The sequence below is a fragment of the Convolutriloba macropyga genome, chromosome 1 (assembly GCF_964194025.1).
Source record: "Convolutriloba macropyga chromosome 1, txConMacr16.3, whole genome shotgun sequence".
NCBI classification, from domain to species: domain Eukaryota; kingdom Metazoa; phylum Xenacoelomorpha; order Acoela; family Convolutidae; genus Convolutriloba; species Convolutriloba macropyga.
In genome coordinates this window covers 54,522,543-54,666,721 of record NC_134468.1, presented here as the reverse complement: position 1 = coordinate 54,666,721, position 144,179 = coordinate 54,522,543, and the positions used below count along the sequence as shown (strand labels likewise).

Here is a 144,179-nt window from a genome sequence, read left to right as displayed (position 1 = left end):
GTAAGTCCCTAATTGCATCCCTTACCAGCAAAGACGCTGTCTTAAAAGAAGTACGTGACCGTATACTCACGAACAACGCAAGTCGCCTAAAAGAACTCGACCTATACATACATTTCTATTGGAGAGACCTCCATGTCCGTTCCGGCTGCGAGTGTATTGATGAAAAGGTGGCTATACCAAACGTTCTCCAAGAAGCGTTAATCGATGACATCCACGCAAGCCACCCAGGTACCTGGGGAATGATTTGCATGGCCACACACTGCTGGCGGTCACATGAATCGCGAGCTCATAGTTAAAGCGACGGAGTGCAAACCGTGTAGAGTAACCGGTAAGAATCTTAAGTCTGTAATTCCTGCTAAACAATTTCTACCCCATGTATCGTGTGGTGAATCAAATCAAAAAATTCAAATTGATTTTGGAGGTCCAAGTTTTGATGAAAAGGGTAACGAGATATATTTTTTAGCCGCTATTGGTCGTTTTTCTAAATACCCCACTGCATGTATTTATGACAAAGCTAATGGAACGACGTTTTAAAGTTTTTGGACATGTACATTGAAAATCGCGGAATTCCCGGATCTATTCGTCTGGATCAAGCAAAATGTTTGAATGGCAATCAAGCAAAGAATTTCTGCAATAAAAATAAAACTGAAATTATTGAAGCTCCAGTAAACGATCATCGTGCTATTGGCTTGGAAGAAAGACTAATTAAAACAATAAAAAGTAGACTTGCATTTATCAAAGTGGAAAAATCGGCTAATAACGCATTTCATTTAAAGTATGCATTAAAGATTATCATTCACCAATTGCGGATATGTAAGGAGAAAACAACAAAAATCTCGCCCTTCGAAGCACACTTTGGCCGAAAATCTAATACCCCGCTGAGCGCAATCTCCACTAAGCCTAAGTTATCTAATCTCACATATGAAAATATTGTGAACCACTATTTAGATGAAGACACAGTCAACACAGAGAAAATTCTACCGGACGAGAAGTGGATAAATGGCAACAAAAGAGAAATCGAGGTAGAATCTGGAATGAATCGGGCTACGCAGGAAGCCCGTGAAAGAGAAAGAGAGCACGGACGTCGAGTCTCGCTTCCTTCAATCCGGTGCATGCCGGCCAAACCCACTGAAAAAACGAGCTGTTCAGCTCAAATTTGCCAGGAAAATCCACGGCAAGCGGAGCTCAAAGAAAAATTTAGAGGGCTTATACGAGGTTCTGCTCCCGGCTAAAACATTTTGAAAGTGAGCCCTACAACATCAACAATAAAAAAAACCTGGAAAACCTATCGTCACGGTACGAAACAGTGACATAGTAAAGTTTGGCACTTTGCAAGAAAAACAGACTCCATTGAAAGTCTGCGCGGACCGACGGGGACCACGAATCGAAGAAAAGTTGGTGGAGGAGCACATCCAAAGCCATACTAAACAATACACCCGGAAAATCAAGGGTGATAAAAAGAAGAAACACCCCAGGCACGAATCGGGCACTGGAGTTTCATCCTCAAGATCTAATAATTCGCGCGCGATGCGAGGGCGAATACCAAAAATACCAAACTTTCTTGCCCTCCGAAATCAAAGTTAGGAAGAGAGTGCCGCTTCAAACAGCGAGATGACACTTCTTCCCCAGCCTGCATCCTCTTCCGCTCCAGCAAATTCAACTACAGAGGCTTAAAGATTCTCCGATAGAAACCGCCGTAGCCATTCATACTACGTCTTCGATAATTCATCTTTGGATTCAACAATTGCTGCCCACATGAACGCCCACACCGAGCGTGAGACGTTCAGAACTTTCAACCCCCAACTGCATTGGTTGTCGAAACTGTACAAAATATTGCCATCCAACAGCCTGAAGAAACCAACATTTCTCCAATTATCGGAGAAGTCTCAACACCAGCACCGCAAGCTCTCTCAATTCTCGAACAAGATACTCCGACATTGGTGAAATCAATGACGGTTTTCGAAGTAGAAAATCAATAATTGTCAGACTAAATTCATTACGCAACCAAAACTGCATAAACTATAAACTTATAACTTAGTATTATTCTATTTTTAGCTATGATAACCAGTGCATATATTGGTATTACTTATTTAACCGGGGACCAAGTATTATTTTGTAAATGTTGTTATTATTATCATTAAGAAAAATTGCCAATGTCACAATTTTTATTTTTCGCACCAGGGGGTATGTGATACTCGTGGATATCTTATGTTCATTCCATTTATTTGGTGCAGAAAAATTTATATGATGTATTTATTTAGTTCATTTCAATTTGCCCTTTATTTCATGTTTTGATTATTGTTCAAATTTCCTGTCACGAGTTGCGCTTTGTTCATTTACCTTTTGTTTCCCGCCTCGTGATCAGACATGTCTGATCACACGTTCATGCTTTGTTGATAAGCACTTGAGTTATAACTTCATTTGCTTCATTCAAATTCAGTTCTCTCTCTCTCTCTCTCTCTCTCTCTCTCTCTTTGTATCTCGCACTGCAAGTAATCGAAAAGAATTTGAGTTTGGATTTCGCTTCACGAATCGCATTTTGAAAGAAGTAAGCCAACGCGCAGTGCAAGTGACTTTCGAATTCTAAAGTTGTATGACAAGCCGCACAGGAATGGAGCGAAGTGATCCTTTAGGACCTCCTATTTGCATTACTTCTTTACCCATTCATTAATTAATCAAAGAAAAGGTGCCAAAACTGCAGCAAAATGCAAGGGATATCGATGAAGGCATGGTAGCTGGGACAAAAATGAATCAAATATAACGCTGCAAATACTATGTAGGTCAGGCCCAGAAATAGGTCTAATTTACCAGAAGGTCAAATGTGACGTTTGCTCACTCTCGGAACTCCTAGAAGTGGATAAATCAATCCAGGAAAACAAACCGCAGGAACGTGAAGTACTTGGTTGTTGGCACAAGCGAACATGCAAAAAAGTCATCAAAACATACAGCACTGTTGAAACTCTTCGATTGCATTGAGGATGCTCAGTCCATTTAAGAATCCTCAAAACAAATTCAACAAAAATAGCTCGGTTGAAACGCTTCGATCGCATTGAGGATGCTCAGTCGCATTAAGGATCCTCAAAAAATCAACAAAAATAGCACTGTTGAAACGCTTCGATCGCTTTAAGGATTCTCAAAGTGAGGATCGCCCTCCATTAGGGATTATGCGACATTATCTTGGTCATGTCCTTCCCTAATGTGCTGTACTCCTTTCAAAAAAAGTTTTGGAGGTCTTCAGATCCTTTCATAACCTGAAAATTGATATCTTTGAAAAAACACCTTAGGTGCATCATTATCAGACGACGCATGGCTTCAGTCTTCAATGAGGCTTGACTAACAGGCAGTCGGTACAAGGTGTATAGAAATCTATGGATCGAGTAAACGTTGGATAGATTGGCTGTATATCATCAGTTTCGTCTATAGTTTCTCAAAGTACAGATGTCCAATTGCTAGAGGAGCAAATTCACATCGATCTAATTTCAATCATTTCGCATCTCGGAACTAGAAAATACACACACTATAAAATCCAAGAACCGCACTATGAAAACAAAACTCATGGATGTCCTACATTTGCAACCTAATGAAAATCGAATAAAATTAAAATACCGCCTAGTCAATCCGTTTTCTAGTGAAGGCGAGAAGACGTAATCACAAGACACGATCGAATCAAAAACCATCTTGTTGCAGCCTTCTCGTCTGCAAATCTTTCACCAGTCGTAGAGAAAAATTTGATTCCTGAGAGCAAAGCCAGACCAGGTGAAAATTTCATTCCATCCTAGATAGCCGGCAAACTAGCTGCATCTGACATTTGCGTGACTTCACTGGTGCAGTCAAACAAAAATTTTCAATGCAACAGAGAAGGCAGGTCCGGTCGATAGTCATAATCAAGGGGCCTCCCTCAATGATTCTGGCTGGCTCAATTTGACCAAATCTAACTTACGAGTTCATAATTAGGTGTCCAAATTAGTCCTTTTGTGATTTACAATTGAATTGCTTGCAGAAAACGGGAGCTTTTTGAATGTGGTGACTTCTTTTCAGTAGTTTTTAAATCATTCACTCAATATGAAGGGAATTGGAAAATTGCTGTCGTGTTGTGTTAGAGAAGAAAGGTCAAAACTTTTGATTCGACAAAGATCTTAATTTGAAAGCGACAACAAAAAATTGAAGAGCGATTTCTAATAACATCGCAAATAAAGATAATTTACTCAGTAGATATTTAAAAAATGCAATAAAATGATTTAAAAACGTTTTGCAATTTATAGTAAATTTTCCAGTTTGTTTCCATTCTGCATAGAGGCTCAAACAGTTGCAATTAGGATTTTCACTGCACTTAAAAGCGAATCAAAAAGTGTTTTTGAGTGAAAAACTTTAAAGAAAATCACCAATTACTGCGAACTTTCATTTGAAATCCTTCAGATGTCCAATTGCTAGAGGAGCAAATTCACATCGATCTAATTTTAAGCATTTCGCATCTCGGAATTAAAAAAATACACACACCATAAAATTCAAGAATCGCACTATGAAAAAAACTCATCAAAATCCTACGTTTGCAACCTAATGAAATCGAATAAGTTTAAAATACCGCCTAGTCAATCCGTTTTATAGTGAAGGCGAGAAGACGTAATCACAAGACACGATCGAATGAAAAATCATCTTGTTGCAGCCTTCTCGTCTGCAAATCTTTCACCAGTCGTAGAGAAAAATTTGATTCCTGAAAGCAAAGCCAGACCAGGTGACAATTTCATTCCATCCTAGATAGCCGGCAAACTAGCTGCCTCTGACATTTGCGTGACTTTACTGGTGCAGTCAAACAAAAATTTTCAATGCGACAAACAAGGCAGGTCCAGTCGATAGTCATAATCAGGGGGCCTGCCTCAATGATTCTGGCTGGCTCAAATTGACCCAATCGAACTTACGAGTTCATAATTAGGTGTCCAAATTAGTCCTTTTGTGATTTACAATTGAATTGCTTGCAGAAAACGGGAGCTTTTTGAATGTGGTGACATCTTTTCAGTAGTTTTTAAATCATTCACTCAATATGAAGGGAATTGGAAAATTGCTGTCGTGTTGTGTTAGAGAGGAAAGATTAAAACTTTTAACTCGACAAAGATCTTAATTTGAATACGGCAACAGAAAAAAGGAGAGCGATTTCTAATAACATCGCAAAAAAGATAATTTACTCAGTAGATATTTAAAAAATGCAGTAAAATGATTTAAAAACGTTTTGCAATTTATAGTAAATTTTGCTGTTTGTTTCCATTCTGCATAGAGGCTCAAACAGTTGCAATTAGGATTTTCACTGCACTTAAAAGCGAATCAAAGTGTTACTAAGTGAAAAACTTTGAAGAAAATCACCAATTACTGCGAACTTTCATTTGGAATCCTTCAGATGTCCAATTGCTAGAGGAGCAAATTCACATCGATCTAATTTTAAGCATTTCGCATCTCGGAATTAGAAAAATACACACACTATAAAATCCAAGAATCGCACTATGAAAAAAAAACTCATCAAAATCCTACGTTTGCAACCTAATGAAAATCGAATAAGTTTAAAATACCGCCTAGTCAATCCGTTTTATAGTGTAGGCCAGAAGACGTAATCACAAGACACGATCGAATCAAAAACCATCTTGTTGCAGCCTTCTCGTCTGCAAATCTTTCACCAGTCGTAGAGAAAAATCTGATTCCTGAAAGCAAAGCCAGACCAGGTGACAATTTCATTCCATCCTAGATAGCCGGCAATCTAGCTGCCTCTGACATTTGCGTTACTTTACTGGTGCAGTCAAACAATAATTTTCAATGCGACAGAGAAGGCAGGTCCGGTCGATAGTCATAATCAAGGGGCCTGCCTCAATGATTCTGGCTGGCTCAAATTGAACAAATGTAACTAACGAGTTCATAATTAGGTGTCCAAATTGGTCCTTTTGTGATTTACAATTGAATTGCGTGCAGAAAACGGGAGCTTTTTGAATATGGTGACTTCTTTTCAGTAGTTTTTAAATCATTCACTCAATATGAAGAGAATTGGAAAATTGCTGTCGTGTTGTGTTAGAGAGGAGAGATTAAAACTTTTAATTCGACAAAGACCTTAATTTGAAAACGGCAACAAAAAAATGGAGAGCGATTTCTAATAACATCGCAAAAAAGATAATTTACTCAGTAGATATTTAAAAAATGCAATAAAATGATTTAAAAACGTCTAGTCAATCCGTTTTATAGTGAAGACAAGAAGACGTAATCACAAGACACGATCGAATCAAAAACCATCTTATTGCAGCCTTCTCGTCTGCAAATCTTTTACCAGTTGTAGAGAAAAATTTGATTCCTGAAAGCAAAGCCAGACCAGGTCACAATTTCTTTCCATCCTAGATAGCCGGCAAACTAGCTGCCTCTGATATTTGCGTGACTTCACAGGTGCAGTCAAACAATAATTTTCAATGCGACAGAGAAGGCAGGTCCGGTCGATAGTCTTAATCAGGAGGCCTGCCTCAATGATTCTGGCTGGCTCAATTGGACCATATCTAACTTACGAGTTCATAATTAGGTGTCCAAATTGGTCCTTTTGTGATTTACAATTGAATTGCGTGCAGAAAACGGGAGCTTTTTGAATGTGGTGACTTCTTTTCAGTAGTTTTTAAATCATTCACTCAATATGAAGAGAATTGGAAAACTGCTGTCGTGTTGTGTTAGAGAGGAAAGATAAAAACTTTTAACTCGACAAAGATCTTAATTTGAAAACGGCAACAGAAAAAAGGAGAGCGATTTCTAATAACATCGCAAAAAAAGATAATTTACTCAGTAGATATTTAAAAAATGCAATAAAATGATTTAAAAACGTTTTGCAATTTATAGTAAATTTTCCAGTTTGTTTCCATTCTGCATAGAGGCTCAAACAGTTGCAATTAGGATTTTCACTGCACTTAAAAGCAAATCGAAAAGTGTTATTGAGTAAAAAACTTTAAAGAAAATCACCAATTACTGCGAACTTTCATTCGGAATCCTTCAGATGTCCAATTGCTAGAGGAGGAAATTCACATCGATCTAATTTCAAGCATTTTGCATCTCGGAATTAGAAAATACACACACTATAAAATCCAAGAACCGCACTATGAAAAAAAAACTCATCAAAGTCCTACATTTGCAACCTAATGAAAATCCAATAAGTTTAAAATACCGCCTAGTCAATCTATTTTATTGTGAAGGCGAGAAGACGTAATCACAAGACACGATGCAATCAAAAACCATCTTGTTGCAGCCTTCTCGTCTGCAAATCTTTCATCAGTCGTAGAGAAAAATTTGATTCCTGAAAGCAAAGCCAGACCAGGTGACAATTTCATTCCATTCTAGATATCCGGCAAACTAGATGCCTCTGACATTTGCGTGACTTCACTGGTGCAGTCAAACAAAAATTTTCAATGCGACAGAGAAGGCAGGTCCGGTCGATAGTAATAATCAAGGGGCCTGCCTCAATGATTCTGGCTGGCTCAATTTGACCAAATCTAACTTAGGAGTTCAAAATTAGGTGTCCAAACTGGTCCTTTTGTGATTTACAATTGAATTGCGTGCAGAAAACGGGAGCTTTTTGAATGTGGTGACTTCTTTTCAGTAGTTTTTAAATCATTCATTCAATGTGAAGGGAATTGGAAAAATGCTGTCGTGTTGTGTTAGAGAGGAAAGATTAAAAGTTTTGATTCGACAAAGATCTTAATTTGAAAACGGCAACAAAAAATTGAAGAGCGATTTCTAATAACATCGCAAATAAAGATAATTTACTCAGCAGATATTTAAAAAATGCAGTAAAAGGATTTAAACACGTTTTGCAATTTATAGTAAATTTTCCTGTTTGTTTCCATTCTGCACAGAGGCTCAAACAGTTGCAATTAGGATTTTCACTGCACTTAAAAGCAAATCGAAAAGTGTTATTGAGTGAAAAACTTTACAGAAAATCACCAATTACTGCGAACTTTCATTCGGAATCCTTCAGATGTCCAATTGCTAGAGGAGCAAATTCACATCGATCTAATTTCAAGCATTTCGCATCTCGGAATTAGAAAATACACACACTATAAAATCCAAGAACCGCACTCCGAAAAAAAAACTCATCAAAGTCTTACATTTGCAACCTAATGAAAATCCAATAAGTTTAAAATACCGCCTAGTCAATCTATTTTATTGTGAAGGCGAGAAGACGTAATCACAAGACACGATCCAATCAAAAACCATCTTGTTGCAGCCTTCTCGTCTGCAAATCTTTCACCAGTCGTAGAGAAAAATTTTATTCTTGAAAGCAAAGCCAGACCAGGTGACAATTTCATTCCATTCTAGATAGCCGGCAAACTAGCTGCCTCTGACATTTGCGTGACTTCACTGGTGCAGTCAAACAAAAATTTTCAATGCGACAGAGAAGGCAGGTCCGGTCGATAGTCATAATCAAGGGGCCTGCCTCAATGATTCTGGCTGGCTCAATTTGACCATATCTAACTTACGAGTTCATAATTAGGTGTCCAAATTGGTCCTTTTGTGATTTACAATTGAATTGCGTGCAGAAAACGGGAGCTTTTTGAATGTGGTGACTTCTTTTCAGTAGTTTTTAAATCATTCACTCAATATGAAGAGAATTGGAAAATTGCTGTCGTGTTGTGTTAGAGGAAAGATAAAAACTTTTAACTCGACAAAGATCTTAATTTGAAAACGGCAACAGAAAAAAGGAGAGCGATTTCTAATAACATCGCAAAAAAGATAATTTACTCAGTAGATATTTAAAAAATGCAATAAAATGATTTAAAAACGTTTTGCAATTTATAGTAAATTTTCCAGTTTGTTTCCATTCTGCATAGAGGCTCAAACAGTTGCAATTAGGATTTTCACTGCACTTAAAAGCAAATCGAAAAGTGTTATTGAGTGAAAAACTTTAAAGAAAATCACCAATTACTGCGAACTTTCATTCGGAATCCTTCAGATGTCCAATTGCTAGAGGAGGAAATTCACATCGATCTAATTTCAAGCATTTTGCATCTCGGAATTAGAAAATACACACACTATAAAATCCAAGAACCGCACTATGAAAAAAAAACTCATCAAAGTCCTACATTTGCAACCTAATGAAAATCCAATAAGTTTAAAATACCGCCTAGTCAATCTATTTTATTGTGAAGGCGAGAAGACGTAATCACAAGACACGATCCAATCAAAAACCATCTGGTTGCAGCCTTCTCGTCTGCAAATCTTTTACCAGTTGTAGAGAAAAATTTGATTCCTGAAAGCAAAGCCAGACCAGGTCACAATTTCTTTCCATCCTAGATAGCCGGCAAACTAGCTGCCTCTGACATTTGCGTGACTTCACAGGTGCAGTCAAACAATAATTTTCAATGCGACAGAGAAGGCAGGTCCTGTCGATAGTCTTAATCAGGAGGCCTGCCTCAATGATTCTGGCTGGCTCAATTGGACCATATCTAACTTACGAGTTCATAATTAGGTGTCCAAATTGGTCCTTTTGTGATTTACAATTGAATTGCGTGCAGAAAACGGGAGCTTTTTGAATGTGGTGACTTCTTTTCAGTAGTTTTTAAATCATTCATTCAATGTGAAGGGAATTGGAAAAATGCTGTCGTGTTGTGTTAGAGAGGAAAGATTAAAAGTTTTGATTCGACAAAGATCTTAATTTGAAAACGGCAACAAAAAATTGAAGAGCGATTTCTAATAACATCGCAAATAAAGATAATTTACTCAGCAGATATTTAAAAAATGCAGTAAAAGGATTTAAACACGTTTTGCAATTTATAGTAAATTTTCCTGTTTGTTTCCATTCTGCACAGAGGCTCAAACAGTTGCAATTAGGATTTTCACTGCACTTAAAAGCAAATCGAAAAGTGTTATTGAGTGAAAAACTTTACAGAAAATCACCAATTACTGCGAACTTTCATTCGGAATCCCTCAGATGTCCAATTGCTAGAGGAGCAAATTCACATCGATCTAATTTCAAGCATTTCGCATCTCGGAATTAGAAAATACACACACTATAAATTCCAAGAACCGCACTCCGAAAAAAAAACTCATCAAAGTCTTACATTTGCAACCTAATGAAAATCCAATAAGTTTAAAATACCGCCTAGTCAATCTATTTTATTGTGAAGGCGAGAAGACGTAATCACAAGACACGATCCAATCAAAAACCATCTTGTTGCAGCCTTCTCGTCTGCAAATCTTTCACCAGTCGTAGAGAAAAATTTTATTCTTGAAAGCAAAGCCAGACCAGGTGACAATTTCATTCCATTCTAGATAGCCGGCAAACTAGCTGCCTCTGACATTTGCGTGACTTCACTGGTGCAGTCAAACAAAAATTTTCAATGCGACAGAGAAGGCAGGTCCGGTCGATAGTCATAATCAAGGGGCCTGCCTCAATGATTCTGGCTGGCTCAATTTGACCATATCTAACTTACGAGTTCATAATTAGGTGTCCAAATTGGTCCTTTTGTGATTTACAATTGAATTGCGTGCAGAAAACGGGAGCTTTTTGAATGTGGTGACTTCTTTTCAGTAGTTTTTAAATCATTCACTCAATATGAAGAGAATTGGAAAATTGCTGTCGTGTTGTGTTAGAGGAAAGATAAAAACTTTTAACTCGACAAAGATCTTAATTTGAAAACGGCAACAGAAAAAAGGAGAGCGATTTCTAATAACATCGCAAAAAAGATAATTTACTCAGTAGATATTTAAAAAATGCAATAAAATGATTTAAAAACGTTTTGCAATTTATAGTAAATTTTCCAGTTTGTTTCCATTCTGCATAGAGGCTCAAACAGTTGCAATTAGGATTTTCACTGCACTTAAAAGCAAATCGAAAAGTGTTATTGAGTGAAAAACTTTAAAGAAAATCACCAATTACTGCGAACTTTCATTCGGAATCCTTCAGATGTCCAATTGCTAGAGGAGGAAATTCACATCGATCTAATTTCAAGCATTTTGCATCTCGGAATTAGAAAATACACACACTATAAAATCCAAGAACCGCACTATGAAAAAAAAACTCATCAAAGTCCTACATTTGCAACCTAATGAAAATCCAATAAGTTTAAAATACCGCCTAGTCAATCTATTTTATTGTGAAGGCGAGAAGACGTAATCACAAGACACGATCCAATCAAAAACCATCTGGTTGCAGCCTTCTCGTCTGCAAATCTTTTACCAGTTGTAGAGAAAAATTTGATTCCTGAAAGCAAAGCCAGACCAGGTCACAATTTCTTTCCATCCTAGATAGCCGGCAAACTAGCTGCCTCTGACATTTGCGTGACTTCACAGGTGCAGTCAAACAATAATTTTCAATGCGACAGAGAAGGCAGGTCCTGTCGATAGTCTTAATCAGGAGGCCTGCCTCAATGATTCTGGCTGGCTCAATTGGACCATATCTAACTTACGAGTTCATAATTAGGTGTCCAAATTGGTCCTTTTGTGATTTACAATTGAATTGCGTGCAGAAAACGGGAGCTTTTTGAATGTGGTGACTTCTTTTCAGTAGTTTTTAAATCATTCACTCAATATGAAGAGAATTGGAAAATTGCTGTCGTGTTGTGTTAGAGGAAAGATAAAAACTTTTAACTCGACAAAGATCTTAATTTGAAAACGGCAACAGAAAAAAGGAGAGCGATTTCTAATAACATCGCAAAAAAGATAATTTACTCAGTAGATATTTAAAAATGCAATAAAATGATTTAAAAACGTTTTGCAATTTATAGTAAATTTTCCAGTTTGTTTCCATTCTGCATAGAGGCTCAGACAGTTGCAATTAGGATTTTCACTGCACTTAAAAGCAAATCGAAAAGTGTTATTGAGTGAAAAACTTTAAAGAAAATCACCAATTACTGCGAACTTTCATTTGGAATCCTTCAGAAGACTTGTTACCACTCAATCTTCCCTGAGCGAAAACAAAATGGCAAAAACATTGCTTTGCTTCATTTCATTTTTTACTGAGTTTTTTCTGTCGTTGCTGACTTTGACCATATTGCAAACTTCAATTACAAACCTGATTTGGAAAAACTCGTTTGTTGTTGCTAATCTACTTGGAAGCCGCGATCAAAAAATTTGCTTTTCCTGTCGTTTTGAGCTCCATTGAGTTCAGAGTTAATTTCACGTTTTCGATTAGACTAAAGTTATATACTGTCGTCAATTTGTTGTTAAATTTTCAAATGTTATTCAATTTGTTCGGTCTAGGAAATAAACCCCCACGGAAAAATCCTCATTTGAAAAATTACTTTCGTTAGTTATATTGTGTGGGGTTGCGATAGCTTGATATCAATTCCTACGGTGCCGCTAAGGCATGGCCATGGCGAAACGCACTAAATGCGAAGCTCTTTAATAGTCAATTGGGAGGTTTCATTTCCCTGAAGGATTATTTCCTATCCAAAATAAAGTTGTTCTCTTTTCCCAAGAGGATTTTTCCGAAACCTCAATTTGATAATTCCACTATCCCAGTTCTTTATTTGTGAAAAAGACATCGCAAAATATTTTCACGTCAAAATTTTTAGGTCAACAAGACGGCTCATGGCAGACTGAAGGTAGCTCAGAACGCTTCAAAATACGTCTGTTTTGTGACAATTGAAGCGCTTCTATGGAGCAATTTTGACTACAACTTTCTTTAATATGAAAATTGAGAAAACTCGTAAGCCCGATTTCAATATGGATTCAAGATAATAAATCACATGAAGTGTAAATTATTTTGCAATCTTATATTAAAGCAGCTCTTCGCAAAATTGAAGTTAGGCAAGAGTAATTAGTCGCAGTAACAAACGTAGACAGTAATTTGCAAAATTATGAAGCGATCAGTTTACGGGCCAGCAGTAGCTACCGAAAACAACTATTTTTTTTCTCATTTGAACTTTGTCTCAATCAATATATGCCCCACTGATGAAATATCAACAAGAAAATTGAACAAGATATTGTTTGCTTCTCGAAAAATAACCCCGAATATCAAAAAAGCATGAATAATTACTTGGTGATTATGTCGCGTGGTCTTTTTTGTAAAAATATATTCGTTTTCTGTTCAATATTTAGGGGACAAATTGAAGAATTGATGAACTAAAAATCTTTTTCGCACAATTTTTCGTTCTGAAATCCTGATGCTTTTTTGTATATTAATTATATCTAGTGGTTTCTGCTTTTTGCTGAATTGGCTTTAATTCAGCTGCAGAAATAACCTTTTGAGATCAACCAAGCATAAGTTTAGTGGGCGATTGAAATGTTGCCAAAGATGTTCTTTGTACCTCAAATATTTATTTTTCTGTTTTTGTTGCAAATTCTCCATATATGCTCTGTTTGGTTAACCATATATAGAAACCTTATTCAACTGTTGGACTCCATTTTGTCCGGTAAGTTGCAACAACTTACCTCAATAAAAATCTTGTTTTCATTATTTGAAGTCACCATTTAAAGTCCTCTTGTAAAATCCCATTCAAAACCATTTGAGCAGCCGACATCTGAATCAATTTATGTCGTAAGTAAGGAGTCAAGCAGACAAAATAAAAACACTTTTTTTTGCTCGTTCCACAAATGTTTGCTTTCCTGTTGTTGAGGTTTTCAATTTTCGCTAAAACACCAAATCTATTGTCATCAACATTGATGCCCAGTTGATTATTTGCCATATGTGCACTATTTACCATCTGTGCCCGATACTGAATCGACATGGTTAAGAAAACCATGCAAGTTTTCAGCCATAACAACATCAGAAATCATGAAGAACAGTCAATTTAAAAAAAACTCGAAACTGAAAACTGATTAATTTATACTAAACCATTGTAATCCGTTAATAATTCAATAATCAAATCAATCTAACAAAGTTTCTAAGGCGGCCAATGTAACATCTGTTATTTTAAGTAAAAGTAAAACAATAAAAATGAGGCGTTAAAATGTGTAAGAATTACTATGTTTATCATCAATGCTTTGAAATTTTGGTTTTCTGCTCTCCAAAATTTTCAAGAAAAATTTGATTTTCTGCTCCTCAAAATTTTCCTAATTTGAGTTTTTTGTTTATTTAAATCTCTTCTTTTGTCGCATTTTGTTGTCCGAAATTGGTGAACGCCAAGTAAGTGTTCAAATTGGGAAGTAACCTGATGCATCAGGAGCAATTAAGAGAACTTGAATTTGAAAAAAGAACAAATTATTCTTCTTTCTCTTGGCATTGTTTTCTGATGTCCTGCAAATCTCATGTTTGGTTAATTTTGTGACACTACAATTAAATCAAGTTCCAAATGAAATGTGGGCGGGAAGTTTTAGGTTTTACCTTAGGCTGCCACAAAAATCAAAATTAAATTAAATTCGCAAAAATTTCTGATCTTTCTTTTCTTTAATTAAAAAATGTTTTGTTTCTATATTTTTTTACCGCTTAATCAACAAGTATGTGTTTAAGAGGACCTAAATTTCACGCAGTTTGTTTAAGGGGCCAGAGAAATTGCCAAAGAGATGACTAAATTTTTATCCGAAGAGCTAGAACAACCAGATTTTTTGTTAGGTTTTTCCTTGTTCTTTGCAAAAACAGTTTTCTGTAAGTTTCGTGTGCATAAGGAAGATTGCTGTTGTTTTTTTGGAGATCATAGAAACTATCTATTAAGGCAAAAAAACTTCTAAAGTTCGATAATGGTTTCAAAGAAAAAGGGAATTAAATGATTTTTTTTTCTAGTGAATTTATCATCTGCTTGACTTTTCAATTTGAATGTACTAAACTTTTTCTGTTTTGTTTAAATCAAATCGAAGCGGTTGTGAAATACAATAAAGAAAAGTAAAAAATCTTGTCTTTTTTTCAGTTCATTGTTTGAATGCCCCATTTTTCTGAGGAAGTTTAAAATTTTTTCTTTACGTTGTTTTGAAAATTTACAGAAAACATTCTATTATATCGTTTTATGGTACTTTTTAGCAATTGTTTTGATAGAATTTAATAATTTGACATCCTAAACAATCCTCAACCCCAAAACCTTTTCCTTTAAATATTTTAAAGGGATCCACCTTTTCAACCAGCAATGAAATTAGTCGTTTTTGTATCAACTATCCTCTATGAGCAACAAACTGGTGTTTCCTCTAGTAAACAAAAAGAGAAACAATGATTGTAGGAAAAAAGCCGGCCATATATTATATATATATATATATATATATATATATATATATATACATATACATACATATTTTATATAATATATATATATATATATATATATATATATATATATATATACATACATATATACATATACATACATATTTTATATAATATATATATATATATATATATATATATATACATACATATTTTATATATATATATATATATATATATATATATATATATATATATATATATATATATATATATAAAAATGTTGCAAAAATATTTTATGTCGAAAAACATATTTAGAACAAACGCATGCCCGCGAGTTTACTTAATCTGGCTTTTTATTCGTCTCCTATTGGAGAATAAAAATTTGAGGCTGAATTTTGGAATATGAAATTTATTTATAACTCTTTAGTTGGATGTACTTCTCTAATAACAATAATAGCCTTTTTGTCGATAAATGAAGATAAAGATGTAAAAACCATTCAACGATATTAATGGCAAAAATTATTATTTAATAGAAAGAACATAAACCAGCTTACGTCGCACCAATTGCTCTTGAGCGACAGGCGAGGCAAACTAATTCATGCAACTCGAACCCGCGACCTCCGGAGTCTTCAACAGCAGCATTGAACACTCGGTTATCAGTCCCTTGTAATTTACTGCACTACAATCGCTTTTACATTAGTAACAAACTTTACTTGGGAGTGAGAGCAATTGCGACAACTGAAAAATGTAGAAAAGCATGAAGAAATCACTTAAGTAAAAAATGTTCGAACAAAAACGCAAAAATATTCAAGCAAAAATTTTGCATAAAGACACACACTTTTACAATAATTGCTTCAAACTTCATTCGAGAGCAATTAAACATTTATCCTTAAATTCAATCCTTAAATGTAATGTATTACTCAATGCATAGCTATCTTATATCATATAGTCTTTAGTGGAAGCGTTGCTTAACGTTACGGCTAAGACTACCTGTACTGCACTGACACTCATTTCTCATTTTGAAGATAAATAAGTGGTATGCTTGTAATAAAATGGGCTCGTAGATTATCAACACTCCCGCCATTCAAAATCAGCAACACTTTTAAAAAGTATTGCTATTGGGTTATTGGATGTTAAGCGCAACCCTGCGAGAAAACTCAGCTATAGCTGCACCATTATCTCTTCCTGGATCGCCTCAACAATAGTCTTTCAGAAGTCATTTTGCAAAAAAATTGACGTTCATAAAACGTGTACTTCAACTAAACAATGCAACTAAAATGGGCTATCAACTATCCAATTTCATTCAGTTTAAATTATACAACTTACAGAATTAAAGTGTTGGGGAAAACAGGTTTGAAGATTTGACAACATTTTGACCTCAATCGTCATATTCGGTTGACAGACATTTTGTATCATGATCCAAGCTATAATGCAATTGCGGCTTGACAATAAGATATGGAAAATTGTGGGAATTGAACTTTTCGACAAATCAAGGACTCTTTTCCAACATGACTGTGAAGGTTGCACTTTCAAAACGCATTGCAAGGCAATGTGTTTTGAGTTATTTATCAACTGAACTATTGATAATTTTTATATTAACCAAGATCATTTAAAGAGACATCCAACGAACGAAAGGAATGTCTCAAGAAATTACAGCGTCAATGGCTTATTTAGGGAGCTTGTGTTGTTAAGGCCGCATTCTATTTACTTATGGAGCTTACAAACTATCATGGGAGGGAGTATATGGAGAAGAGCCTAATCAATCACTTTAAAAACCTGCTGTGAGTCTGTGTAATAATTAAAGAGTATTCATTTTCTCGGGCGATCAACTTCTTAAACCTGCCAGTCGTTCCTGTAGCTCTTGTGCGTCATCCTCTTCGCTCTCTTCTCTTGTCTCGTCTACTGATGCCTGTGCTGGTAACGAAGCGGTCGGAATTTTGTTCAGCTCACCAGAGATCAACTCATCCAGAACTTTACTGACCTCTTCGTCTGTCTCCTGCTCCAGATCTTCATCACCAAGCACATCATCCATTGCATCGTTCATCATTTCTTCAATCACGCCACTTTTCAACATTTCACGCTGCAGTTCCTGCATAGTTTTCATTACTTCAGGTGTCTTAACAAGTCTCTGCATTGCTTTCATAACTTGAGTCGACTTCTCGAAGGCACCGCTGACTTTAGCCATGGCCATTTGCTGTTTCATGTTTAGTTGTACTGAGTTAATATTTGCTTTTGTCGCATGCAGTCGGTTCACTGCTTTGCGACCTTGAATAACTTGCTTGGCCAGAATTTTAGCGGCGTCCAGCTGATTCTTTTTGGCTAACTTTTTGCATTCCAGCTCTATTTTTTGAACTTGGCGTTTCGTTTGCGCTATTTCTCTATCAATCTTTCGTTGTTCTCTGTTTAGTGACTTGTCCCATTCTCGAATAATTTCTTCGGGCTTTCGTCTGTTGAATAGACTCATGATGACTCAGGTGACAAGATATTTGTCTTTCTTAACAATTCAGAAGAAGCAATAAATTTTTACTGTGTTTCAATTCATAACTCTGAAAATATACCTATCACTATAGCAAAATCAAAAGTAGCAGATGCGCTACTGCCAGAAACAATAGCAGGTTTGGTCAATACAATTAAAGAACAGGTGACACAGCCTCAGTTCATTCTATAGAATATTGCAGGTAGACTACCGAAATATACTAGCGGGCCGTAGAATATAGATATAGATACAGAACTGAATTGACTGAGTTGCTGTATAAATTTCAAAATTGAGAAAAAACAGCCGGAAGAATTCCAGAAACGACTCGAAGCGTCTGCATGGTACTTTCCTGTACAAAATTACCAAGGATTATTGAACAAGACATAATTAAATTAATAGCTAAATTCATTAGTTGTAATACTGTTTCAGAAAAAAGAGCAAGTGCGAAATTAACGGAAAGCAAACAGAACACCTATAAGGCGTGTTCTTGTACCCGACAAATTTTTTTGACCTCGTATATAGCAGACAACCATCAGAGAAAAATACAGAATCATATCCAAAATATAAAGTCAGCCTTATCATCACTTGAATAACCAAAAAATCTGCAGAAGGAAACTCATTACAAAGCCTCCAAAAATTCCGGGTAGCAAACTGGCAGTTTTCAATTTAAATCCTCATAATTTTGTAAGGAATAACAATGTTCGTTTTTACTTTTTACTCCACCTATTTTCCAGAAAATGAAAATTCGTCATAGATCTCACGCATATCCAAGCCAAACTGAGCAACGACTTTAGACTAAGAAAAATTGAGAATGAGCAATTTAACAACAAAAATATCAAATTACCATCCAAGCTGCTCAGCTCCTGAGAACATTAATTTGCACGAACTAGTTATACAGAAAAAAAAACATAGCTCTCACATTGCCAGAAAATAGCTGCGATAGATTCGTAGACCTGTAATCTCAAAATGCCATTATAAAATAACGCCGAAAAATAGAACTTCGGTCTTTTAATTAAATGCAGGGATGTCACAACTGAAGTCAAACATATTATATAACATGTTTTAATATTTAACTGCCCTCAAATAAGAGAGGAGAGGACCACGGAACTCATGCAAGACCAACGAATTAATCACGCGAATGAACAAAAAAAAACGCGCTCCAATAAGAGTGAGAAAAGACGTCAAACACAGTTCTGCTGAAACGTCATGAACGAAGGAACAAAAAAGCAGATCTGAAATGACTGTACGAATTAAAAAAAGCCAAGGCCCATAAAACTCCTCTCCGCTATCTCAATAGTAGCTACTAGCATAGAACGTCTTAGCGACAGAAAAAGTAGAGGAACCTATACTACCTATCTTAGTATTAAGCGGATGAAAGAAGAGGTGGTGCAATTTGAATTCAACTTTTCGGTCGGATAATCATGATGCTATTTTCAAAAAGCCATAAGACATAATTTAGGCAAAATAAGGTAAAAAAACAGTCACTGAGAAATTTGCAAATGAAAAATTGAAATTATGGAAGACTTAAAGTCTAAGCCAAAAAATTTACCCCTGGTCGTTTAACAGTCTCATTCCAGTTCTTTTGAAAATAAACACTTACCAGAATTTCTTCCTTAAATCGCATTAATCAACAACGGTAGCTCAGGCCTTATTCTTTTATATAACCAAATAAAACAAACAGAAAAAAATAGTGAAGTCGAAAAGGTGAATATCCAATTTTAGGAAAATTTGACCGTGTAAAACTCAAGTTCCAACCTTAAAGGAATGTCCTTTCCGTAAGAATTGATTACACAAAAGTTCTCACTCAGATACAATAACACCGCAAAAATCATTCTTGGCCTAAATGTCTGCAAATGAAGTAGAATTGGGAAAACTTTATCTAGAACAGCGTAATGGACTGTCAAGGATACTTGAAGGATTCTAAAATACGGACAAACATGTATACCAAACAAAAATGCGATTTGATTCCTAACTCTATCCACAAAAAAAGAACTGTCTAATGATGTAAATAATAACATTTTTAGAGTAACAGCAGCCTTTGATTGTCAAAGCAAATTACCCTCTTTACCTGGAGATAAACAAATCAGAAAAATCTTTAAAAAACACATTTTCTCCGACACTTCGTCTTTTCTTTAAATGATGAAATAGGATCGCAAAATGTTGCTGCAATGCACAATCAGCGCTCTCACAACATATACAGCAACATTGTAAAGGCACAAATTGACAAAAACAGCAACGAAACTGCTGATAACAGCAGCGAAACTGATCACTGCAAAACTAACCACTACAAAATTAACCATATATCAAAACCTTTCAACCATACATTCCTAAAAAGCAGCTAACATTGTCTTTTATCTCCAATAGGCGAAGAAGAACAACAATGGAAATTAAAAACAAAACGAAGGATTCACAAATTAACAAAAATTTCGACAATAAATTTTCGCGTAGTAAATTGCATTGGCCATCAACTGAAAACACTGGGCAATCAGCACAAAGCCACAAACAAGCGCCATCAAGATCTTTTCACCAGAAATTAGTTTATTGAGAAAACAAAAAGCTAGCAATTACTGAAGAACTCCAAAATTCGATACTTTTCAAAAAGAATTATAGAGGTCAAAAAACCATGAGACTAAATTCAAAACTACCTGATAGGTTAACTTATTTTTTGATAGTAAGCAAGAAAAGGCTTTTCAAATTAGAAAGAAAACGTAGCCACATAAGTTATTTTTTATTGAATGAGGTAATTCTTATATGCTCAAAAAACCTCATCGCATTTACCAAAAATCCTGATAAAGAAATGTAACAAATAACCCTAATGTACAACAATTTAGCTGCTGCATGGTAGATATCACCCCAAAAAGTGCTTCTTTAATTTTGATGCCGAGAGCTCAGATAGTAGTATTAAGCGTTGCCAGACAATGGTATAAAATAATTGTCTGACAGGCTCTCAATTACAACCAAAAAATCTAGAATTATTGATTGATTGAAAAAAATTGAAAATAAAAAACGTTGAAGGCGGACAAATCTTATGACCTTATATACTCGATAAACAAAAAGGGGATGAAAAATCTAAATTTCCTTTTTTTCAAAAACTGTTATTGCTAATCTCGTCAAAACAAATCATGGTGACGAAGTTCACAATACGAGTCACCACCAAAACAGCAAACAAGCTTAGTAGAATAACAAAGCGAAGCACAGTAATAAAACCAAATAAAAAAGATATTGTTTACAACAAAAAACTTTTGGAAATCATCGGCATCAACTTAGAACGCGAAATCATATATTAAACTATTAGGCATTTCATAACAATTATTGTTAGACAGCAGTGATTACCAGAAAACCGCAAAAAGAACTGTAACAGATAACCTAATGCACAACAATTTAGCTGCTGCGTGGTAGATATCACCCCGAAAAGCGCTTCTTTGATTTCATGCCGAGTGCTCAGATTGTAGTATTAAGCGTTGTCAGATGATGGTATAAAACAATTGTTTGACAGGCCCTCAATTACAGCCCAAAAACCTAGAATTAGTGGTTCAAAAAATGAAAGAACATTAAAAAAAACGTTGATTACAAACAAAGCTTATGACCCTATATACTCGATAAACAAAAAAGGGATGAAAAATCCAAACTTCTTTTTTTCCAAAAACTCTTATTGTTAAGCTCATCAAAACAAATCAGGTGGACGAAGTTCACAATACGAGTCACCACCAAAACAGCAAACAAGTTTAGTAGAACAACAAAGCAAAGCACAGTAACAAAACCAGTTAAAAAAGACATTTGTCACAACAAAGTCACAACAAAACAAAGAAATCATTGGCATCAACTTAGAACACGAAATCATATATTAACCTATTAGGCATTTCATAACAAAGAATGTTAGACAGCAGTGATTAGTACAACACTAAAGGACAAAATGACACAACAACATCAAGGCAAGGTCAAAACATTACAAAGGATTTTGGAACATAAAGACCTGTCAGTCTAGGCATGAACCTCTCAAAACTAGGCATGAACTGAAAACTGTTGAAAAATTTATAATGTCACATCATTGGGCAGATGAGATTTGCTATGATTGAGATTTAAACCTGTTTATTGAGACAACAAAAACCAATCAGCAAAATTAATGATTTTTCAATATAACATTCAACTGCACTCCTTGCATGGGTTAATTATTGATTCTTTAGAAAACCAAGGAGACCTGTAACCAATGAGAGCTAAAACCAAAATCACAAAAATAAACAACAGGCGAAGCCAGAATACACATATCGCCTCAAAGAAGTAAAAATCATCAGCCATAAATGTGTTCTCATAGGCAAAAATAGTTCATTTAAGTTTCAGCTGGACCTGCCAATTAGGAAACTATATGATAAGATAAGAAAGCCAACCAAACATCAATAGAATCCCCTTGAAGGATTACAACAACAGCATATAGGCACTATTAGAAATTTATCAGTTGTGGCATTCGCCAGCAGATCAACAGAAAACATGCCACACGTGCAAAATATCTCTGAACACCAAAAATTTGTTCAAAGACCATTCTCTTGATGATTCTGAAAAACTTGAATAAAATAGGCTTCAGAACTACTGATTTTGTCGCTCCATTTACAGTTCCATCAAGATTAAAATCCCTAACCAAACTTACCCTCGGATTGACATCAAAGTTATAAAAAAACAACTTTTAAAAACAGCACCTATAATAATTTAAAATTTTACGATTGCACACAACCAGTATAAAACCAATAACACCCTTTGGCATTGCAGTTATAATTATGTCATCGTTCCAAAATTTAAAAATTATTAAATAGATCAAAAATAACCAAAAAATAAAGGACTAACGTTGGTCGAATTGCTCTGAAACGACCGGCAAGCGGCTGGCTTCGGTAGTAGCCGGCTGGGGCTTAGGGATGCTAATATTAGGGGGTGTGAGCAGAGTGTGGTGAGGAGGGTGGACGGGGTGTCGAGTGTTGCTAAGGGGGGTCAAACTTTCAAGCCTAAGAACCACCCTTCACACCCCGAAATTGTCTCCTCAAAACAATTTCGGTGAATCGCATACTTAGAGACTAGTAAACCAAAAAAATCTAAGAAATTCTTGGCCAATTAATGCCTACCTGTTTATCCCACTTTTCCAACGCAAAAAAAACTGCAGGACTAATATAATTGCTGCAAATATCATTTGAGGGCAATGAAAAACATAAAACCGATTAAAATAGGCAAAATTTCTAAACTGCTGTTCCAAATTGTCTTGCTAGATAGTATAGGTTTAACGAGCATTAGTTTGAGAAGATGGAGATCCTAACAGGTTTCAGGACAGCGAGCGCTCTTGAGAGTTAATAGCAATTTTAGCTAAAATATTGTCTCCCAGCTAGTTTTTAGGGAAAAAGGAAAACTATCACAAAAATATCAAATGAAAAGATTCAGCAACCCTGTCTCATCGTAAAAAATGTTTGAATCATGATTCTGATGAAGCACAATTTATTTTAGTTCAGCAAAATAAAACAGTTTGGGTCAAGAGTTTCAAAAAAGTGAACAAAAATAGTGCAAATCGCCCAATAGTCACCAAAGCTAAAAACGCCGATGGCTTCTTGAAAAAACTTTACAATTACACATTATGTGCTTTACATACTTTCTAATACCCACTCAAAACTCTAGTCAATTTCGATATATTTATTGTAGAGTTTTGAGTGGGTATTAGAAAGTATGTAAAGCACATAATGCGTAATTGTAAAGTTTTTTCAAGAAGCCATCGGCGTTTTCAGCTTTAGTGACTATCGAAATTGACTAAACAAAAAACAACCAGTTGAGCATATAGTCCCCCCACTAAGTGTGAGGAACAAAAGAGGATGTTTTAAGAAGACTGACTCCGTTTGATAAAATCATCGGTTCCACAAAAAATACTTGCATACTCGTTTATAATAATTCTTCCTTATAACATGGAAGTGGACCGATAAAAGCGGGACATTTTCAAAAGCTGAACTCAAAATATTTCTAAAAGATAAATGATATGAATAAAAATCAAAACATATATCTCCCTCGCAAACTGAAAAACAGCTGGTACCACCTATTCGATTAACTTTTGGTTATATTAGCTTTCAATAATATGATTAGGATCTAAATTTATTTATCTAATATGATTAGGATCTAAATTTAAATATCTAAATTTAGGGCAAGCCACCTTTAAAATGAACAATAAGTTAAAAAGATCCATCACTTTAAAATTCTAGTGACTCTAGTTTAGATGAAAAATGAATTAGTTGTACACCAGCACTGTGGGGATGAAAAACCTTCGACTGACCCTGACCAATTGTTTACATTGAACTACTTTGATTTTGAGTTCTCGGGGGTAGGTGGGCACCAGGCGCGCTTTAGACAAGTACGTAAAGATGACTAACTGGATTAACGATACATATGATACAGCTATTGAATGCGTGCCACAGGTTCAGCCCTTAACTCAAATAGTGGCCTAAGCAATTTCACAAACCTATCAACCAAAACCGTCAAAATTATCTAAATTGTGAGAGCTCTCGGTTTGAAATCTTTGTCATGTATGACAAAAGATATTACGTTTGAGTAAAAAGTCGAACTCGAATTTTTAAATTCAAATAATTACGCGATCCTAAAACTATATTATTTCACTAAAATATTTACAAGCCGTGACTAGAAAGAGACAAGGAAAACTGGCACTCATGTTTAATTAGTGTCACTCACAGATTCAAGAATCTTTTATGACACCAGTTGCCTCTCTTGCTCACGGAACTAAGAATGAGGTTGTAATATATCAATTACTAATCTTGTTTATCCAACTCTGATTATTAATAGTTAGTTAGCGAGACTGTTCCTTTTGCTTGAATGATAGCCGTAGAATGCTCTAGTCTTCCGATTACGAATCGCTGCTGAAGATGGCGCTTGCACTTTTCCTGTTAATCGCTTTGTTTGTTAACAGACTACGACTAGTATCCCCAGTTCAGACAATCAGCAACTGAGCTGGTCTGAGAAAGTGACGAATTTCTTGAGGAACCCCGTCTGAGCAGCAGACATTTTTAGTGACGTTTACTATACAAAGGAATAATTAAGTAATTCATTAACTGTTGTAACACCTCTTTATGAACATTACGGACGAATTGCTCTTGAACAACAGACGAGGAGTTGGCTTTGATTGAAGTTAGCTCAAATTTAGGTAGGCTGGTTTCAGTAGGAGACTCAAAATCGTCCCTCATATCATGAATTTCTGCCTCGAGTTTTCCTAAGCAGCTTCATAGATTCGTAAACTTAGAGTCTCCAAAGGCTCTTGGGAGCTGCTCTCAAAGTTGGAAACCTCGCTCTTCACCAGTTTCTTTTGAAAAAACTCAAATCACTCAAGCGAGCAAAAAACATTCTAGAACAAAACCGTTCTGCCAAAATTTGCAAAAATGACATACGACTCCACTAATTTTTCAAATTTCGTTTGAAAGCAATTTAACAAACAAAGAGACAAATTTCAAGTTTCTTCCTTCTACAAACGGCAAGCAGACTTGACATAAAAGCTGCAAAAAGAGATTATTGAGATCCATAGTCAGCTGAGACCACTGAAAACAAACACTTTTTCCCCTAAAATTTGAAAAAGCTTTGAAAACATATCCTTACTTTCAAATCAGTATCAAACAATTGTCTTTCAATTGACAGAGACCTATGAGATTCTAGTTTAGGTGATCTCTTGTGAAAGTCTATTCCACATAATATTTTCAATTTAAATTTAATAAGTACGCGTGCACAACTCATTTATTAGTGATTTATAATAAGAGACACGCAATTGATTTAAGGAAACATATACAAAAGAGAACAATAAATGACGTCATATACACAAATCTACAAATGAAGTCCTATTGGACTTACGACAACCCGAATACAAGTACTGAATGCACACTTCTATCAGACGAATTGGTCTCGGACAAAAATACAGGCGAGAGGCTGGCTTTGAAGGTAGCTAGCTAAGGATTAAGGAGGCAATCTACAATAGTCCAGGTAAAAAAGGGTCCCGAATCAACAAAAATTAAAACTGCAAGGGTGTTTTGCCTCCTCAACAGCTTCGGCGAAACGTACACTTAAAGAACTAAACAGCAATCCAACGCCCTTGGGCTTTCCCTGTTTATCTCATTTCTAAACAAAGCCGAAAGACTGCCGGAACAGCTGCGAAGTAGACTTGCGTGTCGTATAATACCGATAGAAACAGATAGATACAAGTTGAAAAAACTATCGACGTCGATCAAAAAACTATGTAAAAAACGTTCAGCAATAAATTAATCAGGCTTTTCGCTCCGCAGAAGCATTTTTATTACCTTTGTTCCTTTGACATTACATAACTCAATTTAAACTTAAGTTTTAGTGTAAAAATCATTTTATTACTTGAGGTAAGTCACCTATGGTCAAAATCTAATTACGCAGATGACCTAAAAGATGTTGCTACGGTGAGTGAAAAATAACCTCATGCGCAAATATCCGCGTTAGTGAGATGAGGTCATTGACTTAAGCTTTGTGGCGTAAACAAATGTTAAACGAAAAAAGAGCGTCAGACGACAAAACAAAAAACATATTAGGACAAGTCCTGCAATACAATCTAAGGAATTCAATGAAAGACTTAAACCTATTGTATCTAACCAGAGGATCAATTGAACCATGCCAGAGAGATAGTTGAGTTTCAAAAGTTGGGAAACTAGAAAAATCAAAACAAACAAAAACCTAATTATGGCTAATACTCACAGGCTTTTACACTGAAGGCCAAATTTGATCTATTTAAATATACTCATTAACCCACGCACGAGTCTGGGTTTATTGGCCACAACTACTCGACAAAAATGAAAAATTGCAAAATTTATTGACAGTTTCTGAATTTCGCAATAATTATGTTCAATACCATTTTTGGCTCTCAAATATGTCCAGTAACCCAACTGCAAGACATCAAAAAGTTCCATTGGCCGTTTAAGATCGATAAGAACAGAAAATTTTCACAAAATTGAAAACAAAGGCAAATTTAATTGAAATGTTGCAGAAATTCGTTAAAGTAATATCTTCGGAATCTTTTCATTATCCCCAGAACCATCGGTAACCAAATTTCAAACCCGAAAGCGTTCACTGGCCCACATCGATAAACTCGGAACAAGATAATAAATCCAGAAAACTTAAAAATTTCAAAATTCGTGATAAGAATATCTTCAGATCCATTTCGTTGTCTCTAGAAACCATCTTTACCCAATTACAAACCTACAAAGTTTCAGTCGCCCAAAAAGATTGATAAAATTAGAACATGCTAATAATTTTCAGAAAATTTGAAAAAATTTAAAACTTTAAAAAAAATAGCAAAACTTCACAATGTTAAAACGTTGAAAACCATTCCATTATGCCAGCAACTATGCAGTAACCTATTATCAAATCCTCGAGGCTCCAAAGTCTGGAAAAAGTCAAAAAGGGCCAAAACATTTCAAAAAGCTTGAAAAATGTGAAAGTCACCTATGGTTCAAAAAGCTTGAAAAATGTGAAAGATTTTGCGTGTTTATGTTTGCAGTACCAAAACATATAGCTCATGAGATGGTCATAAAAAATAATTATGTCTAACAAAAGACCTTTGTTAGACAACTTTGACAAACGTCAATTTAAGACCGATCAAACAATAAAGTCCACAAAAGACGATAAAAAGTGAAAATGAAAGCTCCTAAAAATGGCCTTTTAACCTTGATCAAGGCCTCCCCAGCAGCTACACCACTCTAAGCAATCTAAAGCCAGCTGAGGTCTTCTATTTCAACTTAAAGCACGCCGAGCTTTACGACTGTTTATACCGTTTCAAAAGCTCGAAGTCATAGAAAAAGGAGCGAAAACATCTTACAAAAAAGACAGGACCGATACAAATCAAATTCTTTGGATTGAAATAACCAAGAGCACCGCAATATAGATCCACTCAGTTTACAGCTTTGTAGCTATAACTTAAACGAGCGAAAGAATAGTCTAGAGCAAAAACTTTCCAGCGAAAACTTTGCACTGAAAGAAGAGACACGACCAAATTAATTGCTTAAACTTATTCGAAAGCAATCAGGAAGTCTTACTGCAGCACTCGAACAGGCAATCGGATAATAGGCGAAAGGTCGATTAAGCGAACGGAATGTTCGTCGACTTTAGATTAAAAAATTTAACTTTAACAGTCAATTCGTGGCGAACAGTACTTCATAAGCTTAAGGGGCACTCTTTAGAAAACATAACCGGCTAACGTCGGCTTGCTCTCGGACGACTATTGGGAGCTCAAAAATATTAGAGCTATTTCAGTCGGGTGAGGGGGGGTAACTAAATTCACAAAAGGGAGGCTTCAAATGACGCCATTAGAGGTTTTTACATATCACTATATACACTAAAAATTATAGCAAAAAATTACACCAATTTCGGCGAACTGTTCATTTGACTTTTAGTAGCGAACTGCCGCCACTTGAGTTCAGATGCTGATGCTTGTGAATGAGAGAAAAATTTAGATCACGTAAAACGAAAAAATCAAGGGCGCAAAAGTCACTAGAAAAATCACAACGGTCAAGCAAAAATTGAGCATAAAGAATCGAGCATAAACTTCGTTCGAGAGCAATTAAAAGTGTTCTTTGACTTTTTCATTCTTTCATTCTCCATTTCAATGTATCCCAGCACTGCATCCTGAGTTCCTACTATTCTTTACCCCAATTTTTTGTCAAAGTTTAGCTGGGGTCCGAGTTATCCCAGGGGCGGGGTCTAATTTGATTCAAATTTTGAAAAATTGAACTTCACATAGTAATAGCTGACACCTTTATAAATACCATACCTCTTTTAAGTGTGTTTTTGAACACCACTTTATTTTGGTGGCAGCCTAAGATTCACATAGTTCAAAATATAAATTTCAAAATTCGTTTGCCTAATATCCTATGCCTCATCGGGACAATAACCTCTCTCGAAAATTCAAACTGTGTTCTAAAAGAAGTCTAAAAAATTCAACTACTCGGTTTTCTACTGCCTTTACTGGATCAACATGAACACCAAAGTCTCCACTCAACTCACTTCACCGAACAGATGAAACAGCTCCAAACACCACAAATGAGTTCTTTTACTCCAAGTACATGTCCCAATTTCAAATGAAGTCTCATTACCATAGACTATTTCTTCGCTAGAGCTGCAGAATCCAGGAATAAATTCATCAATTCAAATTCTACTCGACAAATTCGAAGCTATCAAGAAAATGATCAACAGCCAATTTTATAAGAAGTTTCATCTTATGGAAGCCTATCATGGATACGTTTTTTGACATTTTAAACGTCTAAAATTGTTACTATTTAATGATCTTCAATACATTTAAAATTATGTGTCATTGAAATTGTTCGAACTTTGATTTTACGCTCTTATTGACATACATGGTAACTGATAACTGCTACTAAAAATCAAATGTTTTCTTTTGTGAAGAAACCACGATGAAATCAATAATAGCCTATCGTTTCATGAGCTTGACAGCAAATAGCCGGATAATAGCCGCCGTGATCCGCTTGACACATATCGGGATTGAAACAGAAAAGGAAAAAAGAGTTAAAAATTGGCGGAATTTTACTAAGCATCAACAAGTGTTGTAATTAGATGTAAACTTTTAATTATATTCTAAAACCTCACTTGATTCAGCTTCTAATATGAAGGTCTATAAAGTTTATTACTTATACCAGCTAACAACTGCTCTAATTAATTTGATAACCTAATACAATATGACTCGAAAACAGTGTTTTAACGGTTTATCACACTTTTGATTTTGCTCTTTTTAATCTTGGCCACGTCAAGACATTGCTTTATTCAATTAGTGAAAGAATTTAAAATCCATTCAGATGAAACTATTAACGAGAAAAGTCAGGAATCAAACGTGAAAAGCGTAACTTATGTAGAACGAAAAACGTGATCAAAAGGTAAAGCGAGTTTCAAAGAAAATGCCAGGACAAGTCCTGACATACAATCCCAAAAATTTTTCATTGAATAAACAAAAAATAGACCTCGGCTTGACCTCGAAATAGGTAAACCATCTAGAAAACAATGCGATAAAAAACCAAACAAACAGTAAAACCTATGTCAAAAAACCGCATGTAAAAAAAGCGAGAAAGCCAGCTAATGTTGAAACACTATCCTCTCTTACTTTTAAATTAGCGCAAAAAATATTTCCCCCACAAAACCACTCCCTTTTTTGCTCCATTTTACTTTAGGTGTGACTAAGATCATGGCTTCAATTTGACCTCCAAAATCATGAAAACGTGTCAACAGATCTAAAAAAAAGCGTAGCCGGAAGAATTACGGAAACACCCCGAAGAGTCCTCTCCATCAAAAGCAAACTTTAGAAATAGCTAACATCCACTAGAAAGCTCAAAAATTAAGAAAAACATTCGGAAGTCAAATAACAGTTGAAAATTAGCCCAAAACATTTACACTAAAAAATATAATTGCGAGCAGTTGAGGTCTATGAAATTCCCAGTAAAAAGGAAAGCACACCATAATGGATAAGAGCCCAAAAACCCGCAAAACAACTGAAAAAGCTGCGATTCAGCATAAAACGCACTTTAATCGTCACAATTTTTTAAAACGCTATGAAAACGAGCTGCATACTACTGCAGCCCCTACTTCAACCTATTTAGCAAAAAGCGGGCTAAAATCAAAGAAAAACTGCTTGAAATAGCCACACGTGAACAACGTGCTTGAAAAAGCCACACGCTGGCTTAGAAATTCTTCACACTTGAATTTCGCACTGCCTCCCAAACAGGGAAATGAAAGAAAGGGGTATCGGATATTAGCCGAGAACTCATTAGACAAACAATTTTGTATCCGTTTGGCAAACATTTTAATCGCAAGTTTTGTGGGCATTGGGCGAATACCAATTGAAACACTCAAAAGCGGTACTTCAAAATCCACGTGATGCTATAAAACACTCAAGTGTCCCTAACAAATGGTGCGCACGATAATAGCAAACGAAAACGGTCTTCATTTTTTTAAACATTGAGCATTTCTGTACGTTTATCCTAAATTTATGGCAACATTTTTCTCGCCTTTCGCAATATAGCTGAAAGATGGCCAGAAAATAGCCGCAATAGCTTCATAGACCTGCAGTCTCAAAAAGATAGTAAAAGAAACAGACCAAAGGAAAATTTATTCAATTTAGAGATAAACTTATTACTGCTTCTATTAGCTGTTCTCAACAACATTAGTTTAGAGTGAGACACACTCAATTGACTTATCTATTTGAATTAAGCTAAAGAAAAGTCAATTTCAAAGTGAGCACGTCCTTTTAAAGAGTGAGGTAAGTCAAGTGTGACCAAAATCTTAATCACGCGAATGAAAAAAAAATCGCACCACTAACAGTAAAAAGTGACGTCAAGGACGCAATTCAGTTAAAATTGCATGAACGAATGAAAGATACGGAGTGTGAACGATCTGGAGTGTGACGTCATAGGGACATAAAAAAAATCTTGGACAAGGAAATAAAAAAAACATAGCAGAACAAGTCCTGACGTATAATTCCAGAGAATTTTCATTGACTACACAAAAACTAGACCTAGAACGGACTATGAGTAAATTGGGAAAACAATTTCCAAAAAAAATCAGATAAAAAATAAACATACCCGGCAGATCGCCAGAAAATAGCCGCCGTTGCTTCCAATAAGCATGATTGGGAATAAAAGAAAAGAAGATATTGAAAAAAAAAAGATTTTTGTAAACATTTTTTAAGTCAGATTTATTTTGATGGCATTTCGTAGTTGAACATACTTCTGTTTCTTAGAGAGAGGCTACAGGGGCTATTATCAGTACAAATAAGCATTAGAGATTGTAACTAAGACTTATAGGAACGACGTTCAAATAGCGGGCATCTAAAATTGGGCTTTATGGGTTTATCCCGTTTCTATTTCTGACTTCAATTTTTTATACTGACTCTGTTCATTTTGAATTACTTTGCTGAGCAAATGATGTTCAAAATCACTTTTAGCAGAATGGGAGAAGAGAAAAACTAGCCTAGAGAAGTCAAAAAGATTTCACGCAAAATGTTGAAAAAGCGGCGAAATGATGTAAAGCGAAACATTTTTTTGGTCGACGAAGTAAAAAAAATTAGGAGCGCTATAATAGCCGGCTGAGGAGATAAGGTCGGCTATTATAAAAACAAAAAATCAAGTTCAAAATGCCGCGTGTGATTAAAAAAGTCACTAGCGAGAAATGAAAATTTGGTTGAAACAAAAAAAAACTAGGCCTAGAATGAACTTTGAATGGATTGGGAAAACAAGTAAGAAAACATAGCCGGCAGATTGCCGGAAACTAGCCGCGATAGACGCTTGTGGCCTTCCATGAATTGAAACAACTAAAGAAATAAGATAGACAGATCAACCAACAGTCCTTTAAAAGACAACTACACTTTTTGGGTTAGATTCGGACTGTCAATTTTTTGACATATACAGTCTATAGGGAAAAAGCGCTCAGAGAGCTTTTTCAAAATTGATATTCGAAATCAAAAGCTCAAGACTAATACTCAAGAACTAGGGCATATAAGTTTGGCACTACTTAGATGCACACTATTTTATAATCATAAAATTTAAAGTTCCATAAGTGAGTTCAGAAGTCATTTTTGTGAGTGAGGTAAGTCACGCAATTGACCTAAAAGCAGAAATGACGTCCGACACACACATTTTAACTGCAATGCAATAGAAGTCACTGAAGTCAATTCCAAGAAGTCAATTCCAAGAAGTCAGGTCGTAAGAATCATCGATGGAGACGACGAATTAAAAAAAAAGAACCACGATGTCCCCAATAATAGCCGCTATCGCTTCGCGGCTATTAAAAAATACGATCCAAAAAATCGAAAGCAGAAAAAAAATAAACCGACAAATGTCGGAAGAATTGATCTTGAACGACAGGCGAAATTTAATTCAGGGGCTGTAGCCTAGATGAATTTTTCTTCATGGGTGCAAAAAAACTTTCCCCGCCGGGATTCCAACAACTGACCTCCCGAACCGTGACCCCAAGCACTTCCAACTGCGCCGTCAAAAACTTATGCTTGACGTGCTGCAACCAATTTATGTTAGCAACAAGCTTTACTTCGGACTGAGAGCAATAGAGATTACTCAAAAAAGAAGAACGAAAGCGTAAAAAAGTTACTTGAGAATCAAAGAATGTTCTAGCAGAAAAGCGCAAAATTGTCAAGCAAAAAATTTGCATAAGAAAAGACACACGTTTACAATAATTGCTATGAACTTCGTTCAAGAGGAATTAATCACAAAGAAATTGCCGCATGTGAGCAAAAAATCGTAAGCGGGAAAGCGAATTTTGTTCAAACACCGTTTTCTCACTCTACTTTAAAATTAGAGCGAAAAAATTTCACGCCGCAAAATCACTCGCTTTTTGGCTGTACTTCCTGTTTCGGCGTGACCAAAATCACTACTCCAATTTGACTTCAAAAGTCATGAAAATGTGTGAACAGATCTTAAAAGACAGCGCCCCAATGCAATTGAATTATTTTTGAATTGTAAAAAACAAGAGAAGGCCATTAATAGCCCCAGCTATAGCTTTACGGCTATTAATAACGCATTATCTATAACAGGAGAAAGCAATGATTTTTTAATCATGAAGAAGTGAAGCTTGAAAGAGTCACTTGAGAAGTCCGAGACTCTTCTAGAACAAAAGCGCAAAATTGGTCAAGCGAAAATTTTGCATAAAAAGGCCAACACTTTTACAATAATTGCTTCAAAGTTAATTCGAGAGCAATTGAAAAAGACACTTTTCCAATACTCCTCTTTGAGTCCCAAAAAAGACAGTGCCACAATACAATTCAAATTCTTTTAATTGTAAAAAAAAAAGGAGAACGCCTAAATAATAGTCGTTGACAGGCTGACGGCGGCTATTAATAACTAATTCTATAGCGGATCTGCTCAATCAAAAACTTTATCCTTTGCCCTTGCAACCCTCTCAGGTCATAAAACAATGTCGAAAATTCAGGATAATGGGTTGCAGGTGTTCTGTGCCCACTAAACTTCAAAGACTTAGAAAAAATGGCTGCCTGCTGATTGTTTTGATTGGGCTCGTCATATCTGTCGGCCATTGTCTGTTGTCTGGTTCCGAACTTGGTTTCGGACTCAAGTGTTTCAGTCTCTCTTGCTGTTGGAAACGTGTGTTCAAGTCGACCTTCTGAGCAATGGATGACTCCATTTGACTTTGATATCCATTCCAGTCGCTCCTTCTCATCTGAGGTTGAAGAGAGGCGGCCAAGGTCTCCATTCGCTGTTTGTGCTCTGAATCCCTCAAATTGCACCTGGAGAGTGACGTCACCAGACAATAGTGCGGGTCCTTCATACATCGCGGCTTCATTAGTAAAATTGAATTATATCATTTTGATTTTGGAAAGAAACAACCCGGGTCGAGGTTTTTTGGGTAAATTTTCGTAAGAAATGCGGTGAATGCGGTGAATTTTCGTAAGAAATGCGGTGATTGCGGTGAATGCGGTGAAAAAAAATAATTCACCGCTTTTCACCGCATTTCTTACAAAAATTCACCACCAAATTCACCGCATTTCTTACAAAAATTCACCGAATAGACTATTATGGCAAAATAATGTAAGAAATGCGGTGAATGCGGTGAAAAAAAATAATTCACCGCTTTCTCTCAAGCGGTGAATTATTTTTTCTCACCGCTAGATGCGGTGAAAAAAAATAATTCACCACATTTCACCGCATTTCTTACAAAAATTCACCGCATATGGTTTTCAAAGTTTACTCAATCTGATTTAAATTCACAAGAATTAACAAACAAGTAAGTGACAGTTGGCGCAGTGGAATAAGCATTGGAAGGCATCCAGGAGGTCAGAGGTTCGAACCCGTGTAGGGACAATTCTTTTTTGTAAGAATACTGAGAACGAGGTGAAAAAAAATAATTCACCGCGATTCACCGCATTCACCGCAAAAAGATGTAAGAAATACGCGGTGAAAATTATTTTTTTTTCACCGCATTTCTTACGAAAATTCACCACCAAACCTCGACCCGGGAACTCTAGTTGTGCGTGGACTTGAATGGGACGGGCATTCGGTTCATATACTCACTCATTCCATTCATCTTACCAGAATTTTACTTGATTTTGTTCATTTCAAAACTATCGCTTGGTTATAAACCTGTTTTGCACACTAACCCTCATGACCACTTCACTCAAAACAGTTTTCCACCCAAGCGATAGTTTTGAAATAAACATTAAATCAATTAATTTAGAAAATCTGAGTTTCAGAAATAAAGGACAGATCATTGCGATACCATTGTCCTTAAAACGACCATAAACGCGAAGATGTAAGTAATGGATGCATTGATAATGAAGCGCAATCTATCTTGAGATCGATCTTCTCCCAAATCCCTTTGCCAATTGTCAAGTGGAATTCGCTTTGAACATCTATCCATCACACCACCTGCAGTCCTCTGTACTATTGGAACTTTGACCTCCCTTCGACGTTCAGCTGCTTCAATCTTTGCTCTCAAGTTTGCCACCTTTGATTCTCCTCTGGACGAGTTCGTAGAAGCGGCTGCTGCTTTTTCTAGTGCTTCACTTGCGAGTAGATCAAACATGTTGGCTCGAAAGGATGTTACTTCGTTGTTGTCTCCCGAGGAGTCGCATGTTGTGTCTGCAACTCGGAATGAGACATTAGAGTTGGAAGAATTCAATCTAAACGTACTAACCTGAAGCAAAGTATTCATTTAAGCAAATGGAAACAGAAACACGAACCAATGCGAATAGACATACTTCAGTAGCGTGAATAATATTTGTTGAACAATCATTTCATCATAGGCGTTTCTTCATTGTATCCTAGGCGAAATTGTTTCATTGAGATTTTCAAAGAGCAGAGCCCAAGGATAATATAGCGATTGAGGACAAAAGAGCTGTTGCTATTCAATATGTCCTCAATTTCAACAAAAAGGAAAAACATAAGACCACTCCACATAAAACTGGGGTCAACAATTGCAATAATTGGGTCATAAAAAACATTTGATTGCAGCGACATTGGGTTTCCTGTGATGCAGAAACAAAAATGCAAGCTAATTAAAACATTGCTGGACGATTAAACGACAAAAGCGGCAAAACAAGAGAACAGATCAAATAACATTCCATTTAAAATCACCAAAATCCAAGAAAAATTTTCGAGTGGAACCTATTCAATGGAATACAGTAAACTTTTGCAATAGTTTTGATTTCCTTGTTCATTTCATTTCAATTTTAACGCCCTGTCTCAAAGTCGGCAATGGGACCTTAAAACGGTTGGTGAGACAGGTCACAAGTTGATCATGCAAATTCAGTTGACCATAAACGAAGGGCAACGGGAAATTAAAAAAAGTAACAAGAAGATTGGTCTCAGACAAAAATTATTTGTCTCAGACAAAGATTGGTCTCAAACAAAAATTAAAAAACATTTACCTAAGAAATTTGATATTATAAAAACTTAACAAAGTAAGATACCTTCACAAAACATAGCCAGCAAGTTGCCGGAAAATAGGACGAGTTCGTAGATCCGGATTAAAACAGAAAAAAAATGAGAGAGGAATTGACAGAAGTTATACTTAATTCAGCTCTAAACTGAAGGCAATTAAACTTAATACAAATGCCAGCTAGCAACCACACTAATGAAGCTTGATACCCTACTGCGCTGTGACTTAATGACCGGGCTTTATCCCATTTCTTTTGATTTTGCTCTTATGACCCTGGCGGTACTCATTATATTTTTTGATCAAAAGAATGAAAGAAACCGAAATTCATTTAGATGAAACAGTGAGAGAGGTAGGTCACGAGACAAACATAAAAGTAGTGCCTTATGTAAAACGAAAAACGTGATCTAAAGGTAAGCAAATCAGGAAAAAACACAGGAAAAGCACTGACCTAAAATTCAAAAAATTTTTATAGACTAAATAAAAAACTAGACCTAGATTGAACCATGAACGGATCGAGAAAGCCCTTTCGGAAAAAAAAACCGATCAAAAATTCAGAAAAAAAACAGAAAATCAATTTCAAATTGACGCATGTAAACATAAAAGCCTAGCATGAAAGCGGACAAAAAAAAATTAAAAACAAAATTCTCTTTTATGATTTAAAAAGTCAATAATTAAAATGACAAAACTAATTTGAGTTTAAAATGACAGCATATGAGTTCAACCAACGCATTTATACACAAAAACAGACAATGGGCGGCATGAAAATGTGAAAAGCAGTTTTTTGCGGCTTGAAAAATTTTAAGCAGAAATAAGCATTTACGACGCAACAGATTGCAGGGCAGTAGCCACCACTTATTCCCGTTTGAAAGACCCAAAAATGCTTAAGAATTGATTATATTTACAAAAATTTTTCTAAAACTGTTCTATTTTGAGAATGGATTTTGTAAACATAACCAACTAACATCGGGCGAACTTATCTTAAACAACCCGCAAGTGGTTGGCTTGGGTAGTATCCAGCTGGGGCTTAGAGATTAAAGCCTTGGATGGTCGAGCAGAGTGGGGGTAGCGGAGTGCAGGTGTCAAGCGACTGGGGTAGGGTTAGACGAAAGACGGATCCAAAACAGCCAGGTGGAGGAGGATGGACTGGGGCTGCGTTAAGGGAGGGGGTGAGTGCGGGAGGGGGCGGGATGAGTTGGAGTAGGGTGACTTATATCAAGATTAATAACCGCCCTTCACACCATGAAACTGTCTCCTCAAAACAGTTTGGTTTTATTGCAGACTGGTGAGGCATAAGGCGTCGTGTTATTGCAGACTGGTGAGGCATAAGGCTCTAAGAGAACTTAATACCCTATAGTGGTTACCTGTTATCCGGTTTTTGAGGACGAAAAGTAGAATGCGTCAGATGAAAATCGGTCAGGCGAAAAATCGCGTAAAAAACAACGGAATAACGTCGGGCGAATTGCTCTCAAACGACTAGCGAGCGGTTGGCTTCGTTAGTAGCTAGCTACAGTTTAGGGAAGCTAGCTTTAGCTTAATTCCGGGGGTGAACTGACGGGGGTGAAGGGGGTCAAACACTAAGAACCACCCTTCACACCATGTCTCAGCTGAATTGCATACTTAGCGATTAGTAAGCCGAAAGGCTCTAAGAGAACTTAATGCTAGACGTTACCTGTTCATCACGTTTTTTCAGGACAAAAAGCTAAATGCGGACGTTGAAACAAAGACTAATTAGAACAATGTTCAAATACCGGGCATCTAAAATTAGGGTTTATGAGTTCATCCCCTTTCTATTTGAATTTGGTTTTGCGATCCTAACCTTGTTCATTTTAGATTGCTTTGCTGAGCAACTGTTGTGTAAAGGCACTGTGAGCAGAATAAGAAAAGAGTGAAACAAGCCCAGAGACATAAACATAAACCGACAAATGTCGGAAGAATTGCTCTTGAACGACAGGCGAGGCAATTTAATTCAGGGGGTGTAGCCTAGATGAATTTTTCTTCATGGGTGCAAAAAACCTTTCCCCCGCCGGGATTCGACCCACTAACCTCCCGAACGGTGACCCTAAGCACTTCCAACTGCGCCATCAGACCCTTATTCTCGACGTGCTGCAACCAATTTATATTAGCAACAAGCTTTACTTCGTGTGAGAGCAATAGAGATTACTCAAAAATGAAGAACCAAAGCGTGAAAAAGTCACTTGAGAAGTCAAAGAATGATCTAGAAGAAAAGCGCAAAACTGTCAAGCGAACAATTTGCATAACATAGCGGGCAGATTACCAGAAAATAGCCGCAATAGATTCGTAGATCGGTAGTCCAAAAAAAACAGTAAAAAAGACAGACCAAAAAAATTCGTCTTTTCATTGAAGGCTGATCTGTTATATTTTGATTAAAAATCTGTATAAGTTATTGCTGCCTCTATTAGCTGATCCCAAATAAACTTCATTTAGAGTGACACACTCATTTGACTTGATCTCTTTGAATTAAAGTAAATAAAAGTCAATTTCAAAGTGAGGAAGTCATTTTTGAGAGCGAGGTAGGTCGTGTGACCAAAAAATTAATCACGCACATGAATAAAAAAACTCACTCCACTAAGAGCAAAAAAAGACGTCACACATGCAATTCGGTTGAAATTGCATGAACGGATGAACAAAAAGTTGCTGTGACGTCATATGGTCGTAACAAAAATCATGACGCAAAATAAAAAAAACATAGCAGGACAAGTCCTGACGTACAATTCAAGGAATTTTCATTGACTAAACAGAAAACTAGACCTAAAACGGACTATGAATGGATTGGTAATACCATTTAGAAAAAAATCCGATCCAAAAAAAACGAAAAAACGTAAAAATCAGAGTCAAATTGCCGCATGTGAACAAAAAACCACTAGCGAGAAAGCGAATTTTTGTTTAAACACCGTTTTCTCACTCTACTTTACATTTGGAGCAAAAATTCACGCCGCAAAACCACTCGCTTTTTCGTTTCACTTCCTGTTTCGGCGTGACCAAATTCACTACTCCAATTTGACTTCAAAAATCATGAGAATGTGTGAAATCTTAAAAACATAGCCGGAAGAATTCCGGAAACGACTCGAAGTGAAAATCTATTTAAACGCCATCCAACTACTCATCAAACAAAACGTGCCTTCACTAATTTATGATTATCTTGCAACAAAGTCATGAAACAAAGTAAAAAAAATCAAATCTGTTAAAGTATGTAAAAAATCTGATCAAAATTTATTATAAATTGAGATCCCGAAAAAACAATCTGTCAAAATAACTTCATGAAAACAACTAGTAATTACTAAAACCACTGAGGTGAATTTTGAAAAAAAATACTTTAGGCTAAATTATGAAAAGAAAGCTCATAAAAAAACAACTTTCACTGAAAAACTGGAAAAAGTTATCAAATTCTTTAAAATTTCAAAAGCATATAAATCCAAAGAAAAATTCCCATCAGCCAATAGGGTATCCAGATGCTCGCAAAACAATAAGCAGTTCATAATAGGCTAAGAAACTTAGCTGAAAACAGAGAAAAAAAAATGAAAAACGGCAAAAACTTAGTTCGAAAAATAGTTCCAATTTTCGCCATTTTTTGTCATATTTCTCAACAAAAAATGATTCTTACCCACAAAACTGTAACCAATTGTTATCATAAATTTGCTCAAATAGAAGGGGTGTCCTCAATACCCATTTGAGCCAAAAAATAATCGTCAAAAAAAACGCAAAAATTAGCCCGAAAATCAGCAAATACAAAAAACCTCCGAATTATCAAAAAATTCACATGAATTTCCAAAAACCTTCAAAACACTACCGAAACCAGCCTGAAATTAAAACAAAATCATAACCAAACCTCTTAACCAACATAAATGAGAAAAAAACTGCTTTAAAATGCCGCACGTGAACAAAAAAATTTCGCTCGCTTAGAGAAAATTTTTTCACACATCAATTTCTCGCTCTCTCAAAAACAGCGGTATGAACAAAAACCACCCTCTTTTCGCTCCGCTCTTCACTTTTGTTCAGCGCCAAAATCACTCCAGATTTTTTCACGCGTTTCATGTCCTGCTTCAAAAATCACTCCAATAAAATTGATTTAAAAAAAGGACTTCTCCGATACTCCTCTTCGAGTCGTAAAAAAAGACAGCGCCCCAATACAATTCAAATTCTTTGAATTGTAAAAACCAAGAGAAGGCCAATAATAGCCCCAGCTATCGCTGTGCGGCTATTAAAAAAGACACACAAGTTTACAATAATTGCTATGAACTTCATTCAAGAGCAATTTGAAAAAATCATGCAAAATGTTGAACAAGCTGTGAGCTAAGGTAAAGCAAAACAAATGTTTGACAAGTTTTAAAAAAATGGATCACAATCTTAGCCTGCCGAGAGAAGGGCAGCTATTAAAGAAAGCCCAAGAAAAAGCTCATTAAGCCCAGCTTACAACCTCGCGGCTATAATATAATACCTGTCCATGTAATCGGACATTGTCAACCTTTTTGGGGTTATCTTCCTGGTTGCAATCTCTGGCATCGAAGCAATTTTGTCCTCCAACGACGCATTAAAAGAATCTTCTCTCGACGCCACACACTCCAATGCTTGCTTTAAGTTGTCAGGCACGCCTTTTATGTTTGTACTCTCTGCCATCGAATCGGGTCGCGACTTCGCGGAACCAGATCTGTGGTGAATATTCGAAGCGGACAAGATTGGCGATGCAATGTAGCATGAGGCGCTACCACTGCCGACTCTAATTATTGTGGTAGGAGTGGGTTCAGTAGCATTCATACTACTGAACGGTGGTGATATTTTTGAGTTCCGAGATGACACAAAATCATCCTCATTTTGCGAAGCAGTCGCTTCGACTGATCGTAAAGATTCAATTGGTTCCTCGTTGTTTTTCAATACTTTTCTTTCACTTTCAGAGCTTTCGGACTCGAAAGACTTTAGAGAGAACGTATTTTTCTCATCAGCTGATTCTACAGACACTAGCACTTCTATTTTGGATTCCTTTTTGTCGAATAAAAAAGTTTCGTCCCTAGGTAACCTGTTAAACTGTTCAACGAACGAAGTCTTGTCAATTTGCTGTTCCACGTCATTACTCGTTCCTATAAGTTCCGTGTTCTGTATTTCGGGCTTCGAATCCTTGTTGATATTGACGACAGAGTTTCGGCGAGAGCTCTGACACGAACGAGGAGAGATATACTCATCATTGTCACTGGGAGAAGAACAGGATCCCAAGGATTTGAAGTCATCCCAATCATCATCGCTGTATGTCTTGTCAAAACTGCTCTCAATCTCTTCCTCCTCGTTCTCTTCTTCTATTTTGAGACATGGCACCTTTTTCAGGGTTTTGTTTGTTGGAACTCTAAAAATATAGACCTCTTTTCCATTAAAGCCTCTCTCCGGCTCACTCTCTGTGACTATTTTAAAAGACCTTACAATTTCTCATTTACAGTCGAGGCAATAGAACTATAAGCTTCCAGTTTCATGAGAATTATTCATTCTTCGGAATTGGATACTAATTCGAAAACTTTATATTCGCACTGGTTAACAAAAATTTTTAATTCAAATTTAAAGATATGACATTGTTATGCCATAGACAACGTCTTCTACATAGCTTAGATACAATCAGAGTCTTCATCATTACCTGTTAGATATGTTAGGTTGGGTGTTTCCATCTGCGCATACTGAAGTAGAATTTGAATCATAGTCCAAGCAGACACTACCTCCACTTTCCACAAGCTTCTCAGCTTGAAACACTGCATTCTGCACTTGGATTACTTTAGGCGACCGCTGCTGTCCCACTACTCTCGACTGATCGCCCGATTTGCAATCAAACGCTTCTCTCATGAATGACTGTTTGCCCTTAGGAGTACTACAGTCCAGGGGCAACTCATCAAGCAGCTTCTGTATGGCTTGTATCTGCAAGCTCTGTTTCGTCCTCTGACAGTCACCGCTGGATTCGGAGAAACTGTCAAAGTCTATGTCCACTTCTGGGATTTTTGATTGAGGTACCGTTGGCTTCACAGCAGACAAGTGACTTGCTGAAAAAAGATAGTTTTGGTATACATCGATAGCTTGCCATATTACTACTAACAGATATGCAAAAATTGGAAAGTTCTGATGCCTCAAAAATTGATAGTTGCGTCTTTCACCGATGAAAATGTTGTGGGGGCATAATCGTACGAATGAGATTGCTGTAGTGTGACGCTCTTCATTAGTTTTCTCGGTAGAGGTTGTAAGAAACAACTGACCTGAAGCATCCTTCAAACTGGTAGATGTTACAGCTTCAATCAGATCTTCAATTTGATCTCCATTTGTGCCTCCCTCTTCAACCAATCCTTGATCTGACGCCCTGTCTCCGAGAATGTCACAATTGGTGATATATGTGGATGAAAACTTGGTTAGCAACATAGATGGTTGATGAGATACGCACAGATGAGGCATCGGAGAGACATTTTCATACAAACAGCACTCTTCATAGACTATCCAATCAAAATGATGAAAGGTGACAGTTTCGCCAAATTGGATGAACAGCTCAACTCCCTCAGTGCTCGGAGTCATTTCGATGGTCAACGATTCTGACTTTTTCGCTTCGTTCAAAAACGAATCGAAATCTAAATGTGCAAAAGTTTCTTTCCTTATCCTATCATAACCTCAATATTAGTACCTGTCAAAACCATCTGTGTCATTGTGGAGATCGAATTGAAGCAAGAAATCGCAATGCATTAATTTAAACATAGCCGGCAGATTGCCGGAAAATAGCCGCGATAGACGCTTGTGGCGTTACATGAATTGAAACAACTGTAGAAATAAAACAGACAAATCGACCACCAGTCCTTCAATGGACCACTACACATTTTGGGTTAGCTTCGGACTGTCATTTTTATGAGACACATATGCTCTATAAGGAGAAAGCCCTAATAGGGCTTTTCAAAATTACAATCTTTTCCGTTTGTGCCCCCTCAGCTTAGTGGGCGCATATTATTTGCACCCCCCAGATGCACGTGCAATATTTTTTACATAGTGACTTACTATATAATGTCAAGTGCTCTGTAACTGGGGGCGCATAAGGTACTGGGGGCACCAACGCAAAAGATCCCAAAATTAATATTGGAAATCAAAAACTCAAGACTAATAATCAAGAATTACGGCATATATGTTTCGCAATTCTTAGATGCACACTATTGACCTTTAATAAGTAAATGTTCATAAAACTCAAAGTTACATAAGTGAGTTCAGAAGTCATTTTTTTGAGTGAGGTAAGTCATTGAAAAAGTCAATTCCAAGAAGTCAAGGTAAGACGAAACAAAAATCTGTTAGACGAAGTAGAAAAAACATAGCAGGACAAGTCCTGAAATACAATTCAAAGAATTGAATGAAAAACTCAGACGTACTCTACCTGACCAGCAGATAAATTGAACAATGCCAGCCAGAACACAAACAAAATCATCTCAAAAAATTGAGAAACTAAAAGAATCAAACCTAAATAAAAATATACACATTGCTAAAATTCTTGAAGCTTTTAAACCTAGGGCAATATTTTTCCCTTAAAAAACCTATTTCAAAAAAATGTTCAAAACCAATTTTCAATTCTGAAATTGGTCCAGTATTATATCTTCAAGACCTGCAAAAAAATTCATTGGCCCTTGAAGATCGATTAACTCGAAAGTGAACAAAAAATTTAGAAAATCAATTACAAATTATACAGAAATGTTGCTACAAATTCTGATATAAATATCTTCAGAATCATTTCTGTGTCTCTAGAGTCTATCCAGTAACCCAATTCCAAGCTGTAAACAATTCATTGGCTCATAGATCGATAGGCAATAATTTCAGAAAACATTTCAAACTTCAAAAATAGAATTAGTTCTATTAAAATGTCGAACGCCATTCAATTGCCCACTAGCAACTAATTAATAACATGTTATCAAACCCTGGATGAGGTTACCTGGCTACCGAGGCAAGAAATAAATACAAAACAAATGTTTTGAAAAAAACGTGAAAAAAATTGCAAATTTAATCAAAAAACTTTTAAAAGTCGAAAGATTAAATTGTTGAAAACAAATCCAATGAAACTAAAAACCATGCAGTAAATTTACATCAGAACGTGGAAATTGTTTTCTGGCACTTGAGAATAGACCAATATCAAAAACTGACGAAACTTTAGGAAGCCTTAGAAAAATTGCAGATTTTATCAAAAAAAAGCTAAAATTCGAGACATTATAATGTTAAAAACCATTCCACTGTTGCTAGAAATTAACAAACCTTAAAAGAGATTTCATGTCCCTGAAGATGGAAAAACTGAAAAAATGACGAAAATTTTCAAAAACTTAAAAAAATGCGAATTTTGTCAAAAAAAATTTCAAAATTTGTGATATTCAAAAGTTGAAACCTATTCCATGGCAACTCAAAATTTTTCAGTAACTTATTATCCAATCCCTGATGAGGTTTTCTGCCCCCTGGGACTCAAGCAACTTCAATAATGACAAAAATGTCAAAAAATATGAAAAAATTGCAAGTTTTGTCTAAAATTGCTAAAACTCATGATGGCAAAAAGTTGAAAACCATTCCATTACTTCCAAAAAATATGCAGTAACCTACCATCAGACCCTTTATCAAACCCAAGAGGAGGTTTTTCGACACCTAGGAATAAAAAACCTCAAAAATGACAAAAATTTTCACAAAACCTGAAAAAAATTGCAAAAATTATATCATTTTGCGTGTTTATGTTTGCAGTACCAAAACAAATAGCTCATAAAATGGTCATACCAAGGAATTTTGTCTCGCAAAGGCCTTCATCAACTTTTAAAAGCTTCAATCGAAGACTAATCAAAACAAAAAATCACATATGATATGAACAAAAAATTTAGAAAATCAATTACAAATTATACAGAAATGTTGCTACAAATTCTGATATAAATATCTTCAGAATCATTTCTGTGTCTCTAGAGTCTATCCAGTAACCCAATTCCAAGCTGTAAACAATTCATTGGCTCATAGATCGATAGGCAATAATTTCAGAAAACATTTCAAACTTCAAAAATAGAATTTGTTCTATTAAAATGTCGAACGCCATTCAATTGCCCCCTAGCAACTAATTAATAACATGTTATCAAACCCTGGATGAGGTTACCTGGCTACCGAGGCAAGAAATAAATACAAAACAAATGTTTTGAAAAAAACGTGAAAAAAATTGCAAATTTAATCAAAAAACTTTTAAAAGTCGAAAGATTAAATTGTTGAAAACAAATCCAATGAAACTAAAAACCATGCAGTAAATTTACATCAGAACGTGGAAATTGTTTTCTGGCACTTGAGAATAGACCAATATCAAAAACTGACGAAACTTTAGGAAGCCTTAGAAAAATTGCAGATTTTATCAAAAAAAAGCTAAAATTCGAGACATTATAATGTTAAAAACCATTCCACTGTTGCTAGAAATTAACAAACCTTAAAAGAGATTTCATGTCCCTGAAGATGGAAAAACTGAAAAAATGACGAAAATTTTCAAAAACTTAAAAAAATGCGAATTTTGTCAAAAAAAATTTCAAAATTTGTGATATTCAAAAGTTGAAACCTATTCCATGGCAACTCAAAATTTTTCAGTAACTTATTATCCAACCCCTGATGAGGTTTTCTGCCCCCTGGGACTCAAGCAACTTCAATAATGACAAAAATGTCAAAAAATATGAAAAAATTGCAAGTTTTGTCTAAAATTGCTAAAACTCATGATGGCAAAAAGTTGAAAACCATTCCATTACTTCCAAAAATATGCAGTAACCTACCATCAGACCCTTTATCAAACCCAAGAGGAGGTTTTTCGACACCTAGGAATAAAAAACCTCAAAAATGACAAAAATTTTCACAAAACCTGAAAAAAATTGCAGAAATTATATCATTTTGCGTGTTTATGTTTGCAGTACCAAAACAAATAGCTCATAAAATGGTCATACCAAGGAATTTTGTCTCGCAAAGGCCTTCATCAACTTTTAAAAGCTTCAATCGAAGACTAATCAAAACAAAAAATCACAAACATGAAAAATTGCACAATTTTGAGCCCAAAAACTCCTAAAAATGACCTTTTAACCTTAAATCAAGGCCATCACAGCAGCTGCACCACTAAAAGCACTTGAAGGACTACTAAAACCCAAATTGGGCCTCTAATGAAACTTATTGCCTGCTGGGCTTTACCTGTTTATCCCGTTCTGAAAGATCAAAGTAATTGAAAAATGTATGAACACATCTTAAAAAAAAACAGCGCACCAATACAATTCAAATTCTTTGAATTGTAAAAACTTAGGAGCGCTATAACAGCCGCCTGGAATTGAGGACGCGGCTATTAATAATAATACGTGTACAAAGACGGAAAAACTGTACAAAGACGGTTATAATTTAGTAAGTGCATCTAACACTGTCCATATAACAGATGAAACTTTTAGCCTTTTGATGTCGTAAATAATATCAAGTAATTGACTTTTATTCCATCGGGTTGGGGCCAGAGAAAAACTGCCAAAACTAAGATTCCCCATAGAGCGGTTAACCAGGATTGTGAAAAATGTATTTCCGATTAACTCATAATTCTGATATTCTGTAACTGTGTTCTATAGCGCGCAAAGTAGTCCTTATGCATTTAACTTTTCACTATCATTATCCAACTGAAAAGTGCTATACGGCGTGACAAAAAAGTAGCAATTTAAAGTCACAATTTAAGCAACCTTACACGGATTTGTTGCAAAAATTACGGCTGGTGCCATCTTAGTTAAATATGCAGAATTAGGAATGAAAAAGGATAGAAAGAAACAGATCCCTGATCGGTTCTTCAGTTCCATCGGGTAGCTCAAGTCAGGCACACTCCCTGTATTATTGGCAGAGACAAACTCCGAGTGCCTAGACTCCACTCTTCTGGCCAGTCCGCTGTTCAAGCTAGCCACTTTCTCAGAAATAGTCCCAATGTAGAGACTTTCAAACTGTGCAAGCAAATCGCCTTTATCAATTGAAATAATCGGACTGGAATGATAGTTCTTCGCGGATTCGAAAGTCATGTTTGAAGTGTTATTGTCCGCAGATGTCTCAAAAAAAGATGAAGTAGTTGACATATTATAGATGAAGGAAGGTGTTTCCGGGTTTTGTGCTGAGTGTGGCTCAAGAAATTTCGATTTAGCAATCTCTGGGACAATTTCTGGTTCGAACACAGGCGTCCTTGATAGATCAATTTCTTCGGATGGTTCCGTTTTAACAGGAGAAGCGTAGAATGGCTCAGTAGCCTTGGTTTCTGTTTCAACTTTTGTTAACTGAGATACAGTGAAGGTCGATAAATCTTCATCCGGTTCCTCTTCTCCTTCTTGTCCAGCTTTCTTGAGCATACATTCTTACAGAATATAAACTTTGTACCAATTTTTTTTCCAGCTGGTAGGTGATATAATGGGAGCACATTTTAGACATTTACAAGAGAAAGACATCTTAAAATATCTTTTGTGAGTTCATGACAGACGGCGACCGAACCTAATTAGAAATACAAATAGGCCCTGCATGAGACGGCCCTACAAAAGTCATGAGAATTTCGCACCGACGAAATTAAAGTAGCAGGCCTCGGGGGAACCAACGAAATGAAAATAATGAGGTTGCAAAGCTAAAGCTAGAGCAAATGCTTGGCTTCGAATGCGTTGGATTACTATGGTTGGAACGATGTGCATGTGGTGGGTATTAGGGGCGGTATTAGAAATCGCAATGCATTAATTTAAACATAGCCGGCAGATTGCCGGAAAATAGCCGCGATAGACGCTTGTGGCGTTACATGAATTGAAACAACTGTAGAAATAAATCAGACAAATCGACCACCAGTCCTTCAATGGACCACTACACATTTTGGGTTAGCTTCGGACTGTCATTTTTATGAGACACATATGCTCTATAAGGAGAAAGCCCTAAATTACAATCTTTTCCGTTTGTGCCCCCTCAGCTTAGTGGGCGCATATTATTTGCACCCCCCAGATGTACGTGCAATATTTTTTACATAGTGACTTACTATATAATGTCAAGTGCTCTGTAACTGGGGGGCGCATAAGGTACTGGGGGCACCAACGGAAAAGATCCCAAAATTAATATTCGAAATCAAAAACTCAAGACTAATAATCAAGAATTACGGCATATATGTTTCGCAATTCTTAGATGCACACTATTGACCTTTAATAAGTAAATGTTCATAAAATTCCAAGTTACATAAGTGAGTTCAGAAGTCATTTTTTTGAGTGAGGTAACTCATTGAAAAAGTCAATTCCAAGAAGTCAGGGTAAGACGAAACAAAAATCTGTTAGACGAAGTAGAAAAACATAGCAGGACAAGTCCTGAAATACAATTCAAAGAATTGAATGAAAAACTCAGACGTACTCTACCTGACCAGCAGATAAATTGAACAATGCCAGCCAGAACACAAACAAAATCATCAAAAAATTTTGAGAAACTAAAACAATCAAACCTAAATAAAAATATACTCATTGCTAAAACTCTTGAAGCTTTTAAACCTAGGGCAATATTTTTCCCTTAAAAAAACCTATTTCAAAAAAATGTTCAAAACCAATTTTCGTTTCTGAAATTGGTCCAGTATTATATCTTCAAGACCTGCAAAAAAATTCATTGGCCCTTGAAGATCGATTAACTCGAAAGTGAACAAAATTTAGAAAATCAATTGCAAATTATACAGAAATGTTGCTACAAATTCTGATATAAATATCTTCAGAATCATTTCTGTGTCTCTAGAGTCTATCCAGTAACCCAATTCCAAGCTGTAAACAATTCATTGGCTCATAGATCGATAGGCAATAATTTCAGAAAACATTTCAAACTTCAAAAATAGAATTCGTTCTATTAAAAAGTCGAACACCCTTCAATTGCCCCCTAGCAACTAATTAATAACATACTATCAAACCCTGGATGAGGTTACCTGGGTACCGAGGCAAGAAATAAATAAAAAACAAATGTTTTGAAAAAACGTGAAAATTGCAAATTTAATCAAAAAACTTTTAAAAGTCGAAAGATTAAATTGTTGAAAAGAAATCCAATGAAACTAAAAACCATGCAGTAACTTTTTATCAGAACGTGGAAATTGTTTTCGCACTTGAGAATGGACGAATATCAAAAACTGACGAAACTTTAGGAAGCCTTAGAAAAATTGCAGATTTTATCAAAAAAAAGCTAAAATTCGAGACATTATAATGTTAAAAACCATTCCATTGTTGCTAGAAATTAACAAACCTTAAAAGAGATTTCCTGTCCCTGAAGATGGAAAAACTGAAAAAATGACGAAAATTTTCAAAAACTTAAAAAAATGCGAATTTTGTCAAAAAAAATTTCAAAATTTGTGATATTCAAAAGTTGAAACCTATTCCATGGCAACTCAAAATTTTTCAGTAACTTATTATCCAACCCCTGATGAGGTTTTCTGCCCCCTGGGACTCAAGCAACTTCAATAATGACAAAAATGTCAAAAAATATGAAAAAATTGCAAGTTTTGTCTAAAATTGCTAAAATTCATGATGGCAAAAAGTTGAAAACCATTCCATTACTTCCAAAAAATATGCAGTAACCTACCATCAGACCCTTTATCAAACTCAAGAGGAGGTTTTTCGACACCTAGGAATAAAAAACCTCAAAAAATGACAAAAATTTTCACAAAACCTGAAAAAAATTGCAAAAATTATATCATTTTGCGTGTTTATGTTTGCAGTACCAAAACAAATAGCTCATAAAATGGTCATACCAAGGAATTTTGTCTCGCAAAGACCTTCATCAACTTTTAAAAGCTTCAATCGAAGACTAATCAAAACAAAAAATCACAAACATGAAAAATTGCACAATTTTGAGCCCAAAAACTCCTAAAAATGACCTTTTAACCTTAAATCAAGGCCATCACAGCAGCTGCACCACTAAAAGCACTTGAAGGACTACTAAAACCCAAATTGGGCCTCTAATGAAACTTATTGCCTGCTGGGCTTTACCTGTTTATCCCGTTCTGAAAGATCAAAGTAATTGAAAAATGTATGAACACATCTTAAAAAAAAACAGCGCACCAATACAATTCAAATTCTTTGAATTGTAAAAACTTAGGAGCGCTATAACAGCCGCCTGGAATTGAGGACGCGGCTATTAATAATAATACGTGTACAAAGACGGAAAAACTGTACAAAGACGGTTATAATTTAGTAAGTGCATCTAACACTGTCCATATAACAGATGAAACTTTTAGCCTTTTGATGTCGTAAATAATATCAAGTAATTGACTTTTATTCCATCGGGTTGGGGCCAGAGAAAAACTGCCAAAACTAAGATTCCCCATAGAGCGGTTAACCAGGATTGTGAAAAATGTATTTCCGATTAACTCATAATTCTGATATTCTGTAACTGTGTTCTATAGCGCGCAAAGTAATATATTTACAGTATCATAACCTGTCCTTATGCATTTAACTTTTCACTATCATTATCCAACTGAAAAGTGCTATACGGGGTGACAATAAGGTAGCAATTTAAAGTCACAATTTAAGCAACCTTACAAGGATTTGTTGCAAAAATTACGGCTGGTGCCATCTTAGTTAAATATGCAGAATTAGGAATGAAAAAGGATAGAAAGAAACAGATCCCTGATCGGTTCTTCAGTTCCATCGGGTAGCTCAAGTCAGGCACACTCCCTGTATTATTGGCAGAGACAAACTCCGAGTGCCTAGACTCCACTCTTCTGGCCAGTCCGCTGTTCAAGCTAGCCACTTTCTCAGAAATATTCCCAATGTAGAGACTTTCAAACTGTGCAAGCAAATCGCCTTTATCAATTGAAATAATCGGACTGGAATGATAGTTCTTCGCGGATTCGAAAGTCATGTTTGAAGTGTTATTGTCCGCAGATGTCTCAGAAAAAGATGAAGTAGTTGACATATTATAGATGAAGGAAGGTGTTTCCGGGTTTTGTGCTGAGTGTGGCTCAAGAAGTTTCGATTTAGCAATCTCTGGGACAATTTCTGGTTCGAACACAGGCGTCCTTGATAGATCAATTTCTTCGGATGGTTCCGTTTTAACAGGAGAAGCGTAGAATGGCTCAGTAGCCTTGGTTTCTGTTTCAACTTTTGTTAACTGAGATACAGTGAAGGTCGATAAATCTTCATCCGGTTCCTCTTCTCCTTCTTGTCCAGCTTTCTTGAGCATACATTCTTACAGAATATAAACTTTGTACCAATTTTTTTTCCAGCTGGTAGGTGATATAATGGGAGCACATTTTAGACATTTACAAGAGAAAGACATCTTAAAATATCTTTTGTGAGTTCATGACAGACGGCGACCGAACCTAATTAGAAATACAAATAGGCCCTGCATGAGACGGCCCTACAAAAGTCATGAGAATTTCGCACCGACGAAATTAAAGTAGCAGGCCTCGGGGGAACCAACGAAATGAAAATAATGAGGTTGCAAAGCTAATGCTAGAGCAAATGCTTGGCTTCGAATGCGTTGGATTACTATGGTTGGAACGATGTGCATGTGGTGGGTATTAGGGGTGGGGTGAAGAGGGGTCAAACTCTAAGAACATGGCCTTCGCACAATAAATTTATGTCTCCAAAAATGTTTCGGTAAACCGCATACGAAGGGTTTAGTAAGCCGAAAGGCTCCAAGAGAAGATGAAGCCCTCCGGGTTTTACCTGTTTATCCCGTTTTTGAGCACGAAAGGGATGACGAAAAGGGTCAGACGAAAAAATCGGTCAAACAAAAAACAAGAGTACTAATATAATTGGCATAGACTTGGTTTGAGAGCAATTAACCACCACTCTTGGCTACCATAGCAAAAATACTTTCTATTTGAAGAACATTCAGATTTGAAGAACATATATGCTCATGGTAACTTGTTGGGTGCTACGAGCATTGCCCAAATTGTTCGCCAATTTTGTTTGTCCTTTTCCATCTCCTGAAGTTTGGCGACCTTTACGAGTATCTCCACTATTTGATGAGGCCTCATGACCATTCGAAGACGTATTCTCGCCCACCCTCATCCTATCGCCAGACATTCTTGTGGCACCTCTTATCAATTCTTCGTCTGAACTACTTGACCTTGACTTCCTTTTTTTGACTGATTTAATTTTCAATGGTTCATCAGGCGGCGTGTTAGCAGTAATCTCATGCCTTTTCAAACGTGTGACGCTTTTTGACCTCGAAACTACTTTGTAAATGGTTCTGCAAAGTCTACTTTTCCGCTTAAAAATCTCAGCAGTTGCTGATGTTTGTTGATTTTCGCCTTTGACTTTCAGAAGTTTTAGTTTATCAGCTGTAGGAGGAGATTGTGGATCGTAGTACACTTTCTGTGCCGTCAAAAATGCTAATTTTGGAGAACTTAAGGCGGACTGCTCGTCTTGAGTCTCAACTGAAATTGACTCATAAATGGGTGAAAATAAAGTCGGGTTCGACTTGTGATGTAAAATGTGGCTAGTGGCATCTGAGCGATCATTATGGCTGTTGCTCATTGATACTGAGTTCACTGCTGACGACCTGGTATTCCACTGAGAGGTCAATGAGTTCCGCGTTCTCCAGTTCTCTTCTGAGTCTTCGCTGGAAGTATTGCGCAACTGCAGAACTGGCACTTCAACTAGGGGTTGATTGGTCTGTACGTTGTCCACTGAGAAGAGAGAAAGGTCTTCAACTACGTCATTTGTTCGCTCTCGTTCCCGAGTTCCAACACTCCGACCACTATTTACACTTCGCCGAGTTTTGTTTGAACTTGGAGTCCCTTTTCTGGTCTTAGACTGGCTAGATGGTAAATTTTCTGGTGGTTCGTTTAGTTTACTATGCAACGTTTCGTGGATCACACGGTCCAGCTGTTTGTCAATGTATCGGCGGACCTCGTACAATATTTCTTCATCAACAGGCACGCCTCCTTGCACACCTCCAAAGGGACTCTCACTCGCATATGTATCACATGGAGCACTGTTACGTCTTTGAAAATAGAATGAATGGCCACCCGCTCCTTCACCGGACATGTCTAAAATATTAGTCGGATGCTTCCGTTTCTTACATTCAAATAATATTTGAAATTATCTACGACAAAATACTTTCTTTAAAAAGGGAGACGTAGAAGCGACAAGCTCCCTTCCGGAAAAAAAATGTTTTAGCATTCAAATATCTTGACATTTCAAACAAAAAAGTTTGTTTGGTATCTGAGGTACAGGAACTACTCATTCTGAATCACAAATAATAACTACACGGATCTAGAAATTTCATCCATTAACTTTTTGTTAAACCAAGCGGATGGTAGAAAGCACGACGGCACATGGAAAGTATAAAGCACAAACAAGCAAAAAAATTTAAATGCTGTGCCAAAAACAGATTAAAACGCCAAAATCACCAAACAATTAAAAGCAATAAATTACCAGAAATCGCCAGCTATGTATGATGATGATAATAATACGCCAATTAGAGGAGTTGATACTGTGATCTAATTGAACTGCTGTGAGTCGACTTAAAAATTAGAACAACGCCTTGAAATTCAGCACATACAACACCACTCGATTGGCAGTTCCCTTTCGACATCTACTATACTTTTCATTTCTTATCGTCATACAGTCATTGCAGGCAAATCATCAAAACAGCTGTTAAATTGATTCGCGCGCCTTAAAATTTAGACGCCAAGAGATAGAGATCTGATATTACGAGTAGCTGATACAGAAATGGATCATTTAAAAAAGTAAATTTTTTCACAAGTTCACAAATATTTATATTTATTGTTGCATGTAATTTTTGTTGTTTGTTAGCCTTCAATTCTTTTGATATGAAATGTTTATTAAATTTATAATGTGTGTAATATCATGTTGGGGGTAATTGAAGTCTTTCACTCCTAATACTACTACTACTGCTACAAAGTCAGCTTCCTTTAAAATTATTTTGAAATTTTGTACGCTAGATACTATTAAGCAATAACACAGTTATGGCATCTTTCGCAGACCTTGATACTTTTTAGAGTAATCCCAAAGGACCTTTTCAGAAGTTCATTAGCGACACAAAACCTACGGGATATTTTTGGATCTTATCTGCTAGCGTCCCCCCCCCCCCAGCCCTATAGAGCCGTTATTGAAGCTCCCCAAAAATTTTCGCGAACTGAAAGAGATATTTGCACTTCATTGAAACGAAAGTGTCTAGGTTCCATCTTCCCTCTTTTAGGAAACCCTCTTCCTACTGAGTCAAAATCTTCAGAGGGAAGAGGGTGGAAAGGGAGTATGAGGGATGAGTGTGATAAGGATGAATGAGTGGGGTCGCAAAAGATTGAGAAACGCACTTCACACCATTGAATTGACTCCTGGCGTTACCTGTTTGTCCCGTTTTTGAGGACGGAAAGTTAAAAGAGTCAGACGAAAAATTGGTCAAGTGAAAATCGTATAAAAAAGACAAAAGGACTATTATAATTGCTACAAACCTCGTTTGAGAGCAATTAATTATAAAATATTGACCGCAAGAGATTGTAACACGATAAAATCCATCTAAACTATTGAACTGGCGGAATATTATTTCAGAATAATCATCCGTTTAAAGTACTGATTGACACATCTCGTTTAATAATGAAACGGAAAAATCAACAAGTGCTATCCTGATACCCTTTTGCTAACAAGCAATATGCATAAAACTCGTATTTCTACAAATATTAAAATACGTGCAGATACTCACCTTATTAATTTTTACGTATCACTCATCAATGAATAGAAAAGGAGCTTAACGAATGTTTTCAAATTTAAGCAATATCATGTTGACAGATCCTCCCTATTCAAGCTATGCCCTAAAAAACTCGTCAAATAAGACAATAAGACAAATATTTACACTATTCAAATCGAAGTCGTGTAAATAGTGATTTTGCTACTTGTAAATGTGGCGAAAATTTCGCCTAGAAACGGCGCGATTTCGCAGCAGCACAATGTGTTATTGAATTCGAAAGCACGGCAATTTAGCAAATGGCGGTAGTACATTTTTTTAACATTCCGGTCTTGGAAGAACATCAACAGTACCCTAAAATCATAATTGGTTTACTTGCAGAAAAAGACCTGAGAGAAGGCAGCGGACGTGTTCTGAACTCCTTAACAGAGGTCGCTACTCAGTACAGTGTACCGAAGAATCAAGTGTCTCCTCTTAAAACAGGGACTCATAGGATAGTTCCAAATCAGCAACAGAACGAGATACTATTCTGAAAAGACGGCGGTGGAAACAAAAACATCAACTCAAAATCACTACAACCACACGAAATTCTCAAGGTAGCCAAAAAACGCTTTGAAGACACTTAAACCCTTAAAGAATACTAAAATTGCCAAAAACGTCAACAACACCAAAATAACTAGAAAGCTCAGAACTGTACCTTAAAGTCTAAAATATGCTTAAAATGACGGAAACTGCTCTCCATTGCAAACGTTACTGTTAAAATATGAAAACTACTTTGTTAATTATACTGAAAATCAGGTGCAAATATTTGTTTGTATATGTACTCAAACAACACCAACAAACATGCAAACCTGAGACAGGCCCGCTTGCGATCAGCAATTAATTATGAAGCAGCAATACAAACTGAGGTACAGATCTACGTAACAACCGAGGAGCACAACAACGAAGCAACAATTTGAGAATCAGTTGACAAAAACTTTCTCTCTAGAACTAACCTTCTTGAGAACTACTTATTTATTTTCTCGTGCAAAATAAAATCTTTGCCGATAATTAACAACTTTCATAGAAATTCCATTTGCGATGAAACAAAGTGAAACATATCTACATTAGCTAAAAAATGGATAACTAGCATTCGAAATCATTCAAAACAGACTAATTATTCGCATTATTAAAATTATTATTACTATTTACTCCGCTTAGAACCACACAGTCAGTAGCTACTTAATAAATACCTTAATCATACTAAAAAAAACAACTAATTCAAAGATAGCTGACAAATTGCCAGAAAATATCCGTAATAGCTTTGTAGATCTGCAGTTTCAAAAAGATACACGCACTCACTTGACCTTATCTGAAGTCAGTTTCAGAGTCAGGAAGTTATTTTTGAAAGTGAGGTAAGTCACGTGTGACCAAGAATGCCATCACGCAAATGAAAAACATAGCGGGACAAGTCCTGACCTACAATTCAAAATAATTTCATTGACTAAACAAAAAACTAGACCTGAAATGGACTATGACTGGATTGCAAAAAAACAGTAAAAAAATGCACCGAAAATGCCGCAGGTGAACAAAAAGAACCACTAGAATTTTCGTTCATACGCCGTTACCTCATTCTACTAGAAAATTTTGTAAAAATCATTCCGCAAAACCACTCATTTTTTACTCCACTTTCTGTTTCAGCATGACCACAATCGTCGCTTCAACTTGACTTCAAAATTCATGAAAATGAGTGAACAGATCTTTTAAAAAAATACAGCGCCCCAATACAATTCAAATTCTTTGAATTGAAAAAACACTCTCCACCAAGAGTGAAAAATGACGCCACGCACGCAATTCAGTTGAAATTGCACAAACGATTGAACAAAAAGCAGATTTGAAGTGATTGTGACTTTCTAGCAACTAAAGCCAAAAAACACGAAAAAACTAAGAAAAACGTAACAAAAATTGCACAAATCGGATTAGTGCATGTACAATTCTCTAAAAAATGATTGAGTTCAAGAAAAGTGCCCAATGCAACAATTGTCAAGATGACGTTGTCATTTATATTTATATTTCTTAAAAGAGAAATGTCCTTTCAAAACTCCAAAAATAAAGAAATCAATGAAAAAATCCAAAAATTAAATAAAAATGAAATGTGCCTATTTTGTACTTAAAACGCACACTTAGGCTCACACAAATTTCTTGGTATCCACTTCAATTAGCCAAAAACTGTTGGTACAAAAATCAAACTACAAGGAAATAAATCGAGCCCAAAAATTGAGACCAAAAACGGTAATCTATATGCGTCATTCTATCAAAAACATTTCTCGAAGTCAAAAAGTCATTCACTGAACGCAGCACATGATCAGAAAAACTCTCGCTCAAAAAAAAAATTGGTCCATGCAACACTTTTACACATTTTCGCTTTTAGTTCAAAACTCTGGTTGAACAAATAGCACTTCCGGTTAAAAAAAAGCTAGCCTGAATAATTCCGGAAGCGAATCGAAGCGTCGGAACTTCATACGCAAAACAGATAAGTAATCCAAAATCATTACCTCTTGTCTGAAAACATTTTTTGCCTAACCAGAATTGATTTGAATATTTGCAAAATTTGCACCGCTGTCATAACGAGGAACATTCAAAAAAATGACACCATGAGAACAAGATAAAATATAAATATTCACGACGTAATTCAGCAACAATACCAAATAGCAACACAATTTTAAAACTTTATTATTTTAAAAATGTCAAAGTTCTTAAAATCGCACTCATGAAAAACTTTAAATTTTAAAGACTTAACACTAAAATATAACTCAATTGCTGATAATACGAAACTAAAATCCCAGACAATGCACAAAGAGTTTTTTCTAGTAATTAAAATAAGATTTTATCAAAACACAAAGAAAAATTAGGAAAAATTGACCAAAAAAACTGCCGAAATCGGAGTATCATGTGCACAAATTCATATGACAAAATCACCTGAAGTAAGCGAGAGGCATTCAATCCATGAGTTATGGAAGGGAAAATGTCATATGAACTGACATTTCAAAAGACAAATCCGTTCAAAGATCATAAAGCGAAAAAATTAATGAAAAATGCTAAAAAAAAAATAGAGAAATGTGTTACCATTTTGAACTCAAAAAGCATTATTAGGCTCCCATAATTACTGTGGTATCAATTTTACAAGCCTAAAAATAAATATCGCATCGAATAAAAACTATTGCCACAGAAAAACCAAATTACAAGCCAACACATCAAAATTTGGCTAAAAACGGTTATCTATATGCGCTATTCTGTTAAAAAAACAGTTTTCAAAGTCCTTCAGTGAACGCAACGCATGATCAAAAAAACGAGAAAAAAAACAAGAAAACCAATACCCCTCTTCGAGTCGCAAAACCTCAAGAAAACCAAAATTCCTCTTCGAGTCCCAAAAAACTTCAAGAAAACTATTACTCCTCTTCGAGTCGTAAAAAATCAACAGAAGGCCAACAATAGCCTCTGCTATCACTTTGTGGCTATTAATCAGTAATAACATCCCTTAAATTCAGTGCGTAACACTCCTTTAAAACCTGGAAGAACATAACCGACTAACGTCGGGAGAATTGCTCTCAAACAACCGGCGAGAAATTGGCTTCTGTAGTAGGCCATTCGGGCTTAAGGATGCTAGTATTAGGGGGCGTGAGAGCTGAGTGGGGCCGAGGATGAGGTTGAACGACGTGTCAGGGTGCCGCAGGGGGTGAAACTTTGAAGACTAAGAACCACCCTTCACATCCTGAAATTGTCTCCTCAAAAGAGTTTCGGTGAATCGCATACTTAGAGACAAGTAAGCCGTAAGGCTTTAAGAGACCTGTTCAGCCAATTAATGCCCTCCGAGCGCTACCTGTTCATCCCATTTTTGACAAGCAAAACTCGCATAAAAAGTTCACAGGACTAATATAATTGCTACAAAATTCGTTTGAGAGCATGAAATACGTATCATCGATTTAATTAGGCAAGAACTGCTAGCCACGGTTTAGTGAGGCTGGCTTTACCTTAATTGAATGGGAGTGAGCTAAGCGCTGGTGGGTGGATTTCAAGGGGAGTGACCTGGTGGATGGATTTAACCTCTAAAAACCGCCCTTAACACCATAGGTATAAGTCTCCAAAACAGTTTCTGTGACTCGCATACTTCGAGACTAGTAAGCTGAAAGGCTAAAAGATAACTGAATGCCCTCTGGGCACTACCTGTTTTTTCCGTTTTCGAGGACGAAAAGTCAAATGGATCAGACGAAAAATCGGTCAAGTGAAAAATTGCATAAAAAGACCAACAGGACTAATATACTTCGTTTGAGAGCAATTAATAATTTACCAGCTTGTGTATAGCAATTTTAGCGTATTGCTATAAGTTTTAGTACAACTTATATTGCATTTTTTTTCATTTATAGAAGTGGCGGTACCTTTAGGAGAGGATGTGTGAAAGCTCTTCCTCCGATGGTACTTGCGGCTGCTCCCTTCGCCCCTTCTGACCTCTCTCATCTCTAATCCAACATAATTTCCAATTGCTCCACCTTCCTCCCCCTCTTCATCGGCTGATGGGTACTGTGGCACGTAGGCAGGATGGGCCACGACGCTCAGACGTCTCTGTGACTCTGTAACGTAATCTGGACTCGTGTAATGCTTCCTGCGCTCGTCAGTGGGAAGAAAACTGTGGTTCGATGGGCTGCCTGAGCTAGATTCTGCATGGTCCAGGTTAAGGTTTGATCTTCTTTTGGAAATAGAGGTCCTGGCAACTGGATGTGCACCCTCGATTCTGACTGGGGGCCTGGAGGACGGGGTTGACATCGATGTTCCCATATTGGACACGTTTGAGAAGGACGTGCTCGGCGACTAAAACTCTTCAGGTAAGATCATTAGTGAATGCACTCCATGAATTCTTTTTGGAGAGTGTATATCAATTACATTAACATTGGAAATGCTTTAATAAAAAGGCACTGGTTGCAAATTAGTAACAAGAAGGCTGACATAAATCTGCGTGAAATAAAATTTTCCCAACATTAGTATTTGGGAATGTGCACTTCACGATATCAAAATATTGAGAAGACTATCTTAAAAATGACTGAACTCGCATACAATTCCGTAATTCAACAATAATTCCATCCATCTACATCTGTTTTAGACTTTCCCTCGGTTTCAAAAAGAAAAACCAAAAAATCTTGAACAACCTACAGTGACTGAAATCAGAACTCATTGTTTGCGCCCGATTAAAATTTCAGTTCAAAATAATTGTATCAGAGTCCTAAAACTTATAAACTTTCGCTAAAGTGATTGATTTCGATTCAACACTTCATCGTGCCGGTTTTCCACTCCTCACAGACTTTCAAAATTGTGGCCCTTATCTCTTTGAATTAGAGTAACAAAAAGTGGTGAGTAACAAAATATATAATCTCAAAAAAAAACAGAACAAAAGTTTTTTTTATTAAATGCTGTGATGCTGAATTTTGATTAAGAATCTTTTTAAGTTATTGCTGCTTCTATTAGCTGCACTCAAATAACCTTCAATTAGAGTGTCACACACTCACTCTTGACCTTATCTCTTTGAATTGAAGCAACGAAAAGTCAGTTTCAAAGTCAGGAAGTCATTTTTGAGAGTGACCTAAGTCACGCGTGACCAAAAACGTAATCACGCCAATGAACAAAAAATCGCTCCAATAAGAGTGAAAATGACGTCACGCACGCAATTCAGTTAAAATTGGATGTATGAGTGATCAAAAAGTAGATTTGAAGTGATTGTGGCGTCATATGGTCGTACCAAAATAAAATGAAACAAAAAACACAGCCGGATGAATTCCGCGAGCGACGTGAAGGGTCGGACGATCACAAAAACCCTTACTTGCAGCTCAAACCAATACCTTTCTTAAAACAGAAGCTATTCACCTCATCAGATTTGATCATAAAATTTGGTAAAAATTACAACGCTGTCGTATCGAGAAAAAAATCGAATATTGACATTATTGGAACAGGTTAAAAAGAAAAAAAAACAGATATTTGAAACTTGAAACATATTTTTTACCTAGAAAACTCGCTGAATTTTTGATATAGCAAATATTGATATTTAAAAAACAACATTTGGTAACGTTGAAAAATGGCCAAACTTCTTGGGACGGTCAAATACTGAAAGGCTCAAAAACTGACAGTGCTACAAATTATAACGTTCTTAGAAACTCATTTTTTTAAACAAACTATAAAATGGGAAACAAAAAACACAACTTTTTTTGTTGTGGCGTCATACCAAATAAGACAAAGATACACTTCTCCATTGTTGCAGATATCACATACAAAAAGAAAATGAGGTTGAAACCGTGGGAGAAATCAGTTACTCATGAAAAATACAAAAGAAACAGCAATAACCGAAGGCAAAAAGTCCATCAAAACCGAGGCCAAATGAAAAATCTAAAAAGGCTAAAATCGTTAATTTTTTTGTAGAATATGGACTTTTGGAGAATATGGTTTTGCATACTTTTGGAGATTATGGATTTTTTTGGAGAATATGGTTTTGCATGAACTTGGAGAATATGGACAGGAATAAGAAAAACAATAAAAAGACTTGTAAATGATTTTTGAAAATTATTAACGAAATTAAAAAAACTGTATAAAACAAATGCATTTTATTATTTAGCATTCGATGCTTAAAAAATTAACAGTCATCCTCTTCTACAGATTTAAAAAAAAATGTTAAAACAGAGTGCAACGATTCTAAACAATGGCATACTTTCCATACATTTTCAAAATAACATTTAAATGGCACTTAAAAAATTTAACTGAGTTTTGTAGGCTTCGCGTTAAAAATAGTTCTATTATTAATAAAAGAAAGTTCGCTTTAAAAAACTGAAAAATTTGTGCCCATTTTACCTTGAAACGCATTGTTCGGCTCTCAAAATTACTGTGCCATCATTTTCAGAGGGTTACATACTAATACAGCGTCGACAAATTATTCAAAAACCCATCGACAAAAAACCACAAAATCATATTCCATAGAAAAAAAAACAGGACCAATTGGACAAAAACGGCAAAAAAATTGTTATTCAAAGAACACAGCTCATGATCAAAAAATTTCTCTCGCTCAGAACAAATTAGACATGGCCGTTTTACTCGCCTTCGCTTTTCGGTCAATACGTCGTCTGAACGAATAGTACTTCTGGTAAAAAAAAACATAAATCTACTAACGTCGGAAAAATTGCGCTATCAGGGCCCTGTTATCGTCTCTCTAACAATTGGTTTTGTTTGGACAGCAAACTTTATTTCGGAGTGAGAGCAATTGAAATGACTCAAAAATCAAGAAGAGGTGCGTGAAAAAGTCGCTTGAGAAGTCAAAGATTATTCTAGAAGAAAAGCGCAAAAACGGTCAAGCTAAATATCTGCATTAAAAAACACACACGTTTACAATAATTGCTTCTCATTTGAGAGCAATTAAAAAGCTTCGAGCCGTAAAAAGCCAAGAGAATAATAGCCCCAGCTATCGCTGTGCGGCTATTAATTACAAAAAATACTACAAAAGTTATGACAAACTTATTCTCAAAGTTGATAACTCTCAATTGTTTTAAATCTACGGATCAGACCAGGAAATAAACTCCCACGGAAAAATCCCACCCTAATTTTAGATAGGAAATAGACCCCCGAGGAAAAAGAACACGGATTCAAAATTGAGTTTTGATCTTGATAATTTGTTCCGTTGTGATAATTTTTTGGATAAAGCATGGCCAATCGCGCAGCTCTTAAACAGTAAAAAAGGGGCTTATTTCCGTGAGGGATTTTTTCTTGGGAGTGTGGGGGGTTTCTTTCCCATCTAAAATTAAGCGTTTTTCTTTACAAAAACGCTACCGATAATGTAATAAAGGCCAACTTTCACAGCTCAAATATAATACGACATTTTTGAGACCATTCATTTCACAAGCAGGGCAAAAGAAGTAATCACTGAACTTTAACTGCAGCGTTTCATCGAAAGTAGCGAGACACCAAAGTCTCTAAACCCATTCAGCTTAACCGGACAAAAAATCTCTGAACACTGACCTGATTGTTTAAAAACTGAATATCGGAGGAAAAGAAATATCGAAAACTGAACGAATATCTAAAAACAAATCATCTGTAGTTTGTAATATTCCCTAGAGATTAATTAAGTGCTCCAATTACACTTTTCTGACAAGAGTTATAAGGCTTTAAGGATTCATAACGAAACCTGAAAAAATGTTTACTCGAGTTCATTGACTTGATTCAATTTAACAACCTGAACAGGAAAATCGAAAACTAAATTTGCCCACAAAAAATTTACAAATTTTGCAGTTGGGTAAAAAGGATCCAAAAACAAAAACTGAACAGAGGTTCATGACACTTAATTTACGATAAAATTTACGATACAATTTGAAAACCGTTAATTTCCTTTGAAAAACCTAATATTTGAGTGAAACTGACCTAAAATTTAGGTTTATTTAGTTAAATAAAATTTACCAAACTGTGCCCGATTCTAAAACGCCATCCAAATGGTACTTAGCATGTAAAATTAATCACAAAGGCTGGCCATATTGGTTGAAAGAAAAATAGAACACGTTTAGCAGAAAGACAACCGCTATAACCAATCAAAATATGAGCGCTATTTTGAGGCTTTTAAACCAAGTACGTTTTTCCGTAGGGTTATTATCTCCTGGGGTAATTTTCAAAAAGAGAAATTTGTGATTAAACTTAGAATTCATCAAATAGTTTCCTTTTTCAGCAACCTGAAGCTTTGAAAGATACACGCGTAATTCGTAACCCATACCAATTCGTCGGCGATCGGAAATTTTTGCATGACTTGGCAAAATGATGAAAAACATAGCCGGCAGATTGCCGGAAAATAGCCGCGATAGACGCTTGTGGCCTTTCATGAATTGAAACAACTAGAGAAACAAGATAGGCAGATTGACCAAAAGTCCTTTAGTAGACCACTAGATTTTTTGGGTTAGATACGTATTGTCATTTTTATGATACACATACGGTCTATAAGGAAAAAACCCTGAAAGAGCTTTTTCAAAATTGATGTTCGAAATCAAAAACCCAAGACTAATACACAAGAATTAGGGCATATAGGTTTGGCACTACTTAGATGCACACTATTGATCTTTAACAAGTAAATGTTCATAAATTAAAGTTCCATAAGTGAGTTTAGAAGTCATTTGTTTGAGTGAGTTAAGTCACGCAATCGACCTAAAAGCAGAAATGACGTCACGCAGACAAATTTTAACTGCAACGCAGTAGAAGTCACTGAAGTCATCGAAAAAGTCAGGGTAAGACGAAACAAAAATCTGTTAGACGAAGTAAAAAAAACATAGCAGGACAAGTCCTGAAATACAATTCAAAGAATTGAATGAAAAATTTAAAAGTACTCTACCTGACCAGCAGATCAATTGAACAATGCCAGCCAAAACAAACAAAATCATCTCAAAAAATTGAAAAACTAAAACAACCTAACAAACTAAACAAAAATATTTTCATTGCTAAAACTCTTGAAGCTTTTACCTCTAAGGAAAATTTTGACCCCTTTAAATATACCCATATCAAAAAAATGTTTAAAACCAATTTTTGTTTCAGAAATCGGTCCAGTATTATATCTGCAAGACCTGAAAAAAAATTCATTAACCCTTGAAGATCGATGAACTCGAAAATGGCCAAAAAATAGAAATTCATTCTATTAAAAAGCTGAAAGGCATTCAATTAAAACCTGGATGAGGTTACCTGGCTACTGAGGCTAGAAAAACTGAATAAAAGACAAATGTTTTGAAATTGCAAATTTCATCAAAAATTTTTTATATTCGAAAGGTTTAATTTGTTGAAAACAAATCCATTGAAACTAACAACAATGCAATAAGTTTTTATCAGACCATGAAATAAGTTTTCTGGCATATGATAATGGACACAAATGACAAATCAAAAAATGACAATAACTTTAGGAAACCTTGAAAAAATTGCAGATTTTATCAAAAAAATGCTTAAAATCGAGACATTAAAATGTTGAAAACCAATGCATTATTACTAGAAACTATGCAGTGCCCTATTATCCAACCATAAAGGAGATTCCCTGGCCCTGAAGCTGGAATAACTCAAAAAATGACAAAATGTTTCAAAAAACGATAAAAAATTGCAAAAATTAGTATCATTTCGCGTGTTTGTGTTTGTAGTACCAAAATATATAGCTCAGAAAAAAGTTATAACAAGTAAATTTGTCTCGCAAAAAGCCTTAATCAACATTAAAAACTTCAACCTAACATTTATCAAACAGAAAACTCATAAAAAACATTAAAAAAATTGCACCATTTTGAGCCCAAAAACTCCTAAAAATGACCCTTTAACCTTAAATTAGGGCCATCCTAGCAGCTACACCACTCCAAACATACCCGCAAGATTGCCGGAAAATAGCCGCCGTTGATTCCCATAACTCTATTGTGATTGAAAGAAGAGAAAATATCAACAAAAATTGACTTTTAAATAAAAACATTTTTAAGTGCAATTTATTTTCAGGTCATTTCGTAATTGAACATACTCCTGTCTCTCAGTGAGAGGCTACAGGGTCTAGTATCAATACCAATAAGCATTATAGATAGTTACTAAAACTTACGCGAACAAATTTCAAGTATCGGGCATTTAAAAATGGGCTTTATGGGTTTATCCCGTTTCTATTTCTGACTTTGATTTTTTTATACTGACTCTCTTCATTTCGAATTACTTTGCTGAGCAGCTGCTGTTTAAAAGGACTTTGAGCAGAAAGACAGAAGAGTGAAACTAGCCTATAGAAGTCAAAAAAATTTCACGCAAAATGTCGAAAAAGCGGCAAAATGGGTAAAGCGAAAAAAAGTTTGACGAAGTGAAAAAAATAGAAGCGCTATGATAGCCGGCTGAGAAGATGAGGGCGGCTATTAAAAACACTTGAAGGACTACTAAAGCCCACTTTGGGCCTGTAATGAAACTTAATGCCCGCTGGGCTTTACCTCTTTATCCCGTTTTGAAAGCTCAAAGTCCTTGAAAAATGTGTTAACACATCTTAAAAACAGCGCCCCAATACAATTCAAATTCTTTGAACTGTAAAAAAAATTAGGAGCGCTATAATAGCCGCCTGGAATTGCTGACGTGGCTATTAAATATGCTTACAAAAGTTTTGCTCAAATTTTGCTAGAATGTTTTTTTTTCAATGCAACGGTGACATTTACATATACAGAGTACATAATCAATGCTTACAAATCCTCGCTGCGCCAGTGCCTTGTTCAATTTCTTTTTGAGGAAGCCCTTCATCTCCGCCTTGAGACTCTTCAGGGAGGCAGCATTTGAACTCCCGCCTCCGGATCTATCACCCTTATCTAAAACAAACCATTTAAAAAATTTAAGTAAACTAAAATCACAAATAACTCACTTCTTTTTAAAAATGCTATTGTGAAGTCGAATTAAATCCAGATCAATTAAGAATCTAGATGGTGGAAACTAATTTAATAATACAAGGTTATGAAATGGGGTTTAAGTTTTAGTCGTCTCTGTTATAATAAATTGTTGTGCTTTAAAATTTTGAAAATCTTTCTCAATTGAACTGCTACATGCATTCAAGCTCAATGCCAATAAAAATAAACAAGTTGCTACAGCAGAATTTCAAAACCAGAGATATGAAAAACAAACAAACTAGACCCCATTTGGAAAAGGGTACTAAAGAATTTGACAGAAAAAGCAGTTTTAACATCTCAACAAGAAATCGGTGAATTTGAACTGATGTGACTGCTAGTTTTTCCAAGCCCAAATAGCAATGCTATATTTAGAAGACCAACGGGAAAATTTATTCACCACTGTATAGAACAAACTAATATATAAGCACAATAGATCAAATTTATACTCATTCGTTTAGTTTTCAATCAAATTGAATCAATTAGTCCACTTTTCTCAAAATGCAGCAAGTTAACATCCGTTTTCTTTTGCTCATTCCAAAGATCTAGTACGCCTGTGTCTTCTTCATTTGTTCCTTCCCTCCCTCTCATTGAGCGAGCTTAAGGCAAAACTAGAAGACATCTCTACTCTTATTGGGCTAAAGATATCCAGGACTCTTGTATTTCCGTAGCAAAATATTGCCTGCTAAAAAGCCCTAATCCCCCTCTAATTGGGTGGGTCAATAGTAAACGGAATCAATCGGTTAGTCCCCTCTTATTGGGCGACCAATGTTTATATGCCTCATTAGCGTTTGAGTGCTTAATTCAGAGTGGCAACCAATATTATCGTCGCAACTAATTCCTGTTTAATGCGTTCTCAGGATAAGAATGAACCATCTTCAATATGAAAAGATTTCAGCTTGCAACTGTTATTCCTTAATCAACGATTGGACTCACCAAGAATGACAGAAAACAATCTAGTTTCCACCCAATTCATCAAACTGCAACGTTTCTCCCATTAGAGGAGATACGCTCTGCAACCCTTTGCAATAAGTTTTGACTATCACTTGCCATCTACGCTAAAAACGAAGGGAGTAAAGAGATTGTGCTTCTCCTGGCATGCTACCCAGATAGTTTCTCTTTTTATTGTTTGCCCAATCTTCTAAAGCATCCAAAGGCTTTCATTTGCTGCAGGATTTGTCCTCATGGTCTGTGATATGAATATAAACGAGGCAGTTTCCTGTGCGCTCCAAACTAAAAGGATTAGCAGATGGGCTCTGTGTGTAGAATTAGACCTAGTAAGCCTGCGAATAACTGGATTTTATTCGGTCAAAGAGCCACACGAGACTAGATAAGTTGCCCGACCCATACCGAACATCATTGCGCCGTTGAGTAATAAGTACCTTTCTTATACGAGATTGCTGACCATCAAAATTATCACCCTATCCGGCATATTTCGAGGAAGATTCTGGATTGACAAATCGTTACACAGCGATTGAATCCAGAGATTGTTGCTTAGAAGTGATTCCACTCAGATACTTTAGCTGTCAGTCAACAAGATTTACCCGTTTTCACGCTGAGCTCCAGTCTCACTGTTACTGATTCTAGCAGTTCTTTTATTGGATTTCAAAAAAACTTTCTCAAATATCAAATACAAGAACAAAGTCCTGTTTATTTCAGCGAACATGTTCTGTATGCTCCTCTACAGTGAGCTCTGTTCCACTAAGACTGCAGTAAATTATCACATGGAAGAGGTTCTCGACATAGATCTGAACTACTATTTTCAGATAAGGATCAGATATCAATCCAACATTTTTTTTCTGATCAGCTGAACAAATTACGGCGCAGATTGTCCTAGATGTCAGGGTGTTTGAATGCATTCGAACTTACTTGCAAAAGTCTTGCGTCCCTTTTGAGCATTTTCTTTATTTTTCAGCTAATTGCAAATAAACCTAGACGATTACAAACCGAAAATCTAAAACTGTCGGTGCACTGCATTCCAATTGATATAATGAAACTTAGACTGGTATTTTTGTGGCCTAGAGCTCCTGCTTTATAAATAAGTCATCTTAACCAGGATTATATGTTCGAGTTTTTTCGGACCTAGTAAGCATTTTTTTCCTGTTGCTCCGACCCCACTTGTGGGGGGAACTATATACTCAAATGAGTTTTTTGTTCAGTCAATTTTGACCGATCGGTATATTCATCGTAGAGAAATGTGAGTGGTATCATTAAAGAGCTCGTCCAGCGAAGAATTCGAAATAAAAGTTTTTTTGAATTTCCCTTTTTTAACGAGTTATCTTGGTTTAGAATTTCATGTGAACACGGGTTATTGGATTCCATTTTGTTCACTTTTACCTTAATTTTTGGATTTAAATTTTAAGTTAATATACGGGATTAACATTTTAATTTTTACCTTACTTCGAATTAACATTTTTTCTATAATTTTAAATTAAATTTACATTTCACGCTACAAAATGCTTCAATTTGTGTTGGTGTTCCTAATAGACGATATGCGATCAAAAAGACTAGTTCTGGAAAATTTACTATAAAAAAATTCGATTTCTATTTGAGAGCTGTTTTTTTAGAAAACTTTTTAAATTTTCCTGTTTTTTAAGTCAATAAGAGAATATTCACCATTCATATCGAGGTTCCGTTAATGACAAACCTCATTTACAGTCTAATAATGCCCAATGAACAGTAAATTAGCTTTCAAGGAATCGCTCATATTTAATTTTGGCTTCGACTCTGACTGTTCGTAATTTTTAATGAAATTTTGATTTTCTTTTTGAGATTGTACTGAACTTTCGAAGTCCTATGGCATAGACACCTTGACTAAAGGTGCAATAGTCTTCTTAATGAGCGTTAATTGAACCTATCTAGTGCTTTGAGTGGACAGCTAATCGCTGTTAAGACTTAGAAAAAATTTTTCGAAAATTTTTTTTAACATCAACCGACCTTAAACTTAGTTTGTGAACTGTAAGTCAATCTCCATAATGACATGACCCCCGTCGTTTCTATTGCAACAAAAATTAACCAGATTGGCGGTTTTATCTTCAGTTATTAGTTTTATGACTTCGATGCGACGAGTTTTCACATTTTCAAAAAGTTTTTGAATATTTTCATAATTTTGTTTCCTTTTGAAATCTTATCACATTATACTAATAATGATAGTTCCCATTGGCTCAGAGAAGGCATTAAAAAATAATGGATAAGGTTTTCAGAGAAAAGTTTACGGATTAAATGGCTTCGACACTTTCCTCTCGCACTTTTCTACTCAATTTTTGGTTTTTGCCTGTATTTGTTATTGTTTTCGTAGTCATAAGACTTATTCCGATGTCAAATTGATGACTGGTGAGCAACAAACAGCATTCTCTTCCCATTGAGACATAACGTAGCGTATTTATTGACTTCCATTAAAAGTTATTGAATTCAATAGCGTTGATACTACGGGTTTTCTCAAGATTTTGTGGTTTTAAAATAATTGTTCACATTTGTTGATTTTTTAAAGTCTTATAGAGGAATCCTATTGCTGTTACAAAACTATTAGAAAAAAGTAATGTTTATACCGAAAAGTTTTTTTAATGGCTTCGACGTATTTCTTTTATTCTTTTGAGTTTGCTGTTTTTTGTTCTTTATGTAATCGTACAATGCTGAGAGCTCTCATAAGCTTCCAATTGAGTATTGAATGAATGATATTACTCTATGCAGTCAAATCATAGCGAATAATCTTAAAGTTTATGATATTACTCGTTTTCAAATTTTTTTCAATTTTTGTTCTTTTCGTCAACTTCTGACTTGTTCTCATCATAGGGAGGTCCCATCCAATTCCTTTGTAATTCATAAATTAAACTTCCTTTTGATATTATGCCCTGACGGATGGTTTGTTTGCGTGACAATATGCGTTTTCATAAATGTTTTGTGAGCGGTCAATATTTTTGTTTCTTTTTCTCTTCTTTTACCACATTCGCGTAACAACAGAGCCCAATTATTTTCAAATGAGGCCCAAGTGAACTTATCTGTTCAGGATAATTTTAGCTCAATTAGCAAGATAACAATCGAAAAAATTTCAGATAATAGCTAATGATTTTAATGGCTTCAATTTGAGTATTTGCAGATTGTTTGAAATTGAGCTTTTCTGCATCTTTAGTCCGTTTCTATGGCTTAGTCTAACCAAAGACAGGTCCTGTCAGTTTAGTTATAACTTTTTAGCAAAGTTATCGAGAACTATTTTGTTAGGAAAAGGCCCATCTGCTGTATAGTAAAGATAAAAGTAAATTTGTGCATTTAAGGTTTTATCTGATTTCATTTTGACGTTGTTTACTACAAGGTTCTTTTACATTTAGATATTGAGTTTCTTTGCCGTTAATTTTTTAGTTTGTTATTTTTTATTTCGTAGTCCTTTTATTGGCAGATCTCGTGAGCGCTGTATTGAGGCATTGCATTATGTAATTCAATTAGCACTTCGCGTGTGTAACGATTTTTTATAAACTCAAACATCTATTTTTGGTTATCTCTTCATTTGGTTGACAATTAAGTCAGAAATGTAGATCAGCTCGGGTCGGAACATCATGTGCGAACGCACATTAACGAGCCTCCTTGTCTGTCTACATCCGCGAAACACTAGTTTTATTTACGCTCGACGGGGAAAAATTGTTTAAACCGGATTCAGTTTCACTCTTCGCATTGATAGTAAAATTTTGGATAAAAACCAACTTTGGCTGATCTGTTTCCGCAACTCACGAGCTAACCATTATAAACAAAATGTCTTTTCTGAAATTAGAGTCTTCTTAAGGACAAGTTAGATACTGCTCCTGACATAAATCAAAGAATGCTTCGATTACTATCTATGTTTGTGTTCAAAGCTTAAAAGCTAGGTAAAGAGAAATTCTTTTGAATGCTCAGAAACATTTGCCATCTCAACTAACAATGCTTCTGTGGTTCTCACTAAACTCATAGAAAGAAAGTTTACCAGCCGAAATGTAAATAGTTTAAAAATTTATACATACATATATATAATATATATAGATATATATATATATATATATATATATATATATATATATATATATATATATATATATATATACATATATATATATATATATATATATATATATATATATATTCCAAAGACAAAACAGTATAGATCGTGAAAAAGTCAAGGAATATTTCAACTCTAAATAGGTCAGTTTTTGGAGAAGCAACGAATTAAAAAAATTCTTCTCATGAACTGATTAGGTGTTCAAAGAGCTCTCAACTAGTACCACAATCTTATTTCTATGTATATTCCTGTAGTATGTTCAAGTAGTATTTTTTCCAATTTTTGTTATCCAGAAAGTGAAAACTGTGGAAAATTTGGCTGCTAATCTTTCCTTCAGAAGTAGAAAATCAGGAAGTCTCGGGGATCAAATTAAACTTTCATGATTTAAAAAGCTTTTGAATGAAGTACTCTTCTATTCTATTTCCGCAACAGATATCGCTCAGCCATAATTTGCTACACTAAAAAAGTCAGAACTGACTTTCTGAACGTGCAAAACCTATAAAAGAAACCACATTATGTCTAACGTCAAAGCAAACCTTAGCTTTGAAATTTCCTCATAAATTAATTAAAAATCTTCCAAATAAATTTTTTTGAAATACGGAAAATAAAATCTAACAAAATTAGAAGAACGTTAAAACAGATTCTACTCCAAAAATTTAAACATATACCATTCGAAAGAAACATTAGCTTCTTCAGAAGTTATTTGTATGCTTAGCAGAATACGGAACCTTTACTGGAGAAAAATATTGTACTGGAGAAAAAAATGTATATATCATATGTGACTCTATATGTAAACTTTAACCGATTGGTTATGAAAGTAATTTGTTTGTCAATTCGAAAAAAAGTGAATCTGTTTTAAGAGATGCAGACCTGCAACAGCAAAGAAAAGAGAAACTTGAGCCAATTAGTTTTGCTCATCACATTATTAGGCTCTCCAAATACTGATCAACTGCATAATTACACATTATGGAAGCCTTGCTAAAAGATAATTTTTAAAAATTAACCGGTACAAGCAAGATTAAGTCTCAAAAATGGCTGAAAACTGTTGACTATATTTACTGTTCTGCTGATTAAACAACTATATTCAATGAAAAATACTGTTCAAACGCCAATTTTGCTCTGGCAAAACGCTACCTGAACAAATATTATTCACGGTTTAAACATCATTGCAAAACATAGCCAGATTGCCGGAAAATAGCCGCGATAGACGCTCGTGGCCTTCCATGAATTAAAACACCTAAAGAAATAAGATACACCGATCGACCATCAGTCCTTCAATAGACCAATAGACTTTTCGGGTTAGCTTCGGACTGAATTTTTTGACACATGCGTTCTATAAGGAAAACGCCCTTAAAGAGCTTTTTCGAAATTGAAATTCAAAATCAAAAACTCAATACTAATAATCACAAATTAAGGCATATAAGATTGGCACTACTTAGATGCACACTATTAACAAGTAAATCTTCATAAAAAATTAAAGTTCATTAAGTGAGTTCAGAAGTCATTTTTTTGAGTGAGGTAAGTCACGCAATTGACCTAACAGCAGAAACCACGTCACGTACACAACTTTTAACTGCAAAGCAATAGAAGTCACAGAAGTCAATTCCAAGAAGTCAGGTCGTAAGAATCATCGATGGAGACGACGAATTAAAAACATAGCACGACAAGTCCTGACGTACAATTCAAAGAATTTTCATTGACTAAACAAAGAACTAGACCTAGAACGGACTATGAATGGATTGGAAAAACCATTTAGAAAAAAATCTGATCCAAAAAATTGAAAAAAACAGTAAAAATCAAAGTGAAATTGCCGCATGTGAACAAAAAACCACTACCGATAAAGCGAATTTTTGTTCAAACACCGTACTCTCACTCTACTTTAAAATTAGAGCGATAAAATTTCCCGCCGCATAACCACTCGCTTTTTCGCTCCATTTCCTGTTTCGGCGTGACCAAAATCACTGCTCCAATTTGACTTCAAAAATCATGAAAATGTGTGAACAGATCTTAAAAAAAAATACAGCGCCCCAATACAATTCAAATTCTTTGAATTGTAAAAAACATAGCAGGACAAGTCCTGACGCACAATTCAAAGAATTTTCATTTACTAAACAAGAAATATAGACCTGGAATGAACTATGAATGGATTGGAAAAACCATTTAGAAAAACCGATCCAAAAAATCGAAAAAACAGTAAAAATCAAAGTGAAATTGCCGCATGTGAACAAAAAAACCACTAGCGAGAACAAGAATTTTTGTTCAAACACCGTTTTCTGACTCTACTTTAAAATTAGAGTGATAAAATTTCACGCCGCAAAACCACACGCTTTTTCGCTCCACTTCCTGTTTCGGCGTGACCAAAATCACCACTCCAATTTGACTTCAAAAATCATGAAAATGTGTGAACAGATCTTTAAAAAAAGACAGCGCCCCAATACAATTCAAATTCTTTGAATTGTAAAAAAAACCACGATGTCCCCAATAATAGCCGCTATCGCTTCGCGGCAATTAAAAAGAAAGGATCTATTCTGTTTTGGCCCCCCAGCTTAGTGAGCATAATTTTTTTATGACCCCCAGGCGCACGTGCTATTTTCTTACATAGTAATGTGCTATATTACAACATATAAATTGTAACTGGGGGTCTTAAAAAACACTGGGGGGGGGGGCGAAATATAAGAATAGATCCAAAAGAAATTGCCCAAATACATTTCAAAATCTCTTAATTTCAAAAAGCAAGCGAATGGTAGCTCCTCAGAGCTATAACATTTTGAGTCTCACCTTCAGCAGTATGTCTGTCTGGAGAATTCGACAGAGGTCCAACCCTTGACATTCCAGGTGAGTGGGAGGTTGAACAGTTGTTCCGTTCACAAGTCTGTTCATGGCACCTGACACCCTTCAACACAGAAGCACATCTGTGGACATCTGCAAACGTAATCTTTTCCTTCTGCAAATCAATCATTCGGTCACCTGAACGTGCAATGAGAAGGCCAGAGAGATCCAGAAATTCCAAGTAAACCTTGTGTGATATGTTAAGCTGAAGCCATTTTGACAGAATCTTCTGCAGATCTTGTAGATTGATCATGTCTTTGGTGTCCTAAAAACAATAGCCACCTAAGTAAATAGGATCTATCATACCCCTAGTACTTTGAAGCCACTATATAGAATTAGGGATCTGTCCATTATAGGCTCCTTCACAAAACTATAGGCTCCATTATGCTATACATTTACAGTAGCCACTGAGCTTGGGGCGATAATGGGAAAAGCCCAAAATTTAGACATTTTCCTGAAATTTGAAATATGTAGAAAATCCAAAATTTTGCGGGCGTGAATAGTACACAAACATATTGATGAAGGTTATAAATGTCCCACAAGAAGGGACCAAAGGTTTCAAAAACTACCACCATTAGTGTACGTGAGAACAATCAGAGAGTATAGCACTACACATTGAGCGGGTGTTTCCCACTACATCGCTCCCGCGATTATACTGCTCAATTGGTGGTATAATTATGGTATTGGGGGATAGGCTCGATAACAACCCCTTCGCTGGTTAGGAATGTGGGCTATAATTGTAAAGACCAAATTTATCCTTATGTCGGATAACGTTCTCTGTCTACTAACATGCTGATTGGATAAAAAATAATTCGACTCTTTCCCATTATAGCCCTACCCCAACCAGTCTAGCCCCCATAATACGCGAGTTGTGGGGGATAGGGAGGGGGGAAACCGTAGAGCACTCATTTTCACCTTGAGGGATATTTTCGGGGGTTCTATAATGAGAAACATCCAACTAACTTGAGTAGAAATCCAGAACTGCTGGAAGTAGAGGCGCTCATCCTCAGCAAAAAAATACTGCACAAATATCTTGATTAACTGTTCAATTGAGGCATTAACTAGTTTGGAATCCCGCCCACTGTGATTGTTCCTCCTACTTCGTGGTCTGGCACCATGCATGTTTCCCAAAGAAGAACTCGTTTTAGATTGTTGAGGACGCGCCTTATCACGTGAGCTGGATTGCTGCATCCGATCAACTTACTTTCAGGACAGAACATTAAACATTATGTTGAGATTATTGGATTTCAAATATGTAGTAATTCTTCAATAGATCTTTAAGAATTTTCACAAACACAAACGGATAAGATCCCATTTTTGAACAACCGCGTTTTTTGGTTACAAAATATCAAGAGTATAAAATGACCCCTCTCTCTCCCACCTCAATATAGAATCCATTTTGCGTAGGTGAACCTGAGTAAAATGGGCTTAAGCTATAGTGAAACAATAATAGACGATCATATACGTGCTCCTCTATATTCGAATAAAAACACTTCGCATACTTGTGCAAGAGCGTACAGTGAAAATCCTACACATACAAATAAATATCCAGTAGTATCAATAATTCAAATAAGTAATTAAGTGAATGCGATCTTTTCCATTTGTGCCGTTTTGGTGTTTAGTGGGTGCATATTATTTGGACCCCTCAAGCGCCATATTTGTACATAGCTATTTACTATGTACTGGCACGTCCTCTGTAACTTGGGGGGGGGGGGGGGCACACAAACGGAAGAGATCTGGTGAATGAATTAATCCATCAGAGACGGCAACGTCTGTTAGTTTTGTTGAAAAAGAGAATGATATTTCGTGGGGAAGAACAGCTGAAAATGATTTCCATTACCAACTCAACTACCACGTGCATAAATGAATTCAACGAGGAACAGTGAGACATTATTTAACAGCTTTGTTGTTTCCTCTCACACCATATAGGTCATTGAGCGTTTGAATCTCCTAGACCCCTAGCTTAGTGGTCAAATAAAGTATACCTTCAATTACTTTAAATATACTACAATGAGGGGGCGATAATTTCGCAAATAGTATATATGCGCCAAGAGAAACGCCTATTGCAAATATTACGCATCCACTAAAATGACGGACACAAACGAAAATATCCACAAAGTCCAATAAAAAGGTGTCCCGCATTTTCACAACTATTTACATAACCCCCTATCATTTCATCCCGATTTATTAGCACCTCCGTTATTTAACCCCACTATCATTCAACCCCCCTATCAATTAATCCATTCATTATTTCACCCTGATTTTAATCTTTTTTTGGATCTTTTCCGTTTGTGCCCCCCCCAGCTTAGTGGGCGCACATTATTTGCAACCCCCAGACGCACGTGCCATTTTATTACATAATAATTTACTACGTAATGGCACGTGCTCTGTAACTGTGAGGGGGGGGGGCACAAACGGAAAAGATTATTTTCAAAAAAACTAGGACTATTAAATTAGTAAAAACAATCGCTTGACCATGCATCGCGCACCATTTCGATGCCTCAGCAGCGCATCAGAATTGATATGGAACCATCACAACCGAACATGGGATTAAGTTATCCTCCTAATTATGACAAAACTTGCCTTTAAAGCCGACTGCTAATTGGTGGGATGAAATGATAGAGGGATTATATGATCTAGGGTTAAGATATGCGGGGTTAAATGAAAAGGCGTGAAGAGAAGCAGAACCCAATAAAACAATTTGTGGATCTTTTCCGTTTCCATAAACATATGGCGCCTCGCCAGCGATTATTATGCAGTTGCTTGTTAACTTTAAATTTTCATGAACTTTCTTATGCATTCTTGTTTTAAACGCTAGCAAGATAGTTTTTAAGCAGCAGATTCTGTAACAAGATCTAAATTGTATATATCACAAATTGTAAAATATTTCTCTATATATCCTTCATTATTTACTCCAATCATGATGAGATCCACAAGTTAAATCATCAAGATAAATATCTATTCAAAAGCAGATCTTTATTGCAAACTTTAGGAAAACTTTACTAGGAAAAGGACAGTCTGGTAACCCACCATGTGGTATACGTGAGTGAGTTGGTCAAACAAATCGGCAACGTAACAACTCTGACAACATCTACAAAAACACCAACTTACAAAAACATTTTGGTTCGAAAATTTGAAACGTTAAAAATCGCGTAAACTCCAAAATTTTAAAATCGGAAGCAGTATTATCATACACCTAGCAAGATGTCAAACGTTTTCGCAGGATTGCAGTGAACATGCTTACCCAGGTCCGACACGAAAGAAAACTGCAACTATTACGCGGTCAAGATCAAAAACAGTAAAAACCTTCATCTTACAGGACGGGACATATGCTATTCTGAAAAAAGTGATAACTTATTCAACCTGTTTTCAGATAACAAAGGTTTTGCGTCGGCAACAAAAAAACCTCTACCCCTCAACCATTGATAGTGGTGGAAGTTCCTCCACGCAAAAAAAAGACAAAGGAAGAGACAAACAACATTTTATAAAATTTTGGATTCGATGCAAACTTCTCATATTCTCCGATATTACTCCAGGAAATTGTCTTTGCAGTTTTCGATGTGAATCTGTGAATCGCGAATACACACATTCAAAAGAAGCTGACAGTAAAAAACGCATCCTAACAATCAAATTCAATGTTTCATTTTTCCTGGTTGTTATATGGTTCCTTCTACTAGAACTGATGATATCGAAATGAACCCAGGAACAATTTTGCCATATGCACCTATGAAGAAAGAATTGGAAAAAATACACCAGACTAAACTTTCTACATCAAAATGCCAGCAGTTGAGCAGGACATCATCTTTTCCTGAAACAATTCATTCAAGACATTGGTTACAATAGCATACATGCTTTTATTGAAACATGCTTGTTAAAAATTATCCACAAGTTTTGACATATAGACAAGCAAAACGTTGTTTTGACAAAAAGACAAGCAAAACGGATACTAACAATAAAGACAAAAGGCGGTGTCTTAACAATAAAGACAAATGTGTTATAATGCACATTCTCAAATTTTTGAAACCTCGTCTCCGCGATGGTCTTAGCTGCTCATCAGATACAAATTTTGAATGTCTATAAGTTGAGGTGCGCTTGCAGAAAGATTATTATATTTATCATACTGTCCAAAAAAATGTAAAGGTGATTCAGGAGAAATTGGTCGTGAGGGTTGATCTTGCTATGGCTAAAAAAAATCTATAAAACTCTCCGAATACAAAACTCAAAAGTCTCCTACAATCTATAACTTCTCCATATGATCTTAAATATTAATACTGTATAATATTGTAACGAAGAATGACAAACTCTTCTTCAACTCTAATTAATTAACTCATAACAGACAACCATGTAACAAACATAGTACCCGATACAATAAAGAAAAGTGATCATTTGGCAACATCCACCTTCTAATTCTGTGATGTTAAATAGCATGAGCAGTAAATGCTCCAATTATGTTAGAAACGACACCCTCTATTTTCCGAATCGAGAACAATGGCTATGCCGGGAAACGGAAAAACAGAATTTTTAAGATTGAGCGATGATGCAACTAAAACCAATCTACCTCGTCAAAAATAAAAAAACCTTGTCACCGTATAATTGCGTTGAATAGTGAAAAGGCCAGCAGGCACTTCATTCAAGATCTGAGTGATAAAGAAAAGACTCAAAAGAGAAGCAAATCATTGTTAAACAATTTTGGTCTTAGATAACAAAGCCTGCAATTCTTAACAACTTTGGGAGATTTCATTGAATTGCAAATAACAAACATCAGTCCTCCTAAAACTGCTCCGAAAGTGTTTAGGTCTTCAATACATAACGCACTACGAAATCAATGAGCTCATTGATTCTTAAATATAAAAAAACCAATCCGTCGTTCAAAAAGAAACCGTATGAGCATTAACAGTTACTGAAGCAGCTCTAGCGCAACCACTTTGTTCTCTCATTAATCAGTTCATTACAAAGTAAAATCTCCTGAATAGCTGACAAAACCTTGTATAAATCCTCTTTTCAAAAAAGAAATTCCAAAAAACCCACTCAATTATAGACCTATTTCCGTGACTTCCGCTTTGTTAAAATATATTTAAAAATTGTTCATTTACAGATTTCTTTAGTTGCACAAGCCATTCAAATTTATAACAGTTTGCCTTCTAATCTCAGACTTAAAACAATATCGGTAGCGTCCTTAAAAAAATTGAAAGCCTATTTTTGGAAAGATTTTTTGGAACCCAAAAGAAAATGATATGCAAGATGTCATCAAAAGCATTTTACTTCATCTATTATTTACATTGTATATCCTCACACTGTACATAAAAAATGCGCAAAAAAATTTTGAGCTCGTTTTTACTTAAAACAGGTCCAGTTCCTTTTGTAACTAAATTCATGTTCTTCAAATTTTACGTGATATATTCTTAACTGTACATTGTCTCTTTACCTTATGCATTTTATTCTTTTGCTTAATAGAGGAAATTCAAAACGTTTTTTGGAAACACGAGTTACACTATTCGAGTGAAACTAAAACAAAATGGCTCTTCCTTTGGTAATTTAACTTTGGGAATAAATTGTTCTCTTTTGACCTAACTCTTCAATAAGAAAATGAATTAAAACAGACGAGAAAGTTTTAAAATGCCTACAGCCTGCAGTACGAGAGTTTGTTTATAGATGAAAAACAAACTTCACAGATGGAAAAGTGGAATGAAAATTTTAAGTACACTAGGTAAAAGCTTTCCAGAGAAAACAAAATTTGTAGTACTCAATACAATATTAATAAATCACGAACATTATTCAACTTTAATTTCGGTCGGGTTACAAAAAAAACATAAATCGCAATTTCAGAAAATCTTTTGAATCGGGGAATAAAACTCTTTTTTAATAGCACAAAGTACGATTGTCCACAGATTTCAAAAGTCGGAACATTAATTCTTCAGTTTTTTTTCTTAAATTATCGTTGCGCAAAATTTTTTGCTTACTATGCAACAATCTCCCAGAATAGAAAATTATTTGCCTCTACAATGAGAATGAAACATGGCAGGTCAAAGAAAGTTACGTTTGATTTAAGGAAAATAGGTTTAGCCGATTCCTCAGTTGCACAAGGCATTCAAATTTATAATAGTTTGCCTTCTAATATCAGACTTAACGTCGGGAGCGTCCTTAAAAATTGAAAGAACATTTTTGGAAAGATTTTTTGAAGAACCCAAAAGATCCTGATATGCAAGCTGTCCTTCAAAGCAATTGATTTCAGCTATTATTTATACAGTAGACCTTCACGCTGTACATAGTAGCCAACTTTTATAGTATATGTTTGACCTCATCTTTATATGTTAGGTGCGAATCCACTATGAATTCGAGGTCCTGTACTTTATTTTTTAATTTTACTTCGTCTTTCACCAATAACTTTTTCTTTCATTTTTAATGTTATTTATGTTTGAAGCATCGCAAAAAACAATGAATTCGGTTTCTGATTAATCTAAGGTTCAATCTGTTAATTTCAAACTACTTTGCAACTAATTTGTGAATTTCCTAAAAAGATTTCCTGAAAAGAAAAAAGTATTTCTTTTTACTGGTCTACGCAACTATTGATCTTTAACAATTTGGTTAATAAGAAGAGTTATAGGCGTTTTCAATGCAAATGGTCTTTCTTTCAAAGCCCACGCCGGAATTCAACCAGAATCCATTGGTCTTTCAGGTTAAATATTTCACCTCTGGAAACACTTCATGAGATTTTACGTACCTATGCTTGAATTTTGCTGAGTTAATTGTTTTGTTGTTGTAAGGAACAGCACTGTTTTACCAAGATTACTACAAAACCGAGAAACCTTCTAATTCAGAATATGTGCTATTTTATTCAATCTGTCGCCGACGAAGTTTAATAAATAATGTCTCTTGCTTGTGGATTTTGTCGAGTTTACGACGTTGTTAATTATTCGAATTTTTTTTTAATATATTTCACTGCTAAATAGGTTTCTTATTGGATCAGAAGAGCTTATGTTTATTGCTGGTTTATCATTACGCAGAAAAATCTCAAAGCAAAACAGCGTTTGAGATTATACACAAAATGACAGAAAATCACTTGCTCATTTCGCACTTAGAATATTAGATTGAAATAAAGGGACTATAAGATTACCAAAACTCAATACCATTTGCCTTTCTACTTCTCGCTTATTGTTCCAGCAGTTTTTCAAAATGGTGAAATATATATGCGAGGCCGGCTTTTTCTTCAGCCACTTTTTCACTTTTTGTTTACGCATAGTAGCGGAAATAGAAACACCATTTTTGAGCCCTTAGAGGTTTGTTTTGATTTGTTTAAAAAACTACAAAATTGTATCGCCTGTTGAAAAAGGGGAGCTTCTAAAAATTGAAAGCAGAAAGGGAACAAGGAGGCTCGGTAATGTGCGTTCGCATATTAATTTCCGACCCCGCACATCTACATTTTTCACTTAATTGTCTACCAAATGAGATAAAAAAAATTGACATACCAACATATCGTTCAACAAACTATTAACAAGAATAAAACAATCTACTCTAGAGGGCCTATGAGACCTGTGGCTACCATAATATGACTACCAGAAAAGACAGCAATAAAAATCAATTAGTTACAAATATTAATTACGACCAAAACTCCTTGTCCATTTTTTGAAAAACACTAATAATCAAATCAAAATGGCATCAAATAAAATGTATACTAAGAAGATTAACCGGTACTTTTTGGAACAAAATAAGGTACTTTTCCTCAATGCGTTTATTAAAACATTGCTTTTTTAAAAAAAGAATTATAATCGAACTGATTAAAACAATAGGCATCAAATTAAATCATTGAGAGAGTCTTTTATACCTATGTAGAGAGCGACTGAGGCCTTTCATTATCCAGAATATGTCATGCGACTACAAAAAGAACGACAAACAAGGCAAAAACGAAAAATTTGCACAAAAAATTTGCACGAAAACGATGTCCCCCCAATCAATTAAATATTAAGCTGATCACTCAAAACAATAAAAATCATAGTTTGCTTTTTGCAGGTGACAACATTTGTAAATCAAATGACGCCCATTTTTGTGATACTGTGAAAAGAAAACACAAACCTACAAAAAAAGGGGCAAATATGCAAAAATCACGAAAATTGGTTTTATGAGAACTGGTTGTTCCAAGAAGAAAGACCATTTGAGGAAAATAAAACCGTTATGAACAGCAAACTGTATTTCAATAGATAAATAATGTGAATTGAATATAGTGATGCTTAGCTACAATTTAACAGAAATAAAAATTGGCAGATCTTCAAAATCTCTTTTTTTTTTTCATTAAAAACAACTATTTTCAAAATTCAAAGCCAACAAAAGTTTTCGACGAAAAGAGTAGACAGTTTGTCTTGCAAATACTCGGAAAACTAATTGCGACTGTTTTTAGTGAGACTAAATCATAAGACTATAAAATAACTTTAAATACAAGCTGAACTAATTTCTTTCACAAACAATTTTACAAAACCACAGTTTTGAAGCCATTAAATTTATAGGATAATAACCGCGAGAATAAAATATATTTATTTGCGTATTTATCATCATTTCAAACGTTTAGACAACAGAAAAATTATTGTTTGATTGAACAAAACATTTTAAAAAGCTCTAAAAAATGAGGCCAATTTATGAAAATGATACATAGCAAAATACGAAAAAAAACGCAAACCAGAAAAAAAAGGGATAAGTTGAAGAATACTATCTTTTTTTTAGAAATTTAATTCGAAAGTCAAAACAACCATAAGCTATTTACCGATATCAGCTACTAAGTTCATTTGTTTATCTATAGTTGACCACTGAGACCTTTAATTACACAATATTTGGCATATGACAACAAAAATTAACAATAAAAGGCAAAAATAAAAACTCTAGAAATTTCTGCGAGAAAACGGTGTCGCAGCCCTTCAAATCATATGTTATGAAAACACAATATATGTTCAGTTTCAAAAGTTTTTTTCTGTTAGATTGTCAAATAATGTGACAATTTACAAAAGAAACAAAACAGCAAAAATGGGCAATTATGCACAACAAACAGAAAATTTTGTATGAAAACTCGTAGTACCAAAAGCAAGAAAACCTTCTGTTCAAACAATCGGCCACAAAATTAATTTGTATTCTACAGGGAGGAAAAATTGACCTGTACTACTAAGAATAAGCAAAATGTTGACTAAAATAATACAAAAAATTGACAAGTTCAAAAAATCAGAGAAATTTCCGTAATACAAATACAATCAATAACACAAGAGACATTAGGTAACAACCGAATGAATACAAAAAGTTCACTTGCACCTCTTGAGAAACAATTTAGATCTTTGAATTGTTAAACTTAAAAATCAGACTGCCAAAAGAATAACAATTAAAGGCAAAAGATAACAATTCAGTTAAATTTTACTATAACTCTTCCTCAAAGCCATAAAAACCCTTTAGGTCTCTGAAATCAAAGTGTATCTACACTCGGCCTCACATTTTCGTAAATTGGAGCTGTCATTAATGGAGCCGTGAATAAAAAATATTGTCAGTAATTAACATTAAAGAAACAATAGCAAAATATTTTGAAAAAGCAGCATCAAAAAAAACCAAAAAGTCTCTGATTCTAAGAATACATGATAATATCGAACCTCTCCCTGATTTTGTCGCGCGCCCAGCAAACCGACCAAGTGTTCCAAGTTTTTGCGAATTAGACCAATTGTTGAGTGGAATTCTTCAAATATTAAAAAACAACGATGCATTTGAAATAATTATCGAGTTAAATCTGCAAAAAACGCCAAAGTTTCATTTCCAGAAGACTTTCATACGGCGCCTAGCTGCAACTAGTGCTCTTTCTGAGATTAGGGAGTCTGTTTTAAGGTTTCTAGGTCACTAAGTCCGGCAAACTTTAACAAAGTGGACCAAAAAAGCAAATTTTGTGCCATTTTTGATGAAAAAAGTTTGAATTTTGAAAATTTTATGAAAAATTTTAGCCAAAAAAACTTCAATCAAACAATTCAGCAACGCTCTTCCATCTCTAACGGTAACAACAACACTTTGCCGTTAACAATGTTAACTTATTTTGAATTGTATTAGCAAAATTGTGCCAACTTTTAGCAAAAATTACTGAAAATGTGAACAAAAACAGTCGAATGTTCACAAAATTTAAACCTCGATGACTCCCTGTAAAAAACGAAAATTAAAAAAATCTTTTTAATTCCATATTCTACGCTGGACGAGCTTTCTGATGATACCAGTCTCAACTCTCTACGATGAATATATCGATCGGCCAAATTTGACTGAACAAAAAAAACCCAGTTGAGTATATAGTTCCTCCCTCCCCACTAAAGTGGGGGTCGGAACAAAAAGAAAAGGAAAAGATTGGGGTATGAAATGAGGTATTAAATTATATCAGTTGTAATAATATTGTTAAAACAAATTATTTTGAATTAGTAATAGTTACCGTCAACCTCTCAGCGGCCACTAATTAGGCGCTCTCCGTCTTTACGATCCAAAGGATTTATCATATTGTTCCGCTGTCCATTTTTAAGATCGGATCACAATTTTTTGACTTTTTCATGCCATTGAGAAGTCAAATTTTCTCGCTTCATCAATCCAGCGTGATTAATAAAGAGGGAAAAAGGGGAGTAGCTTTGAAGCTTTACTTTTTCAAACTACTTCTCATGTTGGGCGTGATTGGTGTTGGAGAGCATTTTCGCTATTTTTCACGACTTTGACACTATTCGTTGGCATAAATTCTCTTGTGTTAATATTAATATTTAGAGGTCTCATCAAGTGCAAATGAGGCATAAATCAAATTAATTGAGCCAACTCAGAGCAAATCATTGAATTTTGACTCTTTTTTTATTAAAACTTTTGAGTCGTCCGTATTTAATTTGAGTTTTGTTTCATCAATAAATCTCATTAATAAAAATTCTCATCTGTCGCTAATGAAGCGTTGATGGATCCAAGGAAACCGTCTGGTAATATAGCTGATGATTTGTATGACTGACAGTTCAAATTTACAAAAATTATTGGTGAATTTGTGTATATGTTGCTCTTTTTTCGTAATATTGCTCCCAGTAATAACAATTTTATTGACTTTGCGCTAAATTACTAGTTAGCTTATTTAATGTCTACATTCAATAGCTGCCTGGTTTTTATGAAACTGTTTCCATGTATTGTCACAAAATTTACTGATTTTTGAGTTTTGCCTTTTTTGTTTTGACTTGATTTTTGCCTGATCACTCAATATCATTAATTACAAGTCTAATCGATTTCCAGAATCAATGTAATCATTTAATTTTACAGTTATTGCTTTTTTTGACTTTAACTTTCTTAAAAAAAAAAATTAGTGATTTCTCTCACAAAAATGGGATACTTGAAACCAGAACAACAGAGCATATATAATTTCGAGTCAAAGAACTCTTTTCCATTCTATTTTCTGTTCATTGTTCCTGACGCTTCCGGTAAAATTCTAATTTAAGGTCTCAACTGCTTTCCAGTTCACCGTTTTTTTTTTCATTTAACTGAAAACGTGATGAATTCACTAGTCTTTTTCTTCTATTAAAAATATCAAATCAGGAAATCTTTTTGGAAAACTAAAAATACCTAATTTTAATGTAATTATTTATACATTCAAGCTATTATCTATCACTTAAAATTTTACGTGGCTTTCTTTGACATCAAATATATTGAAGTGGTTCTTTCAAGGGTCATTTAAAATGGGTTGCTTCGGAAAAAAACTGCATTTTGAGCTTCGTAAAATTTACAGTCAACACATTTTCGAGTCAGAAAAAAAGTTTTCGACAGACTTGACGCATGATGTAGTATTCTGTGCTACGCCGTCTCGCGCAAGCCGTCTTGTTCTACGTTACACGATAAAACAATCCAAAAGAATTCAATTTTTTGAACTTTCGAACTTTTTAAAGCAAGCTACAAATTTCATACAATCTTGTCGGGTGTCTATTTGAAAGAAAAGCTAACTGGTCAATCTGTTCCTTCATTTGTATATTTTCAGTCTGCAGCCATTTTTGGTCCCTGAAAAAAGCCAACTGATTTAAAAATTCCGTTTTGTTGTAAAGTGGCACTTCTATAGGAACGAAAGGCATCAAGCGATTGAACGCATCCACTCCTAAAATAGCTCTCGGTGTAACTTGTTCAGGGTACAACTCAGGGGCTCGAACACTTCCGACAACTATAGAGTTCTTCCAATCAGGATTCAATAACTTCTTAAAGGCACACGCAAGTTCTAACTCATCCGCTTGTAACTTACGACTTCCAACTCTTACAGTATCTCGCTTGTTCGTAGGACCACTGTACGCTCTGGGGTCCATAATTTCTGTTCCCTTGAAAAGTCTCTCAGCTTCGTCCAGAACGACAGCCACTTTGACGGTTCCCAAGTTGGCGTATCTCTTAATTTCTTCCATCAGCACACTTGCAATTACAGATGCACGCCTAGGGCGCTCTAAGGCAAATTTGCATAATGAAAGTAAAGTAGAGCCCTCTTCGCTGACTTCATCGACGCCCCATACGTACTCTTTATCGGTCGTCAGCTGGCTTAGGTAGTCTCTGGAAGCTTTGATTCCCAGAAGTTTTGAGATCCATTCTGCGGCTTTGACGGGTTGCTGAGCTTTAGCATTGACTGGGACGTTTCCATCCTCGTCGGCTTCAAATAGAACTTCTTGCCAGGCATGAAATGTACTTCTAAGGTGGACAATCGGAATCACGAGGTAGTTTTGCGAACAAAGAAAATGTTGCAGATGAAGCAAACATGAGGATTTTCCACTCCCAATTTTCCCGTAAAACAAAATTTTTAGGGGCGGCTTTTGCAGGTCAGCTTGACTTATGTAGTGAATTGCTTCTAAAGACGGTTTCCTAATCATCAAACACATTTTGTTGAAAGTTTTGGCATCAATAGCTTTGAATGCAGGCATTAATTGTCCTTTATGAAACATGTCAACAAAATTCTCCTCAGGTACTGTGTAGAATTTATGAAGTATATTTTGCAATTCAAATTCAAAATGTTTTTCAATGGAATAATCTCGAGCAAAACAATCGGATGGCAAATCGGAACTCGATTGGTATACAGGTTGTTCTACGTTGTAGCTCTTTCTATCATAACTTGCTGATATCGTGCTCGAGTCTTTCGTCTCATCGACATTTCGCTCTAGGTTGCTTGCAAACAAGGCTTCAAATTCATCTGGAACTGCCTTCGTTTCAGCTGATTCGGAAGAAAGTCGCCGGGCGCACCTCATAAGACCGAAACAAGACGCCCGATGTTGATTTAATAGTCTCGGGACGAAGGACACGCGATAATTTACTATTCTTATCAAATGTTTCATTTATCCTAAAAAGCAGGTCCGCAATAACTATCTCTTACAAAAAAAAAACAACGCTCTAACGTCGGGCGAATTGATCTCAAACGACTAGTTCACATCATGAATTTATAGCCTCCTCAACAGATTCTGAGAGTCGCATACTTAGAGACTAGTAGCGTGTAAGGCTCTAAGAGAACTCCTCAGCAACTGAATGCCCCCGGGGCTTTACCTGTTAAACCTGTTTTTGCGGAAGAAAAGTTATATGTACAGAAGAAAAAAAAGTATCAGACAAGCAATCGGTAGAATTCGCACAAAAACTACCAGCAGGAATAACATAATTGCTATAAACTCAGTTTGAGAGCAGTTAAACATAAATCGACTACCGCCGGACAAATAGCTCTCGAACAAAAGGCAGGTCAATTTAATTCAGAGGGGTTGTAGCATAGATAAATTTTATGGGTGAAAACAAATCCGATTTCTGAATGAGAGCGTTATACGTCAAGCGAAAATCATGTAGTCAACAGTGAAAAAATACCTAAGAGAACTGAAATTGAAAGAACGTTCTAGAGCAAAACGGCCAAGCGAAAATTATGTATAAAGACACACACACGTTTACAATGATAGTAGCATCAAACTTCGATCGAGAGCAATTAACAATAGAGCTCTATTAGAAATCTCTCTGACAGTGCTCAAATAAAACATCAAATATAACGTTAGACTGAAAATTTTTTCTTCCTTTAGAAGTACAACGTACTCGAACTAAATGACTTGAGAACTAAAGGAAGATTCGAACTAATATGTGAACAAAAAATAGAAAATCAGGATTTCTAACCTAAATTAAATGAAACATGAACGTAAATAAACTGTGTGTATACGTAAATATACAAAAGTTTTTCCACGCTCACATAAATAAGTTTTCATACCCAACAATCTAACAAAGACGAACCAAAGAAAAGATAAAAACAACAAGCATTAATTACGACCAAAACTCAATGGCTACCTTGATTTAAAAAACTTAGAAAAGTCAAAATAGCATCAGATCAAACTAAATGCATCAAATTGACTAGAATTCGACCAGAAATTATATGGGAAAATATCTAATAAGTAGTAAAAATACAAAGGGCAAAGTTAAGAAGAACGTTTAAAATCTTTGAGAACAATTAAATTCAAAGTCGAGAAAACCATTAGCAATAAACTGAAAGATTTAAATGGCCCAATTCATAGCTCTGTACTAAAACAGCGAGATCTGGCATCATCCAGAATGTCACAAGACTAAAAAACAAATACAGACGAAACTCAAGAACTCAATTAAAATTTGCGAGAAAACGGTTTTGAAGCTTACAAAATCATATTTTAGCTAAATATAATAGAATCAATTGGGCTTCTTTCAGGGCCAATAATGTGATATTAGACTTCTAACAGACGTGTCATTGATTTGAGAATCGAACAAAACGGCAAAAAAAACCCCAAAATTGGAAAATAGCCAAAAAAAGTTGTGTAAATTTGTAGTATGACCCCCCCCCCCAAAAAAAACAATTATTTACTCAATAAAACAGCAATGGACACTACATCCGAAATCACTTGAAAGAGAATGTGAACTCCCTTTTTGCTGAGACTACGCTAAGATGACAGAGATAAGAGTAGAACTGGCAAATCTCAAACCGTTAATTTATTTGGAAACAACATTTCGTAAAATCAAACAAAAGACTTCAACTAAAAAAAAATAAATAGATTGACTTTCTACTGCTTAGGAAGTCAATTGGTCATTTCGTTAATGTGACTAAATCAAAACTCTGCAAAATAATAACAAAAACAAGCAGAATTCAAAATTTCAGGAAACATTTTACTTAAGCCGTGTAAAGCCAAAGACCCATTAGAATTTGACTTAATAGTTTTTGCGACCATTTACACGTACAATTGATCTGTTTATAATTAAGCGTTGATTTGACATTATTCCGGTCTATAATGAACACGAAAAACAACAAAAAATTCAAAGTCATTAAAAGGACAGCACCCCAAAATTACACCAAAACTGGGCCTTGATATTGCAAACTGTCCTCCAATTAAACGATAAACTATCCCGAATGTTACCGAAATAGATAATTTGACAGAAAATTTGACGAAGTTTGGATACTTATTGAGCCTTATTAGCAAAAAATCATTGCTTATCAGATGAAAGCATTTGATAGTTTCTTTAAGATCTCCTTAGGTACTGAATTTAGCTTTTATTAATTAGACTGTCACAAGACTAGAAAAAACATCAAATGTGGCAAAACTAAAGAATTCATTATAATTTACGAAAACTTTACTCAAATTTACGAGAATTTTACTCAATAATTATTCACTTTGCCTCATTTCAACATCAACGTAACCTCTCATTAATTGAACCCCTACAGTAGAACAGATTTGTCTGTAATTGCACTGAAAAAATTCAAAGTGTTTTAAAAAGGCGGACCCAAAATACAATCTGAATCTTTTTTCATTGCAAAAATCCACAATGAGACTACGACCAGCCAAAAATGTCAGTTACAGATCATTGCGTTCTAATTTTTTTTTGCGAACAGAAGTCCTAATGTCAAAATCAAAGGCTGCATTTTTGATAAACATCGATTAAAATTAACGAAGGACCGGTTAAGTTTCAGTTCCAAAACACTTTCTTATTTCCCTTTCAATAAAAAATGGCAGTTACCTGAGTAACGAAAGGTTGGGTCTTTATGTATACGCTACCGGTCAGTTTGTACAAATTTCGATATATTACGTATTTTTGGTACCACTTTTCGTGAAGAAATGCTGGATTGTCAAAAACTTATCCAAAATTGAAGTTTAAGACAAATCAGCAACTCTATGATCTATGATCTTTAAACGTAAAACCAATGAGGCTATTGCTAACATTTTCATCATCTTTTCGCCAAAATTCAAAATTTCAGCAAAAATTACGAAAAAAACAAAACTACGGAAGTGAGGCTAAATCGAAGATTTTAAACCTTGGTTACTCCTCGGCAATCCAAAAACTCTTTGCAATTTGAAATTCTACGCCTGACAAGCTTTCTGATTATACCACTCATAACACTAAAAGATAAAAATCGATCGGTGAAAATTGATTGAATTAAAAAATAGACCCAGTTGAGCACATAGTTCCTACCCCACTAAAGCGGGGTTGGAACAAGATAAAAAGAAGAAAAGCTAGAAAAATCGGTATTAGCGAGGAATAGCTCATGCCTAGCAGTGGATTACAATCATCCAGAAAGTTTATGCTGCTCAATGACGATCGAGCAGTAAAAAACTACGAGATAGCATTAAGAAATGGGTCCCAATTAAACTCAAATAAGGACAAAAATCGCAAAATTTCGGATGAAAGCTCTTAAAATCAAAGCCAGAAAACCATTATTTTACGCAGGAAACAGGTATATAAAAAATTTTAAATTTCAGTTCACCAAAAAAAATGCAAACTGCCATAGTTGAATATAAAATATAAGTTGGCAGAATAAAGAAAAAATTTAAACACAATGTCATTTTTTGTCTGAAAATATCTGAAACCCCTGATATGTTCAAACGTGTATTTCGTCAACTCCATTGTTATGATATGTGCTCTTTCATTAACGTTAAAATTTGCGGAGACAATAAAGAGAAATGTATAAAAAAAGAAAAATTTACAAAAATAAAAAAAACATATGAAAACCCATAGTCTCACAGCCAAAAAACCAGTTCTGAAAACGTAAAAGGCTGTGACGATTAAATGCGTATTCGCTGGAATAATATGATGATCTCACCGCGGGAACTGAGCCAAACGTTGACAAACATGATAGAAATATGGCAAAACCCCACTATTTTTCGTTTAGCAAATAAATTTTTAAGGAAGACATAGACAATAATCTCTCAATTAAGAAAACTTAATTAAGAAAACTATTAACAAATAGATAAAATTTTAGCTCCATAGGACGGCAATTGGACTTTTCATCAGCGACACAAAATCCTAAGACTACGAAATAACAACAAATGAAAAAACGCAAATTTACAAAAAATTGAAAACTATTTTTTACGCGAACAAACTGTTGAGGCCATAAAAACATAGATCTTCTAAATGCAGATATGACATATAACCATTGGGCTTCATTTGTCAAAAAATACATCAATAAAATGAAATCATTCCCGTAACTAACTTGCAACAAAAAAGCAAAAAAAAAAACAATTCGAACCCACGATTCGACCAAACTAGCTTTATTATTGTCCTCGTCCTATAAAAACAGGTAATTGTTGCAAATAATAACGAAATACATAATTGTGAAGCAAAAACTCAATATATCAAAAATAATGAAAATTGCTGATATTTATCCGGTTAAATTGAAAAACGGCCGTATTTAGTTCCAGAACACTCATAGTGAGCAAAAGTAAAACTAACCCTTTTGGGAGTTTAAAAAGATTGCGTGAGCTGTTATAAGCCTGAATTTTCGCCCAATTTACAAAAAAAAGCTATAAAAGTGCACTTTTGGTGGAAGAACTGCTGACTTTTTAGAAAATTAGCCGAATTGCTATCAAGTTTCGAATTCAATTATTCTGAAATTTTATTCTGTCTGTCCTTTAAGTCATAACACTTAACATTTTCGTTAACAACTAGAAGCTTAATTGACAAAAAATTGATAAAAAAGCGGAAAATAAGAAAAATGAAATCAATCAAAAGCTGACAAAACTTTAACCACGACAACTCCGCGAAAACCGAAATTCGAAAAATTCTTTTTAATTCTATATTCTACGCTGACGGGATTTCTAATGATACCACTCACAACTCTGTGCGATGAATTCATTGATCGGTCAAAATTGAATGAACAAAAAGTCCATTTGAGTACACAGCTCTTCCCCACCACGGTGGATCGGAACAAAAACCTGGTCTTTAGTATTGCCCTGAATTCGACAAAAAAAAAGATAGTAGCGCCTTCTATTCAACTTTTAGAGGCAAACTGCTCACAAGTCTCGTCGATCAAGTCTCCATCAGAAACAAAAAAACTCTCCAATTACTCAGATAGTCCGCCAAAAAATAGCACAATGGACAATACAATACCAGAAAAATTCTATTAACAATTAGCAAAATTAAAATTTAAAGTGAAATTAAAATCTAATTTTAAAGTTTTTGACTGGAAAAGACGTCTTTTTTGTAACATATTACTCTTTTCTTTCGAGAGTATAAGGACAGGATCAATTGCTAATTCCATTTGTCAAGCAACAAAGGTAAAATTTACTTTCATCATTTAGATAATCATCCAGAGAAATAACACCATGCATTTCCAAATTAATTTGCAACATTTATAAGAAATTATTTATCAGATAAACATTTTCTGACACAAAAATGAGTTACTCAGCCGAAACAATTCGGTTTTAGTAGCACAACAGTTCAACTGATGTTCTTCTTTTTACAACCAAATTCAAAAAAAAATAACAAAATATGATATTGTAGCAGCTGCACTCCTCAATCTAAAGTTGTTGATTCTATCTATTGACAACCAACTATTATTAGAGTGCCTACTGCACCTTGATTTCAATGAGTCCAGTTTTAGTTCTATTCAGATATTAATGTCAAACGAAAAACATTTTTTTATCAAGAACACGAGCTTAAGTGAAATTGTCTTATAAAAAGGTGCACCTTACGTGACGGTCAAGAATGAGCAAATGGAAAAAGAATTAGCAAATAAAAAGAACCGAAAAGAACCAAATGCCGGAAATCTTTAAAATTTTTTTAAAATATTCACTAAAAAAACTGCAAAATCACAAGAATTTATTCTCAATATTTCGAGTCAACTATTTCTGAGCGAAAAGTGATCACTGAAAGGACACAAAATTGCAGCTAACAGTCTAATATGGGCGTGCTGGTCGAATATTCTCTAAAGCTACAAATGTATGTTCCTTTTAACACGCTGAGCTACAAAACACCCGACAAACACACTACATAACAACGATGCAAACAAACTTCGGTCAAACTGCTCTCGAATGACCGCCGAGCGGCTGTCTACATCAGTGGCTAGCTTTTGTTTAGGGATGCCCATGGCTTTCGTTTAGGGAACTGTCTCATAAACAGTTCTCTTGGATCTAATACTTAAGACACTAAGGCGACGTAAGGCTCAAGATATTAATATCTTTTGAAAGATATTAATTACACAGCAAAAACCTAAATAAAAAAAATCGTTTCATATATATCAGCATCATTGGTTATTTAAAATTCAGCTGTCTTCCCCTGGCAACAACAGCAAAAAATAGGTCTCAATGTAAAACGGAAAAAAACGACTAGGAAAACAAAAGCTCAAAAGCCTCCGGAAAAAGAAAATCTGACAAATTTAACCACTTTTCAGTAGCAAAGGCAAAAAAGCCCCCAAAATAAAGCAAGTAAAAAGTCACCAAAACAACCTCAGAAACGACCAGAACTCCATAAAAACTGTGGACACCTTCACAAAAGCTGGCTAAAAAGCGTGTAAAATGGCTAAACATTAATAGCTAGAAAAATGCAAACAGAAGTCTAAGTACCTGACTCAAATCACCAAAAATTCTTTCAAAAGTACAACTAGCTGCTAATATATTTCAGAAAACAACATCAAACGAAATAAAATAGAGATAGAACAAAAAACTGCTTTCAAAAGACTAGCATAGTAGACAACTTGAACACCAAATTTTGCGCTGTTCAAAAACAACGAATAAAAATTACTCTACAATTTCTCTAAGCTTTTGAGTTTTGTTTACTATATTGGCCTTATAATTGATTTTATGTCCGGCATTTGACCTTTCATAAACTGAAAATGGAAAACACCAATTCAACAATCTTTCTATTAAGAAAACTAATTAGATTAATTTTTAGCTCCCTAGGACAGCAATTGGACTTGTAATCAGCGACACAAAATCTTAAGACTACAAATAAACAACAAATGAAAAAACCCAATATTACCAAAATTGAAAAAACCCAATTTTTATTCAAACAATTTGTTCAGGCCATAAAAACTGCAGAAATGACATAGCCATTGGACCTCATTTGTCAAAACAAAATTGTCCGTAAATAAGCAATAAAACGAAATCATTCCGGTAATTAAGTTGCAACAAAAAGGCGAAAAATAACATTTCGGACCCACGATTGGACCAAACTAGCTTTATTATTGTCCTCGTCCTATAAAAACAGGTAATTTTTCCAAATTTTAACGAAATACAATTTCGAGGCAATGCTCAAATATTTCAAAAACAATGAGAAATTCTTGATAGTTATCCGGTTAAATTGAAATAAAAAACAAAATTTAGTTCCAGAACACTCATAGTGACCAAAAACAAACAAACCTTTTGGGAGTCTAAGATCGTGTGAGCAGTTTTTAGTCAGCAGTTCTGGTTAATTTACAAAACATTTGCAAAAAAAATGCATTTTTGATGGAAAAACAGCCGACTTTTGAAAGGTTTAGCGGAAAAATGCGAGCAGAAGTCTAATACCTGCCTCATCTCACAAAAAATTCTTTCAAACGTACAACTATTTACTAATATAACTTAGAAAACAAGACCACATCAAACGAAATAATTAGAGATAAAACAAAAAACTGCTCTCAAAAGGCTCGCATAGTAGAAAATTTTTAAAACCAAACTTTCCGCGCCTTAAAAACAACGAACAATAATGACTCTACAATATCTCTAAGATTTTGAGTTTTGTTTACTATATTGACCATAAAATTGATTTTATGTGAGGCATTTGACCTTACATAAATTGAAAACGAAAAACACCGATTCAATAATCTTTCAATTAAAACTAAATTGATTAATTTTTAGCTCCATAGGACAGCAATTGGACTTGTAATCAGCGACACAAAATCTCAGACTACAAACAAACAACAAAAAAACCAACTTGAACACCAAATTTTGCGCTGTTCAAAAACAACGAATAATACTAACTCTACAATTACTCTAAGCTTTTGAGTTTTGTTTACTACATTGGCCTTAAAATTGATTTTATGTCCGGCATTTGACCTTTCATAAACTGAAAATGGAAAACACCAATTCAATAATCTTTCAAATAAGAAAACTATTTAGATTAATTTTTAGCTCCATAGGACGGCAATTGGACTTGTAATGAGTGACACAAAATCTTCTAACAAAATCTCAGACTACAAACAAACAACAAATGAAAAAACCCAATATTACCAAAATTGAAAAAACCCAATTTTTATTCAAACAAATTGTTCAGGCCATAAAAACTGCAGAAATGAAATAACCATTGGACCTCATTTGTCAAAACAAAATTCTCCGTAAATAAGCAATAAAACGAAATCATTCCGGTAATTAAGTTGCAACAAAAAGGCGAAAAATAACATTTCGGACCCACGATTGGACCAAACTAGCTTTATTATTGTCCTCGTCCTATAAAAACAGGTAATTTTTCCAAATTTTAACGAAATACAATTTCGAGGCAATGCTCAATATTTCAAAAACAATGAGAAATTCTTGATAGTTATCCGGTTAAATTGAAAAAAAAAAACAAAATTTAGTTCCAGAACACTCATAGTGACCAAAAACAAACAAACCTTTTGGGAGTCTAAGATCGTGTGAGCAGTTTTTAGTCAGCAGTTCTGGTTAATTTACAAAACATTTGCAAAAAAAATGCATTTTTGATGGAAAAACAGCCGACTTTTGAAAGGTTTAGCGGAAAAATGCGAGCAGAAGTCTAATACCTGCCTCATCTCACAAAAAATTCTTTCAGACGTACAACTGCCTACTAATAAAACTTAGAAAACGAGACCACATCAAACGAAATAATTAGAGATAAAACAAAAAACTGCTCTCAAAAGGCTCGCATAGTAGAAAATTTTTAAAACCAAACTTTCCGCCCCTTAAAAACAACGAACAATAATGACTCTACAATATCTCTAAGATTTTGAGTTTTGTTTACTATATTGACCATAAAATTGATTTTATGTGAGGCATTTGACCTTACATAAATTGAAAACGAAAAACACCGATTCAATAATCTTTCAATTAAAACTAAATTGATTAATTTTTAGCTCCATAGGACGGCAATTGGACTTGTAATCAGCGACACAAAATCTCAGACTACAAACAAACAACAAATGAAAAAACCAACTTGAACACCAAATTTTGCGCTGTTCAAAAACAACGAATAATAATTTCTCTAAGCTTTTGAGTTTTGTTTACTACATTGGCCTTAAAATTGATTTTATGTCCGGCATTTGACCTTTCATAAACTGAAAATGGAAAACACCAATTCAATAATCTTTCAAATAAGAAAACTATTTAGATTAATTTTTAGCTCCATAGGACGGCAATTGGACTTGTAATGAGCGACACAAAATCTTCTAACAAAATCTCAGACTACAAACAAACAACAAATGAAAAAACCCAATATAACCAAAATTGAAAAAACTCAACTGTTTATGCAAACAAATTGTTCAGGCCATCAAAAACTTCAGAAATGACATAACCATTGGACCTCATTTGTCAAAGAAAATGTCGGTAAATAAGCAATAAAATGAAATCCGGTAATTAATTTGCAACAAAAAGGCGAAAAAAAAATAATTCGAACCCACGATTGGACCGAAAAAGCTTTATTGTGGTCCTCGTCCTATAAAAACAGGTATTGTTCCAAATCTTAACGATATACATAATTTGAGGGCAAAACTCAATAAATAAAAAAAGAGAAAATTTCTAATAATTATCCGGTTAAAATGGAAAAAACGGCCGTATTTAGTTCCAGAACACTCATAGTGAGCAAAAATAAAACTCTCTTACTTTTGAGAGTTTGAAAAGATTGCTATCAAAGTGCATTTTTGGTGGAAAAACGACTGACTTAGCCGAATTGCTTTCAAGTTTCGGATCCAATTAATCCAAAATTTCATTCTATCTTTAAAGTTATAACACTTAACATTTTCGTTAACAATATCAAGCTTAATTGATAAAAATTTTATAAAAATGCGGAAAATGTGAACAACTGAAATCAGTATGCTGACAAAACTTTAAACTACGACAACTCCGCGGGAAAAAACGAAATTCGAAAAAGTCTTTATTTTTAACTCTATATTTTACGCTGACGGGCTTTCTAATGATACCACTCACAACTCTGTGCAATGAATTCATCGATCGGTCAAAATTGAATGAACAAAAAGTCCGTTTGAGTACACAGCTCTTCCCCACCACGGTGGGTCGGAACAAAAACCTGGTCTTTAGTATTGCCCTGAACTTAAAGTAAAAAAAAGATAGTACCGCCCTCTATTCAACTTTAGAGGGGAAACTGCTAACAAGTCTCGTCGATCAAGTCTCTATCAGAAACAAAAAAAACTTACAAAAAAACCTCTCAAATCATCCGCCAAAGAATAGCACAATTGACAATATAATACCAGTAAAATTCTAATAACAATTAGCAAAATTACAATTCAATCTGAAGATATTTTAAACTTAAATTTTATAACTTTTTACAGCAAAAGACGTCTTTATTGTTGCTTATAATTACTCTTTTCTTTCGACAGTATAAAAACAGGATCAATTACTAATTCCATATGTCAAGCAACAAAGGTAAAATTTACTTTCATCATTTAGATAATCATCCAGACAAATAACACCATGCATTTCCAAATTAATTTGCAACATTTATAAGAAATTATTTATCAGACAAACATTTTCTGACACAAAAATGAGTTACTCAGCCGAAACAATTCGGTTTTAGTAGCACAATCGCTCAATAGTAGCATAATCTATAGATGTTGATTCTATCTATTGACATCCAACTGTTGTTAGAGTGCCTACACCACCTTGATTTCAATGAGTGCAGTTTTAGTTCTATTCAGATTTTAATGTCAAACGAAAAACATTTTTTATCAAGAAAACGAGCTGAAGTGAAATTGTCTTATAAAAAGGTGCACCTTACGTGACGGTCAAGAATGAGCAAATGGAAAAGAATTGCAAATAAAAAACCGAAAAGAACCAAATGCCTGAAATCTTTTTCAACAATATTCACTAAAAAACTGCAAAATCACATGAATTTATTCTCAATATTTCGAGTCAACTATTTCGGAGCGAAAAGTGATCACTGAAAGGACGCTAAAAAACTTTCAACAATTAAAAAAATGCAAAAATTGTTTAGATTATTTCAGTAAAAATTGGCCGACAAAAGAAATCAATGCTCTCTTCCGATAACAATTTGAATAGAATAATAGCTGATAAAAAAACTACCAGAAAATCATGAAAAAAAACGAAATAATAAGACCAAAAAAGTAATACAAAATGTGACAGGAAATTGACAGGTGTCAAAAATGGCAAAATTACAAAACAACACAAAGTTGCAGCCAACAATCTAATATGGTGTGCTGGTCAAATGTTCGTCTAAACCTACAAATGTCTGTTCCTTTTCAAACGCTGAACTAGAAAACACCCGACAAACACTAAATTACAAAGTAAACAAACTTCGGTCAAACTGCTCTCTAATGACCGCCGAGCAGCTGTCTACTTCAGTGGCTCGCTGTTGTTTAGGGATGCTATCTTGAGATTAATTTAGGAGTGGGATGAGCATTGATGATGGGTGGTGAGCAGCAGGTGAAGAAGTGGTCGCGGTAAGTAGTAGTGGTGGGGGAGTGGGCTGGGTGCGAAATTCACACCATGGGTAGGGCGAACTTATAACCATGAAATTTTCTCATAAACACTTCGGTTGAATCACATACTTAGGGACTAATGAGACGTCAGATATTTGTCCTTTGAAAGATATTAATCACACAGCAAAAATCTAAAAATAAAAAAAACTTTTATTTATATCAGCATCATCGGTTATTTAAGATTTACTTGTCTTCCCCTGGCAACAACAGCTAGAGAATAGATCTAAAACAAAAAGGAACAAAAAACGACTGGGGAAAACAGAAGCTCAAAGCAAAATCTGACATAATGTGATCACTTCCGTAGCAAAAGGCAAATAAAAACCAAAATCAAGCATATAAAAAAGTCACCAAAACCACCTCAGATGCAAACATTAGCCATAAACGACCAGAAATCCATGAAAACTTAACACCTTCACAAAAGCTGGTAGAGAATGTGTAAAACGGCTAAATAATAACAGCTAGAAAAATGCGAGCAGAAGTCTAATACCTGCCTCATATCAAAAAATTCTTTCAAACGTACAACTAACTGCTAAAAATAATTTAGAAAACCAGACCACATCAAACGAAACAATTAGAGATAAAACAAACTTCTTTCAAAAGGCTCGCATAGTATAAAATTTGAAAACCAAACTTTGCGCTCTTCAAAAACAACGAATAATAATCATTCTACATTTTCTCTAAGCTTTCGAGTTTTGTTTACTATATTGACCTTAAAATTAATATTATGTGCGGCATTTGACCTTACATAATTTGAAAAAGGGAAAAACCAATTCAAAACATAGCCGGACGAACTCCGGAAACAACTTGAAGTCGTCTTGTCTCAACCCCCCCTTAACTTGCTTAGTGATTTTATGTGCGCCATTTGAACTTACATAAGGTGAAAATGGAAAACACCGATTCAAAACATAGCCGGACAAACTCCGGAAACGACTTGAAGTCGTCTTGTCTTAAACCCACTAAAATTGCTTAACTACACTACAACTAAACAGTATCTACTAAAACCGAGAAAAAATAAACAAACAAAAAAAGTTTTGTTTGAAGTAATAGGGAATATATAACTGCTCATACCAAATAGGCAAGCCATTATAAGAATGCAGACACCTAATTTTGAAACAAAAATCCGCATAAACTTTTGGCGAATTTCATAGCAAACAACTGCTCCACGAAAAACGAAAAACCACTAGAACTCAATTGAGCTGCCAAAAGATGCAATAAAACAGTAAAATGGACAAATGGGCCAAAAATTGCCTTAAAATACTCAGAATGGAAAACCTTCAAATGAGCGGGAACTCCCTTCAAAATTCGACAAATTTCAAAAGGCTGTGAAATAACCTAAAAATAAGTTCTTTAGTCTAAAAATCTTTTGGACTCTAATGGATGATCAATAACTACTATTTATCGGCACTTAACACAGAACCTAGTCGTCCACTAAAATTGTTATATCTTGAACATTGAATTGAAAACCTGATCTTTCTCTAAGTTGAATCCTTTCTGATACTGTTAACTACCAATTACAATGCTTTCGAACAAAGAAAGCCTACAAAAAATGCGGGAACCGCCTGAAAACTCAAAACTTTTATGAAATTTGGACTGTTAATTTTTCCGCTTAAATCACTGAGCTTAAGCTGGGCTCAAGAACTAATAAAAACGTACTTTTTGTTAGTTTAAGCAACCGTTTTCTGAAAAATTCAAGCAACTATTGAACAATTCAAGCAACCGTTTTCTACAGCATTTGAGAGTAAGCTCGGATCGAGTGTAATAAAGATATACCACAATGAATTTCGTATATATATATATATATATATATATATAATATAAATATATATATATATATATATATATATAAAATATATATATATATATATATATATATATATATATATATACAAAAATTTGCTGCTTCAAGCATAAATTGGCTAAATAACGTAATACTGCTCTTTGTTAGCATCACGTGAGCTCAAATAAACATTTTACTGCATAAAACATTCAAACCTCAATTCAAAAAACTGAAATTAAATGACCTCAAAAATGTAATAACATTTCCCAGAAATCATAAGATTATTCTAACAAGAAATAACTCGGAGAGTAAATACATTTCAGTGTAAAATGTGGATCCTCATACTATAAGGAAATGAAATTCAATAAAAAATGCAATGAGACCACGCTCAATGGGGGAGTTAAATTAACGCATATTTGCAATTTAATAGTTCTTCCATTTTAATCTTGAGCTCCAACATGGACAACCTTAAATTCAACACGAAAACCATCATTTGAAGAACTGACCGTTTTAAAGTTCTTTTCGCAGTTGTTAAAATAACTAATCGCGCAACGTCACATTTTCCTGGATTTATGTCTACAAATCGCGCCATTTGGTAATCACTTCTTCTGGTATAATCCTCTAGCATCCAAAATAGGGAACAGAGAGAAGGCATCTTTTGCTCGCTTAGAAAGTCTTTGTTTAAATCAGCATAGCCTTTGGCTGAACGTGGTCTTCGGCTGATCGGTCGACACATGCGAAAAATGATCGGGAGTAAGAGCTTCCAAGTCATTTGGATCATCATTCGCGGGAGTAAAAGGACGAGCGTTTAATGTCTGTTTGACTATACAAACAGTAGTGTTTAAGAATTCGTCTGTTCGCAACCTGCCGTCAAGAATCGCAAACCTAGCTCGCTTGCACCATTTGACAAACGCTCCCGTACACCAAAAGGAGGCTGCAGGTGGGCTGAATTGCTGTTATTTTTGAAGTAATTTTGCCTCAACTTTTTGGTTCCATAACGGTAATTGCTGCTATAGTCCTTTAGCTGACCCCACAAAACCCCTACCATTATCAGTAATCAAGATGTTTGGCCTGTCGAAGTTTGGTTTTTAGCCGCCGAGCACAGGTGAAATAGCATACACATCTTTTTCGGGCTCGGACTGAGAAATTTGACTTTTAGAGCCCCAAAGTAACAAAAACCCTGGTTTTCAAACGGATAGATGTGTCTCCAAATTTGTTCAATGGGTATATTTGCGACTTCTGGTTGAAGCCATCTCTGGTGTCACTTTCGGCAGACACGCTTAATTCTTCGAAGCAGATTTCTTACGCCAAAAATCTAATACGTCTACTGTATCATACTTCTGACGTACTCCGTCCCTTCGTGAATGTTCGCTTTATGCTCAAGTTCAACAAAAAAACTTTACAGCTTCGTGATTAAATGGCAAAATAATTGAACCTTTGATCGAATGGTAACGCTGAGTGATTCAAAAGACCTTAAGCTCATATTTTGTCATTGCCTACAAATAGCGCTAAATTCTTAGTTTTGAGCTTGGTGCTTAAGTTTGCTTCTTTCGAATGGATACTTGCTCCGGTTGAACAGCGTCTGACTAAATCAGTTGCATAACTTTACTTTCCGCCTTTCTGCAATCTGAGTTGTTCAGCCAGAGTTAACTGTTTTGGTTTGCTGAACCGTTATCAATTTTCAATTAAACTTTACCAACTGATTAACACTGCTGTATTATGACCAATCGAGTAAATTGCTACTGTTGTGATTGGATGCCGATGTCAGATTCTTGTTCGGTTTCATATTCACAGGGCTCGAAAACTTGGTGTTGTTTGACTTCAGCTAAGCCGGCCGAGTTATCCATTTGGAGGCGCTCAGTTCACTAGCTCTAATGCCTTTACGTGCCAACTGTTTGGCAATAGCAGCAGCGCTCAATTTTGCATTCACGAATCTGCATCCATCTATTGTGTATGTTGGCATCTTACTTGGGGCATGCAATCAGCTAAGCACTGTTACTTGAGTCTGTAAAGTGGAAGAAAAGTTCAGTTTCGATGTCATGTTCAGAACTGATAAGTTGTCGCGAGAGCACTGTGTACAGCGTTGCTTCGAGCTCAATTCTAGGAATTTATAGTTGCTTCATGGGGCAATTCTACGGTTTTCAATGACATCATTTTTGGCGTCAATCTGATTTCTCAGGTAAGCAACTATGCACGTTCTTTCCAAAGAGGCATCAGAGAGCACATTTAACTCATAACTTGTTGATTTCGCAGTATCTACATTTGTGAAAATTTTTTGACCAGTTCCTGCTGTGACCAGGCATAAAAGACTACAGCATCTTCGTCTGAGAAAAGTTTATCCCACTCTTATCCTGTTTGTTTCCAAACTGCCTTAAAGAGAATCCTCATTTGCATTTTGTAGGGCGCAAACAGGCTTAGTCGATCAAAAGATGCAGAGACACAAAACAGTACATCTTTGTGTGGCATTGCTTGGTACTACCTTGTTTTCCTCTGAATACTTTCAGCGAATATCTCTCTACATTCCATTACAGTCCCAATATTTAAGAGTTCAAAGGTTCAAAGCCAATTTTTTGGCTGTGCATTTGATTGAAGCTCCATCAGGATCTGCTTCATTGTGTTTGTTTTGACCGGCCAATCAACTTCTTGAGCTCGAATCATTTGCATTTGAGGCAACAGGTTAGTTCCTTAAAAACTCATAGGTTCTTGCTCAGACAGCACGGACTTGATAAAATCGACTACGTAAAAGTTCATGCGTACAAATTTCTAAGCGTTTCAGTGATGATTTTTGCTATCCTAGTGCCCCAAATACATGTCTACTCTACTCATAGACATCACCTGCCTGAATTCGGTTAGGTCACACGAAAATAGGAGAACTTTTCAGTCGTTTTTGGCAACAGCTACCTGGAGAAATATGCAATCAAGCTCCTGCAATCACTTATCGCATTCTGATGTTCTCAAAATATAGGCAACTGGCATTAATTTGTCACCAAGAAAAATTCCAGTATACTTGGCAGCAGCATTGCAGAACCTTCTCACCCTTTCAAGCTTGTGTCAGTTTACCACTCGATGGTGCGTCAACTACTATAGGGGACACTTGCGTCTATACTATTCCAGTTGTTGGGAATTTTCTACAAAATACCTTCAAGATGTCTTGATTGTCTTGCATCTATTCTTCAACATTGGGTCCTTATCAATTTTAAACCATTTTTAAATAAACCATTGATGAAAACTTATTCGGCAAAAGCCTTAGGTTGTCATATTATAGCATTCCAAATTCGTGAGCACCTTATTAACCAGCAAAAACAGTGTCGTAGCGCTGATTGTGTTTGCTACGTTCTTTGGCAATGGTCCAACCTAAAGCTGATCTCACTGCACAGGCCTCGTTTCTTTGCCCCAATCGTACTCAGTTAACCTGGTCGAATGGTAGACCTCTTGGCCAGTTATCATTTTTACGTCAACAAATCGAATCTTGTGGTCGGTTAATGAATAGAGATGAAATTACTTCTCTTAGAAGGACTTGAGATCAATGCTAGAGTGTTCAAATCTAATTCTGATGATCTAGAGCCTGTATAATTTCCGTAAAAGAATCTAATTTCCGATTTATAATTCTACTTGATGACTATTTAGCACGTCGGTGCAAGAATTCCAGATACCAACATAATGTTCATCAGCAGGTTTAAACTCAAACTTATCAGTCCGTTCATCAATGTACGTGACAGTTGATCCATAGTCTAGAAAAGCGGTTTCACCTTTGTGTTGCTGTTGGCAACATGTATCTTAACACGCTCTAGCAATCCACTTTTATAAGCCTTGTTGAGGACTTATAGTCAACAAAAATCACATTGAAACTCGTAATTTTACAGAACATGCTCACAGCTAGGCACTAGATAAGAAAACCTGACCATCATTGTTAAATGATGGGGCTTAATACCGATGTGTATGTATCTTTCAAATGATAGTTCACAATTATCTCCGGACGGCCAAAATGGAGTTCCAGTGAGTCCCAAGCTACATTCGTCTTGAATTGCCCATTCAAGCATTGGCTGCTTTCACTTTCTGCCACCTAAAGCTTTCCGGTGAGTCATCCTTACACTTTTGTCAACAGCTGCATGAAACAAAGTAGATCAACACTCTGACTATTCTGAAGGATCTCCAGAAAATGACGGCATTTCCTATTTTTGCAGCCTAATCGCTGAAGAGCTTTGTTCAAGCTGTCGAGAGACTTAGGCAGTTTGCGATGTAAACTGCAGTTTTGGATCCTTGAGATCCTGGCCCATTTAACGCTGTTTGGCATACAAAATTTCTTTTATTTCTATTCCTTTGGGATGGCCGTTTCTGGTATTGAATTGTTGGCTGCAGTTTGCTTCCTGTTGTGATTTTTGTCCATGTCGCGTGCACATTTACCGAATCTTTACATAATGCGATCTTCTTACTTCAAAGAAAACTTTGTTTCACGTCTATTCTCGTCATCATTTAATTGGTCTAAATGGTAATCAAGACGTTTTCCTTAAACGAAAACCAATGCTCTGCAAATTTCATTGATAAATGGCCTAATTACCTTAATTTGTCTTCTCGTTCAGTGCGCTTTCATTTTCCTGGCCTGAGACAATTCGAGTTTTCTGAGTTCAATTTCAACATCATTATGCTTCCTGGTTATAGCGTCTTTTGCGCTAATCTTCTTCTCTAACTTCGCTACGAAGAAGTTGTCGAATCTTTTCTTATTCCAGGGAATAGGCTTCTAGGGTATCTGAGGTCACATTTATATCTTTGTGTTCTGAGATAAGTTGAAGAACTTTTAGTTCTCAGTTTCTTGATAAACTTTATTTGAATTCTCTGCATTCCTTGGAGCGGTCTCTTCTCTTTTTTCCTTTATCATCCGAATGTTCAGATTGTGCCAATTGATCAACAGTTTTAACCTGAAATTTAGTAGCCGTGATTTGAGTTAATGCCGTGGATGGTATTGCAACTTCCTGTTTTCATGTTCCCCTTTCGTCTTGAAACGAAATTGAGGGGCTTATCTGAAGTGCTTGAGCTCTAGTTATGTACTCTAAAGTTTCTAAAGAAGGTGCAAGTTCATTTAGCGAACCTTAGCATGAAGTCGCCCAGAGCTTTTGATGATTTCATGAGTTGAGAATAAATTAAATCGTTTTGAGAGAGCAATGTCATAGTTGTCCGTCATTTCTGCTATCCTCTCGATCTCCATTTTAACTCTTGTTACACGCCCTCTTTGTTTAACTAGGGCATTTACTTCAGATTGCAATGTAGCTTTACGGTGAGTCATCCTTACACTTTTGTCAACAGCTGCATGAAACAAAGTAGATCAGCACTCTGACTATTCTGCAGGATCTCCAGAAAATGACGGCATTTCCTATTTTTGCAGCCTAATCGCTGAAGAGCTTTGTTCAAGCTGTCGAGAGACTTAGGCAGTTTGCGATGTAAACTGCAGTTTTGCATCCTTGAGATCCTGGCCCATTTAAAGATGTTTGGCATACAAAATTTCTTTTATTTCTATTCCTTTGGGATGGCCGTTTCTGGTATTGAATTGTTGGCTGCAGTTTGGTACCTGTTGTGATTTTTGTCCATGTCGCGTGCACATTTACCGAATCTTTACATAATGCGATCTTCTTACTTCAAAGAAAACTTTGTTTCACGTCTATTCTCGTCATCATTTAATTGGTCTAAATGGTAATCAAGACGTTTTCCTTAAACGAAAACCAATGCTCTGCAAATTTCATTGATAAATGGCCTAATTATTTCCTTAATTTGTCTTCTCGTTCAGTGCGCTTTCATTTTCCTGGCCTGAGACAATTCGAGTTTTTTGAGTTCAATTTCAACATCATTATGCTTCCTGGTTATAGCGCCTTTTGCGCTAATCTTCTTCTCTAACTTCGCTACGAAGAAGTTGTCGAAAATTTTCTTATTCCAGGGAATAGGCTTCTAGGGTATCTGAGGTCACATTTATAATATCTTTGTGTTCTGAGATAAGTTGGAGAACTTTTAGTTCTCAGTTTCTTGATAAACTTTATTTGAATTCTCTGCATTCCTTGGAGCGGTCTCTTCTCTTTTTTCCTTTATCATCCGAATGTTCAGATTGTGCCAATTGATCAACAGTTTTAACCTGAAATTTAGTAGCCGTGATTTGAGTTAATGCCGTGGATGGTATTGCAACTTCCTGTTTTCATGTTCCCCTTTCGTCTTGAAACGAAATTGAGGGGCTTATCTGAAGTGCTTGAGCTCTAGTTATGTACTCTAAAGTTTCTAAAGAAGGTGCAAGTTCATTTAGCGAATCTTAGCATGAAGTCGCCCAGAGCTTTTGATGATTTCATGAGTTGAGAATAAATTAAATCGTTTTGAGAGAGCAATGTCATAGTTGTCCGTCATTTCTGCTATCCTCTCGATCTCCATTTTAACTCTTGTTACACGCCCTCTTTGTTTAACTAGGGCATTTACTTCAGATTGCAATGTAGCTTTCCGGTGAGTCATCCTTACACTTTTGTCAACAGCTGCATGAAACAAAGTAGATCAGCACTCTGACTATTCTGAAGGATCTCCAGAAAATGACGGCATTTCCTATTTTTGCAGCCTAATCGCTGAAGAGCTTTGTTCAAGCTGTCGAGAGACTTAGGCAGTTTGCGATGTAAACTGCAGTTTTGGATCCTTGAGATCCTGGCCCATTTAACGCTGTTTGGCATACAAAATTTCTTTTATTTCTATTCCTTTGGGATGGCCGTTTCTGGTATTGAATTGTTGGCTGCAGTTTGCTTCCTGTTGTGATTTTTGTCCATGTCGCGTGCACATTTACCGAATCTTTACATAATGCGATCTTCTTACTTCAAAGAAAACTTTGTTTCACGTCTATTCTCGTCATCATTTAATTGGTCTAAATGGTAATCAAGACGTTTTCCTTAAACGAAAACCAATGCTCTGCAAATTTCATTGATAAATGGCCTAATTATTTCCTTAATTTGTCTTCTCGTTCAGTGCGCTTTCATTTTCCTGGCCTGAGACAATTCGAGTTTTTTGAGTTCAATTTCAACATCATTATGCTTCCTGGTTATAGCGCCTTTTGCGCTAATCTTCTTCTCTAACTTCGCTACGAAGAAGTTGTCGAAAATTTTCTTATTCCAGGGAATAGGCTTCTAGGGTATCTGAGGTCACATTTATAATATCTTTGTGTTCTGAGATAAGTTGGAGAACTTTTAGTTCTCAGTTTCTTGATAAACTTTATTTGAATTCTCTGCATTCCTTGGAGCGGTCTCTTCTCTTTTTTCCTTTATCATCCGAATGTTCAGATTGTGCCAATTGATCAACAGTTTTAACCTGAAATTTAGTAGCCGTGATTTGAGTTAATGCCGTGGATGGTATTGCAACTTCCTGTTTTCATGTTCCCCTTTCGTCTTGAAACGAAATTGAGGGGCTTATCTGAAGTGCTTGAGCTCTAGTTATGTACTCTAAAGTTTCTAAAGAAGGTGCAAGTTCATTTAGCGAATCTTAGCATGAAGTCGCCCAGAGCTTTTGATGATTTCATGAGTTGAGAATAAATTAAATCGTTTTGAGAGAGCAATGTCATAGTTGTCCGTCATTTCTGCTATCCTCTCGATCTCCATTTTAACTCTTGTTACACGCCCTCTTTGTTTAACTAGGGCATTTACTTCAGATTGCAATGTAGCTTTCCGGTGAGTCATCCTTACACTTTTGTCAACAGCTGCATGAAACAAAGTAGATCAGCACTCTGACTATTCTGAAGGATCTCCAGAAAATGACGGCATTTCCTATTTTTGCAGCCTAATCGCTGAAGAGCTTTGTTCAAGCTGTCGAGAGACTTAGGCAGTTTGCGATGTAAACTGCAGTTTTGGATCCTTGAGATCCTGGCCCATTTAACGCTGTTTGGCATACAAAATTTCTTTTATTTCTATTCCTTTGGGATGGCCGTTTCTGGTATTGAATTGTTGGCTGCAGTTTGCTTCCTGTTGTGATTTTTGTCCATGTCGCGTGCACATTTACCGAATCTTTACATAATGCGATCTTCTTACTTCAAAGAAAACTTTGTTTCACGTCTATTCTCGTCATCATTTAATTGGTCTAAATGGTAATCAAGACGTTTTCCTTAAACGAAAACCAATGCTCTGCAAATTTCATTGATAAATGGCCTAATTATTTCCTTAATTTGTCTTCTCGTTCAGTGCGCTTTCATTTTCCTGGCCTGAGACAATTCGAGTTTTCTGAGTTCAATTTCAACATCATTATGCTTCCTGGTTATAGCGTCTTTTGCGCTAATCTTCTTCTCTAACTTCGCTACGAAGAAGTTGTCGAATCTTTTCTTATTCCAGGGAATAGGCTTCTAGGGTATCTGAGGTCACATTTATATCTTTGTGTTCTGAGATAAGTTGAAGAACTTTTAGTTCTCAGTTTCTTGATAAACTTTATTTGAATTCTCTGCATTCCTTGGAGCGGTCTCTTCTCTTTTTTCCTTTATCATCCGAATGTTCAGATTGTGCCAATTGATCAACAGTTTTAACCTGAAATTTAGTAGCCGTGATTTGAGTTAATGCCGTGGATGGTATTGCAACTTCCTGTTTTCATGTTCCCCTTTCGTCTTGAAACGAAATTGAGGGGCTTATCTGAAGTGCTTGAGCTCTAGTTATGTACTCTAAAGTTTCTAAAGAAGGTGCAAGTTCATTTAGCGAACCTTAGCATGAAGTCGCCCAGAGCTTTTGATGATTTCATGAGTTGAGAATAAATTAAATCGTTTTGAGAGAGCAATGTCATAGTTGTCCGTCATTTCTGCTATCCTCTCGATCTCCATTTTAACTCTTGTTACACGCCCTCTTTGTTTAACTAGGGCATTTACTTCAGATTGCAATGTAGCTTTACGGTGAGTCATCCTTACACTTTTGTCAACAGCTGCATGAAACAAAGTAGATCAGCACTCTGACTATTCTGCAGGATCTCCAGAAAATGACGGCATTTCCTATTTTTGCAGCCTAATCGCTGAAGAGCTTTGTTCAAGCTGTCGAGAGACTTAGGCAGTTTGCGATGTAAACTGCAGTTTTGCATCCTTGAGATCCTGGCCCATTTAAAGATGTTTGGCATACAAAATTTCTTTTATTTCTATTCCTTTGGGATGGCCGTTTCTGGTATTGAATTGTTGGCTGCAGTTTGGTACCTGTTGTGATTTTTGTCCATGTCGCGTGCACATTTACCGAATCTTTACATAATGCGATCTTCTTACTTCAAAGAAAACTTTGTTTCACGTCTATTCTCGTCATCATTTAATTGGTCTAAATGGTAATCAAGACATTTTCCTTAAACGAAAACCAATGCTCTGCAAATTTCATTGATAAATGGCCTAATTATTTCCTTAATTTGTCTTCTCGTTCAGTGCGCTTTCATTTTCCTGGCCTGAGACAATTCGAGTTTTTTGAGTTCAATTTCAACATCATTATGCTTCCTGGTTATAGCGCCTTTTGCGCTAATCTTCTTCTCTAACTTCGCTACGAAGAAGTTGTCGAAAATTTTCTTATTCCAGGGAATAGGCTTCTAGGGTATCTGAGGTCACATTTATAATATCTTTGTGTTCTGAGATAATTTGGAGAACTTTTAGTTCTCTGTTTCTTGATAAACTTTATTTGAATTCTCTGCATTCCTTGGAGCGGTCTCTTCTCTTTTTTCCTTTATCATCCGAATGTTCAGATTGTGCCAATTGATCAATAGTTTTAATCTGAAATTTAGTAGCCGTGATTTGAGTTAATGCCGTGGATGGTATTGCAACTTCCTGTTTTCATGTTCCCCTTTCGTCTTGAAACGAAATTGAGGGGCTTATCTGAAGTGCTTGAGCTCTAGTTATGTACTCTAAAGTTTCTAAAGAAGGTGCAAGTTCATTTAGCGAATCTTAGCATGAAGTCGCCCAGAGCTTTTGATGATTTCATGAGTTGAGAATAAATTAAATCGTTTTGAGAGAGCAATGTCATAGTTGTCCGTCATTTCTGCTATCCTCTCGATCTCCATTTTAACTCTTGTTACACGCCCTCTTTGTTTAACTAGGGCATTTACTTCAGATTGCAATGTAGCTTTCCGGTGAGTCATCCTTACACTTTTGTCAACAGCTGCATGAAACAAAGTAGATCAGCACTCTGACTATTCTGAAGGATCTCCAGAAAATGACGGCATTTCCTATTTTTGCAGCCTAATCGCTGAAGAGCTTTGTTCAAGCTGTCGAGAGACTTAGGCAGTTTGCGATGTAAACTGCAGTTTTGGATCCTTGAGATCCTGGCCCATTTAACGCTGTTTGGCATACAAAATTTCTTTTATTTCTATTCCTTTGGGATAGCCGTTTCTGGTATTGAATTGTTGGCTGCAGCTTGGTACCTGTTGTGATTTTTGTCCATGTCGCGTGCACATTTACCGAATCTTTACATAATGCGATCTTCTTACTTCAAAGAAAACTTTGTTTCACGTCTATTCTCGTCATCATTTAATTGGTCTAAATGGTAATCAAGACGTTTTCCTTAAACGAAAACCAATGCTCTGCAAATTTCATTGATAAATGGCCTAATTATGTCCTTAATTTGTCTTCTCGTTCAGTGCGCTTTCATTTTCCTGGCCTGAGACAATTCGAGTTTTCTGAGTTCAATTTCGACATCATTATGCTTCCTGGTTATAGCGTCTTTTGCGCTAATCTTCTTCTCTAACTTCGCTACGAAGAAGTTGTCCATCTTTTCTTATTCCAGGGAATAGGCTTCTAGGGTATCCGAGGTCACATTTATAATATCTTTGTGTTCTGAGATAAGTTGGAGAACTTTTAGTTCTCAGTTTCTTGATAAACTAGTTGAATTCTCTGCATTCCTTGGAGCGGTCTCTTCTCTTTTTTTCTTTATTATCCGAATGTTCAGATTGTGCCAACTGATCAACAGTTTCAACCTGAAATTTAGTAGCAGTGATTTGAGTTAATGCCGTGGATGGTATTGCACATTCCTGTTTTCATGTTCCCCTTTCGTCTTGAAAAGAAATTGAGGGGCTTATCTGAAGTGCTTGAGCTCTAGTTATGTACTCTAAAGTTTCTAAAGAAGGTGCAAGTTCATTTAGCGAATCTTAGCATAAAGTCGCCCAGAGCTTTTGATGATTTCATGAGTTGAGAATAAATTAAATCGTTTTGATAGAGCAATGTCATAGTTGTCCGCCATTTCTGCTATCCTCTCGATCTCCATTTTAACTCTTGTTACACGCCCTCTTTGTTTAACTAGGGCATTTACTTCAGATTGCAATGTATAAACATGCAATGTATGTGTGCCCGTTGAGAAGTCACATACTCAATAATTGTTGAGTACTGTTCAAGTTTTCCTCATGGTTTAATCCCTTTGCCTGCAATTTTTATCAACTTATGGCAAGCTAAAGATTGGACAATTAGCTTTTCAAGATCTTTTTTCTACTCAAGCATACAAATTCTCGTTGTCCGTAATTATCTTTTAAGAATTTAGTACCTTCTGCCAATGCATATAATTATACACTCTTAGATCTTGATAAAAAATTTGATCTAACTTGATCCAACTCATTCAGTGTCATCTGCGCAGCTTTCGATTTGTCGTCACGATTTTAAGAGTTTAATACAGTCTGTTGTTAAACTCATTGCCTTCTTTCCTCACTTCTGCGATATGCTTGACGCAATACTCCCATTGGAAATTCGCATCAGGATAGATGAGATGTTTTTGATTAACTCATAGAACTAAACATTAAATGAAAGCCATGAAATTTTAGGCGTTTTAAAACAATAAATCCCAGGTTGCGGGATGAAAATTAACGGCTGATCAATAACTATTTATCATCGACCCATCAAATCAGACCTAGTCGTCAACTAATTTTGTTCTATATGGAACGATGAAATCAAATGTTAATTTTTCTCACAGTTAAAACCTTTCTAATACTGTTAACTACCAACTACAATGATTTTGAAAAAAAAAGAAAGCCCTCAAAAAGTTCGGGAACCTCGTGAAAACTTTAGATAATTATTTTCTGTTTCAATCCCTGAGCTATTGCTGGGCTCATGAACTGACAAAAACGGAGTAGAATCTATTGAACACTTCAAGCAACCGTTCTCTACAACAGTCGAGAGTAAGCTCTAACATAGTCTATAGGGCTACTATATAAGTAAAAACTGGCTATAAACTATTACTGCTCTTTGTTACCATCCGGTGAGCTCAAATAAACATATGACTGCATGAAATATTCAAATATCAACGCAAATAACTTCATGAACTTGCATAGGATCTCAAAAATTGTATAGCACTTTCCCAAAATATGATTATTCTAACAACCAAAATAAGATTTGGAGAGTATAATTTTTAGTGTAAAAGGCAAATCCTCATACTATATAATGAAAAAAATTTCAATAAACTGCAACGAAAGAAAGTTCATCAAGGCGGCATGAAATAACGGATTATGTAAATATTTATAAGTAACCATTTTAAAAGTTCGCAGTTTAACGGATTATTTTAATCTTGAATACAGACCGCAAAAAATTTAAAACCACAAGGACCGAAACAAACGCATCAACAAAAGATCTTCCCGCTGGTCGAGAATTTTTTTGTTTCAATAGCAGGTATAAGGAGATTCATCGCTTTTCTCTGCTTTTTCGATTTGTTCACCAAAACAAGTTTTTCAAAAATGTATTTTTGCTTACGATTACTTAGGTTTTTTTTGGCTCGCTCACTTATTTAAAAAACAGAAAACCAATAAGTCTCTTCGAGTCGTAAGAAACCAGGAGAAAGCCAATGCAAGCTCGCTATCGCAGCTATAAAAAGCAAACACTCCATGCTTCTTAGTTGGCATATGAAAAACCAAAAACTTTATTTAAAATAATTTATTTTTCATTGAAGTTTCAAGTCGTTGGACGCTCGCTTGTGAAACAAGCGAAAGATTATTCACATAGGCTACCTGAATCTGTAAAGCTCGTCCCATGAAATCAAAGTTTTTAAAATTGCATTTTGATTTCTTTCCATTTTAAGGATTGCCAAGACTATACGTCGTATGTTGCCAACAGTCAAAATCTCATAGTCTGAAAATTACCACTGGGTATTGATATAAGCATTTTAGGGGAACTAAGATTAAACGTTGAAACTTTGAACAATTATCTTTGAAAAAAGAACAACTGTTAATGATTCCGCCTGTACACTCCTTGCAGTTGTGTGGATAATTATATTGTGTTATAACGGCTTAGGTTTATCAAGTTTTATTTGTTTGAAAAAAAGCAGGTAGGCGGATAAAATGACAACTGGTGTCTCATTGATACTATAAATGCCAAGATTAGATAGCACATTGGAGCTTAAAAAATATTGACGAATTTCGGGGAACTAATTGCTTGCAATCAATGCTCAAACGCAACTGCAGAAACTCTCTTGAAGATTGCGAGTGAGAGCGACATAGAGCACGAAGATGCGATGAGTTAAAATTCTCAATAAGAGAAAGCGGTTGGACAAAAATTGCATTGAAAATATCAAAATGAGTACTTCACTCGAAACAAAGGTTGTTTGCGAACAACTAAAACTTGACACGATAGATTGAAAAACTATCTGCTGTACAATTTGTTAATTAATAATTCTTCTGTAGTTATTATTAATAGTTACATTAATTTAAATTCAATCAATTCAAGGCTAACTACCGAACAGAAGGTAGCCAGCAGTAAGATATATCGACTGAAATAGCAACTAATTCTTCAATAAAAAGTTGGAGAGCATAGGTGTGAGTGGTAATGATGCTGTCAGAAGACACTTCTGCAGTAGGGACAGTTGGCAGTTCCCTTCTCGAACCACGTATAGAGACACACGGCATGGAACTTCTTCTTGCACACTTTACACGGTTTCGTAGGCAGAGATCTGAAAACAGCAACTCAAATATTAGCAGAATGACAATAAGCAGTCAACAAATATTACCACACGGTTGTTATAGCCATCGAGAAGCTAAACTCCGAGGCGAACCCAATTAGTTGAATAATTTCGAGAGGGCTATAACAACCGTGTGGTAGTTTTCTATCAACTCGCGTTGCGATTACAACAATTGCATAAAATTATCACACTGCTGTCGTGATTAGACTACGAGTTCATCACACTCTTATGTCGCCACTATTGATATAGTAACACTGTTGCCGTAGGAGTAACATAATTGCTACAAACATCTTTTGAGAGCAACTAATAAATTCCAAAAGAATCAAAAAGAAACCAATCTGCATTTTATACAAGTGACAAAATCAATCAACCAATTACAACATAGAACAGTACGGCTCTTGCGAGACACTGTAGTATAAAATTTTATCGCATTAAAATTATGCCCCACTGATGACATATATGCCAAAAATTACAAACATAGCTGGCAGGCTGCCAGAAAATAGCAGAAATTGCTTCGTAGATCGTAGAACATGTTTAACGTATTGCTGAATCGTTACTGCTGATTTGTATAGCTGCCTTTAAATACACTTCAGTTAGAGTGCCACGCACTCACTTGACTTTTTATGTCCTTGAATTAAATTAAAGGAAAGTCATTTATTCATTTTCAGAGTAACGAAGTCATTTTTAAGAGTGAGCTAAGTCACGTATGACCAAAAACTTACTCACGCGAATGAACAAAAAACACTCCACTAAGAGTGGTAAATGACGCAATTGCATGAAAGAAATTGCATGAACGAATAAAAAAAAGCAGATTTGGAGTGTGACGTCATAAGGTCTACCGAACATCTTAACAACCAAATATAAAAAAAACCACGAGGGCCAATGAGAGCCCCAGCTATCGCATTGCGGCTATTAATGAATTATGATCAAATCTTTTTCCCGATTTGAGTATCTAACTTTTTATTTTCAGCGAAAATATAACCCTAATATAACACGTCTTTACACACTTTCTGTTGAATGAAAAGAGTGATAGCCCTCGAGAAACATTAATTTCTAGTGCCATCAGATGCATCGGGAACATTCAACAGAATATAGGATTAAAAATTAAAACGTTTTAACTCTTTCTCAACCCATTATGTTTCTGTCGTTCTCGTCTCAAATATCCCATATTTGTTCAGTTATCTGAAATTCTAATCAAAACAATTTCCAAAAGAAATACGGAGGGGTGGAATGGTAATTAGCGGAGGTCCACCTCAAAATTTTTATAAAATTAGATTAATTAAACAAATTATTTGATCTTTTTTTTCAGTTAAAAGTTACAAGTTCGCCATTAAATCAAATACTCTTTGATAAAGAGACAATAATTTGCGTGCAAAATGGATTCCTCCAGAAGCAAGAGGAACCCGCGAAGTGGCTAACGACAATTTTGATTTTTGTTTTCCCTTTATCTCCAGAAAAATTGTTTACTGTAGTATTCTTGTACATAGGGTGTATCCCAGTTGTTTAATTAGATGCGGCTTCTGCCAGAAGAAACTAGAAGAAAAAATCAGAAGGCAAAAATAGAATTGAAAATTCACTTAAAACTTCAAACAAAAAATCAAATTTATTTTTTCATAAAATCTTATCGTTTGTTTAACTTTTCGACTCATGTTCCATAAAATTTTTCCATATGAAGCGATAAATCTATTGTAATCTAAAAAGTGAAACCCTAAAAAGGGGTAATGAGAAGAGGAAGAGCGTTTCTTTTTTCAATTTTTTGCCTTTCGGATACTTTTTATATCTTTTTATAATGAATTTTACTCTTTGTTTTATTATAATCAAATTTGACTAATCAAATATGCTTAGATTTGTTTAATTCAAAGACACTTTTTCTGGCAAATTTTTCAATATAGTCAAACGCCTCCTTAGCCCCACCCTGCCCCTTCCTCCACAAATTTTTCTCTTTTTCTGTATTTTAAACAGCTCCCTTTGTTCAACTATCAATAAAATTCGTAGTTTTCTTACAAAATGAGCTACAAAACGGATTCTCTAAAGTAAAGGTTCCTTTTTTCTCCACGATGCCTGAACAAAACGTAAAAATTTTACTAAAAAAAGCCGGCCTGCCATACATATTCCCCAATTCGAAAAAATGTTGGAAAAAAAGAATTTAATTAACGAGCTTAAACTCACAGAGCATCAATTTTGCATTGACGATGATCACACCTTGGTAAAAATTTCAATTTTAATAAAAAAAATTCGTTCACTCAATTTTTCCACTTTCCTTAGAGTTTCCACAACAAATTTTTAGTTTAGTTCGAAAGCGAGGCTCGCTTGGGGTTATGTCTGGCAACCGCTGAAATTGATCAACCTTGCTTAGAAACAAACTGTTAAAATCTAGAATAGCTGGAAGAATCCAGAACGCAAATTCAAATCCTTGTTTAAAATTGCGATTAATAAAGAGCAATAATTTTTCAAAATTTTGAGAATTTTAAAAAAGAAATTGTTTCCATCGTGGTCCTGTGTACGGTGACGAGGACAATCCTCCATTTTTTAAATTGGTCATATTAAAGAGAACAAAACAAAGTTTCGTTCTCTGCAATGACCAAAAACCGAACAAAAAGAAAAAAAATTTTCTGTTTTCAAGGCTTGTCTATGACTAAATATATAACAACAATGGTCGTCTACGCATATCTTTCTAGCTAAAAACCCTACTAAGACTATTGTATTCCTTATCGAGCGCCAAACCTTTGTCTTTGAAACAAGCTTTTAATCTTTTTGTTCACGTTTTTGGCATTTCTCGTTGCTGTACACACTGCTCCTCATTGGAGAAAAAATTTTCCAACAAGAATTCGACAGTCTTGCAATTTTTTAGACATAAGAGCACAAATTCAAGTCCTGAAACTAACCAAATATGTCTGATTGTTCAATCTTTCAATTTATATAATTGAAAAGAGTAGTAAAAAAATTAGCCTTAAAAAAGACAACCACACACGCAAACACATAAGCACAAACGTGAAATCACATACACAGAGACAAAGACACACAAACCAACAAACAAACAAACAAAAAACAACTGAACAAACAAACAAACACACACAGCTATCCATCCACTAACAAACACCGAGACACACACGCACATTACACACACAAACACAAAAACACTCAAAAACGCACACACAGCCACTAACACAGATACAGACCCGCACACAAACACACACCCATCCATCCACCCACCAACACACCCACGCACAGAGAGACACGCACCCATACAAACACACGCACGTACACTCGCACACAAACAAAAACCCATCGAACCATCCATCAACACATTCACACAACCCCCCCCCCCCCCACACACACACAAAACCCACAAACAAAAACAAACCACACACACAGAACCGCGCGCGCCCACACACAATTACACAGAGATACAGACACGCAAACGCGCACGCACACACATTCGCGCACCCACACAAACACACACAAAACCATCCATTCACCCAGAAACACGCACCCATAAACCCCACACACAAAAACATACAAACACGCACAAGCACGCACCTATACAACCACCCACCCACATACATACAAACCGAGAAACAGAGAGAATGAGAGAGACGCACCCACACACAGATACAGAAACACACACACAGCATCCATCTACACACACAGACACAAGGACACAGAAAGAGACACATGCACCCAAACAACCCTCCAAACTAACACACATACACAAACACTCACACACACACACACACACACACACACACAGAGAGAGAAAAGAGACGCACCTCACACACACACACAAACGCAAGCACGTACATTCGCACACGCAAAAACACAGACACACACAAACCCACCACCCATCTATACAACACCCCCATACACTCGCACATACACACAACCCGAAAAACCCTCCCCCCTAACACATACACAAATCAACACACCCAACAACCCATAAACACCTATACAACAGTCCCGTAGACACACACAAACACAAAAACACACTTAAAGACAGACAGACACAAACACACACACACCCATCCACACATACCAAAACACACAGAGATACGCACCCACAAACTCTCACACAAACGCAAACGCACAAAAACACAAACTCAACTACTTAAAAATCCACACACTCATTAACACTCCCCTCTAACACTCACGCACACACAAAACCATCCACTCACCCAGAGACACACCGACACAGAGAAAAACACGTACCCAAACACCCCACATACAAACACACAGACACGCACAAGCACGCACTTATCCATCCACCAACCCACAAACATACAAACCGACAGAGAGAGAGAGGGAGAGGGAGAGCAACACGCACCCATACAACCCACACAGATACACAAACACACACTCACAGCATCCATCGACGCACTCACATATACACACACAAACAGAACGACACAGAGAGACACGCACACGTACAACCCTCCAAACAAACCAATACACAAACAAAAAACACACACGCACACAAATACACACAAAACAATCCACTCACCCACAGACTCACCGACACAGAGAGACACGCAACCATACACCCCACACACAATCACATACACGCACACGCAGGCACCTATCCATCCACCCACCCACATACATAGAAACCGACAAAGAAGGAGATAGAGACTGAGACAGACACTCACCCATACACCCCACACATAAATACACAAACACACAGCATCCATACACCCACCCACACACAGAGAGAGCAAAATACAACGACACAGAAAGACATGCACCCATACAACCCTCCAAACAACAGACATACACAAACACACACACAAACAGAAACACGTGCAAAAACAGGCACGCAGACACACAATCCGTAAAAAAACACTCATACACACACCGACACAAATGGAGAGAGATAGAGATAGACGCACCCTACACATACAGATAGACGCACCCCACACATACATACACAAACGAAAGCACATACAATCGCACACGCACAAGCACACACACACACACAAACCCACCCACCCATACAAACAACACCCCGCACACGCACAAACACAGGCACCGATACACCCTCTCCCCGTACCACACACAAACCAACCCACCCATCAATCCATAAACACCGATACAACACACCCGTAGACACACAAACAAAAACATACACAAAGTCACAGACACAAACACACACAAAAATACACATCCATCCAAACATCCACACATGCACACAAACCAAAACACACAGATACGCACCCATTAACCCCACACATACGCACACAAACGCACAAACACACAAACCCAACTACTTACCCAATCGCACACTCAACACCCCCTCCTACACAAACACACACACACACTCTCTCTCACACGCACACAAATACACACAAAACAATCCACTTATCCACAGAATCACCGACAAAGAGAGACACTCACCCATAAACCCCACACATAAATACACAAACACACAGCATCCATACACCCACCCACACACAGAGAGAGCGAAACACGACACAGAAAGACATGCACCCAGACAACCCTCCAAACAACACACATACACAAACACACACAATTAGAAACACGCGCAAACACAGGCACGCAGACACACGACAATTCGTAAAAGTACTCATACACACACCGAAACGCACGGAGAGAGTTAGAGAGAGAGAGACACCCCCACACACACACATACACAAACGAAAGCACACACACTCGCACACGCTTAAGCACACACCCACAAACCCACCCACCCATACAAACAACACCCCGCACACGCACATACACAGGCACCGATACAACCTCTCTCCGTACCACACACAAACCAACCCACCCATCAATCCATAAACACCGATACAACACCCCCGTAGACACATAAACACACACAAAGTCACAGACACAAAGACACACAAAAATACACATCCATCCAAACATCCACACATACACACAAACCAAAACACACAGATACACGTACCCATTAACCCCAGACATACGCACACAAACGCACAAACCCAACTACTTATCCATCCACACACTCAACACCCCCCTCCTACACAAACACACACACTCTCTCTCACACACACAAACAAACACACACCCAAAACCATCCACTCACCCACAGACACACCGAAACAGAGAGCGAGACACGCACCCATAGACCCCACACACAAACAAACACGCACAAGCCCGCACCTACCCTTCCACTCATCCACATACACACAAATCGACACAGTGAGAGAGAGACCCACCAATACACCCCACACACACGCAAACACACACCCACACATAGAGAAACACGCAAAGACACGACAATCCGTACAAACACTCACCCACACACATCGACACACACTGAGATCCCACAACACACACACACAAACCCATCCTCCCAATAATCCATAAACACACCAATACAACACCCCCGTAGACACACACAAAATCAAACACAAAGACAGACACGCACACACCCATCCAACAATCCACACAAACACGAAGAGATACACGCACCAATAAACCCCACACAAACGCGCACACAACGGCACACGCACAAACACACACAAACCCACCACCTATCCATACAACACCCCCATACACTCGCACATAGACACACCCCGACACACCCTCCCCCCTAACACATACACAAATCAACCCACCCAACAATCCATAAACACCTATACGACAGCCCCGTAGACACACAAACACAAAAACACACTCAAAGACAGACACACACACACACAACGATCCACACATACCAAAACACACAGAGATACACGCACGCATAAACTCGCAGACAAACGCAAACGCACAAACCCAACTACCTACCCATCCACACACTCATTAACACCCCCCCTCCCTAACACACACGCACACACAAAACCATCAACTCACCCAGACACACCGACACAGAGAAAGACACGCACCCATACACCCCACATACAAACACACATACACACACGCACAAGCACGCACTTATCCATCCACCAACCCACATACATAGAAACCGACAAACAGAAAGATAGAGACTGAGACAGACACTCACCCATACACCCCACACATAGATACACAAACACACAGCATCCATACACCCACCTACAAACAGAGAGAGAGAGAGAGAAAAACACAACGACACAGGAAGACATGCACCCATACAACCCACCAAACAACACATACACAAACACACACATACACAAACAGAAACACGCGCAAACACAGGCACGCAAACACACGACAATCCGTACTCATACATCCGAAAACACTCATACACACACCGACACACACGGAGACATATAGAGAGAGAGAGACGCACCCCCCTCCACAAACACACACACACACACACACACACACACACACGCAAATGAAAGCACACACTCGCACAAGCACAAGCACACACACAAACCCACCCACCCATACAAACAACACCCCGCACACTCGCACATACAAAGGCAACGACACACCCTCTCCCAGTACCACGCACAAACAACCTACCCAACCATCAATCCATAAACACCCATACAACACCCCCGTAGACACACAAACACAAAAACACACACAGAGACACAGACACAAACACACACACAAATACACATCCATCCAAACATCCCCACATACACACAAACCAAAACACAGATACACGCACCGATAAACCCCACACAAACGCAGAAACACAAACCCAAACACCTACCCATCCACACACTCGACACGCCTCTCCTACCCACACACACACGCTCTCTCTCTCTCTCACACACACACACAAACACACACACCCAAAACCATCCACTCACCCACAGACACACCGAAACAGAGAGCGAGACACGCACCCATATACCCCACACACAAAAACAAACACGCACAAGCCCACACCTATCCTTCCACCCACCCACATACATACAAATCGACAAAAAGAGAGAGAGAGAGAGACACCCACCAATACACCCCACACACACACACACACACACACACACACAAGCACACACACAAGCACACACAAACAAACACGCAAAGACATGACAATCCGCACAAACACTCATCCACACACACCGACACACACAGAGATAGACAGAGACGCCCCACAACACACACACACACACACACACACACACACACACAAACCCCCCACCCATTAATCCATAAACACACCAATACAACACCCCTGTAGACACACAAACACAAAATCAAACACAAAGACACAGACCACAGACACACACACACCCATCCAACAATGCACAAACACACTGAGATACACGCACCCATAATTCCTACACATACGCGCGAACAAAGGCACACGCACACACACAAACCCAATTACTTACCCATCCACACATTCATTAACACCACCCTCCAACACAAACACAGACACACCCACATGCACACACACAGAAAAACACGATAAACACATACCTACAAAAAACTTTTGTCACAATTGTTTTATCCTGCCTGGTCTCGACAAGGAACGCGGAAGACCAAAGCTGGCAGATGGTCAGAAAACAGCTGCGACACTTTCGAATTCCGCAGTCTCAAAACACCACATACACAGACGTAAGCACACAAACACACTCACACAAAACCCATAACACATCAATCCATCCATCCACACCTACACACACGCACGCACACATACAGACAACCAACCACAGAAACACACCCAAGCGCTCACACACGCACAAACAATCACAAAACAATAAATTGATGCCTCTGCACAACTTCTGGTTTCGCCAAGTAAACGAATAAACGAACCAAACAGGCGCTCGGGTTCAACTTTATCCAAAAAATTTGCAACGGCTTCGTAGATATGAAGTCCCGAAAGACACACCCACGCACGCACACAATCACACACACATTCACGAAAAACTGATGCATTTCGTCTCAATTCTTGGTTTCCTTATTGGACAGCCCTGAAGGTATGCAGACTCAAAAAAGAAACACCCCCATCCACAAACCTGCAAAAAAGCACACAAACAAACCCATTGACCTAACCATCCATTCATCCACTCATCCACACAACCACACACCAAAACTCCCCATACAGATACACACATACATACACAAGCATTTATATTCCTCTACCCACGCATGCACGCACACACACACACACGAGCGCGCGTACGCACACATACAAACAACCAACCGCAGAAACACAACCAACCGCTCACACACGCACAAACAATCACAAAACAATAAACTGATGCCTCTGCACATTCCTGGTCTCGCCAAGCAAACGAATGGCGAATCAAACAAGCGCTCGGGCTTATCTTTATCCAAAAAATTTGCAACGGCTTCGTAGATATGAAGTCTCGAAAGACACACCCACGCACGCACACAATCACACACACACATTCACGAAAAACTGATGCATTTCGTCTCAATTCTTGGTTTCCTTATTGAACAGCCCTGAAGGTATGCAGACTCAAAAAAGAAACACCCCCATCCACAAACCTGCAAAAAAAAGCACACAAACAAACCCATTGACCTAACCATCCATACATCCACTCCTCCACACAACCACACACCAAAACTCCCCATACAGATACACACATACATACACAAGCATTTATATTCCTCTACCCACGCATGCACGCGCACACACACACACGAGCGCGCGTACGCACACATACAAACAACCAACCGCAGAAACATAACCAACCGCTCACACACGCACAAACTATCACAAAACAATAAACTGATGCCTCTGCACAATTTCTGGTCTCGTCAAGTAAACGAATGGCCAACCAAACAAGCGCTCGGGCTTAACTTTATCCGAACAATTTGCAACGGCTTTGTAGATATGAAGTCTCAAAAGACAAAGGCACACACACACACACCAACTCACGCACACAACACACCAAACTATCGCTCCACACGCACAAACACTCGACACACGCGCGGACGTTTACAAAACACGTACACCAACCCACAAAAACACACAAGTTCACATACACCCACCCACACATCAATCCGTCTATCCACCCACCCACCCACACACGCAGACGCATCCACATACACACACAAACACCCAACCACTAAAAATAAATTGGTACCTCCACATCTCCTTCCGCAACAACCTTGGTCTGACCGAGTTACCAAAACAACTAAACTAGGCATTGCTCTCGGGCTTAAATTTATCCTGTTTGGGATGGGCGGAACATAGCTGCGACAGCTTCGTGATCCTGCAGTCTCAAAAGACACACACACACCAGCACGAACTCACGAATAGAACAAGAACAACACACTTGCACGAACTCATGACACAACAAGAGCAACACACACCAACACACACTTGCACGGACAACCGCACACACTCAAAACACGTACAAAAACCCAACCACCCAACCAAATACAGACAGAGATACAGAGATATACACACAAACACATACACACATGTACACTCGCACGCAAACATACCTACAGAAAACTTTCGTCACAATTGTTTTATCCTGCCTGGTCTCGACAAAGACCGCAGAAGGCCAAAGCTGGCAGATTGCCAGAGAACAGCTGCGACAGCTTCGAAGTCCGCAGTCTCAACACACACATCACATACACAGACGTACGCACACCATCACATACACACGCACGCACAGAATCACACACAAACATACAATCACAAAAAAACTGATGCATTTCGACTCAATTTTTGGTTTTCTTATTAAACAGCCCTGAAGATATGCAGACTCAAAAAGAAACATCCCCATCCACAAGAACCTGCAAAAACAACTACACAAACAAACCCATTGACCTACCCATCCATACATCCACTCCTCCTCCACACAGCCAACCCACCCAACCCCCCATACACAAACACACACATACGTACACAAGAACTTATATTCACCTACATGCGCATGATTTGATTGAATTGATTTGATTTGATTTGAATTGATGCCTCTGCACATTCCTGGTCTCGCCAAGCAAACGAATGGCGAATCAAACAAGCGCTCGGGCTTAACTTTATCCAATAAATTTGCAACGGCTTCGTAGATATGAAGTCTCGAAAGACGCACAAAACCACACACGCACGCACACAATCACACACAAACACATTCACGAAAAACTGTTGCGTTTCGTCTCAATTTTTGGTTTCCTTATTAAACAGCCCTGAAGACATGCAGACTCAAAAAAGAAACACCCTATCCACACAAACCTACAGAAACAAGCACACAAACAAACCCATTGACCTACCTATCCATACATCCACTCCACCTTCACACAACTACCCCAGCCCCCCCCCACACACACACACATACATACACGCGCGTATGCACACATACAAACAACCAACCACAGAAACACACCCAACCGCTCACACACGCACAAACAATCACAAAACAATAAATTGATGCATCTGCACAATTTCTGGTCTCGCCAAGTAAACGAATGGCGAGCCAAACAAGCGCTCGGGCTTAACTTTATCCAAAAATTTGCAACGGCTTCGTAGATATGAAGTCTCGAAGACACACGCACGCACACACATGCACCAACTCACGCACACAACACAACAAACTATCGCTCCACACGCACAAAAACTCGACACACGCGCGCACGTATACAAAACACGTACACAAACCCACAAAAACACACAAGCCCACATACACCAACCCATGCATCAATCCATCTGTCCACCCACCCATACACACACGCAGACGCATCCACACACACACACACACACACACAAACACCCAACAACGAATGATAAATTGATACCTCCACAGCACCTTCCGCACATTTTTTGGTCTGGCCGAGTTATCAAAACAACGAAACTATGCATTGCTCTCGGGCTTAATTTAAAACTTTTTGGGATGGGCGGAACATAGATGGACAGCTTCGTGGACCTGCAGTCTCAGAAGACAAACACAAACACCAGCACGAACTCACGAATAGAACAAGAACAACACACTTGCACGAACTCAGGACACAACAAGAACAACACACACCAACACACGCTTGCACGGACAACCGCACACACACAAAACACGTACAAAAACCCAACCACCCAACCAAATACAGACAGAGATACAGAGATATACACACAAACACATACACACATGTACACTCGCACACAAACATACCTACAGGGATGGGCGGAACATAGCTGCGACAGCTTCGTGGACCTGCAGTCTCAAAAGACAAACACACACACACCAGCACGAACTCACGAACACAACAAGAACAACACACTTGCACAAAATCACGACACAACAAAAATAACTCACACCAACACACACACACTCGCACGGACAACCGCACACACACAAAACACGTATTGAAACCCAACCACATACAGAGAATTACACACAAACTTATACACACATGTACACTCGCGTACAAACGCACGCACCCAAAGACAAAATCCCACACTAAAATATACAACAAAACACACCCACGCACACACAAAATCTACACCCAAAAACACATACTGAGACAAAGACAAGTACACACAAACAAACACCTATCCGTCTATCCACCCAATAACACATCGACAATGGACACACGCACCCATACCATCCCTCCTACAATCACGTACACTCAAACACAAACGGACGGACGCACGCGCGAACACCCAAACTCACCCACCGAGCCATCACTCCATCCATCCATTCAGACACACACCCATCCAACGCTCCAACACAAGCACGAACACGGACATCCAAAAACACACACACACACAGACACACGAAGATACACACCCACACAAATCACAGACACAGGCACGCATACATACGAAATTACACAACCACACACACATACGAACACAGAAATACAATCACACAGAGAGACATAGACACACAAACACAGAATCATACACAAACACACATACAGAGAAACAGACAAGCACACAATCAAACACAAACACACCTATCCATCCACCCAATCACACACACCGACACAGAGACACACGAACCCATACACCTCCCATACACACAAGCAAACACCTGCCCATCCACACTGTTAAATTCAAACAACTGCAATATCAGAACTCTTGCTACTTTACAAAATAAGAACTATTACGCCTCAATAAAAAGCAAATGAGACTCTTAACGAAATTTAAAAACACGACAACGAAAAGAACTACTCAGACGAGCAAAACCAAAAAACGGTTGCTGACATTTTATTAAGACAAACAGTCATATAATTAATTATCTACCCCTTGTAGAGTCGAAAAACACAGCTGTACAATAATAGAACTCGTGCATGGCCTTTGAAATTACTACTAGCTCAAACACAGCAAAAAAGTCCAATTATCGCACCTGAAGAATTCGCTTCCAAAAACCGAAGATCTCAAACATTAATTTTTCACATCACTTTAAAATCCATTTGAGACGTTATCACGCTTTAAACTACTCACTTCTTTGCCTCAAAATATAAACTACAGTAGAAATATGTGAACAAATCTTAATAAAACATAGCCGGAAAATTCTGGAACCGTCTCGAAGTAGCCATCAACTTATACCCCAGCCAAAGTTCATCATTTTCTCTAACAAAGGCAACTCAAAAATAATAAAATCAAATCTAAAGATCAACGAAATCACTAAAAAAACTTAAATCAACAACAACAATTTACCAGCAGCTAAAGGGAAATGAAGATTACAACAACTGTTTAAAACCCGTCCAGCAGGACATAAGAGCAGAGAAAAGGCCAAAATTACAACCGAACCTCAAATACAAAATTCAGCACGTCAAATTTTCTTCGGAGCGTACTGCAGTTAAAACTAAAAAAACCGCTTTAAAAAGCCACACCTGATCAAAAATTGTCTCTCTAAGCACACAATTCTTTGCACTAAGTCCCAACTGAGCACAAAAACATAACCGACTAAACGTCGAAAGAATTGCTCCTGTACGACTAGTGGGAGCTCTAATCAATTGCTGCCTGCTTCAGTCGGAGTCGGGAGGGGGGAGCCTAAATGGGACTAAGAAGTTCTATAGTGGGCTTCAAATAACCACAGAGGTTAACATATACCACTATTAAGATTTAAGATAAAAAATGACACCAGTTTCGGCGCACTTTTCATTTGACTTTTAGTATTAAATTGCGGCCAATTGAGTTCAGCTGCTTGAAATTGTGATTGAGAGAGAATTTTAGATCACGCAAAATGCAAAAAGTCAAGGGCTTAAAAGTCACTCGAAAAGTCGAAATTGTCAAGCAAAAATTTTGCATAAAAAAAGACGCACACGTTTACAATAATTGCTATGAACTACGTTCAAGAGCAATTAACAACCAACAGAATCTCCAACAACGATTCGAAGTGTCAGGTTCTCCAAAAACCCAGCCTTTGAAAAAAATATCATATAAACAGATGAACACTAGCAAAAGCGATCATTTCGCAATTTAAAATGCGCATGAGCAAGAGACGTCTAGTTAATCCCCAATAAAACAAATGGACCACTGGGCCAAAAATCTCTCAAACATAGTCAAATCGCATTAAAAAAATAAATTAAAGTCTGAAAATTAGCTTAAACTTTCATGAGAATTATCTAAACATTTATACGCTTTGAAAAAAGCGTGAATATTCTACTTAACTTTTACTTAACCACATCCTATTTAACTTTTAAAGCAAAAGCCTCCGTTACCAAAAAAAGGTTCGAGAAAATTTAGTTACACCCTCTGGAAATAGGTGCTATGCAAAAGAAACACCTCACTCATCAATTTTCATCAACAGTTAAACCACTCAAATTTTTTCAAGAGTATCATTTTCCGGCTAACACCAAAAAAAAGATATTTCGCCATTACTCTTCGAGTCCTTAAAGGACAGTGCACCAATACAATTCAAAATTTTTGAATCGTAAAAACAACTAAGAGCAGCCAATAACAGCCGCAGGTATCGCTTTGTGACTATTGAAAAACAACCCGAGTTACAGTTACTAACATAAATTGATAGCATTTAAACTTCTCCACTCATTAAGTTGTCATAAAGAGTAACAAAGAGTATCGGTAATCTGCGTTCACAAATCATGTTCCGACATCGTTCATTCTAATTTTCGGCTCAAATGTGTACCAAATGAAGCCCAGAGAAGAACTTTTACGCAACAGTTCCTGCTTCGTTGAGAGCTTTGCAGACATGTCCTGCCCCGTAGAGGGCTTTGCCGACATGTCCCTAATATCACAGACAGACTGAGGGACAGGAAAACTAAGCTAAATTACAAAACTGTTACAACAAGACTGTTACGAATAAAGCTGTGATAGGATAGTGTCTTGTTGTGAAAGAACAACAGATGCTAAAATTCAAAAATTACTAAAATTTAATTAGACTACCTGCAGTTCAAAAAGTATAAACCAAAGACAACAAACTGAAGCCATTGGACGGTTTTTTTCTTGGCACATTTAAAAACCTTAAGGACCAATGAGTTTTCAGATTGAACAATAAGAACAACACAAAGAAAAACAAATATGCAGAATCTAGGAAATCAAAAAAAATTATTATACTTGTTTTTAATTCATTGGAAAACCAATGGGACATGTCATTATTCGGGGTGATTGATCAGACAAAAAACAAATACTGGCAATAATCTAAGCTAAAATTTTACGCGAGTGAATCGAGAAAGAGTCTTAAAACTAAAAGCTATCAACTAGAAAAAAAATAAACTTGTTTTCGCCTCATTAAGCTTCTGGAACCTGTCGATAAGGCCACTAAAAGTGAAGACAGCAAAAACATAAAATAATACGGTCAAAACTCAAAGAATTTACTACAACTGTGTAGGTTGTGAGGAAAAAGCACCTGCAAAACTTCAAATTAGCTATTTTGTCAAAAACACAAAACCGACTACCGACAGTCAAACTAATCTCAAACGACAGGCGTCACCGCCGGTGTCACACTTTTATGACTAGGATCCTCCCTTGACGACATGAGATTATCTCATGCAAACAGTTTGGGTGAATCACATGCTCAGAAATCAGTAAGGCGCAAGAAAACTTTGTCAAGCAAAAAATTGAATAAAAAAGACTACAGGACTAACATAATTGTCACCAACTTTGCTTGAGAGCAATTTAACAGCATTTACGCACAATTAAAACAATTGTTACAGCTGCAGAAGCACTTGAGAAGTGAAAAGAAAACTTTGAATAAGGAATTCAAGTTGGCGCACCTGAAAGGAAATCCCGCTTTGAAAACAGAAACCTTTACTTTAAAGGAACTGTCAAAGACTTTAAACTTTAAGGTAAGTTGAAGGAATAATAATATCCATTTTGATGGATTATATCATAAAAAAGGAGCACTTTGGTTAAACATCGGTTTGATTTAGCAAAAGTCGGCAGTTTTATTTTCAAAACACTCTAGGAAGCGGAATTAAAATAGCCCTATCAATTTTACGAAGGTGTTTTCAGCAGTTTTTAGATGTGCACTTTTGTGAAACTTGGACAAAATGCGCTAAAAATGCATATTCGGTGCCCCTTCATTAAACACGAATTTTCAAAATTTCAGCCGTAATTGTAATGAAAAATACAGATCGAACAGTTCAAAAATTTCGTGTATCTCGTAAGATAAAATCAATAACACTATTGTTTACAAGCATTTCAAACAAAATCTATCATAACTTTAGCAAGAATTACAGAACAACTGAACAGAAACAACCCAAATAAGCCTAATGTGCACAAATTTTAAACCTCGATAACTCCTCCAAAAATAGGAAATTCAAAATATTTTTTTAATTACCGAGTCTACGCTCAATGAGCTTTATAACAATAACACTTGTCTTTCTATGTCGAAGATACCAATGGATAAAAATTGACTGAACGAAAAAAAAAACCAGCTGAGCATGCAGTTCACGCCACTAAGTGGGTCGTTACAATAATTCACAAGTAATTTCACAAAGTAATTCATCTAACTACTTACCTGTTTGAGGGATGGAGGACAGCCATGCACACACAGCACTCTTCAACACCTCGGAAGAGTTTCTCCAGGGTGCACTTCCACCCCACGATACCACTGACAAGGGATGCACTCTCTTGTTCCAGACAAATCTTAAGGTCTAGCAGCAGACGCTGCCACTCCTCGTCTTTGATACCTAAATATCCAAACAACATGTGATGAAATAACCAAAGCATGGGAAAGAAATACTGATTGAGAAAAGTTACGAAGAACATTTAACTGGCCACGGCTTATAAAAGTTAAGTCTGAAGCTACAAGATCACGTGAATAAATTCTACCTTTCAACATATTACCATAACAATTTGCCCACCTGTGTACGATAAACTGCAGCCAAATCTGAACATCCATTTGTTTTCTAACTTCACTAAGAAAGCGTTTCTTTTTCAGAAACTAGAGTCTAAACATTTGATAAAAATTATGTTAATCGTGTGCCTCTGCTGTGCGAGTAAAAATGGGGAAACTATCAAAAGCTGCAGCAAAAGATTGATCGCTCAGTCGATACTTTTTTTTAAAAAAATTATATACTGGTTTCGAGCAATTTACAAGATGAAACTTTTTTGCTTGTTCATTTCCTGATTAGCTCGCCGCACAATAGCTCGCGTAATTGCATTCACCAGCTCAAAGCTCGAATCACTCAGAATTATATCATACCAAGGTGGTTCGCGAATCTAACCTTTCGCACAGCTAGTTCCAACCTCCCATTTTTAACTTATCACAAGGTAGACATCGCCAGTATCCATTTAATACCAAAAATATGCATCTTTAAAAACTACCACCGGCTTTTAATAACAACAAAGTAAATTTAACCAAACAGCAAAAAAGCTCGACAGACCGAGAAAAAAATTGAGCGTTGTCAAAGCCATATTAAAATCAATAGCAATGCTTTGATGCTGCCAATAAACCAAAATTCGATTTCCTAGAAAACCCATATTTCCTAATTATAGCATGAAATGACAAAAAAACCAGCCACAAAAATTACAGGAACAAATGAAAGATTGAAAATCTTCTGATAATAGTGGTTCTAAAGTCATGATAATCAAAAAAACTGATACAGGCTACTTTTATGCAACTCAAATGAAAATTCATCAGATAACGAATACAATCTACGAAAGTGCGAAGTGAAAAGTTTACAAAAAGGTTTAAATTATGAAACATCAGTTCCTTTGATAGCAACCAAACAAGACACTTTCAAGTGAAGCAAATTGAGCGAATTCACAAACACTCCATTTTTTCATTTCAAAAGGAGTTGTCATATTAAGCCACGAATAAATTTTACCTTTCAAAACATTCGGATTACAATTTCTCAACCTGTGAACATCAAACTGAAACCAAATCTGAACATCCAATTCTTTTCTAATTTCCCTAAGAATGTGTTTCTTCCTCAGACACCACTCTAAATATTTGATAAAAAATATTTTAATCGAGTACCTCTGATGTGAGAGAGTCAAAATACGGAAACTATCAGAAGCTGCAGCAAATGATTGATCGGTCGATCAATTTTTAAATTTAGATAACGAAGGTTTCAAGCAATTTACAAGAAGACACTTTGCTTGTTAGTTTCCTGATAAGCTTGCCACACAATAGCACGCGTAATTGAGTTTATTGAATCACACTGAAGTATATGACACCAATGTGGTTCGCGAATCTAAGCTTTCGCACAGCCAGCTCCGACCACGTCACAGTAAGTCATATGGCTCATTAGACTAAGTATGAAATTGCCAATCATCGGAAAAATTAGCGAAGTATTAGCAAACTATCAGCAGAAAAGTTCGAAAGTTGATGGTTTGGATAAATAGGTTAAAAGAAAAAGGGAACCAGTGTTTAAAAAAATAACTGAAGCCAGTTTATCACATATAGAAAGTCGTCTACTTCTCAAATCAGAGCTTAACCAAATTTATTTCAATTCAATCAGTTCGGTTACCAGTCTAAAATATTTGAAATCATTTTTTCATTATGTCTAACCGCAACTTGCTACAGAACTCTAAATAAACAAGACATGTAAAATATATTGGTATTCCAAAAAAAATACAAGAAAAGGACATGTTTATCGAAAAAATTGTTGCGCTCGCAATTTTCATTCGAGATGTTAACAAAATTATTAAAAATGTTATTAGAGTTGTTAATAAAATTATTGGCAGCAGCATAATTGGACAAATTGAGCGAGATACATAAATACCTGCTGAGATTGGGGTCCATGCATATCTGGGGTCAGCAACGAAAGAAAAATGCAAGTACTGAAGGATTAAGAGCAAAAGAACCAAACTTTTTTTGGAAGATGGAACCAACAATGTACTGAAACATCGTTCTAAATCCGCTCCGGTAAATTTCGAAGAGTTCGAAAAATTTTAACAACTTTAATTTATGCGTTGGAAAAATTAGACCAAAAACAGTTGTACTACGTTGAGTAACACCTTTGAAAGGACTTGCACAATACGCTCAAAATATCAAAGCGATAGTAACTTAAATTCTTTACAGAAACATAACAATGACAATGATGATCGATTCAAAATTTTGCCATCAATTGTGTTAAAAGCGTTGCAGAAACAACTGGTGACTCAACAATTATAACTACTTAACAACTATAACCATCAGTTCTATCTCAATGTTCACTTCAATCATCAGCATGGTGTTCCTTTATTAAAACTGGCTACTCTCACATTTGTTGCTAACAACCAATAGTAGAATCGCTCAAAACAACAAATCTCAATCAATAGCCACTGAAAAAAGCCTACCAAAGCAACCAATGGAAACAATTAGACCTCAATTGACCAGACAAAGCAGCTACCAACCTTTCCAAAGGGCAGCAAACTACTCTAAAAATTATAACAAAAATCAATTGCCTTTTGCGCTCACATCAATGGGTATAACTTGAATAATTTTAATAGTAGTTTTGATGTAGGGATTGGAACAATCTTTATTTTCAAACACTTTTTTTCGTTGTCTCTTATCTCTGCCAGAAATTCTTTTCTTTGTCTCTTAATGCTGTCCTCAAGCTTCACCGCGGCAGCAGAAAGAACAGAGATACAGGCACAATTCAAGCAGCATAAGTAATAAATAAGCTTTGGCTTCGAACAATAGGGTTTCAATTAATTGCTTACTCTTTATGAAAATAATTACTACATACTGTACGCACTCTTGATTTTAATTAATCAGCTGTGGCCACATAGAGCTGAATCTGAGAACAAGATTGTCGTTGGTAGAGGCTACAAACAGCATGGAAATCAAACAAGAAGTCTTCAAATTTCCAGATTAACTGTCGAAGCACTGTAAATAAATACGGGCATTAAAATCAATTGTTGGAAAACCGCCAGGGAACAATAATTTTTACTTCTCAGCTTTAGCTCAAAAGAAAGGATCACGATGACTTTCATAATCTTAAGAAGGACTAGTAAATGAGTTTCAGATGAAAGCATTTCACAAGAGGGCGGAGGTGTAACGTTTCTTGTAACAAAAATCTTCTCTCCAAAAGTAAGGAAGGGTCTAAAAGGTTCACATTTTGGAAGCATATGGGCAGACGATAAAACTAGCTACCGAAAACAAAAAACACAACACAATAACTATGTCACTTACTGTCCAAACAAAAATAAAACCGCCCCCTTGAAAAATTTGGTTACACATTGATAATGCACTAGTGGTGACGCTCCAATTCTATCTGATGATTTTGCCCTCGGTACCATACTAAAAAGAATAAACCCGGCCAAACTAAAACAAAAAGGTAAGACCGAAGTACCTATATCCAAGAAAAATACATTAAAGATCTGATCAAAACCATCTGGTGTCCATATACCAAAATAAAATGAAATGCTAAAATCTTTCGCAAGCAATTTTATTAGAGTTCTGCAGAAACCATCGCCACTAAAAATTTGTACATAAGAAATGACAGAACATGCTTTGCCCGTTCACAAATTTGGTTGAAAAACAGAATTGCAAAAATAATGTGACTAGTTTCAAAAATTTTTTTTAGAAATTTCTGTGAACTGAAAAAAAATGTTCTCATCTAATAAAGACTGCAAGTTTTTTATCAGTCTTTAGTCATGTCATCAAACAACAGCAGAAAACGTTACAGCCTGATAAATAAAAAATCAGCAGAAAAACATCGATAATTTTCAAAACGTTTTTGAGATACCGTTTGTAGTAAAAAAAAAATACACAAGTTTCATTTTAAATGAATGCATAAATAACTCTGTTTTCCTGAGATTCTAAACACCGCGGATGAAACTCTACAAAAAGAACAACCCCGAGGAACCAGAAAACTATAGACCTATATCAATACGACCTAGCATTTTAGATGTTATTGAAATCTTAATCAAAGATTAATTGAGCGAATGCTTATATATAAGCAATCTACTAAGTCGCTCTCAATTCGGATTTAGGAAAAAACGTAAAGACAGACGCTCTCGCTTGTACTAATGAGTTTACATGGCATACCGCAGATCATAAGAAACTTGCTTTCACATTTTGATAGCATTTAACTCAATAGACCATGTCATCCTAGTTAAAAAGTAAGAAAGATTAGGTGTCGACTGCGAAACGAAAAAAACTAATTTAAAGCCTCATCTCGGAGAGAAAACAGAGTTTTAACCAATAATGTTACTTCGAAATTATTCTAGAAACAGATGTGCCCCGAAGGACAGTGCTGGTTCTGCGATTATTTAATCAATATCTAAATGATCTGCGAGATCAAATTGATAACAACTGCGAGGTGGTACAATATACAGATGGCATTACTCCTAGCTTCCTCTGCTATACAATTTAAGTAAAAAACATTTTGTAAAAAATGTACTATCGTTGACTAAATATTTCACAAGTCTAAAACTACAATTGAATCCATTAAAAACTGAATTCATTACATTCAGGCGCAATAGAATTTTCAAAGTATCTGAATCAATTAAAGTTGGTAAAAAGATTATTAGAGAGTCGGAAATGCGTCAAGTATTTAGTTGTACATATTGACAAAAACCTCAGCTTCCCAGACGAAGTGAAACGAGGCAAAAGGCATGCGGAATTATACCTATTTATACACTTTGTAATGGCATAACGTTTCTATTGAAAACCCTTCTGAGCTCATTTGCTATGAGCCATTTACACTATTCACTATTCTTAATTCAATCAATTGAAAGAAACTTGCTTATATCGCTTTAAAAGCAACTAAATTAGGCCATCCGTGCACTCTACTCTAGAAAGAGGATGGACCAATTTAGAAATCTCAAGTCAAAATACTCAATTCTCAGTCGAATATTTAATCAAAATGAAAGGAACTGCCCATATATTGAACCTGAGACTTTTCAATTCGAATGTCATAATCAGATATTAGAACGTTCAATTACAAAAACAGCATCAAAGGATTAGAATTCACTTGCTAAAGAACTAAAGGGTCTTGAAAAGAAAAGACATACCCGCAAAACTTTTATGTTAATTTTTTTTTCTGATAGCAAGCATTATACGATTTATGGGTCTGTTAGCTGGAGATCTATCAGATTTTAAAAAATTTACAAAACAATGATTTAGGAAAAACTCAACCATTACTTGGTCGTGCTGCGAATCAATCAATTTAATTTCACTTAACTAAATAACTACACTCCAGGCAGTTTTGTTTAACTCTCTTATTACGACTGCTGCGATTAATAAACTGTTTTTCTTAAATTATAGCACCAAAAAGTATCTAGTTCTTAGACTTCAAATAGGAGCATTTACTTTCGCGATGCAGTCACTACTTCTGAAATACAAAAGCCTGAAAAAAATAAAACTGAAATAAAGTCAAACTTCTGTAATACACCACTATCTATATGGGAATAGAATGATACTACTCTTGTGTTCCTCCAATCAATATTTCAGGAGGTCAAAATAAGTAGAAAAAAGTCATGCTAGCGTAGAGTTGCTTCCTTCATTACAAGAGTTGGAACAAAGATACTCGAAAAAAGGTTAAAAAAAATGGTCAGGCAAAAAAGCAGACCGACAAGACCAGCATAATTACAACAAACATTGCACTTAAGCTCCAATCCATCGCATTTTTTAATATCCTATCTTTATGCAACTGGGCCGAACCTTGCTCGAATTACTCGAAAAATCAGGCTCGAAAAAACTTACATAAATGAATAGCAGCGCTGCGGATAAAGAAAATTTCAATGATTGGGAAGATGTATTGTGGGCAGCATTTGAGAGGACGGAGCAAGACAACCCAACGATTTTCGAAATTAGTAAAACTTTCCTTCGCTGCCAGCTGGGTTCGAACCTTCGCGGGAAGTACCCATTAGATTTAAGTCCAACGCCTTAACCACTCGCCCATCGCAGCAACTCCCAGTGATAAATGCAGAAAACATTGCGGATAATTCAGTTGATGTCACACAAACACTTAGCTTTAATATTTCCACCAAATATTTATTAACTGTAATAAAACAAGTATGTATTGTTCAACAAATATCACATTAGAATCAATTGCACATCTCGCTGTGTATTCAATTGTTACAAAAACCATTACTCGCTGCGAGCAGGGTTCGAACCTACGCGGGAAGCTCCCATTGGATTTCAAGTCCAACGCCTTAACCACTCGGCCATCGCAGCTGAAACATTCCTACAAAACATTTAAAAAACTGAAACAAAAACAGCATTTAACTCCAGTACAATTCGCAATACTCACCGATTTTCTTTTTCTTGATTTCCTCTATGTTAATCCTTCCAAGTGGATAATTCTTTGCAAAGCTCAATTTAACATCAATAGCAAAGTCTTCAATTGAGTACTGTGCTTGAATTGTATTCTGTCCCTGGAATATTTTTATTGTCAATCGTTCATCTCTATTCATATCTTTGTCCGAATTGACGTCATTGAACGCCTTTTTGATTACAGAAGGCGAGATAAATTTTGAGGTGAACGCATCAACAACTTCACGCTTTCGGCGATCTAGTCGCTCAAACCAAGATCGGCAAATTTGAGGAAGATTAAAAATAGCTGTCATGTAACAGTCAATTGCCAGGTCCGAAAGAAAATCTTGTGTTCTTTTAGGTTTTAGGTTACTGTAGAAATTTGACTCAATGTAATTGACGGTAGGAGATCGGTCAGGGTTTATTAGTTTGAACAAAAAGGAAAGGAAATGCTCCAACTTCAGATCTCTGACCACTTCATTACAATCCAGAAACTCAGAAAGGTCAGCTGATTTGAGTTTGGAAATGTTAATCATGACCAATTTGGTTGCCATGAGAAACGATGTAACAGCCTGGTTAGTTTCATTGTCGGTAACTTCAAAGTGTTGGGAACCTTCTAAGTCACTGAGAGACACAATCGATTCAGAGTCGACAGATGACAGTTCGGAAACGTTCATTATCATTTCTATCCATTCACTCATAACACTCTCCGCATCGTGCATCATTATTTCTAGCATGCAGCACGTCATAGATTGGGTAACACAATTCGGAGATAAAAGCCCAGGGGTCAGAAAAGAGACGCCATTCGAGGTAAACGTGCTTAGACATTGCTTGAGTGTTCCAGCGGTAACCATGGTCAAACATGATATCTCTGAGAACTTCATGGAATTAAACTGAACATGTAAATCTGATTTCATCAATTTGATACACACAGCACAAGCACTCTGTGCAATTTCGTGCCTGAAAACGTCAGTCCATTCTTGGCTAAGATTATCGTCATTAAATTTGTTCACCAACTTCTCAGCACAACAAAAGGATTCGAGGAATTTCTGGGCGAATGAAAGAAAACCTAGCTGTTCACTCAAGCAGTCAGTTTTCTGCAAACTGTTTCCGTAACAGACCATTGTGCATAAAACGTTATCCCATAGTTTCCTCAAAGTTTCTACATTTAAATGGTCACTTTGGAAAAATGACACAATTGCGAACAGTATTTGCCTGTTCAGTAAGAAAACGTCGTTTGAGAATGTTTGCAAATTCGCGCCATCGCATAACTTGTCATCGTCTTCAGATATGATTTTCAGCACTTCGCTCAAAACATGCAGAAAATCTTCGAATTTAGAGTCAATTGTAAGCGTGTTAACATGCAGAACTTTCATCAAACTACGAGTGGTGAGATCAACTGATAACTTAGTTTCGGTTTCATTTTTAACCAATTTAGTTAGATGGGTCAATTCAAATTCGGACGAGTGTTTTGCGTTTGTTAACTCTTTAGCAAAGCGTTTCAGACAGCCCTCTTCTTGTAAATAGGAAAACAATTGGCCAATTTCTAAAATTGCGCCTTCCTTTTTGAAAGTACGAAATGGAACCACTTGTGCTTCCAAAACATCTGCGAATTTCATCCAAACAAACAGTTTTTCAGGATCAAAATCAACATCACTTAGAGCTATGTGGACTTTTTGAATTGTTGATATGAAATTTTGAGCAGCTGAGATATCAATGTCTGTAACTTCTGTATTGCTCCAACTCTCGAAAGGTGGCAAAACATTGTCAAATATGAGAGCGGCGTAAATACTACTGGCGCAATCGCTGAACAGTGCGTGGATTTCAGAATCAAAATAATTCAAGCAAACGTCGGAAAATTTTGCGCGATCATCACCTTGTGCATTTTCATTGAACATTCTGAGAACTTCATTTATAAAGCGTAAATCATTATACGTTTCATTAATTTGTTCGAACGGCCATTTCAGTTTTTCTTCAAAATCTAAACCATCACAACACATGTACGCTTCGATAGAATCAAACAGATCTTTTGCATGACTGAGGTCTTTTATTGAGTAACAATTCTCAAGGCAAGTTGTAAATAATTGTTTTCTAATCGAAGATCTTTCTTTTGTTAAGTTCCTCAGTGCGATGTTACAGAACGACTGCTTATGCTCTGAAGTTCGGAGAATCTCTGAGTACTTCAAAATTGTAGCATCGCTAAGTTCTAAACAATTGGAGGCAATTACTTTGACAACAGCCTCGCTAATGTTATTCGAAACAAGGTCAAACATGACACTGCTAGTGAAGAACATTTTTGACTCAGACTTCAAGTCAGCTTCAATCAGTGAAAATAAAACTTGTGGTTCAGCAGCGCATAGATCTTTCAGCTCATCAACAGTTGAATTGGAACGAATCGCGAGATCAGCTACTTGTGAGAGCAGCTGCTCTTTCTTATCAAGACAGGCCGCCGCAAATAAAGACTGCAATCGAATTTTGTTCATTTTCAAATCTGAACTTCCCTTCGAGAATCTTTCATAAAACAAAATAGCAAGTTCCACCTGTAGTTCTGTTGTCAACGGCAGAGATTCAAAATGTTGACAGTTTTTCAAATAAATCGCATCAAAAATGCTCGTCTCAATTTGCTTCCTTCTATCTTCAATTTCACCTTGGACAATTATGACCTTCTTCGATTTCACTTCAGGTTTCAGAAACCTCAACAGCAATCGTACACATCCTTCATTGGTGTACATATCCCCACAACAAGATTGCAAAACTTTGGCAACTATGTTTTGTAATTTTTCATTTTTCGAGGACCGCTCGACTATTAACAGAACAAACTCAGATTGAAGCAGCGCTGAGCTCGAGTCAGCCTTTATTTTCTCAAGGTTGTCACGTAAAAATTGAAATAGAACTTCATCATTGTCCGAATTATATCCAATCCAGCCGAAAATTGAGCGCAGGACTTCGTTCAGATAAGCAATCCTACAATCACTATTGTCCAAGCAGGTAGAGAATGATTTAACGAGTTCGTCAACCCATGATGTCTGCATGTCTCTTAGCTTTACACTGTGCTTCAAATAATCTGATATGAGTTGAGTGTTTAGCGGAGGAATCGATCCTAAAGCTGAGAAAAGCTTCCCCTTCCATTGCTTCTCATGCTTAGGAGCCCGAGCATACATTTTGGTACTTTCCAGCTTAGAAATTAGCTTCCAACTTTGATGGGATACTAATTCGTCAGTTTCAGTGATCGAAAAGTTCTCCAAAGGTTTCAAACTTATTCCAGTGACAGGCTCTGTTTCAAATACATCTATCATATCGTTGCTAGAAATTTCTTCGAATAGTAAGAGATAATTTTTCTGAATCAAACAGTCTTGCAACTCAATTAACTTAACAAAATTAGGAGACGTCAAGAGAGTAGGCAGCACTTGGCTTTTAACTGCTTGACGAACATCGTGTAGTGACTGCAACAAGAACAGAGTCAGTGCTAAAGATTGGCCTATCAATCGATTATACTTTCGAAGCGCCGCTTCAGAATCCGAATCCAAACTGGTGGGATTTATAGAAAAATTTTCAAGAATAAGAGCAATCAAGTCCTCTTTACAAAACAAAAGAGCATTTTTCCACTTCTGGTCAGGAAAAATAGAGAAAAAGGCGGTTTTTGCTTCTCTTCCAGCCGGGAAATAGGGATCGAACATGCTTATGAGCCAATGAGCAGTTACACTTTTCATATAGGGAACAAAATCCTTTTTCGTGTTTGAAACTATGAGTCGGTGCAAGATTTGAGTCTGCCGTCGGACGGAGGTATCCTCATCTGAACAAAGCTTCGGGTAGAATCTACACCATTGAGGCAATACGCTCAACCAAGTTTCCGTTCCGTGATTAGGTAGAATTTCGCTGAGGTCACTTAACCCTTTTACTTTGGTACACGGATCTTTTTTACTCAATTTTTTAAGGTGCGTCTGGATCTCGGGTATCAGAATGAAGGAGTCCTGAACGTCAAAACCCACGAAAGCCTGCGTGCTTCGTTCCAAAAGAGCTGCTGCATCTTCACTTTTGGCTGGCTTTGCATTACCTTTAACTCTATCTTTTCTAGACATCGAATCTAGTTCACTTCAATTTTACCTGAAATGCGATCAGTAAGTGGACAATTTGGTAGAGACACTAAAACTTCGAAACGGTCTCGACAAACCAAAGTTTGGAGTATAATGTTCAATCTACAAGCAAACTGCTGAATCTCAATTTTAGTTTGATTTCAGCTCCGCTTCATCTTATTCTCAAAACAGGTCAACAAATAGACTTTACTAAGAGTTATTCTTTTGCGTAGCACACAATTTCTCAACATACGTCTAAAGTTTGTCGAAAATTTTTCTTTGTTTGTACTATATTTGTAGCACACAATTTCCCAACATACGTCTCAAGTTTGTCGAAAATTTGTCTTTGTCCTATATTTGAAGAATTTCTGACTTCAAACAGCTTAAATTTTAAAAAAAATCTAAGCCGTTTTTACGCGAGAAACTAAGAAAAAGCATGAAATTAGAGTTTTACACTTCTCGTAAAACAAAACTGAAGTTTTTTGGATTTTATTTATCTCACGCAGTCCAAGTCTGTAATTTGATTATTCGACCATTTTTGAGTCAACTGGAGAAAGTATGGTTTAAAGTCAACCACGCATAAGTTAAGACGTTTTCAGTGTTGACAAAGATAATCTTCATTTTTTCTCAACTGGCTCTTTCTGTTCTTGTTAAAATTTTTCCAAATGTAGTTACCTTGGCTCATCATTATAGTTGTTTAGAAAACTTAGTTAATTTGACCTGCTTTTGACTATTATTTTGTTGCAATTTAGGAAACTTTTTCTACTTCAGTAAAAAATTTACTGCAACTGAAATATTTATTTTTTTGGTTTTTCTCTAGAAAAAAAGTGTATCCCAGTTGTTCATTAGGATATGACTTCTTTCTGAAAAATTCAGACGAATTAATTATAATGCAAACAAAGTTTTCAAAATTCTTGAAAGATTTTAAAGAAAGAGGAAAAACGTTTTTCCTTTTTGCTTAGAAAGTCGTTTGTTCTCATGTTTTTTCCCATGTTCAATAAAAATTATCTATTTTCGTTAATCAAAAATCAATTGAACTACAGAACACTGAAATCATAATAAGGGGTACTAAGAAGGAACGGATGTTCGCGCGAAAAATTGATTTTTTCGTTCTGGAATACCAAATTTTTATAAGGAAAATTTTTTAGTTTTTTTTCCGTTTTCAAACGGATTTTTAAAGTCAAATATAATCGTAGTTATAAACTTAAAGACAATTTTTGGGTCTTTCCCATTATAGCCCCCCCCCCCAGCTTTGGGGTCAGATAACCTATAGCCCCCCCCCCCCCCAATCATGGTAAAAATACCATAATGGGGGGGCTATATTTTCATGGGGGCTAAAATGGGAAAGACCCGAATTTTTCTTGCAAAAGTATTATTATTTGATATCCTCCTGTGAACAGCATAGCACCCCCAAGGCTTTTACTTCCTTCTCAGGGATTTAAAAACATCAAAACTAGTCTTTAAAGGGCTAAAAACAATGTTTCACTTTCTTCTATACGATGCGTAAACAAAAACTGAAAATTGACTGAAGAAAAACGGACAAGCATACACAAAGCTCCATTATGAAAAACTGTTTGAACAATTATGACAATTAAACTCCTGGGTTTTTCCCAATAAATATCCCACCTTCCATTATGGTATGATTCGGTAAATGGAGGGAGGGGCACTTTACGTTGTTTGACGACTAAGCTGATACTATTATGGGAGAGACCAAAATTCCTATGCAAATCCATTTTACCACAGCTGTCTTATAATCAAGAACTAATATATCAATGAGTCAAATCATGCCAATATTTGGACACTTATATCTCTAAAGATCCTATTGATGCTTAATAATATCATGAGCTCTACTAAGATTGAAGAACCTTAAGAAATTCTTAAGCAGCAGTAGTGGAAAAAACAAGGGATTCAACCACCAGTAAAATTTGTCCCTTTCTCCTAACGATAATCGCGCATGTCGAATCGGGCCAAATTTTACTGTTTGTTGAATCCCTTGTTTTTTCCACTACTATATTCAACACTAAAAATATATATTACACGCACAATTTTGTGTACAAAATGTACATAGCTAGTATAATTTATGCATTTCATAAACTAATATCCAGAAGTTCTCAAGCTAGTTTTAAGCCTAATTTCATATCTAATATGCCAAACTATATTGAAATAAATCAGGTTAATCAACTCACAAAGTTTTTTTTTCAAT

At 36.2% G+C, this 144,179-nt stretch overlaps 4 protein-coding genes and 1 non-coding gene across 5 annotated transcripts; all 5 read right to left on the bottom strand.

The window, feature by feature from the left end:
* Window positions 1-16,314: 16,314 nt before the first annotated feature.
* Window positions 16,315-17,635, bottom strand: LOC142349799 (charged multivesicular body protein 3-like). Its single transcript, XM_075401578.1, has one exon. The coding sequence runs from the start codon at window positions 17,544-17,546 to the stop codon at window positions 16,908-16,910; it is 639 nt and encodes a 212-aa protein (XP_075257693.1). The 5' UTR covers window positions 17,547-17,635; the 3' UTR covers window positions 16,315-16,907.
* A 6,498-nt stretch (window positions 17,636-24,133) lies between these two features.
* LOC142343344 (uncharacterized) lies at window positions 24,134-76,104 on the bottom strand. The gene is made up of 15 exons (XM_075395170.1): window positions 75,644-76,104; window positions 74,880-75,508; window positions 73,866-74,181; window positions 65,874-65,992; window positions 59,072-59,501; window positions 51,869-52,998; window positions 50,532-51,170; window positions 50,146-50,164; window positions 46,800-47,358; window positions 42,242-42,606; window positions 41,635-42,031; window positions 40,456-41,352; window positions 34,911-35,241; window positions 33,598-33,884; window positions 24,134-24,578 (listed from the first exon to the last, which is right to left on the bottom strand). Exons 2-15 carry the CDS (start codon window positions 75,105-75,107, stop codon window positions 24,506-24,508), a joined length of 5,790 nt encoding a protein of 1,929 aa, XP_075251285.1. The 5' UTR covers window positions 75,108-75,508; window positions 75,644-76,104; the 3' UTR covers window positions 24,134-24,505.
* A 9,664-nt stretch (window positions 76,105-85,768) lies between these two features.
* Window positions 85,769-87,268, bottom strand: LOC142340407 (small ribosomal subunit protein mS29-like). The gene has a single exon (XM_075390986.1). It carries the CDS (start codon window positions 87,224-87,226, stop codon window positions 85,808-85,810), a length of 1,419 nt encoding a protein of 472 aa, XP_075247101.1. The 5' UTR covers window positions 87,227-87,268; the 3' UTR covers window positions 85,769-85,807.
* A 26,886-nt stretch (window positions 87,269-114,154) lies between these two features.
* Window positions 114,155-142,047, bottom strand: LOC142340396 (E3 ubiquitin-protein ligase listerin-like). Its single transcript, XM_075390977.1, has 3 exons — window positions 137,902-142,047; window positions 131,229-131,400; window positions 114,155-114,456 (listed from the first exon to the last, which is right to left on the bottom strand). The coding sequence occupies exons 1-3, from the start codon at window positions 141,980-141,982 to the stop codon at window positions 114,342-114,344; spliced, it is 4,368 nt and encodes a 1,455-aa protein (XP_075247092.1). The 5' UTR covers window positions 141,983-142,047; the 3' UTR covers window positions 114,155-114,341.
* Window positions 137,744-137,825, bottom strand: Trnas-uga (transfer RNA serine (anticodon UGA)). Its single transcript has one exon. It is a non-coding gene; the product is annotated as a tRNA-Ser (tRNA).
* Window positions 142,048-144,179: the final 2,132 nt, after the last annotated feature.

What these genes read in the sequence shown, in the direction of transcription:
- LOC142349799 (XM_075401578.1), bottom strand. Translation starts at nt 17,546, where the DNA reads ATGAGTCTATTCAACAGACGAAAGCCCGAAGAAATTATTCGAGAATGG.
- LOC142343344 (XM_075395170.1), bottom strand. Translation starts at nt 75,107, where the DNA reads ATGCAGCAATCCAGCTCACGTGATAAGGCGCGTCCTCAACAATCTAAA. An exon ending in ATGTCCGATTACATGGACAG is followed by an intron (nt 35,242 to 40,455) that starts GTATTATATTAT and finishes TAGTACGTTTAG; the next exon opens with ATTGAATTCTTCCAACTCTA. An exon ending in CCAATCAAAACAATCAGCAG is followed by an intron (nt 24,579 to 33,597) that starts GCAGCCATTTTT and finishes TCTGCTGCTCAG; the next exon opens with ACGGGGTTCCTCAAGAAATT.
- LOC142340407 (XM_075390986.1), bottom strand. Translation starts at nt 87,226, where the DNA reads ATGAAACATTTGATAAGAATAGTAAATTATCGCGTGTCCTTCGTCCCG.
- LOC142340396 (XM_075390977.1), bottom strand. Translation starts at nt 141,982, where the DNA reads ATGTCTAGAAAAGATAGAGTTAAAGGTAATGCAAAGCCAGCCAAAAGT. An exon ending in AATCAAGAAAAAGAAAATCG is followed by an intron (nt 131,401 to 137,901) that starts GTGAGTATTGCG and finishes TTGGATATTTAG; the next exon opens with GTATCAAAGACGAGGAGTGG. An exon ending in GTCCTCCATCCCTCAAACAG is followed by an intron (nt 114,457 to 131,228) that starts GTAAGTAGTTAG and finishes TGCTGTTTTCAG; the next exon opens with ATCTCTGCCTACGAAACCGT.